Raw genomic sequence first — 128,152 nt, forward strand, 5'->3', positions numbered from 1 at the left:
GAGAGTGTCTGGTGACACTTTTGTCGAGATAGTCGACATCGCTCGTCAAATTAAGATGGTTTGCAGTCAGGAGCGGGTTGAGAGGGAGGCTAAGAGGCCTCGTGGTTCAGCTGATTTCAACGGTGTTCCTTCAGGGGGGCATTTTTACCGCGGTAGGGGTCGTTCTTTTAGACACGCTCAGGCGACTCGTCTAGCTCATCGTGGTGAATCAGCTAGCCACGGTTCTTACTGTGCTCACTCAGGCCAGTCTTCATTCAGTGCACTACCATCACAGAGTTCTCATCATGCCTCATCTGCTCAGGCCTCTACAATTAATTCCTCGGGTTATCAGGAGCAACAGGTTTTCAAAGAAACATGTTATGACCGGCAGATTAAAAAGATGGAAAGTTGTAAGTTGGGTGGCAGATTAAAAAAATTGAAAGTTGGGCGGCTGAAATTTACAAGTCACAAAAAAACATGTTTTGACGGATGGAAATTTGCACTGCAAATTTCAAAGAATAAACCATTCTGATTGGTCCAATGATAGGCAAGTTTTTCTATAAATAGCAGGCTCCATTTATCTTTGGAAACACACCAAAACAAAGAGAAACAATAGAAGTTAGAGAGAGTAATCCACAGATTGTAGTCTGTGAGATAAATAGTGAGTGTCAGTAATATTGTAGTGAGCTATTTTAAATAAAGAGTGTTATTTCTTTCAAAATTGTAGTAGTCTCTTGACACTACTAAATTGTAATATTATAGTGGTAATATTGCTCCGCTCGGGTATTGTATTTACCTCGTTAAAAGAGTTGGTGTCGTTGTTACTCTCTTGTCTTATTATTATTTTCTGTGAATATTATTTTTGGGCGGGATTATTATTTTTCCCAACATATTTAGTTCTGAGGTAAAATGCTTATGTTACATCTCAACTAGAATTTAGTTCTGGTTCAAGAAGTAATGTAACGACTCGGCCGGTCGTTTCAAGAGTTATATCCCCGTTTTCCCCATTTCTGCTTCCTTTTGTGCTTTTCAGCTATATTATGATACGTCGGGTTAGTTGGTTCGGGTCCGGAGGTGATTTCGAAGTGGATTGAGACCGGACGTCAACTATGAGTGAACAACTATGTGGTTTCTAAAGTAGAAGCTTAAGTTGAAAAAGTCAATCGGACGTTGACTTATGTGTGAACGACCTCAGATTAGAATTTTGATGGTTCTTTTAGCTCTGTTAGGTGATTTTGGACTTAGTAGCGCGTCCATAATGTGATCTGGAGGTCCGTGGTAGAATTAGGCCTGAATTAGCGAAAGCTAGAATTTTGGCGATTTTGGCCGGCAGTGGAAATTTTGATATCGGTGTTGGATTAGATTTCCTAAAGTTAGAGTAGGTTCGTGGTGTCATTTCAGACATGTGTACAAAATTTGAGGTCATTCGGACGTGATTTGGTAGGTTTCGGCGTCGTTGGTGGAATTGAGAAGTTTAGAAGTTCTTAGGCTTGAATCCGGAGGTAATTTGGTGTTTAGATGTTGTTTTGAGTGATTCGAAGGTTCGACTAAGTTCGTATGGTATTTTAGGATTGGCTGGTATGTTTGGTTGAGGTCCCGGGGACCTCGGGCTTGTTTCAAACGCTCAACGGGTCATATTTTGGACTTAGGGAGTTGGCAGATTTTCTGGTGTTATTGCAGATATTTTTCTTCATCGCGTTCGCGAGGAAGATCTCGCGATTGCGTAGGTCATCTGAGAGGTCAGCTAAAATTTCTCTTTGTGTTCGCAAAGATGAAAACACGATCATATAAGGTTATCAGGCAGTGCACCGCGAACGCTTGGGTTAGGCCGCGTTCGCGAAGAAGAAGTGAGGCAGTAGTGGAGTTTGAGTGTTACTCTTCGCGATTGCGTGAGGACAATTGCGATCGCGTAGGTATGAGCAGCTAGTACATCGCATTTGTGTGAGGTGTTACGCGTTCACGTAGAGTAAATATTCTATGGGAGTGAAGTTGTTCTTCGCGATCGCGATTAAGGAAATTTGGACAACAGTGTTAAATTTGAAAATCGAGGGTTTGAACCCATTTTTCATATTTTGAGCTAGAGACCACAAATTTAGGCAATTTTTGAAGGGATTTTCAGGGAGTTGATTGGGGTAGGTATTTCTCACCTGGTTTTGGTTAAATTCCATGATTATGTCTTGATTTTTATCATCTACATTGTGATTTGGGAAAAAAGTGAAAGAATTCTTGAGATGAAATTCTGAGGTTTTGAAGGGGATTTTGTTGTCGGATTTTGGTAAATTTGGTATGACTAGACTCGTGAGTAAATGGGCTTTCAATTTTTGTAAATTTTTTTGGATTTCGAGACGTGGGACCGGGTTTGGGCCGATTTCGGATTTTGGCTATAATTTGGTATTTTTCTTGTGGAGTTAATCCCTTTAGCTTATTTTGATCGTATTGTATTGCTTGTGGATAGATTCGGGACGCTCGGAGGCCGATTCGAGAGGCAAGGGCATTGCGTAGTAGAGATTTGCTCGGATTGAGGTAAGTAACGATTGTAAATCTAGTCCTGAGGGTATGAAACCCCAGAATTTTGTATCATTTAATTATTTGGAGGTGGCACACATGCTAGGTGACGGGCGTGTGGGCGTGCACCATTGGGGATTGTGATTTGGTCCGTCCCATATCAACTGTAAAGTTGAATATTTTATTGAAACTATATGATTCTTATGTGTTTTAGAAAGAATTTCTGTAAGTCAGGCTGGATGCCATGTGTAGGCCTTATGCCAGTGTTGTTTGGACCCTTAGAGGTCTTTTCTTGCTATCCTCTAATTGGTTTCGATTATAAATCTATACTCAGTCATGTTTATACATATTTACAGCATAACTCAGTCTCTATTACTCTATTTTGATGAATTATGTATTAAAAACATGCTATATTTTATTGAATTTGTTTTTTGTGATATGAACTTTACTTGCATTATTGCTCATCACTAATTCTTAGTCTTTATTTGCTGTTGTTACTTACTGAGTTGGTGTACTCACGTTACTCCCTACACCTTGTGTGCAGATCCAGATGTATTTGGACGCGGTAGCGGCTGTTGACTATTACGGTTGCAGATTTTCTTGGGGATAGCAAGGTAGCTGCCTGGCGATCGCAGCCCTGCTCTTCCCCCTGTTATCTTCCTTTAGTTGTATTTAGCTATTTTTTCAGACTATGTTAGTCTCGATATTGTTAGACAAATTGTAGTAAATGCTCATGACTAGTGACACCCCGATGTCGGGCTTTTCTTTTCCGCACTTTTGTTTTGATTTGAACTCCTTTACAAAGGTTTTTATGTTAAATAGCCTTGAAATTATCTTTGAAATGAAAATATCGATTTATTTTGGAAATGAGTCGGCTTGCCTAGTTCCACGATACGCGCCATCACGACAGGGTTAGTTTGGGTCATGACAAGTTGGTATCAGAGCCTAGGTTACATAAGTCTCACGAGTTATGATCGGGTTTAGTAGAGTCTTGCGGATCAATACGGAGACGTGTGTACTTATCTTCGAGAGGCTGCAGAACCCTTAGGTAACTCCATATTCTTGAATTCTTATCGTGCGAATCTGTTGATCCCAGTAACTAAACTTTTGTTGTTTCATTCTCTCATAGATGGTGAAGACTCGCACTACCGGACGGGAGGACCAACCACCAGTACCACTATCCAGGGCCGCGAGAGGCCGAGGTCGTGGTAGAGGCCGCGGTAGGGGCAGAGGTGCAGCACGCACAACAGTTGGGGCAGTACCTGCAGATCCACCAGATACCCCAGATCAGGATCAGATTCGAGTTGTTGATGCACCAGCTCAGGCACCACCTGTGCCTATTGTGATTCCAGGTCCTCAGGAGGCCCTAGCTCAGATTCTGACAACGTGTACTAGCCTTGCCCAGGCGGTCTCTGTCTCAACGGCCACAGCCACTTCTCAGGCCGGGGGGCACTCAGACTCCCACCGCTCGCACACCGGAGCAGGTTGTTCAGGGACTCCAGACACCGGGGGCACCACCAGCCCATCCACTCTAGCTGCTCAGGACTATGTGGTTCCTGCTATGCCTGAGGATTATCAACGTAGGTTGGAGAGGTTTGGGAGACACCAGTCTCCACCTTTTAGTGGCACAGAGAGAGAGGATGCCCATGACTTCTTGGATATGTGTCAGAGGATTCTTCGTACCGCTGGTATTCTGGAGACTTGTGGGGTCTCATTCACTACTTTTCAGTTTTCGAGGGTTGCACTCAGATGGTGGGAGACTTACGAGAGGCGTAGGCCTGTTGACGCAGCACCCCTTACTTGGCAGTAGTTCTCTGTGGTATTTTTGGAGATATTCGTGCCTCAGTCCCGTAGAGAGGAGCTGCGCAGACAGTTTGGGATATGTCTGTGACACAGTATGAGATGAGATTCTCCGAGTTGGCCCGTCATGCGTTTCTGGTTGGTTCCCACAGACCGAGAGAGGATCAAGAGGCTTATAGATGGCCTCGGCTTTCAGCTTCAGTTGCTTATGACCAGAAAGAGTATCTAGTGCTACTTTTGATGAGGTTATCGACATTGCTCGATAGATTAAGATGGTTCGCGGTCAAGAGAGGGTAGAGAGGGAGGCCAAGAGTCCTCGTGGTCAGGGTAGATTTAGTGGTGCTCCTCATGGGGGTCAATTCCAGCACGGCAGAGGCCGTCCATTCAGGCATGCTCAGTTATCTTGCCCAGTTCATCGTGGTGCATCATCGGGCCATGGTTCTCATAGTTCTCATCAGGGCCACTCATCCCTTAGTGCCCTACCAGCCCAGAGATCATCCCGTGCTCCATCAGTTCAGGGCTCCTCCGTGTCAGGTTCTTCTACCAGATATCTCGGTGCTAGAGGTTTCCTTCAATCCCCGCTACCAGCACCAGGGAGTTGTTTTGAGCGTGGGGAGTTTGGAAATATGTGGAGGAAGTGTCCTCATCGTCATGGAGGTCTATCTCAGTAGAGGAGTCATCATTCGACTGCAACACCAGTTACTTCACCACTCGTCCAGTCAGCCCGGGGTGGATGTCAATCAGCCAGGGGTCGCCCTAGAGGGGAAGGCCGATCAGGCGGTGGTCAGGACCGTTTCTATGCCCTCCCTGCCAGACCAGATGCTATTGCTTCAGATGCTATTGCTTCAGATGCTATGATTACAGATATTGTCTCAGTTTGTCATAGTACCTCTATATTATTTGACCCTGGTTCCACTTATTCATATGTTTCCTCGTATTTTGCTCATTTTTTGGATATGCCCCGTGAGTCTTTAGTTTTAGCTGTTCATGTATCTACTCTGGTAGGCGATATTATTGTTGTGGACCACGTGTATCGGTCATGTATGGTGTCTATTGGGGGTCTGGAGACCCGAGTGGACCTTTTGCTTCTTAGTATGGTCGATTGTGATGTGATATTGAGTATGGATTGGTTGTCTCCATGTCATGCTATTCTAGATCGTCACACTAAGACTGTGACGTTGGCGATGCCGGGGTTGCCGAAGGTTGAGTGGAGCAGTTCTATAGACGATGTTCCCAGTAGAGTGATTTCATACTTGAAGGTTCAGCGGATGGTTGAGAAGGGTTGCTTATCTTATTTGGATTTTGTGAGGGATGTTAGTGCAAATGTCCCTGCTATTGATTCTGTTCTTGTGTTGAGTGATTTTCCAGATGTGTTTCCTGCAGACCTGCTGGGCATGCCGCCTGACATGGATATTGACTTCGGTATTGATTTGGTGTCGGGCACTCAGCCCATTTCTATTCCACCGTATCGTATGGCATCGGTGGAGTTGAAGGAGTTGAAGGAACAACTTCAGGAACTCCTTGATAAGGGGTTTATTCGGCCTAGTGTGTCACCTTGGGGTGCACCGGTTCTATTTGTAAAGAAGATAGATAGTTCCATGAGGATGTGCATTGATTACAGGCAGTTGAACAAGGTTACAGTCAAGAACAAGTATCCTTTGCCTCGTATTGATGATTTATTTGACCATCTTCAGGGAGAGAGGGTGTTCTCTAAGATTGATTTGAGGTCCAGGTATCATCGGCTGAAGATTCGAGATTCAGATATTCTTAAGACAACTTTCAGGACCCGTTATGGCCATTTTGAGTTCTTGGTGATGTCTTTTGGGCTGACCAATGCCCCAGCAGCGTTCATGCATATGATGAACAATGTATTCCAGCCCTATTAGGACTCATTCGTTTTGTATTCATTGATGACATCCTGGTGTACTCTCGTAGCCAGGACGAGCATGCCCAGCACTTAAGGATTGCATTACAGAGATTGAGGGAAGAGAAACTTTAAGGAAAGTTCTCCAAGTGTGAGTTTTGGCTCGGTTCAGTAGCATTTTTGGGGCACGTGTTGTCTAGTGAGGGTATTCAGGTGGATCCAAAGAAGATAGAGGTGGTGCAGAGTTGGCCTAGACCGTCCTCAGCCACGGAGATTAGGAGCTTCCTTAGTTTGGCGGGCTATTACCGTCTCTTTGTGGAAGGACTTTTATCTATTGCAGTGCCCTTAACCAGATTGACCAAAAAGGGTGCTCCATTCAGGTGGTTGGATGAGTGTGAGGGGAGCTTTCAGAAGCTCAAGACTGCTTTGACCACAACTCCAGTGTTAGTTTTGCCATCAGCTTCAGGTTCTTACACCGTGTATTGTGATTCCTCGATGGTAGGTATTGGTTGTGTTCTGATGCAGGAGGGTAGGGTGATTGCCTATGCCTCACGCCAGTTGAAGACCCATGAGAAAAACTATCCTGTCCATGATCTTGAGTTAGCAGCCATTGTTCACGCCTTGAATATTTGGCGTCATTATTTGTATGGGGTTCATTGTGATATATGTACTGATCACCGGAGTCTACAACATCTGTTTAAGTAGGAGGATCTTAATTTGCGTCAGTAGAGATGGTTGGATCTTTTTAAGGACTATGATATCACTATTTTGTACCATCCGGGGAAGGCCAATGTGGTGGCCGATGCTTTGAGTCGCTGGGCGGAGAGTTTGGGGAGTTTAGCATATCTTCCAGCAGCAGAGAGACCTTTGGCATTGGATGTTCAGGCCTTAGCGGGCCAGCTTGTGATATTGGATATTTCAGAGACGAGTCGGGTGTTGGCTTGCGTGGTCTCCAGGTCTTCTCTTTATGACTGTATCAGGGAGCGTTAGTATAATGACCCCCACTTGCTCGTTCTTCAGGACAGGGTTCGGATGGGTAATGCTAGGGATGTGACTATTGGTGATGACGGTGTGTTGAGGATGCAGGGCCTAATATGTGTGCCTAATGTAGATGGGCTTCAGGAGTTGATTCTTGAGGAGGCCCACGGCTTGCGGTATTCCATCCATCCGGGTGCCGCAAAGATGTACCAGGATTTGAGACAGCTCTATTGGTGGAGGCGGATGAAGAAGGATACAGTTGGGTTTGTGGCTCAGTGTCTTAACTGTCAGCAGGTTAAGTATAAACATCAGAGACCGAGTGGCTTGCTTTAGAGGTTAGAGATCCAAGAGTGGAAGTGGGAGCGGATCACTATGGACTTCGTAGTTGGGCTCCCACGGACTTCGAGGAAGTTTGATGCTATTTGGTTTATTATGGATCGGCTGACCGAGTCCGCGCACTTCATTTCAGTTGGCACTACTTACTCTTCAGAGCGGTTGGCTGAGATATACATTCGAGAGATGGTTCGCCTGCATGGTGTCCTAGTTTCCATCATTTCAGATAGGGGTTCTCAATTTACATCGCAGTTAGGTACTCAGGTTGAGTTGAGCACAACTTTTCACCCTCAGATGGACGGGCAGTCCGAGCGCACTATTAAGATATTGGAGTACATGTTGCGCACTTGTGTCATTGACTTTGGGGGTTTATGGGACCAGTTCTTGCCGCTCGCGGAGTTTGCATATAACAATAGTTACCAGTCGAGTATTCAGATGGCTCCGTATAAGGCTTTATATGGGAAGAGGTGTAGATCTCCAGTAGGATGCTTTGAGCCGGGTGAGGCTAGGCTCTTCGGTATAGACTTGGTCTAGGATGTATTAGATAAGGTGAAATCGATTCAGGAGCGGTTTCGCATGGGGCTGTCTAGGCAGAAGAACTACGCGGATAGGAAGGTCCGTGATGTGTCTTTTATGGTTGGGGAGAAGGTTTTGCTGAAGGTATCACCCATTAAGGGTGTTATGAGGTTTAGGAAGAGGGGCAAGTGGAGCCCCTGGTTCATTGGGCCTTTTTAGGTGCTTCAGAGGATAGGGGAGGTGGCTTATAAGCTTGCCTTACCACCCAGCTTGTCGAGTGTGCACCTAATGTTTCATGTTTCCATGCTCCAGAGGTATATTGGTGATCTGTCCCATGTTTTGGACTTCAGCACGGGTCAGTTGGAGGGTGATATGACTTATGATGTGCCGGTGGCTATTTTGGATCGGCAGGTTCAGAAGTTGAGGTCAAAGGACATAGCTTCGGTGAAGGTGCAGTGGAGAGGTCAGCCTATGGAGGAGGCCACCTGGGAGACCGAGCGGAAGATGCGGAGCAGATACCCACACCTATTTGAAACTCCAGGTATGTTTCTTGACCCGTTCGAGGACGAACGGTTGTTTAAGAGGGGAGGATGTAACGACCCAGCCGGTCATTTCTAGGGTTATAGCCTTGTTTTCCTCATTTTTGCTTCCTTTTGTGCTTTTCAGCTATATTATGATAAATCAGGTTAGTTGGTTCGGGTCCGGGGTAGTTTCAGAGTGGATTGAGACACTTAGTCTCTAAAGTAAAAGCTTAAGTTGGAAAAGTCAATAGGGCATTGCCTTATATGTGAATGACCTTGGATTTGAATTTTGATGGTTCCGTTAGCTCCGTTAGGTGATTTTGGACTTAGGAGTGTGTTCAGAATGTGATTTAGAGATCTGTGGTAGAATTAGGCTTGAATTGGCGAAAGCTAGAATTTTGGTGATTTTCGCCGGCAGTGGAAATTTTGATATCGGGGTCGGATTGGATTTTTGGAAGTTGGAGTAGGTTCGTGGTGTCATTTCAGACCTGTGTGCAAAAGTTGAGGTCATTCGGACGTGATTTGGTAGGTTTGGCGTCGTTGGTAGAATTCGGAAGTTTAGAAGTTCTTAGGTTTGAATCCGGGGGTAATTTGGTGTTTTGATGTTGTTTTGAGTGATTCGAAGGTTCGACTAAGTTTGTATGGTATTTTAGGATTGGTTGGTATGTTTGGTTGAGGTCCTGGGGGCCTCGGGCGTGTTTCAAATGCTCAACGGGTCAGTTTTTGGATTTAGGGAGTTGGTAGATTTTCTGGTGTTATTGCAGACTTTTTTTTCATGGCGTTCGCGAGGGAGATCTCGCGATCGCGTAGGTCATCTGAGAGGTCAGCTAAAATTTCTCTTCGCGTTCGCGAAGATGAAGACGCGATCGCGTAAGGTTATCAGGCAATGCACCGCGAACGCGTGGGCTAGGCCACGTTCGCGAAGAAGAAGTGAGGCAGCAGTGGAGTTTGAGTGTTACTCTTCGCGGTCGCGTGAGGAAAATTGTGATCGCGTAGGTGCGAGCGGCTAGTGCATCGCGTTCGCGTGAGGTGTTACGCGTTCGCGTAGAGTAAGTATTCTTAGGGAGCGAAGTTGTTCTTCACGATCGCGAGGCCTTTTCCGTGATCGCGATTAAGAAAATCTGGGCAGCAATGTTAAATTTCAAAATCGAGGGTTTGAACCCATTTTTTATATTTTGAGCTAGAGACCATGGATTTAGGCGATTGTTGAAGGGATTTTTAGGGAGTTGATTGGAGTAAGTGTTTCTCACTTGATTTTGGTTAAATTCCATGATTATATCTTGATTTTTATCATCTAAATTATGATTTGGGGAAAAAGTGAAAGAGTTCTTGAGATGGAATTTTGAGATTTTGAAGGGGATTTTGTTATCAGATTTTGGTAAATTTGGTATGACTAGACTCGTGAGTGAATGGGCTTTCAAGTTTTGCAAATTTTGTCGGATTTCGAGACGTGGGCTCGGGGATTAGGTTTGGGCCGATTTCGGATTTTGGCTATAATTTGGTATTTTTCTTGTGGAATTGATCCCTTTAGCCTATTTTGATCGTATTGTACTGCTTGTGGCTAGATTCGGGACGTTCGGAGGCCGATTAGAGAGGCAAGGGCATTGCGGAGTAGAGATTTGCTCGGATTGAGGTAAGTAACGATTGTAAATCTAGTCCTGAGGGTATGAAACCCCGGAATACTGTATCATTTTATTATTTGGAGGTGGCGCACATGCTAGGTGACGGGCGTATGGGCATGTGAGCGTGCACCGTTAGGGATTGTGACTTGGTATGTCCCGTATCAACTGTAAAGTTGAATATTTTGTTGAAACTATAGGATTCTTATGTGTTTTAGAAAGAGTTTCTGTAAGTCGGGTTGGATGCCATGTGTAGGCCTTATGCAAGTGTTGTTCGGACCCTTAGAGGTCTTTTCTTGCTATCCTCTCATTGTTTTCGATTAAAAATCTATACTCAGTCATGTTTATACATATTTACAGCATAACTCAGTCTCTATTACTCTATTTTGATGCATCATATAAATATTGTTTGGGCTGAATACTTTATTTTCTGATAGCCCGAGAGGCTGGAGAGGTTTATGACTTAGTGAGGTTGAGGGCCTGATTTGTGAGGATATTTATGGGATCGGGTTGCACGCCGCAGCCTGTTTGATATAGGCTGAGGGCCTCATTGATTTATACCATGATTGGCTTGATATAGCGCTTGGGCTGAAGGAGCCCCTTCGGAGTCCGTACACACCCCAGTGAGCGCAGGTACCTACTGAGTGTCGAGTGCCGAGTGCCGAGTGCTGAGTGACTGGGAGGCATGAGTGATGGTGAGGTCTGCCCGAGGGGCTGTATACGAGTGATTGTGAGGTTTGCCCGAGGGGCTGTATATGAGTGATGTTGCCCGAGAGGCTGTATATGAGTGATGTTGCCCGAGAGGCTGTATATGAGTGATGTTGCCCGAGGGGCTGATTATGATTTTATTATTTTTGCTCACCTTTGCATTGAGCCTTTGTTTGAAAACTGGTGAAAGATGTCTTTAAATGATTTTACTGGAACTAGATTTAAAATAGCTGATTTGATTCAAACCCTGGTTTTAAAAGCATGTTGTATTTTATTGAATTTTTTTTTGTGATATGAACTTTACTTGCATTATTGCTCGTCACTACTTCTCAGTCTTTATTTATTGTTGTTACTTACTGAGTTGGCGTACTCACGTTACTCTCTGCACCTTGTGTGCAGATCCAGGTGTATCTGGACACGGTAGCGGCTGTTGACTATTCTGGTTGCAGATTTTCTCGGGGATAGCAAGGTAGCTGCCTGGCGATCGTAGCTCTGCTCTTCCCCCTCTTATCTTCCTTTAGTTGTATTTAGCTATTTTTCAGACTATGTTAGTCTCGATATTGTCAGAAAAATTATAGTAAATGCTCATGACTAGTGACACCCCGATGTCGGGCTTTTCTTTTCCGCACTTTTGTTTTGATTTGAACTCCTTTACGAAGGTTTTTATGTTAAATAACCTTGAAATTATTTTTGAAATGAAAATATCGGTTTTGTTTTGGAAATGAGTCAGCTTGTCTAGTTCCACGATAGACGCCATCACGACAGGGTTAGTTTGGGTCGTGACAAGTAAGTTGCAGATATTTATATATAATTTCATATACATTTACATATGAAAAAACATAAAGATGAACTAACATTATTAGTCTATAACAATCTCAAATTGGTAATAATCTATGGTTTTCCGTTTCTCGTTACATAACATCTTGATATAACTTGTTCAATCTTCATCTTATGCATTTTCCAATTTAGAAGTTCTGATCTGTCCTAAATTTGGAATTCTACTTATGCAAGGATGTTGAACAGAATGTACTACATGCTCTTTTCCATTTCAGTCTAATAAAATGACAAGGGAAACTAAACTTTCAATGGCAATACAGCAAAATAGAGGTTAGGCTCTGATCGTTACCTGTTTGAAAACGAATAAAAATAAAGATACAAGATGAAGAATCTGGGGGATATTGAACGGATCTCTGATAAAGATATAGATATTGGACCTAACTCAACCCCAAAAGCTAGCTCATGAGGTGAGAATTGCCCGAGTTATATAAGAAGAACAAGTCTTTCATCCCTTAACCGACATGGGAGACTCAAGCACACCCGCACGCCCAGGCCTGTCAACTGGAACATGAACAATATAATATGAGGGCCTAACATCGGTGAAACAAAGAATTAGGATGAGTCCGACTCTGATACTATGTTAAAGATATGAACATTGAACTTAATTCAACCCCAAAAGTTAGCTTATGAGATGAAGATTGCCTAGTCCATATAAAGAGACCAACTCACCCATCCCTTAGCCGATGTGGGAGACTCAACACCCTCGCACGCCCAGGCCTGCCAACTGGAGCATAGGTGCCCCATCCCTTAGCCGAAGTGGGAGACTCAACACCCCCGCCCAGGTCTATCAACTGGAACATAAACAATATAAGATGGGTGCCTTATATTGATGAAACAAAGAATTGGGATGAGTCCAGCTCTAATGCCATGATAAAAATATGGACATTGAATCGAACTCAATCCCAAAAGCTAGCTTACGAGAAATAATTGCCAAAGCCATACAAGGAGACCAAGTCCCCTGTCTCTTAGCCGATGTGGGAGACTCAACAATCTCTTTACTTGAAAGTAAGAACATATATTTATTATTTTTACATTATGAACTATGAACAAATCTAAGTTTGCACTATCCATGATAAATCTGATCAATTCGTCCGTCATCATCATCAGCAGCTTTTTCTTCTTCTTCTTCTTTGGTGTCGTCATCATCATCTTCTAATTATTAATCATCATCTGAAGCATCATCATCTGAATCATCATGAGGTTATATAATTAAAATATCTTGGGGTCTTTTCTTTATACAAGCTAAAACTAGACTTCCAACATTATAAGCACATAAGGTGTCAAATCTTCAACAGAAAATATTCATCTACGCCTACACAAAATAACAACATCTAACACCATTTTAACCTGTATTATTTTTCTAATTTAATTTGCTTTTTTATCTAACATCTAACGAGTGCAACCTTAATAAATTATAACCAATTATGGGAAGTTCATGTAATGTTATACTCACCTGAATCTGATTGTAGGATACGAACATGCACAAGTTCGTTTCCGATGTCTTCCTGTTCTTGTTGAATTTGTGCAGCAGAAGTGTTGAGTTTGGGCTTACAACCTTGTAACTCAATTAGTTGTAGTGTGTTGATTGCTGCAAACTCAAAGGGCATCTCTTGCAACTTACGGCAATCTCTAATCATGAGGTGCTCAAGAGTAAGAAAAGTGTCATCTGTCGCTTCCCAGTGCTTGAAATTATTTCTCTCAATTAGTAAAAGCTTCAACTGATTAAATCCCCCTGCAATTGGACACCATTTTTCGCCTTGACAAGAATACAGTTTCAGCTTCAGCACCTCAAGGTTAAGCAACTCACCTATGATGTCCAAGTCCTCCCACCTTAGACGTGTTTTGACCAACTTTAATGTATTGAAGCGTTGTTGGAAAAACTTGTGCACTCGGAATGGTCACTCGTGCACAAAACTCAATGTTTCAAGTTGATGTGGATGAACAAGATTGTCGAAAAGTCTATATTCTTCAAACCTTTCATAGTCGCGTTTACCTCCGAAGAATCCTAATTTTTTAATATTCCGAATCCCTGAAATAACCTCCTTTGTGCAACTAGTTGGAGACAATCCAGAAATAGCATGTACGTTTGAGAAAGTCAAGTACCTCTCTTCGTCATCAGATACACTTGAAGGATTTGGCAAATAAAAGTTACGCAGTCTGAGATGACTTAACTGCGATAGTTCCCAAATTTGTTGGGGAAAACATTCACGTCTTGAACCATCTTGTTCAACAATGAATAGTTTCAGATTCCATAACGTACAAATATCTGAAGGTATGTCAAAACCTCCACCGCGACTGGACAGTACTAGGTACCTCAACCAAATGAGGCATAGTATCTGTGGAGGGAAACTCCTTAAATGTATGAGGCTCAAGTCCAAGATTCTGAGTAAACTGAATTGAATAAACTCTGATCCAAGAGTACAGTTCACAAGAGATGAAGTTAAAAGGAAAATAGAATGAGTTCGTTTCAAGAGATTGTTGTCGACATAATCTGTATGCCTCCTAATCAAATGATGATGTGTACGGGTAAGAAGGACCCTAAAAGATCCATAGTCAATATCATCACCATCAATCCATCGCTTAAAGGGCCGCATCTTATGCCTACTAATATGATTACATTCTGGAGCGACAGAATATAACCCATCATCAAGTTCAATGTCATGGCTCTGAGCTTTTTCTGTATCCGAAACATCCAATCTCTTTAAGTTGTATGAAAAGGCACCGGTGGAATGAACCAAGACAGTAAAAAGGGCAGATTCATAGATCTTCAATTAATGAGCGTGGATGATTAGAAACGTTACAGAATCTTCACGAACAGTTACGATTACCAATTATAACGTTTCATTAATGTTATTAATGCTCATAATGACTCGGTCTTAAAAGGGAAAAGACGTTGTACTTGAAGACCTATATATAAGGAAAAGAAATGTCATTTGTACAGACACGTTCTGATAATTATTGGAATATAATTACTTTCTTGTGCTTTTTATTGATTACTTTGTCATTTCTTATTCTAATTTCCTTTCTTATTTCTGAGAGAATATTGAATTTCTTGAATCAGTAACCCGAGTACTTCTAAAAATAGGCTTTGACTGAGAATCTAATTCTTTGGTTAAACAAATTGGTTCCGTTGCCGGAAATCTCATATTATTCTCTTACTTTCCAAATCACTCTCTCTCAACTGAATCATGTCGAATGTCAATGACAACAACCAGCAGGTGAAAGGAACTCCAGTTCCGTCACCTCGAGGAATCCCACGCAATTCAAGAGAAGCATCACCAGAAAGATCCACTACTCATAACAATGAACAACATGGAAATGAACAAACTGTCGAGCAGGATTCTGTGAAGTAGTTAATTGCTGAGTACGTGAATGATGCTCTCCAGGCTTTCGTGAGGGGACTACCAGCTGTGCCACCCACACCTCCACCAAACAATACTGCAACTGTGGAAATTCCACGATCAGGGTTGGCTAATTCTGGAAGCGGAGGAACTCCCAACGAGTCACGTTATGGGAGACCAGGTACGCCTAATAATTCTGATTTACAAACTTTAATACTAACCTTGCAGAAACAGGTGAAAGAACAAAACGACTGTATTGAGCAAATACTCGGCGTATCACCTATGATCAAAGGAGTTGATTTCGATAAATATTCACAACAACCATGGAAACCAAGCGCAGGTCCATTACCAATTCTCAAAAAGTTCAAAATGCCTGACAGCCCGAAATACGATGGAAAGACCGATCTACGTGACCACGTTACTGCATTCACCACGGGAGTAAAAGGCAATGATTTAACCAAGCGGGATATTAAATCTGTGTTGGTCAAAAGGTTTGGGGAAATACTTACTAAAGGAGCGTTAACATGGTACTCTCTTTTACCTGAAAATTCTATTGACTCTTTTGCTGAGTTTGCAGATCTATTTATAAAAGCACACTCGAGTACACAAAAAGTTGAAAAGAGAATGGAGGATATATTCAAAGTAAAGCAAGGAGATACAAAATTGCTTCGAGAATTCGTAGACAGATTCCAACGTGAAAGAATATTGCTACCAAGAGTACCTGGCAATTAGGCACCCATGGCATTTGCAAGCAATTTAAACGAGAAAATTTATCCTACAAGAATTCCCTACCACGACATGGAATGATGTCTATAATAGGTACAGTACCAAGTTATGGATCGAAGAAGATATCGTAGCTCAGTCAAGAGTTGAAGAAAAAATAGGTTCGAGGCGGTCAGAATCTGAGAAGAGGTCCGGTAAGAATAGGTACGAGCCTTATATGGGACCTTCGGGGCAAGAAGCTCGTTCCAAATTCGAAAACTTGCAGGTTGATCATGGGTTCGCAAATAGAGATTCAGGTTCATCATCGTCGAGATTTAGAAAAGATCGAGGTGAATGCAACAGAGATGCTAATACAAACGCAAAGATTAGGGACTATAATTTTAACGTGAGTACCTCCGAGTTGGTCACTGTTTTAAGAAGAATGGGGGATAAGGTACGATGTCCTAAAGAGATGAGGTCAAATCCAAATAGAAGAAACTCAGATTTTTGGTGTGAGTTCCATAATGATCACGGCCATGGAACATCAGACTGCAGATTATTACAAGGTGAGGTGGAACATTTATTGAAGCAGGGCTATCTGACAGAATTGTTCGGTGAAAAAGGAAAACAAGCTTACATGAAAAATAGGAAAGAGCCCCCAAAACCTCCGTCTCCAAAGAGAACAGTAAATGTGATAAACGACAGAGCAGAAGTCAACGGCGTAACCTATACAGCCACGAGAAAAACAACAAAGTTCACAATAACTCATGGGAAGCAAACTCGCCAAAATTTGAAGACGACAACATAACCTTTGATGATACAGATGCAGATGGATTAATGATTCCTCACAATGATGCACTGGTAATATCTTTACTTATACATGATATTAATGTAAAACGAGTTTTGATTGACCCAGGTAGCTCTGTGAATATCATTCTATTACGAGTGATGAACGAAATATTGATGGGCGATCGTGTAGTTCCAAAAGTACGTTCCTTATCTGGGTTTGATAACTCAGCCGCTATTATAAAGGGCGAGATTGAACTAAGCACATACGCAGAAAGGGTCATCAAAGAAACAAAATTTCAAGTGATAGACACGGATATGGCCTATAATGTAATTCTTGGGAGGCCGTGAATTCATGATATGGATGTTGTGCCATCCACATTACATCAGGTTATCAAATTCCCTTCAAAATGGGGAATTCAACAGATTTGAGGAGATCAACAAACTTCAAGGAGCATCAATTCGGTGATACAACCAAGTCAAAAAGATACGAATGCAAGTTAAAAAGAAACGAGTGCAAGTGAGAAAGATGGGGGTGCAAGTGAGAAAGATGCGGTAAATCAAATTTCAATAGAAATTATATCAAAAGAAACATACGTGGACTCCAGACCGGATGTAATTCAATAGCCAGAGGAGAACGAAAATATTAAAACAACGATTGAGGAGCTTGAAGTTGTTCCACTATTCGAACAATGTCCGGATCAAAGAATTCATATCGGAGCAAGGTTAAACCTAGGTAGAAGAGGTAAGTTAATTGAATATTTAAAAGCTAACACAGATTATTTTGCATGGTCCCATTCAGATATGACAGGTATACCTCCGGAGGTGATGCCTCATAAATTAAATAAAGATCCATTATTCATACCTGCCAAACAAAAGAAGAGGAAGCAAGGATCATTCAAAAATCAAGTGATCGATGAAGAGGTATAGAAAATCTTAAAGACCGATTCAATACACGAGGTAAAATATCCTAATTGGTTAGCTAATACTGTGGTAGTTCCGAAAAAGAACGATAAATGGAGAGTTTGTGTGGATTACACTGACTTAAATAAAGCATTCCCGAAGGATTCATTCCCTTTACCGCATATAGATCAATTGATTGATGCTACCATATGCCACGAATTATTATGCGTTCTAGATGCGTATTATGGTTATAATCAAATAAAAATGGACCCCTTAGATAAAACAAAACTTCATTTATTACAAACAGGGGGACTTATTGTTACAAAGTCATTCCTTTTGGCTTGAAACATGTTGGAGCCACGTATCAGAGGTTGGTGACCAAGATGTTCCAAGAACACATGGGGAAGACGATTGAAGTGTACATTGCTGATATGTTGGTTAAATCTACACAAGCAGAAGATCATTTTCAACATCTTTCAACTACCTTCGAGATCCTATGCTAATATAATATGAAACTTAACCCAAAAAAGTACTCTTTTGGCGTACCTTCAGGTAAGTTTCTAGGATTTCTCGTATCTAATAGAGGAATTGAAGTAAATTCTGCACAGATTAAAGCTATTGAAGAAATACCTGATATACTCACAAGCAAAAAAGTGTAAAAATATTGACAGGTAAGATTGCAGCTTTGGGAAGATTCATTTCTAGATCTTCAGAGAAAAGCGTTAAATTCTTTTCAATATTGAAGAAGCAAAATCAGTTTGAATGGACTGAGGAATGCCGACAAGCCCTCAAAGACTTGAAGGCATACTTAACAAATCCTCCCCTATTGTCTAAACCAAGGGATGGAGAAAGACTATTTGTATATCTTGCAGTTGCAGAAGTAGTTGTAAGTGCAGTTTTAGTAAGGGAGGACAAAGGTAAATAATCTCCTACTTATTATGTTAGTAAATCTTTATTAGATGCTGAAACTAGATATCCTCATCTAGAGAAACTAGCTTTAGCATTAGTCATGGTAGTTAGGAAATTGAGACCATATTTTCAATGACATCCTATCTCCGTAGTAAATGCATATCCATTAAGAAATATTTTGCATAAACAAGAATTGTCAGGCAGACTAGCCAAGTGGGCAATAGAACTAAGTGAATATGACATTATTTATCAACCTAGAACAGCAATAAAGTCTCAAATTTTAGTAGATTGCGTCACAGATTTTAATACAAAAATAACTCCTGAAGTAGAAAAGGAATTAAAATTTTTTACTGGAGCTAATCCAGGTACGTGGATTTTTTTTTACTGATGGCTCTTCAAATGTCAAAGGAGTCGTTTTAGGTATTGTCTTAATCCCGCCCTCAGGTGAGAGTATAAGACAAGCAATTAAATGTTACCCTATTACTAACAATGAAGCAGAGTATGAAGCTGTAATTGCAGGTTTGGAACTAGCACGAGAACTCTCCATAGAGCAAATCATGATTAAAAGTGACCCTCAACTGGTAGTCAATCAGATGCAGGGGACTTACACTGCTAGAGAGGCACGAATGCAACAATGCTTGGAAAAGGCACGAGAACTGGTCATGCAATTCCAATCATGGAAGAATGTGCAAATACCCAGGGAAAAAACGCAGAAGCAGACGCATTGGCTAACCTTGCTTCAGTTGCAGAAGTAACGAGTGAAGAAAATGCTATTATAATACATTTATTTCATTCAGCACTTGACCAGGATAAATATGAGGTAATCTTTAATAATTTAACCTGGGATTGGAGAAACGAGATTGTTAATTTTTTACAGTACGGGATCGTACCTGAAGGCAAGAAAGAATCTCAAGTGCTTCAACAAAAAGTTGCTCGTTACTGCCTAATTCGAGATAATTTATATCGAAAAATGTTTGGTGATCCTTTAGAAAGGTGCCTTGGACCCAATCAAACAGAGTACATGATGAGGGAAGTACATGAAGGACATTGCAGAAATCACGCAGGTGGAAGATCTTTAGTTAAAACACTAATCAGGGCAGGATACTACTGGCCTAAAATGGAAGAAGATGCAGAAACTTTTGTAGCCAAATGTGATAAGTGTCAACGATATGCCAACAATATGCATCGACCTGCAGAGTTATTACATACAGTTATTTCCCCATGGCCATTTATGAAATGGGGAATGGATATAGTAGGGCCTTTACCACAAGATAAAGGAAATTATATGCCGGTTTGGAGTTCCAAAAGAAATCGTATGTGATAATGGCCCACAATTTATAGGCTCGAAAATCACGGAGTTCTTTCAAAGTTGGCAAATCAAATGAATAACCTTTTCACCTTACCATCCCATGGCAAATGGACAAGATGAATCAACAAATAAGATTATCATCAATAAATTGAATAGGAGACTAGACAAATCAAAAGGGAATTGGCCTAAAGAATTACCATGAGTATTATGGGCTTATAGAACCACAGCAAAAACAGCCACGGGAGAAACTCCATTTTCGCTTGTGTATGGTTCAGAAGCTTTAATCCCAGTTGAAATAGGAAAACCAAGCACAAGATTCACATTGGCAACGGAAGATTCGAACGATGAGGAATTAAGAACAAACTTGGACTTACTCGAACAAAGAAGAGAAGCAGCTTTAATACGGATGGCAGCACAAAAGCAAATCATAGAACGATACTACAACAGAAATGCTCACCTCAGGTACTTTAAAATTGGGGATTTCGTTCTTAAAAAGGTTTTCCAATCAATGAAAACAACCGTAGCAGGAAAGTTAAATCCAAATTGGGAAGAAGGTATCACTGGAAAAGGTGCCTACGAGTTAGAAACCATGGATGGCAAGGTTTTACCCTCGAGTTGGAATGTTGTTCATTTAAAGAAATACTATATCTGAGCAAAAGAAATACCCACGGTCAGGTATCGTTCAATTACGAATTTTGTTTTATACAGTTAAAATTATACTAACAATTTTAGATGCAAAAATCTAGCCCATACCAAATGATGATATTAGACCTGAAAGACACACGGAAGCAACATTATTCCCGGTCTAAGGTTGCAACCTTTATGATGGAAATATAAAGGGTGAAGCAGTCATCGTCTAAATTATATATACCTCAGAGTCTCGTATATTTTTCCTTTTCAGGAAATGAACCACATGGAAGGAATAATCAAGTGCTCGAGATTTCATACTTCAAAGCTCAAACACTTGGGGGACTATGGTCTACCCAACAAATCGATAGTTAAGAGCAAAGTCAAGAGCCAAAAATGCAAGCCTGATTCAAAAACCTATGAAGAATATACTCGTGGATGTAAATTTCAAAATCTTACGAATGGCAATATTTAGTCATGGGTTGCAAGATATACCCTTGAATTTTGTAAAATCTGTTGTAAAGAAAATTGTTACAAAAGAGTTATAGATGATACTTGAATACATGTAAGGTATTATACTATTTGACAGTTCGAAAGATACAAAACTTCCTCAAAGTTATTCAAAGAAACATATGTGTTCCTATTTCTTCTTTTGTATGTTTACACAATTATGAAGTTGAGACGTCTTCTTCATTAAGTGTCGTTTATAAAAGGGCCCTCTTTTATAAATCGTACTTTTTTCAAAAAGTCACTAAGTATTGAAGCATTTTAATGCATAACAAAAGAGTAGTAAAGAAACTCGGAATAAAATATCATAGAAGTTGAACAAAGACTTAGAAGATGATATTATAATAACTTGGTTAAAACTAAGTATGGACTTAGTTCCAACCTAATTATCTTATACAAAAAACCCCAAAACGGACTAGGGGTAAGATTTTCCAAAATATTAACCCCAAATGGGACCAGGGGTAAATCTCCAAATGTTCCACCAATAAAAAAACAAAGAAACATTTCAAACTTTTTAACTTTCACTGTGGGGAAGAATCTGAACATGTAGGATGAAGAGTGGCATCATCACCAGAAGGAAGAGCAACTTGAGCAGGAGAAGGTTGAACAATAACCTCACCAGGAGCGATTTTATCACCCTCGGGAATGCCAACATCAGGTGAAGAAATTCTTTGACTCTGCTGGGCCTTTTCAATCGTCTCTCTAGTCTTTGCAATCTCAGCATCTAAGTCAAAGCCTTCCCAGCTTATTTCCATTAACGTTTCGAGGTGAGTGTTCAAAAAAGTCAAGCTAACATCAACAACGGATTTATCTTCAAGGGCCTCATAATCCTTTTTCTACTGCTCAACCTCAGCTCTTAATTCATCCTTCTCATTCAAGGAAGCATCTTAAGAAACCTGTATGGGGGCAAGAGATCTCTCTAAATACTAAACCTTGTCTGAGGATACACGAAGATCTTCTTGAGTTTGCGTGAGCATTTGAACAAGCTCCCCAGAGTAAGCTTCTTTTTGGTTTAGCAAATCCTTTAAGCTCCTAATTTCTTTAGAAGCCTTGGAAAGCTGCTTAGCAAATGAAGACTCGAGAAGATTCTTGTCTTTGCCCGCCTGATTGGATGAGGCTTTCTGTGATGACCCAAAAGGTCATATTATGCTTTAGAACTCGAATCTACGCTCTTAAGCCTTAAAAATCTCATTTTTACCCTCCTCAATTTGCGTTCATAGTCCGTGCAAGTTTTCGGAAAGCTTTTACGTTGAAAATTAATGAAAATAAGAATTTATACCTTAAAAGTTGATTTTAGTTGACTTCGGTAAATATTTTTGGTAAACGGGCCCGGATCCATATTTTTACGATCCCGATGGATCCGTATCGAATTATGGGACATGGGCGTATTCCCGGAATCAAATTCGGAGGTCCCTAGCTCAAGTTATGAATTTATGATAAAAATTAAAAGTCTGAAAAATTAATTATTTTTAAGAACTGATTGATGTTTGGCATTGTTAGTGCCGGGTCCGTATTCTGGTTCTGGAGCTCGGTACAGGTTCATTATGATATTTAAGACTTGTCTGTGAAATTTGGTGAGAAACGGAGTTGATTTGACGTGATTCAGACGTCCAGCTGAGAAAATAGAAATTTTTAAAAGTGTTCTTGAGAATTTCATTTGATTTGGTGCTAAATTCATAGTTCTAGGTGTTATTTTGGTGATTGGATCGTGCGAGCAAGTTCGTATGATATTTTTAGACTTGTGTGCAAATTTGGTTTGGAGCCCCGAGGTCTCGGGTGAGTTTCGGATAGGCCACGGGATGTTTTGGACTTTGGAAATCTGGTATTTTGCTGCAGCAGGTGTTCTGGCATGTCCTTCTTCGCGTTCCCGAAGGTACTCTCGCGAACGCGAAGAGTAAACTGGGCAGCTGAAGATTTCTTCTTCGCGAACGCCAAGGCTTGGTCACTAACATGAAGCGATGGGGGCGACACCCTTCGCGAATGCGACAAGCCCATCGCGAACGCGTAGTGTTAGGCATTGGGGAGAGGGAGTCAGTCGTTCCTTCATCGCGAACGCGAGCTGGGTCTCACGAACGCAAATGCTAGGGGGAGTAACCATCACGAACGCGATCTGCGTCTCGCGAACGCATAGGCTTGGCAGCCAGTACCCTTCGCGAACACGACAGTGCTCTCGCGAATGCGATGAACACTGTCGCCCAGTACTTAACAGAATCCAAAAACGGGATTTTAGCCAAAAATTCATTTTCTCAAAAACTAAACGGTGAAAGGCGATTTTTCAAGAGCCATTTCTTCCACAAATTGTTGGTAAGTTATTCTAAACTATTTTGTTTCAATTAACCATTACATTTCTTGAATTTTCAACCAAAAATCAAGAGTTTTCATGGTAGAATTAGGGGTTAGGGTAGAAACTAGAGATTTCAAAAATTTGAGGATTTAGACCCCAATTTGAGGTCGGATTCCAAAACTAATTATATATTCGGGCTCGAGGGTGAATGGGTAAAAGGATTTTGGTCCAAACCTCGAGTTTTGACCAAGCAGGCCCGGGGTCGATTTTTCGACTTTTTGGAAGAAAATTTGGGAAATTTAATTTATGAAATATAATTGATTCCTTTAGCAATATTTGATATTATTGAGTCATTTTTGAGTAGATACGAGTTGTTTGGAGGTGAATTCCAAAGGAAAAGCTGTGATTGAGAATTAAGTGGCCTTCGGAGCAAGGTAAGTGTCGTGTCTAACTTTGGCTTGAGGGAATAGGTATTGTGTGAGTATTTGCTACGTGTTTTGTTGTTAAATACGATGTATAGTTGAGGTGACGAGCATCTATGCGTTGTAGTCGACTCATAGCATGCGAGTGAAATTCCATTCTTGCAAATTTGTAGTCTTAAATCTTGTTATCCATGCTTATTGTTGTTGTTGAAATGTTGGGAGACTCGTATCCGGTTCCACCAAGGTTGATAAAATTGTGAATATTTATTCGAGGTTAGATGTTAAATTGTGAAAGTAATTATTGATGAAATATTGATTTCTTTGTGAAACCTCTCTCTATCCGTTGTTATTGATTCTGTGAATTGTGAGGAAGAGTGTAAAGCACGAAGGGTGATGCCGTGCATGATTTATTTATATTGTGAGAAAGAGTATAAAGTACGAAGGGTGATGTCGTGCATGAATTATTTATATTGTGAGGAAGAGAGTAAAAGCACGAAGGGTGATGACGTGCAGTCTTATTTATTATTTGGTGAGGTTAAGAGTAAAAGCACGAAGGGTGATGCCGTGCAGTTTTTCTTGCTGTTTTAATTGCTCAATTTGTTTAAGGATTTTCGGATTTAATTTTGTCTTTTCATTATTCTCTCTCTTTATGTTGTATTCCCCCACTGTATGTTCCCTTCCCATTATTTCCATGTTATTTCTTTATTTATTGTTTGTGCCACTAACATGATTATATTGTTCATGTTATATGTGGGTGTCTTGTCCTAGCCTCGTCACTACTTTGACGAGGTTAGCCTCGACACTTACCAGTACATGGGGTCGGTTATACTGATGCTGCACTCTGCACTTTCTGTGCAGATTTTGATACCGGTTCAGGTTGATCGAGATTTGCTACTGGTCCGCTGTCCGGAGACTCAAGGTAGATCTGTCGGCGTACACAGACCTTGAAGTGCCCGTCTATATTTTATGTCCTACTATTTTCCTTCATTCAGACAGTTATATTTCTTTCAGACTATTACTTGTAGTAAATTCTAGAATGCTCGTGAATTGTGATTCCAGATCCGGGTGGTAGTATTTAATATAATTTTATGATATTTCGCACTTATTATATTTTATCTTAGTTAATTATTGTTATTTATTGAATGGAAATAAGGAATTGGTTTAACGATTTTTTTAAGTGGGCTTGCCTAGCAAGTGAAATGTTAGGCGCCATCACGGTCCCATCGGTGGTAAATTTCGGGTCGCGACAGTTGGTATCAAAGCACTAGGTTGCCTAGGTCTCACGATTCACGCGCAAGCTTAGTAGAGTCTGGAGGATCGGTACGGAGACGTCTAAGCTTATCCTCCAGAGGCTATGAAGTTTAGGAACAAGTTTCCCTTCTATTCTTCTTTGTCATGCGATTTTGCTTTCTCAATACTGATTGAACTCTTCTACTCTTATTCTCTCGCAGATGGAGTGAACACATACCGCTTCATCAGCTGAGCAGCAGCCAGAGCCTCCAGTGGCAGCTCCTACGCGGGGCAGAGGTCGAGGCCGAGGCCGTGCTAGAGGCCGAGGCAGGGGCAGGGCTCAACCTAGAGCCCGAGCAGCAGCCCCAACAGTGGAGCCTCAGATAGAGCTTGATGAGGAGGTTCCAGCCAAGACTATTCCTGTCGAACCAGCTCAGGTTCCGGAGGGATTCATTGCTACCCCAGTACTTCAGGACGCTTTGGTCCGTTTGGTGGGCCTTATAGAGAGTGTGGCCCAGGCTGGCGCATTTCCCATGGCTCCAGCAGACTCTCAGGGTGGAGGAGGAGCCCAGACTCCTACCACTCCCGCTCCGGAGCAGATAGCTCCCAGTATCAGGCTCCAGCAGCTCAATCAGTCAGATTAGTTCATCTGGTTATTGCGACACAGGTCGGAGATGGGCCAGCTATGTCTTCTGAGGCTTTATGGAGATTGGACAGGTTTATCAAGCTCTTTCCTATTCACTTCAGTTGTGCTCCTTCAGAGGATCCCCAGGAGTATCTTGACAGCTGTCACGAGGTTCTACGAAACATGGGTATAGTGGAGACCAATGGGGTCGATTTTGCTGCATTTCAGATGACTGGTTCCGCCAAGAAATGATGGAGAGATTACTTGTTGACCAGACCAGCTGGGTCGCCTGCTCTTACTTGGGACCAATTCTCTCAGCTCTTCATAGAGAAGTTTTTGCCTATCACATTGAGAGAGGAGCGTCGCCGTCAGTTTGAGCATCTCCAGCAGGGCAGTATGATTGTTACTCAGTATGAGACCCGTTTTGTGGATTTGGCCCGTCATGCTATTCTTCTACTTCCCACCGAGAGAGAGAGAGGGTGAGGAGGTTTATTGATGGACTAGCTCAGCCTAGCAGATTGTAGATGGCTAAGGAGACTAGGAGTGAGATTTTTTTTCAGGCGGCTGCTAATGTTGCCAGACGAGTCGAACTGGTTCTTAGTCAGGGAGGTCAGGGGTCTGACAAGAGACCTCCTCATTCCGGTGAGTTCAGCGGTGCCTCGACTAGAGGTAGGAGTACTTTTGGCCATCCTTCCAGGCCATTTCATTCAGCGCTCCAAGCATCCCACGATGCCTCAAGTGGTCGTGGCCCTCAGATGCATTATTCCGACCAGCTAGCCTACAGTACACCACCAGCTCCTATTAGTGCACCTCCACTCCAGAGTTATCAGGGTAGTTATTCAGGTCGACAGGGTCAGTTTCAGGGTTAGCAGTCACAACAGTCGAAGTTATGTTATACTTGTGGTGATCCAAGGCACATTGCTAGATTTTGCCCTCGGGCAACAGGCAGCTCACAGCACCAGAGTTCTCGTGTCGTGATTCCGGCATCAGTTGCTGCACCACCTGCTCAGCCAGCCAGAGGTAGGGGTCAGGAAGCCAGAGGCAGGGGCCAAACTGTTAGAGGTGGAGGTCAGGCCGTTAGAGGTGTAGACCAGCCAGCTAGAGGCCGCCCTAGGGACGTAGTTCAGGGTGGTGGGCCCCAACCCCAGTTTTATGCTTTCCCAGTCAGGCCTGAGGCTGAGTCATCTGACGATGTTATCACATGTACTGTTACAGTTTGCAGTAGAGATGCTTCAGTTCTATTTGATCCAGGATCTACTTACTCCTATGTGTCATCCTATTTTGCTTCCTATTTGGTTGTGCCCTGTGATTCTTTAAGTGCTCTTGTGTATGTGTCTACACCAGTGGGAGATGCTATTGTTGTAGATCGTGTTTATCCTTCGTGTGTGGTCACCATTGGGAGTTTTGAGACTCGTGTAGATCTCCTACTTCTCGACATGGTTGATTTTGATGTCATACTGGGTATGGATTGGCTGTCACCTTATCATGCTATATTAGATTGTGACTCCAACATAGTGACCTTAGCCTTGCAGGGGTTGCCTCGATTAGAATGGAGAGGAAATCTTAGCCATTCTGCCAGCAGGGTTATCTTTTATGTGAAGGCTCGGCATATGGTCGAGAAGGGGCATCTAGCTTACTTGGCTTATGTCTACAATCCTAGTGCGGAGGTTCCCTCCATAGATTCGGTACCGGTTATTTGTGATTTTCCAGAGGTGTTTCCTGCAGACCTGTCGGGGATGCCACCTGACAGGGATATTGATTTCTGCATTGATTTGGCTCCGGGCACTCAGCCTATTTCCATTCCGCCATATCGCATGGCCCCTCCAGAGTTGAAAGAATTGAAGGAGCAGTTGCAAGATTTTCTTGATAAGGGCTTCGTTAGACCTAGTGTCTCGCCCTGGGGTACACCTGTGTTGTTTGTGAAGAAGAAAGATGGATCGATGAGGTTGTGTATAGATTATTGGCAGTTGAACAAAGTCACCATCAAGAACAAGTATCCATTGCCGAGGATTGATAATTTATTTGATCAGCTTCAGTGTGCCAAGGTGTTTTCAAAGATTGATTTGAGATATGGCTACCATCAGTTGAGGATTAGGGCATCCGATGTGCCTAAGACAGCTTTTCAGACTCGATATGGTCATTATGAGTTTCTAGTGATGTCATTTGGGCTGACAAATGCCCCAGCAGCATTCATGGATTTGATGAACCAGGTGTTCAAACCCTACTTGGATTCCTTTGTGGTTGTGTTTATTGATGATATCTTGATCTACTTCCATAGTCGAGAGGAGCATGAACAGCACCTTCAGATCGTTCTTCATACACTAAAAGATAGCCAGTTATATGCTAAGTTCTCAAAATGCGAGTTTTGGTTGAGTTCAGTTGCTTTCTTGGGTCATGTTGTATCAGCACAGGGTATTCAGGTGGATCCTAAGAAGATTGAGGCAGTACAGAATGGCCTAGACCCATATCAGCTACAGAGATCCGTAGTTTCCTGGGTTTGGCGGGCTATTACCGTCGATTTGTGGAGGGGTTTTCATCCATAGCAGCCCCGTTGACCAGATTGACCCAGAAGGGTGCCCCGTTCAGGTGGTCAGACGAGTGTGAAGCGAGCTTTCAGAAGCTCAAGACATCTTTGACTACGGCACCGGTATTGGTGTTACCCACAGATTCAAGATCTTATACAGTATATTGTGACGCATCTCGTATTGTTCTAGGTGCGGTATTGATGCAGGGTGGCAAGGTTATTGCATATGCTTCACGGCAGCTGAAGGTTCACGAGAAGAATTACCCTGTTCATGATCTAGAGCTGCAGCCATTGTTCACGCGCTGAAGATTTGGAGGCACTACCTTTACAGAGTGCCATGTGAGGTATTCACTGATCATCGGAGCTTGCAGTATTTGTTCAAGCAGAAGGAACTCAATTTGAGGCAGAGGAGGTGGCTGGAGCTATTGAAAGACTATGATATCACCACATTGTATCATCTCAGGAAGGCCAACGTGGTGGCCGACGCCTTGAGTAGAAAGTCAGTCAGTATGGGTAGCCTTGCATATATTCCAGTTGGTGAGAGACCGCTTGCATTGGATGTTCAGGCCTTGGCCAACCAGTTCGTGAGGTTAGATGTTTCTGAGTCCAACTGTGTTCTAGCTTGTACAGTCGCTCGGTCTTCTTTGTTTGAGCGCATCAGAGATCGGCAGGATGACGATCCGCATTTACTTGTCCTTAGAGACACAATGCGGCACGGTGGTGCCAAGCAGGTTACTATTGGAGATAACGAAGTTTTGAGGATGCAGGGTCGTATTTGTATGCCTAATGTGGATGGACTTCGTGAGTTGATCCTTGAGGAGTCCCACAGTTTCTGGTATTCTATTCATCTGGGCGCCACCAAGATGTATCAGGACTTGAGGCAGCATTATTGGGGAGGCGATTGAAGAAGGACATAGTTGCCTATGTAGCTCGGTGCCTAAATTGCCAGCATGTAAAGTGTGAGCATCAGATACCTGGTGGTTTACTTCAGAGGTTAGATATTCCTGTGTGGAAGTGGGAGCATATCACTATGGATTTTGTTGTTGGACTCCCACGGACCCAGAGGAAGTTTGATGCAGTTTGGGTTATTGTGGACAGGCTGACTAAGTCGGCGCATTTCATTCCTGTGATAGTTACCTATTCCTCGGAGCGGTTAGCTGGGATTTATATTCGGGAGATCGTCCATCTTCACGGTGTGCCAGTGTCTATCATTTCTGATCGAGGTACGCAGTTTACCTCGCACTCTTGAAGGGCAGTACCGTGTGAGTTGGGTACGCAGGTTGAGTTGAGCACAACATTCCATCCTCAGACGGATGGGTAGTCTGAACGTACTATTCAGATCTTGGAGGATATGCTCCGCGCTCGTGTTATAGACTTTAGAGGATCATGGGATCAATTTTTGTCCCTTGCAGAGTTCGCCTACAACAACAGCTACCGGTCGAGCATTCAAATGGCTCCCTATGAGGCGTCATATGGTAGGCAGTGTCGGTCGCCAGTTGGGTGGTTCGAGCTGGGAGAGGCTCAGTTGTTAGGCACAGACTTAGTACATGATGCCTTGGATAAGGTCAAGATTATTCAGGATCAACTTCTCCAGGCAGAAGAGTTATGCCGACCGTAGAGTTCGTGATGTTGCATTCATGGTCCGAGAGAGAGTGTTACTTCGGTTATCACCCATAAAGGGTGTAATGAGGCTCGTAAAGAAGGGCAAGTTGACCCCTAGGTATATCGGATCTTTTGAGATTCTGGAGAGAGTGGGAGACGTGGCTTACAAGCTTGCATTGCCACCTAGTTTAGCAGTTGTTCATCCGGTATTCCATATGTCCATGCTTCAAAAAAATCACGGCGATCCGTCCCATGTGTTAGATTTCAGCTTTGTCCAGTTGGACAAGGATTTGACTTATGAGGAGGAGTCGGTGGCAATTCAAGCCCGGTAAGTTTGCCAGTTGAGATCAAAGAGTTACCCTTCAGTTTGAGTGCAGTGGAGAGGTCAGCCTATTAAGGCAGCTACTTGGGAGTCCGAGTCCGATATGCGGAGTAGATATCCCCACCTTTTCACCAGCCCAGGCACTTTTCTATGTCCGTTCGAGGACGAACGGTTGTTTTAGAAGTGGAGAATGTGATGACCCAAAAGGTCATCTTATGCTTTAGAACTCGAATCTGTGCTCTTAAGCCTTACAAATCTCATTTTTACCCTCCTCGATTTACGTGTGCAGTCCGGGCAGGTTTCTGGAAAGCTTTTACGTTGAAAATTGCTGAAAATAAGAATTTATGCCTTAAAAGTTGATTTTAGTTAACTTTGATCAATAGTTTTGGTAAACGGGTCTAGATCCGTGTTTTGACGGTCCCGGTGCATCCGTATCAAATTATGGGACATGGGCGTATGCCCGGAATCGAATTCGGAGGTCCCTAGCTCAAGTTATGAATTTTTTATGAAAATTAAAAGTCTGAAAAATTAATTATTTTTAAGAATTGATTGGTGTTTGGCATTGTTAGTGCCGGGTCCGTATTCTGGTTCCGGAGCCCGGTACAGGTTCATTATGATATTTAAGACTTGTCTGAGAAATTTGGTAAGAAACGGAGTTGATTTGACGTGATTCGGACGTCTAGTTGAGAAAATAGAAATTTTTAAAAGTGTTCTTGAGAATTTCATTTGATTTTGTGCTAAATTCATAGTTCTATGTGTTATATTGGCGATTTGATTGTGCGAGCAAGTTCGTATGATATTTTTAGACTTGTGTGCATGTTTGGTTTGGAGCCCCGAGGGCTCGGGTGAGTTTCGGATAGGCCACGGGATATTTTGGACTTTGAAAATCTGGTATTTTGCTGCAGCAGGTGTTCTAGCATGTCCTTCTTCGCGTTCGCGAAGAGTAAATTGGGCTGCTGAAGATTTATTCTTCGCGAACGCCAAGGATTGGTCGTGAATGCGAAGCGATGGGGGCGTCACACTTCACGAACGCGACAAGCCCATCACGTACGCGTAGTGTTAGGCATTGGGGAGGGGGAGTCAACCGTTCCTTCATCGCGAACGCGAGCTGGGTCTTGCGAATGCGAAGGCCAGGGGGAGTAACCATTGCAAACGCGGGCTGGGTCTCATGAACACGTAGGCTTGGCAGCCAGTGCCCTTCGCGAATGCGACAGTGCTCTCGCGAACGCGATGAACACTGTCGCCCAGCACTTAACAGAATCTAAAAACGGAATTTTAGCCAAAAATTCATTTTCTCAAAATCCAAACGGTGAAAGGCGATTTTGCAAGAGCCATTTCTTCTCCAAATTGTTGGTAAGTGATTCTAAACCATTTTCTTTCAATTACCCATTACATTTCTTGAATTTTCAACCAAAACTCAAGAGTTTTCATGATAGAATTAGGGGTTAGGATAGAAACTAGGGATTTCGGGAATTTGAGAATTTAGACCCCAATTTGAGGTCGGATTCCAAAACTAATTATATATTCAGGTTTGCGGATGAATGGGTAAAAGGATTTTGGTCCAAACCTCGAGTTTTGACCAAGCGGGCCCAGGGTCGATTTTTCGACTTTTTGGAGAAAAATTTAGAAAATTTAATTTATGAAAATAATTGATTCCTTTAGCAATATTTGATATTATTGAGTCATTTTTGAATAGATACGAGTGGTTTGGAGGTGAAATCCAAAGGAAAAGCTGTGATTGAGAATTAAGTGGCCTTCGGAGCAAGGTAAGTGGCATGTCTAACTTTGGCTTGAGGGAATAGGTATTGTGTGATTATTTGCTACGTGTTTTGTTGTTGAATACGATGTATAATTGAGATGACAAGCATCTATGCATTGTAGTCGAGTCGTAGCATGCGAGTGAAATTCCATTCTTACAAATTTGTAGTCTTAAATCTTGTTATCCATACTTATTATTGTTGTTGAAATGTTGGGAGACTCGTATCCGGTTCCACCAAGGTTGATAAAATTGTGAATATTGATTCGAGGTTGAGATGTTAAATTGTGAAAGTAATCATTGATGAAATATTGATTTCTTTGTGAAACCTCTCTTTATCCGTTGTTATTGATTCTGTGAATTGTGAGGAAGAGTGTAAAGCACGAAGGGTAATGTCGTGCATGATTTATTTATATTGTGAGGAAGAGTGTAAAGCACGAAAGGTGATGTCATGCATGAATTATTTATATTGTGAGGAAGAGAGTAAAAGCACGAAGGGTGATGTCGTGCAGTCTTATTTATATTGTGAGGAAGAGAGCAAAAGCACGAAGGGTGATGACGTGCAGTCTTATTTATTATTTGGTGAGGTTAAGAGTAAAAGCACGAAGGGTGATGCCGTGCAGTTTTTCTTGTTGTTTTAATTGCTCAATTCGTTTAAGGATTTTCGGATTTAATTCTGTCTTTTCATTTTTCTCTCTCTTTATGTTATATTCCCCCACTGTATGTTCCTTTCCCATTATTTCCATGTTATTTCTTTATTTACTGTTGGTGCCACTAGCAGGATTATATTGTTCATATTATATGTAGGTGTCTTGTCCTAGCCTCGTCACTACTTCGCCAAGGTTAGCCTCGACACTTACCAGTACATGGGGTCGGTTGTACTGATGCTGCACTCTGCACTTTCTGTGCAGATTTTGATACCGGCTCAGGATGATCGAGATGTGCTACTAGTCCGCTGTCCGGAGACTAAAGGTAGATCTGTCGGCGTACACAGACCTTGAACTCCCCGTCTATATTTTATGTCCTACTGTTTTCCTTCATTCAGACAGTTATATATCTTTAAGACTATTACTTGTAGCAAATTCTAGAATGCTCGTGAATTCTAACTCCAGATCCGGGTGGTAGTAATTAATATAGTTTTATGATATTCCGCACTTATTATATTTCATCTTAGTTAATTATTGCTATTTACTGAATGGAAATAAGGAATTGGTTTAACGATTTTTTTTAAGTTGGCTTGCCTAGCAAGTGAAATGTTAGGCGGCATCACGGTCCCGTCGGTGGGAAATTTCGGGTCGTGACACTTTCTCATCCGCTAGTTCTGCTACCATAACTTTTACTTGCTGCTCTAAGGTGCACTTTTCTTCCTCTAAAACCTCCATCTCAAGTTGAAGCCCCTCGAACTGTTCTTTCCAGTTATCCGCCTCAGTGTGATAATCATTCATCAACTGCTCTGTGTGGACGATCCTTTTCATCGTCTCCGTTCCGATGAGATTGATCTACGCAATAAAAAGAGGAATGTGATACCAGTAAAAGATAAATCACGTAAAATAAAAACACAAGGTTTGTACCTTTAAAGACGAATGCACAATATCATTCATCCACATTAGAAAGCTGTGACTTTCCAGTTTTGACTTCTCAACTAGGCCAATCAGTGGTTTCAGCCATACATCAGCTTGGCCAGATTTCTTCAAAAGATTACCATCTTCAGGAATCCCGATGGTAACTTGTTTCATTGCCCTACTATTACTGGAGGAACCAACTTCAACATGGGAAGTTGTAACAGTAGGGGAAGTCGAGGAAGTCAAAATAACCACGGGTAGAATAGTGGCAGCAGCAGCAGGAATGGGTAACTGAGGTTCAATCGGACCAGAGGCATGAAAAGTGGCAAGAGGCGTTTCCTCATATATAAAGCAAAAGCTTTCTTCATCAAACCCACGAAAAATGAGTTGTTAGGTAGAGTCACGGGGTGCAGTAGGCGTCTCTTCATCAGATGTCACTAAGGTAGCATCTTCAGGCTCGGACATGGGAACATAACTAGGAGGGGGAGTAGCTTCGTCATCTGAAATGACTCGTCTCCTAGCCCGTGTCTTACGAACCAACGAGCCTTCATCCCATTCTTCTTCATCCTCAGAGTTATGTGGTCTATCAGCTTTTCTTTTTGACGAAGAACTCAAGATTATCTCTTGAGCCTTTGATAGAGAGAGCCTCGAAGCAGTGATTGAAGCAACACTCACACCTCGAATGGGAAACCCTAACAAAGAAATGGGTTAATAAGTTCCAAAATAAACATGGAAGTAAGGAAGAAAGTGAAAGAGAAAGTTACCATGAGTCTTAACTTTCCATCCAAATCTGTTTGAAAGGTATTTCCAGGACCTTTATTCCATAGGAGCAACAGTTAACAATTTCTCTACCCAACCACGGAGATCAGGAATCTCCTCAACAGTTCCCATGGTTGCTAAAAAAGAAAAGTAAAACAGTTACGAGATTACAAGTTCTTCACAAAAAAGAAGAGAAATAAAAGATTGAAAGAAAGACTTACGTGCAAAGTTCCACTTCTCAGGGAAGGGCATGTTCTCTTCACCTACTAACCCACTTGTAGGAGCAGCAACAAATCAGGTATACCAGCCATGATCTTTGTCGTCTTCAGATCTAAACAAAACCCTCTTACTCCTCGCCACGAGAGTAAAAATCCCATGACGAAATAATTTGGGAGAGTAAAGATGAATCATATGATAAAAGGTGAAGGGTAAAAAAGCCAAAATTGACAAGTATCTAAGGCATGCCATAACCCTCCATACAATAGGACCAATCTGTCCTAAACACACATCGAAGAAACGATAAAACTCAATGATAACTGGATTAATAGGTGGCTTAAAACCTAATGTGAAAAGATACGTATACACAAAAGAAAAACCAGCTTTAAAGGAAGTGATCCTTTGATTTTCATGGGGGCCAGAATCGGGAAGTCAAATTTCCAATAGCAATCTCTCCGCACAATAGAAACTAAACCCTCAATAATCTAGGAAGGGTAAACATCAACACGATTGTGAGAAGTCATGAAAGTGATCTGATTTTTAATTAATTCTCTATCAGTGACAAAGGAAAGTTCGGCGGGAATAATCTCGTCGACAGTAGGTTCACGAAGCGGTTCACTAGAATCTCTACTTCTAGCGGAAGATCTATGTGAAGAAGAAGACCTAGTTCTAGAAGATGATGGAGGAGTAGTACTGGGTTGAGAAGGAGAACCACGTACAGACACTGACCCTAAACTACGTAACCTACCACCTCTCCTACTCCTGATAGGAGCGGAAGAAGGGGGAAGTTCATCTACTATGACGACTTTTCGAGGATCAAGATTTGAAGAAGACATAGTTATATGGGGAAATAGTACGTAATGAAGAACAAAAGTAAGTTGTGAATAAAGAACACTGAAGAAAGTTTTTCGTAAAAGCAAAGGCAAAGGATGTATTTATATGCAGAAGCAACCGTCATGTAAAGAGGGTAAAGATGTAAACGTCATTATGAAAACAGTCACTTCATGACTGATGCAGCCACAAAAATGCCCTAAAATCCGCTGAAGAGTTGCAGAACCAATCGATGACTGCCACGTGTTGCATGCATTAAATGATAGTGACATACGACGCATTGGTTCAGAGGAAGATGCAATGGTACGTGAGAAACGGCGGCAAAAAATTCCCGCCATAAATGTGATCCACTTTCTAAATATTCAATTGCTGAATAATTGGTAAGTGGGGGGACTATCTGTATTGGTAAAAATAAATGTTACATGTGGAGTTAATTATGTGGTTGACATGGCAAGGCACGTGGATCACTAGAAAAGCGACAGCTGGAGAGGAGCACTAAAAGAGACACGAGTCACAGCAGATACGAACAAATCACCCACGAGGTGAAAAAAAATGGTTGCTCGAATCTCTTTAACTTATATGAAGAGGCACTGTTGGAATGAACCAAGACAGTAAAAAGGGCAGATTCATGGATCTTCAATTAATGAGCGTGGATGATTACAAAAGTTACAGAATCTTCACTAACAGTTACGATTATTAATTATAACGTTTCATTAATGTCATTAATGCTCATAATGACTCGGTCTTAAAAGGGAAAAGACATTGTACTTGAATACCTCTATATAAGGGAAAGAAATATCATTTGTATAGACACATTCTGATTATTATTGGAATATAATTACTTTCTTGTGCTTTCTATTAATTACTTTGTCATTTCTTATTCTAATTTCCTTTCTTATTTCTGAGAGAATATTGAATTTCTTGATTATCAGTAACCCGAGTACTTCTAAAAATAGGCTTTGACCGAGAATCTAATTCTTTGGTTAAACATCAACCAGAGCACATGTAAACATCTTTCATCGGGATCATTTGTGACAAATGATTTTACATCTTTAGCAACATTTCCCCAAACTTCTATTGTCCTTTTACATTTGGACACAAGCCCAGCAACCGCGACAATAGTTAGTGGTAACCCTTTGACATTTGTCTACAATTTACTCCCCAATGATCTCAAACTCATATGACAATGCTTCATTTGTAAACGCCGCACTTTTAAAAAGGTTCCGACTCTCATCTGGATTCAAGAAATCCATCTTCAAAGAAAGATTCTTTGTACCAGCAGAACAAACTACTTCAGCATTACGAGTCGTCAACAATATTCGACTCCCATTGTTTTGAATTGGAAAGCATAGTCTAATATCATCCCATGCTTCACTCTTCCACATGTCATCCAATACAATTAAGTACCTCTTACCCTTTAAACTCTTTTGTAGCATGTTTGCTAGCTCTGCCTCACCTTCCATGTAAAATGAATCACCCTTTGTAGAATGCACAAGGCTCAGCAAGATCTCGTTTACATTGTGTTGTTGCGATATAGTAGCCCATTCACGAACATCGAAATGAAGTCGAATGGATGCATCATTGTAAACTTCTCTTGCTAGAGTTGTTTTGCCAATGCCCCCCATCCCGACAATCGGGATGACCTTGGATTCACTAGTGAAGCCTTTAGTCAGATCTTCTAGCAATTTTTTTCTTTGATCATCACGTCCCACCATATTCATGTTCTCCACATTCGGAGTATGTTTTCCTAAACTTGAGTCTTGAACCAAAGATTCCTCGGATACTTGTTTTAGGCTATCATAGAGCCTCTCATCTGCCATTTCTTTCTGCATTTCATCATCTGTCATTACAGAATCTGTTAGTCGCAGTTGAATTGTGTGTTCAATAGCATTTGCAACTTCTTTTATCTGTATCTCCAAGTCTGTCATTTCTCCAGAAACATTGCCTTTCTCAAAAATTTTGAGAAAAACTTCAAGGGAACTAATTTTGTCATGAAGACCGCTAAATTCTTCTCTTAGAGATTGCATTAGCGAATTGGATGTCAAGACCGATTCCATTGTTCTCATAAGAGAAGCAACACTAGCATAAGCCATATCTACTGTTTTCCAATTATGACCTGAAAGCTGCAAGTTCCACGAAGTCAATGCTTCTGATTAATCGAACGTCATACCTTTCAGTCACGCTCTTGTATTAGTTGTATTGTATAAAAAGATTAAATTGCTATCAAATATAAGTTAAAAATTATATCCACTTGATAGCTGCCAAAAAGCTGTTTAATACGAGTTTATCTTTTCTTACAATGGTAATACGAACTATGCGCATACCTCAACTAATCAATCCAGTACCTGGCTACCTGCTACCTCCAACTAGCCAACACATATGTTTTATATATCTATACGTTTGAGGGTGAATAGTTGTATCTTTTATTTTTTCGATGAAAGATTCGGTTTTCACACTTCCCCTCCAGTGTGACTCGAACCCAGGACCTAACGGTCGATGGAGGTGCTTTTACCAACTGAGTAAGCCTCACTTATCATCCAAACACAAGATTCATATTCAATATGCTCAAGGAAGAAGCAAATACAACACTACTATACACACACACATAGATACATATGCTTAGTGAAGATAAAGTGCTCATGATGTATTAAACAACAACAACATAGCTAATGTATTCCAACAAATGGGGTCTAGAGAGGGTAGTATGTACACAGTCCATACCCCTACTTTATGAAGGTAGAGAGACTGTTTCTGGAAGACCCTCGGTTCAATACAGAAAAATCCCAGCAATTATGACAACAAACTACGGAAAACGAAATTGTAACAACAGCCAGAAAAAATAAAAACAAAGCACGAAAAACATCATGTAATAATATCGATCTAAAAATAGGGAACACGAGGCTAACACTAGTACTATCGCTAGGGTCAATGATGTATTTTAGTTAGGATTTATTTTGTTTCAGAATTTGAACTGCAAATCAGTGTTGTCAAAGGCACGCTTAAGCCCTGAAGCGAGGCTCAAAACATGTTGAGTGTTTTGCCTTGCTTTGTGGGCGCTTTAGTGTCGCATCAAGGCTTTATGGCATATTTTTCCTTGCCAATGAGTGTAATCCTGAAAATGCGACATTAAACAATTGATATCTTACTTTGTCGCAAAAAAAATCAATTTCTTTATCCATATATTTGTTATTCATGCTTATAATTATTAGTCTTCGACTACATATACATATTTTACTTTTTTTCAGTTGTGCCTTTTTTCATTAAAGATCACGCTTTATTTGCGCTTTGTGCTTAAAACCCCAATGGACCTTAGAGCTTTTTTGCGCTTTTAGCCTTTGATAACACTGCTACAAATGTTGAAGAATTATTTTTTAAGTGCTCTTTCCAATAGCCTATAAAAGAAACAAATACATTGACAAATGAAAAACCATAAAAAAAGCTTCAAACCTCAAATCCCTAATTTCTCCGCTTTTTATTACTAGTTAAGATCTTGATAAAACTTTTTGCATCTCTCTTTAAGAATAATGCATTTTCCAAAATTTTAATCAGCCACAACAAGTGTTCTCTTTTGCTCTTAAGTTTTAATCAAATGAAGAGTAATTAAGGGCAACTAACCTTTCAATGGCAGATTAGCAATACAGGAGTGTTGGGAAATGGAAACCAGCTGCAAAATCACTGCAACAGAATACATTTGAGAAAAATAGAATTAATAAAAACACAAATATGAGTATCCACAAACAAATGGGTAAAGCACAGAACAATTAGTACATAACCAAGATTAAAATCAAGAGGAAAATGGCTTACCTCTGACTGGCTGAAATGGTATTTATAATCTAGGTATGTGATAACTCTTTTTCATATATATATATATATATAAATGATAATGTAACTTTAAATTTTTTATTCTAATCCTAATGACATGATTATATAGCCATAGCATAAATCGTTTAAGTAAAAAATATGTATACCATATTTCAGATTACAAGTTTCAAAAGTTTTTTTTGTTTAAGTAAAAAATGCTAGCATAAATCGTGAATTATAAGTCAAGAAGATATAATATGATAAAGGGTGGGAAATCTCGAAAACAATCTCTGGAATAGAATAAAAATTTCTCTGTCCTTTTTTTCGTGGTGAGATATCAACTGGCCCACCAAAAAGCTTTCTATTCTTAGTTCTCGAATTCGATTCTTTTGATTAAATGCGTAAGAATCTGAATTATCTTACCATACAATTAGTGATTCTCTTTAAACGTCTTTACTTTATAGGTGACTCATGACACATGACAACAAATAAAACTGAGTCTGGTACCCCTAAATATTTGCCCCCTGGAGTGTCGTCTTAACCAAGAAATGAAAGTGTGTGAAACCTTAAAATGTGTCTCAAATCCTCATTTTCTCACATGTGCGCAGCACTGTATAATATATCAAAACCATCTTAGGAAGGGTATAGCAACTTTAATTTGATAATAATGATGTCCCAGTAAGCTTTTGAAGAGGGATTGCGCATGTCACCTTAGACGAATCCCACATCGGAATGGGAGAGCAAAATGAAGAGCTTTATAAGGCACAACAGAAGTCCATATGGTACGCGCGCTTTTGGGCTCGACAATGACATAGCCCAAGGGATAAAATATGTGAGGTTTATTAGGCCAAAGCGGACAACACGTATCATGAGTTTGGGTCGTGTCCTCCAAAGCTCAAGTATATATGAAGAAATTAAACTTCCGTGTTCAAAATTTTCATCCTCTTCAAATAAGTATAGCATATTTCAGATAACAAGTTTCTAAAGCTTTTTTTTGTTTTGGTAAAAAATTCTAGCATAAATCGCGACTAAAAGATGTTGGGAAAAATAATAATTTCGCCCAAAAATATATCCACGAAAAATAATAATAACACAAGAGAGTAACAACGACACCAACTCTTTTAACAAGGTAAATATAATACCCGAGCGGAGCAATATTATCATTATAATATTACAACTTAGTAGTGTCAAGAGACTACTATAATTTTGAAAGAAATAATACTCTTTATTTAAAATAACTCACTACAATATTACTGACACTCACTATTTATCTCACAGACTACAATATGTGGATTACTCTCTCTAACTTCAATTGCTTCTCTTTGTTTTGGTGTGTTTTCAAACGAGGAGAAGCTCTTCTATTTATAGCAAGAAATCCTTGGCCTAATAGTGGATATGATGTCATGTCAAATGTTATAAAAACTTGGTCCACAAATTTGTTATAGTGGATATGATGTCAAATGTCATGAAAACTTGGTCCACAAATTTATTATAGTAGATATGATGTTATGGAAAATGTCATAAAAATTTGGTCCACAAATTTGTTATAGTAGATATGATATTATGAAAAATGTCATGAAAACTTGGCCCCTACTTGAAAAGAAGCCAAATTAATGGCCATATTACACATGGGATGGACCCATCAAATCTTCCCCTTAATTTTAATTTTTCTTCTTCATTCCAAGTCTTTATCTCAATCTCTGAAAATCTTCAAGTTTGAGAGGTTTTGTAAAAATATTCACTTGATCACGAGACTTCACATATTTGAGTTTTACCTCCTTCTTGGCAATGCATTCTCTGATGAAGTAACACTTTGTATCTATATGCTTACTTCGATCATGATACACCGAATCCTTGGCAAGTGCATGTGCGGATTTGTTGTCAATACAAATCTCTATAGCTTAAATTTTGGCAAACTAAGCTCCTTCAATAATCTTCTCAGTCAAATAGCATGACATGTACAAGATGTTGCTGCTATATATTCAGCCTCACAAGTCGAGATAGTAACAATGGATTGTTTCTTTGAACTCCAAGAAATAACAGAATCACCCAAGAAAAACACAAAACCAGTTGTGCTTTTTCTATCATCAATATCTCCCGCATAATCACAATCGCAAAATCTCATAAGCTTGAAATCACTAGAAGAAGAATAAAATAACCCAAAGTCAATTGTACCTTTTAGGTAACGAAGAATTCTTCTAGTGACTTTCAAATGAGTGGAGGTAGGAGCTTCTATGAAGCGGCTTACTACTCCAACTGCAAAGGTACCATGTAGAAAAACAAAGGTGGGACATGACGATCTAACGGATGAGGGGCAAATATGATCCTAAAGTATAATTGTAAGGATAAATATGTCAAGAAAGTATAACGAATGACAAATGTAACCCTTTTTGAAGAGTAGAGGGGTAAATATGATCCTAAAGTATAACGAAGGGCAAATGTAACTCATTTTAACATGAAAAGGGTAAACATGAACCTAATGTATAACTGTAAGGATATTTTTGATAAAAAATTTAAACGGAGGGTAAATAAGGCCTATTTATGATAGTAGAAGGGCAAATCAGACCCTTATCCGTAACTATAATTGAAACTTCAGGCCATGATAAACTCATGCCTAGTGAGGCAAAATGTTTATGTTACATCTCAACTAGGATTTATTTCTGATTCACGAAGTGAGCTGCAAATCTTGATGTATAATTTCATAACTCTTCGAAAAGAACGATATACATTTACATATAAAAAACATAACGATGAACTAGCATCAACAATCTATAACAGTCTCAAATTATTAATCTATTATTTCCCTTTTCTCATTACATGTTACTGTTACCATCTCGATATAACTTGTTCGATCTTCATCTTATGCATTTTCCAAAAGTTTTGGTCTGTCCAAATTTTAGAATTTTAGTTGTGCTCGGGTGTTCAACAGAATCTACAAGTGCTCTTGTTCTTTTAAGTTTATAAAATAACAAGACGAGAAACTAAAATTTAAATGGCTGATCAGCAAAACAGAGGTTAGTCTGTGTCTGTGATCCTTACCCGTTCATTGAAAACAACAATAACAACAACAAATCCAGTATAATCCCACAAGTGTAGTCTGAAGACGATATGTGTACACATACTTTACCCCTACCTTGAGGGTAGAGGCTGTTTCCAATATCCGTTCATTGAGAACAAATAAAAATAAAGATACCGATTAGTGTAGAATTGTTATGGAGCTCATCATATCCATGATCATCGTCGTCGTCATCATCATCATCAATATGGACAATCATCAAGTTCATAAGATTCATAACCAAAAGCATCTGAATGAAGTCACAAAAGTAATATATATTAGGGTCTTTTCTTTATACAACCCAAAACTAGAACTCTCACATTATAAATTTCTATGCATGGAAGCCTCAAATCTTCAAAGTAAACTACATCACCTACAACTACTCAAAATAAGGGCATTCAAGACCATTTTATTTTTAATTATTTGACTAATTTAATTATCATATTGATCTAGAAGAAAATACCTATTTTGACCACAACAATTTGATAATTATTTTAATTAACTATTTAGCAAAATTTATATTCCCGTGAAACGTCCAATCAGGTTCATTTGGTGATTTATGACTTGCGAGTATGGTTGAAAAAGATCCCGTGAGGTTTAGGAGTGATTTGGAACACCTAGTTCATAACTAGAGGTTCGTCTGATACTGCGACTTGAAGCGAAGCAAGCAAAAGCACTACAATTGAACTGAGTATAATTGCATAACATAACCTTGTGGAAATGATAAATAAAGTGTAACCTTGATAAATTTATACTTACATCGAAGGTATGTATTGGAGGTACGAACATCCACAGGTTTGTTTCCAATGTCTTCTTGTTCGTGTTGAATTCGTGCAGCAAAAGCCTCGAGTTCAAGCTTACAGCCTTGCAACTCAATTAGTTGTAGTGAGAGGATATCTGCAAACTCAATAGGTATCTCGTCCAACTCAGTACAATCTCTAATCACGAGGCGCTCAAGAACAGGAAAATTGTCAGCCGGGGCTTTCCAGTACTTAAGATGATTACCCTCAATTAGCAACAGCTTCAACCGAGTAAATCCCCCTTCTGTTGGTTGCCATTCTTCGCCACGACAAGCACTTAACATCAGCTTCAGCACCTCAAGGGTAGGCAGCTCACCTATGATGTTCAAGTCCTCCCACATTAGACCAGTTCGGAGCAACTTTAACTTCTTGAGCATTGGTGGAAAAGCTTTTGCACTTGGAATGGTCACTGTTGAATAGTGCCAACTTTCGACACATAAACTCAATGTTTCAAGTTGATGTAGATGGACAAGATTTTCCAAAAGTCTAGATTCTTTAGAACTTTCATAGTCATCTATATTTCCATAGATTAAATTTTTTGACATTCCGAATCCCTGAAATAACCTCCTTCGTGCAACTACTTGGAGACAAGCCAGAAATAGTTTGTATGTTTGAAAAAACCAAGTACCTCTCTTCTTCGTCAAAAGCTACACTTGGAGGATTTGGAAAATAAAAACTAAACACTTTGAGATGCCTTAATTGCATTAGTTCCCAAATTTGCTCAGGAAAAATAGTAGATGATGAATCAACAATGAATGTTTGTAGATTCCATAACCTGCAAATTTCTGGAGGCATGATAAAACTCCCGCTCAAGACTAGGTACCTCAACCAAATGAGGGATAGTATCTGTGGAGGGAAATTATTAAGAGATACGCGACTCAAGTCCAAGATTCTTAGAAAATTGAAATAAATAAGCTTTGATTCGAGAGTGAAAATTGGAAGATGACTAATAGAAGAGAAAATAGAACGAGTTTGTTTCAAGAGATTCTTGTCGTCATCATCTGATTGCCCCCTTTTCAAATTATGATGTCCAGGGTTAAGAAGGGCCCTATAAGAAACACGGTCAATAACATCATTTTCCCATCGCTTACTGGGCTGAATTGTGTGGCCGCGAAGATAACATTTTGTAGGAACGTGGTTTGGCTCATTACCATATACAATGTCATTCATGACTAAAACATTTTGGCTTTGAGCTAACTCTCTCAAGCACAGCTCATATATTAGATCATGAACCTTACATCTTTTAATATTTGTTTCAGCCAAATTTTTCCTGCTGACGAGAACTAGACATCTGTCGACGAGAACTAGACACATAAAGAAGCAGAAATGGGGGAAACGGGGCTATAACTCCCGAAACAATCGGCTGGGTCGTTACATCCTCCCCCTCTTAAACAACCGTTCGTCCTCGAACGGGTCTAAAAACATACCTGGAGTCTTGAATAAGCGTGGATATCTTCTCCGCATATCCCGCTCGGTCTCCTAGGTGGCCTTCTCCACCGGCTTCCCTTTCCACTGCACCTTCACTGAAGCTATGTCCTTTGACCTCAACCTTCGAACCTGTCGATCCAAAATAGCCACCGGCTCCACATCATAAGTCATATCACCCTCCAACTGAACCGTGCTGAAATCCAAAACATGAGACGGATCTCCAATATACTTCCAGAGTATGGAAACATGAAATACTAGGTGCACGCTCGACAAGCTGGGTGGCAAGGCAAGCTTTTAAGCCACCTCCCCTATCCTCTAAAGCACCTCAAAAGGCCCAATGAACCGGGGGATCAACTTGCCCCTCTTCCCAAACCTCATAACACCCTTCATGGGTGATACCTTCACCAAAACCTTCTCCCCAACCATAAAAGATACATCACGAACCTTTTTATCCGCATAGCTCTTCTGCCTAGACTGCGTCATGCGAAGCCGCTCCTGAATCAATTTCACCTTATTTAATGCATCCTGGACCAAGTGTGTACCCAAGATCCTAGCCTCACCCGGCTCAAACCATCCAACCGGAGATCTACACCTCCTCCCATATAAAGCCTCGTACGGAGCCATCTGAATACTCGACTGATAACTGTTGTTATATGCAAACTCCGTGAGTGGCAGGAACTGGTCCCATGAACCCCCAAAGTCAATGACACAAGCGCGCAACATGTCCTCCAATATCTGAATAGTGCGCTCGGACTGCCCGTCCATCTGAGGGTGAAAAGTTATGCTCAACTCAACCTGAGTACCCAACTCTCGCTACACAGCCCTCCAAAACTGCGATGCAAACTGAGTGCCTCTATTTGAAATGATGGAAACTGGGACACCATGCAGGCGAACAATCTCTCGGATGTAAATCTCAGCCAACCGCTCTGAAGTGTAAGTAGTACCAACTGGAATGAAGTGCGCGGACTTGGTCAGCCAATCCACAATCACCCAAATAGCATCGAACTTCCTCGAAGTCCGTGGGAGCCCAACTACGAAGTCCATGGTGATCCGCTCCCACTTCCACTCTGGGATCTCTAATCTCTGAATCAAGCCATCCAGTCTCTGATGTTCATACTTAACCTGATGACAGTTGAGACACCGAGCTACAAACCAAACAATATCCTTATTCATCTGCCTCCACCAATAGTGCTGTCTCAAATCCTGATACATCTTCGTGGCACCCGGATGGATGAAATACCGCGAGTTGTGGGCCTCCTCAAGAATCAACTCCCGAAGCCCATCTACATTAGGCACACATATCCGGCCCTGTATTCTCAACACGCCGTCATCATCAATAGTCACATCCCTAGCATCACCTCTCAGAACCCTGTCCTGAAGAATGAGTAAGTGGGGGTCATCATACTGACGCTCCATGATACGGTCATAAAGAGAAGACCTGGAGACCACGCAAGCCAACACCTGACTCGTCTCCGAAATATCCAATCTCACAAGCTGGCCCGCTAAGGCCTGAACATCCAATGCCAAAGTTCTCTCTGCTGCTGGAAGATATGCTAAACTCCCCAAACTCTCCACCCAGCGACTCAAAACATCGGCCACCACATTGGCCTTCCCCGGATGGCGCAAAATAGTGATATCATAGTCCTTAAGAAGCTCCAACCATCTCTGTTGATGCAAATTAAGATCCTTCTGCTTAAACAAATGCTGCAAACTCCGGTGATCAGTATAGATCTCACAATGAACCCCATACAAATAATGGCGCCAAATCTTCAAGGCGTGAACAATGGCTGCTAACTCAAGATCATGGACAGGATAGTTCTTCTCATGGGTCTTCAACTGGCACGAGGCATAGGCAATCACCCTACCTTCCTGCATCAGAACACATCCAATGCCTAACCTCGAGGCATCATAATACACGGTGTAAGAACCTGAAGCTGATGGCAGAACTAACACGGAGCTGTGGTCAAAGCAGTCTTGAGCTTCTGAAAGCTCTCCTCCCACTCGTCCGACCACCTGAATGGAGCACCCTTTTGGGTCAATTTGGTCAAGGGCGATGCAATAGAAGAAAATCCCTCTACAAAGCGATGGTAATAACTCACCAAACAAAGAAAACTTCTAATTTTCGTGGCTGAGGACGGTCTAGGCCAATTCTGCACCGCCTCTATCTTCTTTGGATCCACCTGAATACCCTCACTGGACACCACGTGCCCCAAGAATACTATTGAACCGAGCCAAAACTCACACTTGGAGAACTTTGCATAAAGCTTCTCTTCCCTCAATCTCTGTAATGCAATCCTCAAATGCTTAGCGTGCTCCTCCTGGCTACGAGAGTACACCGGGATGTCATCAATGAATACAACAACGAATGAGTCCAAATAGGGTTGGAATACACTGTTCATCAAATGCATGAACGCTGCTGGGGCATTGGTCAGCCCAAAAGACATCACTAAGAACTCATAATGGCCATATCGGGTCCTGAAAGTTGTCTTAAGAATATCCGAATCTTCAGCTGGTGATAACCGGAACTCAAATCAATCTTGGAGAACACCCTCGCTCCCTGAAGCTGGTCAAATAAATCATCATTACGAGGCAAAGGATACTTATTCTTGACTGTGACCTTGTTCAACTGCCTGTAATCAATGCACATCCTCATGGAACCATCCTTTTTCTTTACAAATAGAACCAGTGCACACTAGGCCGAATAAACCCCTTATTAAGGAGTTCCTGAAGCTGCTCCTTCAACCACACCGGTCCCATACGATATGGTGGAATAGAAATGGGCTGATTGCCCGACACCAAATCAATACCAAAGTCAATATCCCTGTCAGGCGGCATGCCCAGCAGGTCTGCAAGAACCACATCCAGAAAATCACGTACCACCAAAACATAATCAATGGTAGTAATCTCTGCACTAACATCCCTCACAAAAGCCAAATAAGACATGCAACCCTTCTCAACCATACGCTGAGCCTTCAAATATGAAATCACCCTACTTGGTACATAATCTACAGAACCGCTTCACTCAACCCTCGAAAATCCCGGCATAGTCATTATCACGGTCTTAGCGTGACAATCTAGAACAGCATGGCATGGAGATAATCAATCCATACCCAATATAACATCGAAGTCAACCATACTGAGCAGCAAAAGGTCTACTTAGGTCTCCATACCCCCAATAGTCACCACACATGACCGATATACGCGGTCCACAACAATAGTATCGACCACAGGAGTAGATATATGAATAGATGAAACTAAAGACTCACGAGGCATATCCAAAAAATGGGTGAAATACGAGGAAACATATGAATACGTGGAACCAAGGTCAAATAATACAAAGGCATCTCTATAACAAACTGAGACACTAACTGTAATCACAGCATCCGAAGCAATAGCATCTGGTCTAGCAAGGAGGGCATAGAAACGGGCCTGGCCACCCCCTAATCTGCCTCCTCCTCTAGGGCGACCCCTAGATGACCGGCCTCCACCCCGAGCTGACTGGGCGGGTGGTGAAGTAACTGGTGCTGAAGTCAAAGGCTGACTCCTTTGTTGAGATAGACCTCCATGACGACGAGGATACTGCCTCCACATATGCCCAAACTCCCCACACTCAAAAAAACTCCCTGGTGCTGGTGGCGGGAACTGAATGGAACCCCTAGCATCGGGATAACTGGTAGAAGAACCTGGTATAGAGGAGCCTTGAACTGGTGGAGCACGGGATGAACTCTGAGCTGGAAGGGCCCCGAGTGATAAGTGGCCCTGATGAGAACTATTAGAACCATGGCCAGATGATGCACCACGGTGAAATGGTCGAGCTGACTGAGCCTGTCTGAAATGACGACCTCTACCGTGCTGGAACTGACCCCCAAAAGGAGCACCACTGAATCCACCATGACCACGAGGCCTCTTGGCCTCCCTCTCAATCCTCTCCTGACCGCGAACCATCTCAATTTGTCGAGAAATGTCGACAACCTCATCAAAAGTAACACCAAACACCCTTTCTCTGGTGATAAGCAACAGAAGCTGAAAATCGAGGCCATCTATAAACCTCTTGATCCTCTCTCGGTCTGTGGGAAACAACCAGATAGCATGACGGGCCAACTCGGAGAACCGCATCTCATATTGTGTCACAGACATATCACCCTGACGAAGCTGCTCAAACTGTCTACGCAGCTCCTCTCTGCGGGACTGAGGCACGAACTTCTCCAAAAAGACCAGGGAGAACTGATGCCAAGTAAGGGGTGTTACGCCAACAGGCCTACGCCTCTCGTAAGTCTCCCACCATTTGAGTGCAGCCCCGAAAAACTAAAAAGTAGTGGATGAGACCCCACAAGTCTCCAAAATACCAGCAATACGGAGTATCCTCTGACACCTGTCCAAGAAATCCTAGGCATCTTCTCTCTCTGTGCCACTGAAAGGTAGAGGATGGAGTCTCCCAAATCTCTCCAACCTACGCTGATCATCCTCAGGCATAGCAGGAACCACATAGTCCTGAGCAGCTACAACCGGATGGGCTGGTGGTGCCTCCGGTGTCTGAAGTTCCTGAACAACCTGCTCGGGTGTGCGAGCGGTGGGAGTCTGAGTGCCTCCCCCGTCCTGAGAAGTGGTTGCGGCCGTCTAGATAGAGACCGCCTGAACAAGGCCAGTACACGCTGTTAGAATTTGAGTTAGGGCCTCCTGAAGGCCTGGAATCACAATAGGAATAGGTGGTGCCTGAGCTAGTGCATCAACAACTGGAATCTGGTCCTGATCTGGGCAACTGGTAGATCTGCAGGTACTGCCACAGCTGCGGTGCAGGCTGCACCTCTGCCCCTACTACGGCCTCTACCGCGGCCTCGGCCTCTCGCGGCCCTATCTGGTGGTACTGGTGACTGGCCCTCCTGACCGGTAGTACGAGTCCTCACCATCTGTGAGAGAATGAAACAACAGATGTTTAGTTACTAGGATCAACAGATTCGCATGACAAAGAATTCAAGAATGTGGAGTTTCCTAAGGGTTATGCAGCCTCTCGAAGATAAGTAGAGACATCTCCGTACCGATCCGCAAGACTCTACTAAACCCGCTCATGACTCGAGAGACCTATGTAACCTAGGCTCTGCTACCAACTTGTCATGGCCCAAACTAACCCTGTCGTGATGACGTCTATCGTGAAACTAGGCAAGCCGACGCATTTCCAAACAAACCGATATTTTTATTTCAAAGAAAGATTTCAAGGCTATTTAACATAAAAACCTTTGTAAAGGAGTTCAAATCAAAACAAAAGTGCGGAAAAGAAAAGCCCGACATCGGGATGTCACTAGTCATGAGCATCTACTACAATTTGTCTGACAATATCGTGACTAACATAGTTTGGAAAATAGCTAAATACAACTAAAGGAAGATAAGAGGGAGAAGAGCAGGGTTGCGATCGCCATGCAGCTACCTTGCTATCCCCGAGAAAATCTGCAACCGGAATGGTCAACAGCCTCTACCGTGTCCAGCTACACTTGGATCTACACACAAGGTGCAGGGAGTAACGTGAGTACGCCAACCCAGTAAGCAACAACAGTAAATAAAGACTGAGAAGTTGTGACGAGCAGTAATGCAAGTAAAGTTCATATCACAAAAATTAATTAAAATACAACATGCTTTTAAAACCATGGTTTGGATCAAATCAGCTCTTTTAAATCCAGTTCCAGTAAAATCATTTAAAGATATTTTCCAACAGTTTCAAACGCAGGCTCAATGCAAAGGTGAGCAAAAATGATAAAATCATAATCAACCCCTCGGGCAACATCACTCGTATACAGCCCCTCGGGCATACCTCATAATCACTCGTATACAGCCTCTCGGGCATACCTCACAATCACTTATGCCTCCCAGTCACTCAGCACTCGACACTCGGCACTCACACTCAGTAGGTACATGTGTTCACTAGGGGTGTGTACAGACTCCGGAGGGGCTCCTTCAGCCCAAGCGCTATATCAAGCCAAATCATGGCATAAATCAATCAGGCCCTCGGCCTATATCAAACATATTGCGGCGTGCAGGCCGATCCCATAAATATCCTCACAAATCAGGCCCTCGGCCTCACTCAATCATAAACCTCTCAAGACACTCGGGCTCTCAGTAAAAATAGGGTAACTCAACCCAAAACAACATTTATATGCATCAAAACAGAGTAATAAAACTGAGTTATGCAGTAAACAGGTATAACCATGACTGAGTATAGATTTTTAATCGAAATCAGTGAGAGGATAGTAAGAAAAAGGTCCCTAAGGGTCCAAACAGCACTGGCACAAGGCCCAAATATGGTATTCCGCCCAATTTACAGAAACGCATTTCTAAAACTCATAAGTATCATATAGTTTCAACAAAATATGGAACTTTACAGTTGCTACGGGACGGACCAAGTCACAATCCCCAATGGTTCACGCCCACACGCCTGTCACCTATCATGTGCGTCACCTAAAAATTGTAAAATGATACAAAATTCGGGGTTTCATACCCTCAGAACTAGATTTACCATCGTTACTTACCTTAAACCTATCAAATCCCTACTCCGCGATGCTCTTGCCCCTCGATTTGGCCTTCAAATGATCCGCATCTATTCACAATCAGTACAATATTATCAATTTATTCTAAAGGAGTGAATTCCACAAGAAAAACTATAAATTTAGACCAAAAATCCGAAATTTGGCTCAAACCCGGCCCCCGGGCCCACGTCTCGAAACCCGACAAAATTTACAAAACTAGAAAGCTCATCCACTTACGAGTCCATACATACAAAATTTTTCAAAATCCAACATCATTTGGTCCCTCAAATCCTTAAATTAAACTCTCCAAAATCCCAAGCCCTAACCCCTCATTTTCACCCCTAATTTCCACTGCCGACCGAAATCGCCAAATTTCCAACTTTCGCCAATTCAAGCCTAATTCTACTACGGACCTCCAAATCATATTGCGGATGCACTCCTAAGTCCAAAATCACCTAACGGAACTATCGGAATCATAAAAATTCAAATCCGAGATCGTTTACACATAGGTCAACATCCGGTTGAATTTTCCAACTTAAACTTCGAAATATGAGACTAAGTGTCTCATTCCACCCCGAAACTACTCCGGACCCGAACCATTGGCTCATTTATAGCCTCCGTAATTGCCATGTACTCTGCCTCAGTAGTAGAACAAGCAACTGTTGACTGCCAAGTAGACTTCCAACTAACTGGTTCATTTGCAAAAGTGAAAACATAACCAGTAGTTGATCTATGCTTGTCCAAATCACCCGCATAATCTGAGTGACAATATCCAACCATATACTGACTATCTTCCTGCTCAAAAATCAATCTAACATCTACAGTATTACGAATATACCGTAGAATCCATTTCACAGCTTGCCAATGCTCCTTTCCTGGATCATGCATATACCTGCTTACAACTCTGATAGCATGTGAAATATCAGGTCTTGTGCAAACTATTGCATACATTAAGCTACCAATGACATTCTCATATGGTACTCTTGACATGTACTCTCGTTCAACTTCATTGTTTGGCGACATAGTCACTAATATTAAAGTGAGGAGCAAGCAGAGTGCTAACCGACTTCGTGTTCTCATTCATGCCAAATCGGTCTATTACTCTTTTCAAGTATTCTTTCTGAGATAAATAGAGTTTCTTTGAATGCATATCTCTTTTTATCTCCATGCCAAGAATTTTCTTCGCCTCACCCAAATCCTTCATCTCAAACTCCTTTCTTAGTTAAATTTTCAACTTCTCAATTTCCTCTTAACTTTTGGAAGCTATCAATATATCATCAATGTATATGAGAAGATATATGAAGAATCCGTCTTCAAACTTTCACAAATATACACAATGATCGTATTTGCTTCTTCGATACTTCTGCCGCAACATAAACTTGTCAAATCATTTGTAAGATTTTTTCAATCCGTACAACGATTTTTCAAGTTTGCACACCATATTTTCCTTTCCAACAACTTTGAATCCTTCTGGCTGAGTCATATAGATTTTCTCTTCTAAGTCTCCATATAAAAATGCAGTTTTTACATCAACTGAACTAGTTCCAAATTCAATTGTGCTACCAAAGCCAACAAAACGCTAATGGAGGAGTGTTTCATGACTGGAAAAAATACCTCATTGTAATCGATTCCCTCCCTTTGAGTGTGCCCTTTGGCTATCAATCTTGCTTTGTAACGAACATCTTCTTGGTTAGGAAATACTTCTTTCTTTGCAAATACCCATTTGCACCCAATTGCTTTCTTTCCCTTTGGGAGATTGGCCAGTGTGCGATTCTGATGAAGGGATTGCATTTCTTTATTCATGGCAATCCTCCACTTATCTTCTTCTGAACTTTGGATTATTCCTTTATAAAGGGTAGGAACACCATCAACTACAATTGAGGGTGCACAAGCCACTGTCTCTATGAGACCAACAAGTTTCTTTATTGTTCTTTTTGGCTTGCTGGTTACTATTGATTCAAGTTGTTTTTGGGGTTCCTGAGTTAGAATCTCCCCTTCCACTGACTCTTCTTCCAGGGGAAAATCTTCTATTGTTTTCTCGTTTTCTCTCTGTGTTAGAAAAATTAATTTTCCCTCAAACTCCACCTGGTTTGAAGCACCATCAGTTTGTTTGACATCTTCAACTGTCACTTTATCTGCTATTGCAGATTTATCAAAGGTAACATCTCTGCTGAGTATAATTTTTATTATCTCTGGACACCATAAGCAATATCCTTTAACTCCAGAAGTAAACCCCATAAATATAACTTTCTTTGCTCTCGAATCCAATTTTGACTCTTTCACATGATAGTATGCAATTGAGCCAAATACATGCAAAAACTTATAATCTTCAGCAGGTTTTCCATACCATTTTTCAAATGGTGTCTTGCCACCAGTAGCGACAGATGGTAATGAGGTGGCATGCATATTGATGTTAAGCCAAAATAATATACTTTTAGTATATTACTCGTCTTACATGTTGTTAGTTTAGTGGTTAATTGTGTGACATTTGAGTTAATTATGTTGTTTTATGTGAGGAGAGGAAGACAAAGATGAGTGAAGGTTACACAAAAAGAGGACGAAAATGAAAGAAAAGAGCACAAAAATGACAAGTACCCAAACTGTGCTACAGACCAGGTTTCGCGAGGTTTATAGCCCGGTTGACCGCGCTATAGACCAGGTTTCGCGAGGTCTATAGCCAGCTTGACCGTGCTTCAGACCAGGCTTCGCGAGGTCTATAGCCAGCTTGACCGTGCTTTAGACCAGGCTTCGCGAGGTCTATATCCATGTAATTAAAAATCGCTGGTTAAATGACTCCGACCCGGATTTGAACTCAAGGACTTCAACCCTAGCCTGTAAATACTCCCTAAACATGTCTGAATGAAGAGAGCCATTTTTAGGGCAGATTCAACCAAAGGAGACGTTTCTGGAGATGGGATTTCGACCTAAGGAGGCAAGAACACACCAGGAGAAAGGCAAAGAATTCTTCTATGAGTTTTTCACTTCCTTCTTCCTATTTTCATTGTTGGTTATGAATTCTAGTATTGTAGTTTTGCATACTATTATGAATAGCTAATGTGTTATCTAGAGTTTTGATAGAACCATGTTGTCACGACCCAAAATCTACCACGGGTCATGATGGCGCTTAACGTCGTCATCAGGCAAGCAAACGGTGATTTACCAATTTAATTACCCGTTTTAGTATTATTTTTTTTTAAATAAAAAAATTTCCTTAATTAGACAGTGTAAAGTAGAATTTACGGGGTAAATGAAAGTAGCTTCACGATCCACGATAATAAATAACCTGAAAGAACCCCCAAAATCTGGTGTCACAAGTGCATGAGCATCTACTAGGAAATATGATAAATTCAAAATCTATCTGAAATACAAATTAGACATGAGTATGTAAATGGCTCTGATGGAGACTCTGTATGTTGTGGATTCGTAACATGAAATGCAGCTCACCGTAAGTCCCCGCGATAGCTGCGCTTCTACGCCCAAAAGATCACTAGACATACATGTACCTGCACAAAAATGTGCAGCAAGTGTAGCATGAGTACATAAATCAACGTGTACCCAGTAAGTATCAAGCCTAACCTCGAAAAAGTAGTGATGAGAGGTCGATATCGACACTTACTAAAGGTTCGATAAAACAAAATAACAAAAGTGTAAGCAGATATGAAGTGTCCGAAAATAGTGGAATAAATCTGTAAGGTTTAAAATCATCCAATTATTTCTTTTAAAACATAAATTTCTCCATCTTGTATTTTACATTAATATCTCATAAAAATGCAAAGTGTCAATACCAACTAAGTAAGAAATACCATAATATGCCGGTCATCATTGGAAGGTTATCTTGTGAATATTCGAACTATTAACGATAACGCATGATTCTGCCGAGGTTTTTCGGCCTGATCCAGAGTATCGTGTATACTGTCGAGGGACGTGCAGCACGATCCATAGATGCATCTATACTGCCGAGGCGTTCGGCCCACTCCACAAGAAAGGAGGACATTTTCTAATGAACCTCCGGAATGAGTAGTTACCACAAGGCTAACACATAAGGATGTACAATTTCTATTAACGGTCAAGTAATTTACACAAAAATTCAAGTATGTGAAATTTCGGTCTTTTACTATTTCCTATAACAATTTCCAATATAATTCTAGTACTTTAATTAATAAAGGAAGCAACCATTATAAGTAATTCATGATTTGAGTTCTAAACTACCCGGACATAGCATAATTAGTAGCCACGCACGGACTCTCATCACCTCGTGCGTACGTAGCCCCCACAATTAGTAACAATTATTAATTTAAATCACCTATAGGTAACTTCCCTCTTACAAGGTTAGACAAGAGACTTACCTTGTTCAGAAGCTCCATAGCCAGCTCCAACGCCACTCTGACACCTCAAACCAATGCTTGTTGATCCAAAACTATGCAAACGAGGTGTGAACCAATCAAAATATGTTATAATACCCGCAATTAATCAATTTAAACAATTTCCAACTCCGCTCGAAAATTCGATAAAAGTCACCCTCCGGCCCACGTGACCGGATTCCGAAATTGTTTGGAGATAAACTTTACCCATAACACCACGAACTCAAATATATAATTTATTCCAAATTCCATATCCAATTTCGTGGTCAAAATCCAAAAATACCAATTTCTAGTTGTTTCTTCAAAACCCCAAATTTTTACTAATTTCCATGAATTTACAAGCCTAAATTCGTATATAAACCAAGTATTTAACTTGCAATAGGCGGGAATCACTTACCTTGCATTAGATGATGAAAATACTCCCTTGAAGAGCTCCAAATATCGCTCAAGCCGTGTGGAAAATGGGTGAAATGAACCCAAATCCTATTTAAAACCAGTCTGCCCAGCACAGTCACCCCTTTTCTTCACGAACGCGGTACTGTCCTCGCGTTCGTGAAGCACAACCAACTTCAGCTTCAAATCCTCCTTCGCGAAAACGAAGAGGGGCTCGCGAACGCGATGCCTTTCCAGGCCTGACCATCGCGAACGCAGCACCACTCCCGCGAATGCTTAGGTCAACATTTTCCAGGTCCAGTTTACCTTACGCGAACACGAGACATGGCTCGCGAACGCGAAGCTTAACTACCCAGCCCTTTGCGAACACGACTCCCCGATCGCGAACGCGTAGAGAAAAATGGTCCAGTCAAAACTCCTTCTTCGCGAACGTAGGACTCCCTTAGCATTCGCGAAGGACAAAACCAGTACCAGCAACAACAGTAGCATAACAGCCAAACTTGGTCCGAAACCACCCCGAATCATACCCCGAGGCCCCCGGGACCCCATCCACTCTCACTAACAAGTCACAATACATAACACGAACCTGCTTGAGGCCTCAAATCATATCAAACAACATCATAACCATGAATCGCACCCCAATTCAAGTTTTATGAACTTTAGAACTTCAAACTTCTACATTCAATGTTGAAACCTATCAAATCAAATCCGATTGACCTCAAATTTTGTACACAAGTCATAATTGGCATTACGGACCTACTTCCACTTCCGGAATCGGAATCCGACCCTGATATCAAAAAGTCCACTCCCAGTCAAACTTCCCAAAAACCTTCAAATTTCCATCTTTCGCCAAATGACTCTGAAAAGACCTACAAACCTCCAAATCCACATCCGGACACGACCCTAAGACCAGAATCACTATACAAAGCTATTCCCAGGCTCGAAATCCCAAACAGACATCAATAACATTAAAATCCACTCCAACCCAAACTTAGAAAATTCTTAAACTTTAAAAATGCTAACTTCACGTAATAAGCACCGAAATACTCCCTAGCTACCCGATTCTCGATCCGAACATACGCCCAGGTCCGAAATCATCATACGAACCTATTGGAACCTTAAATTTCTAATTCTGAGGTCATTTACTAAAAATCCAAACCATAGTCAATTTTCTAACTTAAAGCTTCCGAATTTAGAATTTTCTCCCCAAATCAACTCCAAACTTCCCGAAATTCGATTCCGACCACACGTACAAGTTATAATACCTGAAGTGAAGCTACTCAAGTCCTCAAACCACTGAATGACGCGCTAGAGCTCAAAACGACCGGTCGGATCATTACATTCTCTCCCACTTAAACATACGTTCGTCCTCGAACGAGCTAAGGACTGCTCCGGAGTTGTTTAAAATCACTGTATAATACCTTGTGCACCTACCCATGCCACCACATTCTGATTGGATACATTAGCTCGAGCCAGACCAAAGATTCTCCCTATAATCTTAGTTAACAAACTTTAGAAAAACCAAGTTCCCAATTCTGAATTCCTTTACAAGGCCTGACTCTAACACACAAACACCGTACCAATCACCACGCACTGTACCAAAATATGATTGTGCACTTGTGCCGAGATCACCCCATGTACCATATAAGTCCGCTGCCCATAATAACATCCTCCGACCCTAATAGCTTTAATTTCACGAATCTGTAGCCCATAATACACTCCATAACATATATAAGCCCTGCTCCAATACTCGTAATACTACCACGATGAAAGATATGCGTAGAAACTCATAACCGCTTGCCGAATTAACAAATCATGGAGTCTCTCCTCCTGACAAGGACCATTACCTCATTTTGAACTGAATAGCGATATTTGTTCTTTAATATACCTTATATAAATCTGATTGTACTGATTTCAGGTCCAATAGTCTCGTCTCACCCAGTATAAGCTACACAGGCAATAAGCCACCTCAAACACAGACCAAGATCTCGTATGACGCCAACAATGCGCCAACATGCTACAAATTCAAATGCGATACATAAAGAAAAGCTAACTCTGGAATGGAACTTCCCAGCCCGTGTAACGAATAAAAATGCTCGAACAGACGCTATAAACTCTTCTCAGAGAATGAGAAACAAAATACACAGAAACAAATATACGTAACTGTACTCAACATTTCACTGTTGCGGTGTGTAACCCGATCCAAATAGTATACCCATGGCAGCATGCCACCCAATCCGCACAAAATAATCAAGAAGAAAGCACACATATCCAGTCGTAACGCTTATACTTACGAAATGCCCAATATCGACCAGAAGCACGCCTAGTGCATAATACAAATCCTGGGGATACGAATAGTGCAATACGCCACAAACCCAAACACAACTACTACAACAACAACAACAACCCAGTATAATCCCACTAGTGGGGTATGGGGAGGGTAGTGTGTACGCAGACCTTACCCCTACCATGAGGTAGAGAGGCTATTTCCAATAGACTCTCGGCATCCTTCCCTCCAAGAACTCCCCACCTTGCTCTTGGGGTGACTCGAACTCATAACCTCTTAGTTGGAAGTGGAGGTTGCTTACCATCAGAGCGCGATAAATGACCTGCATCTCGAGAGCCATCCTGCTCATATGACACCACAAGCTACACAGGACCTCAACACGTAGGCGAATAGTCAAGTCGTCTCAATCCGGAAGAACTCCCATAGTTCACGACCAAGGGAAATAGAGCGCCTTCCAGGGACAAACTCTCACATTAACGATAGTACCATAACCTCCGTACTTGGTTCCAATTATAACCATTAAATGACTAGTAGGTTACACTTATACAAATTTACTCGTGGGATACACTCCCACAACCTTCCGCACCGAGTGACAAGGTTTGCGCCTCCCTACCACCAACCGTACTAATTCTGTAAGGAAAACCGAAATCCACAAATCCATACACAATGCCTCTTTCAGAGAACACCATTCTCAGGAGACACTAAGATAACACCAGCTTACTCTAAACATCTAAATTTTCTTCCCTGCTCATCCAAGCTCATGACAATTTTATCAAAACCAAACCGCAACCTTGACCTTTAACTTCCAGTTCCCATGCCGATCACTGCACCTATCATGCTGCTACGCGATAACCCACATATTCACTATAACCCTTGAACTACTAGTGGAATAAGTCACTCTATTGGCTAGAAACCTTTCACTTAGCTCATTTCCGAGGAATCAATGTAACACGCAACTGAATTCCCAGACCGCGGAGATATACCAACCTCAAGTCGCGATCTAAACTGCCATGACTTCTCCGAAATCCGTTTACATAACAAGACGGTTTGAATTAAATATCTCTCGAATCAATCAAGTTATGGTGGTTGTCAAGCCCACGAGTACAACCACAAACCATATGTATAACTTCACGTTGAAGGAACTGATCACTGCCACAATCATGCTGATTTAACCATTACTAACCGACCAACTTCTTCAAATTCACTCTTGACTTGCCTTAAAAATACTAGCAGCTCCATTCAAACATAATGAACTAAATCCTCACTCATACCGACTGACCCGCATCACGAGACCACATCGTCTCAATACTCATAACTCGTCTCATACATTCCTCATGCGCACAATAGCATTCCCAACTGGCATACCTATTTCGCAAGACCTCTCGCAATTTCGAAGCTATTTCTTCCTTTCCTCCAATACTGCACCGCATACCCGATGATAATATAAAACACTCCAAGTCCCGTTTACAATCCCCTGCAAAAACTTGATCCTTAACCACACAACGGACTCGAAATCCTTAGGTACTGGACTTAAATTCTTGAACTTACTGGACCATTGTTAAGAGTCACCCTCTCTTACCCAGTCTCGAATGTAACCAAACTTCATTGCTCTGCTAGCACATGAATACCCTCTTAAAGAAGAAACCGTTTGAATTCTTTTCCTTGTACATTACACCCACAAGAAGCATAAACTCCGAGTCTTCCCAAAACATACACCTGAATCAATAAGACAAAGTTTGGCACACATTCATCAAGTTCCGTGCTCGAATTACTCCTGATGTTTTCTTTTCTTGGTCATGAATAGTTCACCAATGCACCGGTAGTCAGAACCCGCACAAGCAGACAACCACGCGATCAAATCGTAGATGGTGGGGCTCCCCCTCTTAGCTTTAAGCTACCATCACATAATATAGATCCCGCAATGATTCCTCCTTCTCAATTACCGTGATCTCACACCGTTAACCCGCTAAATTTCTTGAAGTGTTTTGTTAAATCTCTTCATGAACACTCTGAATCATCAGCCACGATCTCATATACGACCTCTTTCCACGATGTTGTATAGGTCTGTTCCTTCCTCATTAACATTAACTGAGAGTTCAACAATATCATCCAAACTCAAGTCATATCGCATCTGAAATGATAGTCAAATCTTCACACCCCTCTTCATTTCAAGCAACTTCTTTCGGCCATATTAAACCTTTCTCCGTACAGTAACCATCATTACCAATAAGTTACGTAGACCAAATCACCTTCCATCATGATTTCCAAACCGTTCAACACTTTCTCAAGGTACGTGGCTATCCTACCACAGAATCCATATGCTACTCTGCCTCTCCCACTTCGGTCAAACCATCTCCTTTAAGCAACTTCCCGACTTTCGCTTCTCATACTTGACCTACTAGTAAATTAACCACCGCAAGACACCTCCCACATGTCCTTCCTCATTCTGCGTTACCCGTGTTACATCAAATAAAAATCCATCTCTGTAAACCTGAGCTAATGAATTATTGTCGGCTTTACGCCTCCTGGAAGATCATCTTCCTCGAGCTGTCACATTAGAAATACCAATTCGACCCTGAACCGCTGCACACCGCAGCTCAGGCACCATTTCATAACACCCCGTCCTGAAGGCAAATCAAAAAGAACCTAGCACGGGCAAACCGAAAATGCATTCAAATAAGGACGCCTCTTCCGCATTACAATGAAAATTCCACCATGCTCGAAAATACCAAGTCTCGTTACTCCATCAGCCCAAACCTGAACATTCATAGTCCGATCGCTTTTTCTTTGTTGGAATTAAATATTGAACCTTCAAATCATGCACTGAGATATCCTCATTTCAAGTCATTAACTAGCTTGACACGTAGACAGGCACCCTACCATTACACCAACACCGTGCATAGCCTCAAAACTGTAGGAATTACCGATACTGAGATGAAATGACAGAACCTCCTTTTGCAAGAAGACAATAATAACTTGTTTGAATACACATGGAGAAATATCCTGCTCCACGTCTATAGTACCACTAAAACTCCTCGATGCCCAATTGACACGAGCGCTCAACATTGTTTAAGAATGAGTATGCTCCACGTTTATAGTACCACTAAAACTCCTCGATTCCCAATTGACATGAGCGCTCAACATCGTATAAGAATGAGTAGGAAGGAAATAAAGGCACAAGCCTTAATGGAATCAAACTGCACGATAAAGGAATCAAGAAGGGAAATTCTCCTAACAACCCTGTAGCCTCTCGAAGATAAGTACAGACGTCTCCGTACCGATCCGCAAGACTCTACTAGACGTGCTCGTGACTCGTGAGACATAAGTGAACCTAGTGCTCTGATACTATGTTGTCACGATCCAAAATCCACCATGGATCATGATGGCGCCTAACGCCTTCATCAGGCAAGCCAACGGTGATTTACCAATTTAATTACCCGTTTTAGTAATTTTTTTTTTAAATCAAAATTTTTCCTTAATTAGACAATGTAAAGTAGAATTTACGTGGTAAATGAAAGTAGCTGCACGATCCACGATAATAAATAACCTGACAGAACCCCTAAAATCCGGTGTCACAAGTGCATGAGCATCTACTAGGAAATATGATAAATGCAACATCTATCTGAAATATAAATTAGACATGAGTATGTAAATGGATCTGATGGAGACTCTATATGCTACGGATTTGTAACATGAAATGCAGCTCACAGTAAGTCCCCGCGATAGCTGCGCCTCTACGCCCAAAAGATCTCTAGACATACATGTACCTGCACAAAATTGTGCAGCAAGTGTAGCATGAGTACGTAAATCAACGCGTATCCAGTAAGTATCAAGCCTAACCTCAAAGAAGTAGTGACGAGAGGTCGAAAAAGACACTTACTAAAGGTCCAATAAAACAATATAACAAAAGTGTAAGCAGATATGAAGTACACGACAATAGTGGAATAAATCTGTAAGGTTTAAATCATTCAATTATTTCTTTTAAAACATAAATTTCTTCTACATTAATATCTCAGAAAAACGCCAAGTGTCAATACCAATTAAGTAAGAAATACCATAATATGTCGGGCATCAGTGGAAGGTTATCTTGTGAATATTCGAACTATTAACGATAACACACGATTCTGCCAAGGTCATTCCGGCCCGATCCAGAGTGTCGTGTATACTGTCGAGGGACATGCGACACGATCCATATATGAATCTATACTGTTGAGGTGTCCGGTCCGCTTCACAAGAAAGGAGGACATTTTCTTATGAACCTCCGGAATGAGAAGTTATCACAAGGCTAACACATAAGGATGTACAATTTATATTAACGGTCAAGTAATTTGCACAAAAATTCAAGTATGTGAAATTTCGGTCTTTTACTATTTCCTCTAACAATTTCCAATATAATTATAGTACTTTAATTAATAAAGGATGCAATCATTATAAGTAATTTATAATTTGAGTCCTAAACTACCCGGACATAGCATAATTAGTAGCTACGCATGGACTCTCATCACCTCGTGCGTACGTAGCCCCCACAATTAGCAACAATTATTAATTTAAATCACCTATGGGGTAAGTTCCCTCTTACAAGATTAGACAAGAGACTTACCTCGCTCAGAAGCTCCATAGCCGGCTCCAACGTCACTCTGACACCTCAAACCGATGCTTGTTGATCCAAAACTATACAAACAAGGTGCGAACCAATCAAAATATGTTATAATACCCGTAATTAATCAATTTAAACAATTTCCAACTCCACTCAAAAATTCGATAAAAGTCACCCTCTGGCCCACGTGACCGGATTCCAAAATAGTTTGGAGATAAACTTTACCCATAACACCACGAACTCAAATATATCATTTATTCCAAATTCTATGTCCGGTTTCATGGTCAAAATCCAAAAATATCAATTTCTAGGTTTTTCTTCAAAACCCCAAATTTCTACTAATTTTCATGAATTTACAAGCCTAAATTCGTATATAAACCAAGTATTTAACTTGCAATAGGTGGGAATCACTTACCTTGCATTAGATGATGAACATACTCCCTTGAAGAGCTCCAAAAATCGCCCAAGCCATGTGAAAAATGGGTGAAATGAACCCAAATCCCGTTTAAAACTAGTATGCCCAACACAATCACCCCTCTTCTTCGTGAACGCGGCAATGCCCTCGCATTCGTGAAGCACAACCAGCTTCAGCTCGAAATCCTCTTTCGCAAACGTGAAGTGGGGCTCGCGAACGCGATGCCTTTCCAGGCCTGACTATCGCGAACGCAGCACCACTCTCGCGAACACGTAGGTCAACACTTCCCAGGTCCAGTTTACCTTACGCGAACACAAGACAGGGCTCATGAACGCGTAGAGCATAATGGTCCTGTCCAAACTCCTTCTTCGCGAACGCAGGACTCCCTTCGCGTTGGCGAAGGATAAAACCAGTACCAGCAACAACAACAGCAATAGGATAACAACCAAACTTGGTCTGAAACTACCCCGAATCACACCCGAGGTCCCTAGGACCCCGTCCAATCACACTAACAAGTCCCAATACATAACACAAACTTGCTCAAGGCCTCAAATCACATCAAACAACATCAAAACAACGAATCGCACCCCAATTCAAGCTTTATGAACTTTAAAACTTCAAACTTCTACATTCGATGTCGAAACCTATCAAATCAAATCCGATTGACCTCAAATTTTGCACACAAGTCATAATTGACATTACGGACCTACTCTCACTTCCAGAATCGGAATCCGACCCCAATATCAAAAATCCCACTCCCGGACAAACTTCCCAAAAACCTTTAAATTTCCATCTTTCGCCAAATGACTCTGAAATAACCTACAGACCTCCAAATCTACATCCGGACACGCCCCTAAGACCAGAATCACCATACAGAGCTATTCCTAGGCTCGGTATCCCAAACGGATATCGATAACATCAAAAACTACTCCAACCCAAACTTAAGAAATTCTTAAACTTTAAAAATGCCAACTTTACGTAATAAGCATCGAAATACTCCCTAGCTGCCCGATTCTCGACCTGAACATACGCCCAGGTCCGAAATCACCATATGAACCTATTGGAACCTTAAATTCCTGATTCTGAGGTCATTTACTAAAAATCCAAACCTTAGTCAGTTTTCCAACTTAAAGCTTCTGAATTTAGAATTTTCTCCCCAAATCAATTCCAAACTTTCCGAAATTCGATTCCGACCACACGTAAAAGTCATAATACCTGAAGTGAAGCTACTCAAGTCCTCAAATCACTGAATGACGTGCTAGAGCTCAAAACGACCGGTCGGGTCGTTATACTTTTGTAGGACATTCTTGTTATGTTTTTATATAATTGAGCCTTTGTATTTCTCTACTTGTTCAACTACATATTTATTATTGTTGATTGAATTACCATCAATTAATTGTGCCTACTTAGTATGTATTACTTGGAAAAGGGTACATATTTAGGCAGTTGTTGAACAACATCACTCCTAACGTATGTGAGAAATCAATACGGAGGGTTTAAAGGTGAGATTAGGAATAACGAAACCTTGGTGAGATCTTAGTGAGCGGCGAACAACTAGCGTAGTTTGAAAGAATATGCCTAGTAAATTGTGGTAGTTGCTTCGAAGAGAAATACGACACCCGAAGTACTAACGATCGGTAGAGACTACTTAGGCGAAATTATAGAAACTATAGCGGGAAGGATTCTGACAATTGGGGGAATCACAACTCTAGACCTCTTTAGTCTTGTCGTAAATTCTATCCTTTAATTTTACTGCTTTATAATAGTTGTTAATTAATTAGTTAGAAATAAACATTATAATCTTTATAATTAGGAAATCGTTTGGACTTGTGTTTCTTAGCAATACTGAACAATTGTAGCTAAGCCTTAGTTCTCTGTGGGATTCGACTCTGGACTTGTAAACCGACTTATATTTGTAACAACCTCTTAGTCCTTTTTATATGGCATAATTAGGCATGATCAAATTTTTGGCACCGTTGCAGGAAAACTAACGGTGTAGCCGTATGTGTACATATTGCTAGGTTTCAAGTTTGAACTTTTATTTTTTTTTCTTGTATTTGATTTTTAAAATTTTTGTTTTACTTGTTAATTTGAGAAATATGGCATCGTGGAATTATGGGAGTTTTGATATTGGTAATTCTACTGTTGATCTTCCTTGTGTGTATTGTGGAAGAAACCACCTGTGACAAAATTGTCAAAATATTCCTGAGAGCGAGTTATGTGCACCAACTCAATCTTATGTATGGAATGTATGTGATATGTGTTGTGGTCAAGATGATCACTTTTGTGGTTGTGCTTATATTTCTTATATTCCCCCAACCCCTTATTTTGATGGTTTTTCTTTTTCTTGTGAAGTTAATAATAACAAAGAACCCAGAGATGATGACCTGAAAGAGATCAAGGATACGCTAAGGTACCTTGTGGAACAAAATAATGAGAAACAACTGCACATACAAAGGCAAGATGCTACTATTCCCTAGGGGTAGACATAAAATCCGAAAATCAAATTCTAAACCGGGCCGAATTAATTCAGTATTTCGGTTTCAGTTTTTTTGGTATTTTGGTATAATTTGGTACGGTATTTCGGTATAACGGTATGGTCCTCGGTATTAAGATTTTGATATTTCGGTATATCGAAATACCGAATTTATAACGTATTCCATGTGCTTCCTAATTCCTATCCTAGTCCTACACTGCCCTAGCCCAGTCCAAAATTTTAAGTTTATTTCTAGCCCAATAACTCAAGACAAATCCCAAGTCCATTACTCTCTTAGTCTCTTTCCCTTGTTTCTAAGGATTGAAATTAGAATTAGGTTTCTTTCAATTCTCAAGAAAGAAGTGAAGATCAGATCGGCTGTGAGCTTGTGGCTGCGACTGCGAGTACTGCGATAGAGATGGCGTCACGGCGACTTCACGACCTCGGCACCGAAGACTTTCAAGTGTGACGGCTTGTTTCCTCATTTTTGATCTCCATTCTTCAATCTTCAACTCTTCAACAGGTTCACAACTTCTCCATTCTTCAATCTTCAGTTTGTAACTTTGTATTCTGTAACCAATAGCTTATTTTTTGGGTGCAAAAGGCTATATATACTGCAAACAAATTTCGTCCCAACTTGCTAAGAAATTAAGCCGAATGCAGAAACTTAGAATGCCTTTTTAGTTAGAGCAGAACATTTGATGAAATATTCTTGTGTTGATCCTTTTAGATAAGCCTAAGAGCTAAGGTATGTGATAAACAATTGAATATCTGAAATTGTTGTACTTTGAAAGTTATTAAGGACCTCTTCTATATCATTCCAAGCAAATTGCAACCAGGCAGGATGTGTGAGGCAAATATAAATAAATTCTTTTATGCTTTGCTTTGAACGCAATGTTAAAAAGATCGAAAAATTGGCCAAACCAAAATCAGATTCTAAAGCTTTTATGCGAATCACTTTGCAAGTACCATTAAAAAAATAAATTGTATACATGGAATACTGGAATCTCTGGTTTCTTCCCTTTTCATTTTCATGCATATAACACACAGGAAGAACTGGCAGTAATTGTTGAGACATGATTCGAAACTAAGCCAATAGTATTACAGGTTGTGTCTCCATCTGCGCTTTAGTATAATTAAAGGTGCAATATTTACTGCTAAGAAAATAATTAATAAGGAGTATATCAGTATATCTAAACTCAAATCTAGTCTCAATTTGTGTTTTACTGTTTGTATTAGTTTTAATTTTGTATAGATTGTAGATGTAAGTAGAGTAAGTGATGCCGATTCAACTGAAAGATTACCTATTACGGAAGATAGCAACACCAACACAATTGATACTCAAGATTTCAAGAAAAGAAAAGCCATAGAACCTAGATCCGAAGTTTGGAAACATTTTGATAAATTTGAGTTGGTGAAAAATACATGCTCCTAGATTTCCTATTCTTTCAGAGTTGGCTCGTGATGTGTTGGCCATTCCAATTTCTAGTGTAGCGTCGGAATATGTGTTTAGCCTCGGTGGTCGTATTCTTGATTTATTTAGGAGTTCATTGACTCCTAAATGCGTGCAAGCTCTTGTTTGTGTTCAATATTGACTTAGAGAAGAGAAGAATCATATTAGTGTTGAAGAAGACTTGGAGTATCTTGAGGAACTCGAGCTTGATAAGCTTTAATTTTTTGTGTGTATTTTAGTTCAAAATAATATATTACACTTGTTTATTTATTTGACATATTTGGTCGAATTATCTTTAGATATGGAAAATAATGAAAGCACTACTACCATTGTTTGATCACTTTGATATATAGGTTCAACTTGAGTGGTGAGTTTAATACTCTATTTGTTTGATGATATACTTTTGTAGTTTTGATCTTTTATCATCAAAAAATAATATTCTAACTTATGATTTTATCTTCTTTTTTTTAGGTTCAAGTTCAATCATGCCCTGTGCTCCTAAAGTACGCTCTCATATTTGGGAACACTTTGAGGTGGTAGAAGATAACAGAGAAGTTCGCACTATGTTGATGTTGTTGTTGCTTGCCGGCTTATTAGTTAAACTTACAACTTTATGTTTGGCAGAATGGCAGTAGCCAGTAGGTTTGCAAACTTTGCATAATATTGCTGTTGCGACTTGTGAGCCTATGGAACTTTAGTTGTTATTACTTATTAGTATAAACTTAAATTCTGTTTGGCAGGTTTATGCCCTCTCTGTTTTTGTTGCATTGTGTTTAATGATGCTGCTACTCGTTAATGGTTGTTGCATGATGCATCTATATTTTTGTTGCATCTGTGTAAAGCATAAATTTGAATTAAAAATTCTGTTGTTGGGTTAGAAATTCTGTTGCTCAGAGTTTTCAGTATGATTTTGTAGTCCATTTTTGGTTTTAGTGGTGCTGATGCCTCAGGATTTGATTCATTTCGGAAAGGTTTTCCTTTTAGTCAGAGTCTTTCCTTTCATATTAGTATTAAATTTAGTCATTAGCATTTTGCAGTCCAAAAGAAATATATTACTTATTAGTGGCGTTGAATGTTGATGCCTCTGAATTTCATTTCCTTTCAATCAGAAATGAAAGGAAAGATTTTCCTTAATTTGGAATGCAATGCAATTTTGTTTCTGCTTGCTAAGTCTCTTAGAACTTAGCAGTTAGCAGTACGTGACATATGAATATGTATCAAACCAAAACCGTACCGAACCAAAATAATAAATACCGAACCATACTGAATTACTTTGGTACGATATTTGGTATACACAATTGATAAATCGAATACCGAAATACCGAACCGAAATTCCTAATACCGAACTCAAATACCGAATGTCCACCCCTATTATTCGCAACCTGGAGGCACAAGTGAGTCAACTAGTTGAAGCATTTAATGGTCAACAAGCCTATAATATGGATAGTAGCCAAGAAAAGCATGAATTAGATACCCAAATTGAGGTTCTCATGGAAGAGGTCAGAGTAGAACACCAACAATCTAGCCAACTAGAATTTGAGGATGCCGATATTGAAGAAGTAATACTAGAGTCAACCAGGGACGTTGAAGATACAAATTTAGTTGACTCTAGTGTGATTGTTGTTGAGGAGGTTGAAAATCTTGAAGTTCATATATTTGAGTGCATTGGACCTCATTCCAAATACTTCTCTACATTATGTTCAGATGGTGAAATGGAAATTGAACCGTATGAGCCAATACAAGAGTCAAAGGACGAGGTAGATGAGCACTATATTCTGAAATTTTTAAGGTCGTCTAGGCAAAGTGACACTTCTCGGTTGAAAGCCAAAAAATGCATAAAGAATTATTTAATTTTTAGCTCGCAACAATTTGTATCGCCCCAAGAGCATGATCATAGAGCAGAATCAAAACTTGGGGTCCAATTCATAAGTTCGAAGTGGAGGCAGAAAGTGATTCACATCGTGCCGCGACGTTAAATCAAGCGCTTGTTGAGAGGCAATCCAGCTTTACTGCTTTTTTTATTTTATTATTTTTATTTTATTAATTATATTATTTTTGTAGTGTCGATTTTTATTTTTTTCTAGGAGTATAGAAAGTAAAGCTATTGAAAGGATGCAACAGCAAACCAGATGGTTGGAACTAAGTGTGAGGTACCCGCACGAAGGACCAGGCCTAGGAGAAGTCTAAGTATCTTATGAGCTGCTAGTGCTTCGGCCATTGGCCTACCAGGGAGTTTCTTTTATCCTCTTAATAAGTATGGTGTGCATTGGGGACAATGCATAATTTTAAGTGTAGGGTGAGGAGAATATCCTAGACTTTCTATACTATTTTAGCTGTGTTAGTTTAATTGAACAATATTTTTTTAGAAAAATGAAAAAAGATTGGACTTTTCCCGACGATGGATATCCTAGACAATTTTCTTGAGGGTTTAAAGTCTGACAAAAAAATAATTTAAAAAAAATGAAAAATAGAAAAATAAAAAAAACATATCTTTTTTTTTTAGGTAGTAATAATCCCCCGTGGTTTTTTTTTGTGCCTCGGTTCTTTTTCATGGGATGTAGTTTGAACCGTGTCATAGTTTTTAAATTTTTAGAGTAGAATAAAATTTAGAGAATAAAAGAAGGAAGATGAAATATCTAGGCGCCCTTTTGACTTGTTTGATGGTACCATATTTAGGCTCTAGCATGTGTATTACCTTCCCAATAGTTTGAAATGCTTATGATGCCTTGTTGAGTTAGATAGCATGTCTATTGACGCCTATGTCTCGTTTTCTTGGCTTGTGTCACTTTGTGCTTAATATTTAATATTTTGTGGCTCCGTGAATACTTCTATTATTTGAGAATCGAAATGGAACCGTCCTTAGTGAGTCATGTGCCATGTATGGTGAGAAATTGTATAGTCCGTGTCATTGCATTGGAGTCTAGAACTTGCCCGACATGTGAGTTGAAGCGAAATTTTAGGTTTTGCTTGGTTTAAAAAATAATTTTAGGCTTTCTTTGATCTTTTTGAGCTTAATGCCTACCACAAATAAAATTTATCCCTAGTCAATCCTTTTGAGCTTACAGACTTTTATTTGACAATCACATTACAAGCCTATCCCCCTTTGTTCTTAGTTGCCATTGTCTTGATCCTTTTACCTCTTAAAGCACGTTAATTGTAAAATGAGCGCTAGAATAAGTAAGGAGGGAACTTGGGTGGCTTTTGAGCGGAAGAGAAAAGGTGCACACGTTTTGCAAAAGAATACACTACTAGCGGGAATAGCAAAGGAGAGAAAAATTACAAAATAAAAATAAAAAATATATGTAGACGAATAAATTGATATATTATCCTTTCTAGTATGTGTGAAGTAAAGTAGTGCTTAAAGAAAAATAGGGAAAGCTCTTGGGATGATATTGTTTGTGAAATTGAAGTTGGGATTGAGGAATTTGTGCTTAAAGTTAATTTTGTGATGTATTAAAGTGCTTAGGAGGGCTAGCCAATATTCCAAAAATATATCCTACCCATCATATAACCCACATTACAGCCATGAAAAAGTCATAATTATTTTTAGATCGAGCAAGCCTACATTAGTGAAAGTTTACATAATGGGCATGCCTATAGTACTTTATGCATGCATGTGACGTCTTTGTGAGAATGAGGAATTTCTTTGATATATGTGAGGTGATTTATTGGTTATATGCACACATTGTGCGGTTCTGTTTGGGGCCTTGTAGCGGAATCCGAGCGAAATGGTGATTGGGGTATGGAATGGTCGATTGCGCCTTGGTTTTGGCCTTTTTCCGGTTGTGATGTATTGTGTTGTTTGCTTCTCCGTAGTTATGGTCATGCACTTCGTGTACTAGATGTTGAATTGCGTGTGGTTGCTGATTTTGAGCATTGTGGCTTGAGGTATTTCATAGGACCGGTGTTTGGATGGGGTCACGCCTTGCAGCGGAGTTATATTGGGATATGATTCTTTGTGTCAGATTCGTGTGTCTTGGTTCTACTACGTATGATGGGTTCATAGCATTGCTATTGTGGTGGTACTTATTGAGCTTGCGGAACAGTTCTCTCATTTGAGTCATTTTTCATTTCTGGGTGCATGGATTGTTGCTTATTGGTGCACGGATTGCACGGTTTGTGGCTTTAGGTTGTATTGGTGTGGCATGTCGATAGAATGATTGTGTTTGATGAGCTGAGGTCATTAGGCCTAGAATGTGTACTATCGGACTTGATTACAGTATGTATGGAGGAATAATATCGGAAGTCGGCTTAGAAATTGGCTATAGTTCTGGTCGAAGGAGAGGGAACTCCATGACTTGTTGACCTGATGAGTGGTTATGAGTTTCTGCGTGTTTCTTTCATCATCGGCAGTGTACGAAGGTTTTCAATGAGGTTTTATTTGAGATGAGGTTTATTACCGGTATTAGGTTTGTTTTTGGCAGCTACAGTGGTCAGAAGTTATTGCTATAAGCATCTGAGTTATGTGGTATATCGTGTGATGGCATCTTGGGCTTTGGTTAAGGCTTGATACAGCTAGTTCAGACTTATACAGTATGTAGATGAGAGATTCGGGTCTTGTAAGGAATTCCGAATCTTGGAAATTGGATTCCAAGGCTTATGGGCTAAGGTTGAAATAAAGATCTTCAGTTATGTTGTGAAGTCAGGGTTATATGGATTAGGGTGACGTGGGATCAACCCCGAGTACGTGCATGGTAAGGTTACACGACGATTTGATGGCTCTGGAACGACTCTGGGCATGATCGAGGACGAACGTATGTTTAAGTGGGGGAGAATGTAACGACCCGACCGGTCGTTTTGAGTAATTTGCACTTCGCACGGTAGTTTGAGGGCATGAGTAGCTCCGTATGATGTATTATGACTTGGGCGAATCGTCGGTTTTAGTTTTTAGGCTATTCGGAATCGATTTGGAAGAATGAATTTCATGATTGAAGCATTAAGTTGGAAAAGTTGACCAAGTTTGACTTTATAGTATTTGACCTAGGATTGGAGTTTTGATGGTTCCGTTAGGCCCGGATGGTGATTTTGGAGTCGAGCCTATGCCCGGATTTGCATTTGGATATTTTTAGAAGATTGCGGTACTAATTGGCGAAAATTGGAAATTTGAAGGTTTGGAAAGTTCATAAGTTTGACCGAGAGTTGACTTTGAGGATATCGGATTCGTATTGTGCTTCCAAGAATTGGAATAGCTTCGTTATGTCATTTGGGCCTTGTGTGCAAAATTTGAGTTCATTCCGAGTTGATTTGATATGTTTCGGCGCGAGTTTTGAAAGTTGAAAGTTCATTAAGTTTGATTTGAGGTGTGATTCATCATTTCGATGTTGTTATACGTGATTTGAGGCCTCGAGTAGGTCTGCGTTATGTTATAGGACTTGTTGGTATATTCGGCAGGTCCCGAGTGCCTCGGAAGAGTTTCAGACGAGGTTCAGATCGTTTGGATCATTCTTGGTAAAGGCTGAGGGCAGGTCTGTTTTGGTGCGACCGCATCTGCGGAGGGCTGATCGCAGATGTGACCCTTTGGTTGCAGAAGCAAAATCAGGCTAGAAGTGGCGAGCCGCAGAAGCGGAATGTGGGGCGCATCTGCGCGTCCGCAGAAGCGTAATTGCGAGCCGCACAAGCGGCGTGTGGCGCAGAAACGTGTGTGGTTGTCGCACCTGCATGTGCGCAGAAGCGGGGAAATTCTGCAGGTGCGATAGGCTAGTCTTCAGTGATTTCTCGCAGGTGCGAGTCGTTTGCCGCAGAAGCGGAGGTCACAGGTGCGACTACTTGTTCGCATCTGCGAAAGGTCTGAGCAGAAGCTATTAAATCGAGGGTTTGGTCATTTTATTCATATTTGGGCTATAGACCTCGAATTGAGACGATTTTGGAAGCGATTTTCACCATATGGATTGGGGTAAGTTTTCTCTACTCGGTTTTGATTTTATTTCATGAATCTATCTTCGTTTTTGGCATTTGATTGAGGATTTCAAGAGAGAAATTAGGGGGTTTTGTCTAAAGTTTCATAGAGTGAATTTTTGAGTTTTGGACATCGATTCGGAGTCGGATTTGAGTGAAACTAGTATGGTTGGACTCGTAATCGAATGGGTTATCGGATTTTTTAAGTTTTGTCGGGTTCTGAGTTGCGGGCCCGGGTTTGACGTTTTGGTTGACTTTGAGCTTTTGATTAAAGATTCGACCTTTATCATTTAGAATTGTTTCCTTAGGTATTATTTAATGTATTTGAGTTGCTTTTGGTTAGTTTCGAGCCGTTCGGAGGTCGGTACGCACGGGATGGCATTTTTAAAGTATTGTTTGGCTTGCTCGGTATTGGATTTGGTTTGTTCGAGGTAAGTAACACTTCTAAACTTGGTGCTGAGGGTATGAACCCCTGAATATACGTGATATGTGTTTGGTGTGGAGGTGACGCACATGCTAGGTAACGGGCATGTGGGCGTGGACCGTGTGACTTGTGACTCGGTTATTTCTATGGTACTATGTAGTTACCAAATCTTATTTGTATCTATGAAATCTCTATGTGCTAGAGTAATTGAGTTGTGATCCATGTTAGAAACCATGTCTAGGCTCTATGCTTATCCTGTTGGAACTCACTAAGGTCATTTCTGCTGTTGAGTTATTCGCGTACATTGCAATTACATACTCAGTCATACGCATTCATTTGCATATCATATCTCAGTCTTTGTTACCATTTATTGATACATCACATCATCATTTTGGGCTGATTTTCATGACATTGTGAGCCCGAGAGACTGGAGAGATTGATGACTGAGTGAGGCCGAGGGCCTGATTGTAAGGATGTTGATGGGATTGGGCTACATGCCACAGCAAGTATTATTGATTCATGATGGGATCGGGCAGCACGCCGCAACAGGTATTATTGATTCATGCCATGATTGGCTTATTATAGCGCTTGGGCTGGATTTGCCCCTCCGGAGTCTGCACACCCACAGTGAGCGCAAGTACCTACTGAGTGCGAGTGCCGAGCGCGAGTGTCGAGTGATTGGGAGGACTGAGTGACTGGGAGGACCGAGTGAATTGACACTTTGAGAGTATGCATATAGTTTTATCACTAAGTTGCATTGCATTCGACATGCACACTTGACATACTGGCATAGATATGTATTTTCCTCATGTTGTACGGTATTGCGTCATTCATGACTTCACATACCATTGACATATAGGCATAGAGATGTATTTTCCTCATGTCATTTGAAAATGAAACATTAACCTATTGAAAGTTTTGGGAAAAATCACATTTTTACAAACTCATATTTTAGTGATTTCGGTAAAAGATTTGGGTTTTCACTGATATACTTGAAAAGCATGCCTATTTTCCCGAACCGTGAATGAGCTGAGCATTTTATCTCCGAGTTACTTCTTTTATCACTTTATTATGTTATGAATTGGTGTTGGACTCCGACCTTTGTTCCAGCTCGTCACTACTTTCCACCTAAGGTTAGGTTTGTTACTTATTGAGTACATGGGGTCGGTTGTACTCATACTACACTTCTGCACCTTGCGTGCAGATGTTGAATGTTGATGTTGTTGTGTACGGCGGCAACTGGATTTGAATATGTACCTGCGTTCCAGTCATAGCTGCAACTTGATCTTGGTAGCTTTAGAATTTTAATCTATTCAAACAGATGATGTACTTTATTTCATACCAGCTTTGTAAATTATAAATCGTAGAAGCTCATGATTTGTACTACCAATCCTTGGGAAATGTATGAAGGTCTGTCTCAATAAATCTCATTAAATTAGATAGTTGTTAATTGGCTTACCTAGCGGGTTGGGTTAAGTGCCATCACGACTAGTTGAATTTTGGGTCGTGACAACACATCACCTGCAACTACTCAAAATAAGGACATTCAAGACCATTTGAATTATTTTACTACTCAAATTATCAGTTTTATTTAATTAACTTGGCTATTTATTATTTAGCCATAATAAAAGAAAATACTTATATTTTTTTAACTATGACTTGATAACTTTTTATTAACTAATCTGCAATAGTTTTATAATTTCACAATCAAAAAGATCGAAGCATTCTCCTATCCAAATGTTATGTGTATTAATCAAGAATAAAAAAGTATTTAAGAGAGAGAGAAGAAGAAGCAAGGTAGGAACTGCAATTGAACGACTATAACCTTGCGGAAATGAGAAATAAGTGTAACCTTTATAAATATATGCTAAGCAATTATGGGAAGCTCATGCTGGAATATAATGTTATACTCACCTAGATCATTATAGAAACGAACATCCACAGGTTTGTTTCCGAGGTCTTCTTGTTCTTGTTGAATCCGTGCAGCAGAAGCCTTGAGCTTGGGCTTGCAGTCTTTTAACACAACTAGTTGTAGTGAGTAAATCTCTGCAAACTCAATTGGTATCTCTTCCAAATATCTGCAATATTGAATCTGGAGGCGCTCCAGGACAGGAAAGCTGTCATTAGTGGCTTTCCAGTACTTGATTTTATGATGGTGAATTTGCAAAAGCTTCAACCGAGTAAATCCCCCAGGGCTTGGACACCATATTTCCCCTTTACAAGCATCTTCGTGCAGCTTCAGTCCCTCAAGGTTTGGCAGTTCACCTATGATGTTCAAGTCCTCCCACCGTAGATTAGTCCTCAGCAATGTTAACTTCTTGAGCGTTGCTGGAAAAACTTTTGCACTTGAAATGGTCATTGAAAAAACTTCATTCCAAGGTACATTAATTTCAAAACTCAGTGTTTCAAGTTGATGTAGATGGACAAGATTGTCGAAGAGTCTAGATTCTTGGCAAATTTGATATTCATCTTTCTCTCCAAAGATTCTTAATTTCTTAACATTCCGAATCCCTGAAATAACCTCCTCTGTGCAACTAGATGGACTCAAGCCGGAAATAGTTTGTATGTTTGAAAAACCCAAGTACCTCTCTTCATCAACAGATACACTTGGCGGATTCGGCAAATCAAGTGATTCCAGTTCGAGATGCCTTAATTCCGTTAGTTTCCAAATTTGCTCTGGCAAAGATGTGAAGAATGAAGCAATGAATGTTTGCAGATTCCATAACCTACAAAATTCTGGAGGTATATCAAAATACCCGGACAATGCTAGGTACCTCAACCAAATGAGGCATAGTATCTGTGCAGGGAAAATTGGAAGCTCTATGGGACTCAAGTCCAAGATTCTGAGTAAACTGAAATGAAAAAGCTTTGATGTGAGAGTAAAATATAGAGCAGATGAACTGTGAAAAAAGAAAATAGAACGAGTTTGTTTCAAGAGATTAATGTTGCCAGCATCATCTGTCTGCCTCCTTATCAAATGATGATGTCCTGGTGTAAGAAGGGCCTTGTAATAACCATAGTCACTTTCATCATCTTCAATCCGTCGCTTAAACGGCCCCATTATATGCTTCATCGGCCGGAATCTTTCGTTAGACAACATGTCACCATCTTCACCTTCATCCAAATCATTACCTTCATCCAAACCATTACCTTCATCCAAACAATCACCTTCATCCAAATCATCTTCCCATTCAGCATAATCATATTCATCTTTATCCAAATAATCATAATCATCCCAATTGTCATCTTCATCCAAATTATAATCTCCATTGTTATCAACATATACAATGTCATTCATGACAAAAACATTTTGGCTTTCAGCTAATTCTCTCAAACAAAGCTCATATATTAGATCATGAACCTTACATGATTTAATTTTTGATTCATCTAAACTTATATTGTTGACTAGAACTAGGCATCTGTCTATAAGATCGTGCAAACACTTCTCAGCCTCTCCTTCCAAGTCTTTTTCCAACTTCAGAAAGCCCCCAGCAGTCCATAATCTCACCAATCTCTTCACTGAAATCTCACTGTCTTCCGGGAAAATTCCAAAATACAGAAGGCATGCTTTTAGGTCACTAGTCAAGTGATTGTAACTCAACCCAAGCACATGTAAACATAGTTCATCTGGATCATTTTTGACAAATGACTTGACATCTTTTGCAACATTCTCCCAATCTTCTATTGTCCTTTCAGATTTGGACAGAATCCCAGCAACCACGACAATAGTTAGTGGTAACCCTTGACATTTGTCCACAATTTGCTTCCCAATAGCCTCAAATTCAGATGGTAATGCTTCGTTCGCAGACGCTGCACTTCTAAAAAGGTTCCAACTCTCATCTGGATGCATGAAATCCATCTGCAAAGAGAGATTCTCTGTACCAGCATAACAAGCTACTTCAGTGTCACGGGTAGTTAACAGTATTCGACTCCCATTGTTTTCACTTGGAAAGCATAGTCTCACATCATCCCATGCTTTACTCTTCCAAATGTCATCCAATACAATTAAATATCTCTTACCCTTTAAACTCTTTCGCAGCATGTCTGCTAGCTCTGGCTCATCTTCCTTGTAATATTTGTCATTCATTTCTTTTCTTGAACTCAGAAGGCTTAGCAAGATTTCCTTTACGTTGTGTTGGCTAGATACAGTAGCCCAGGAACGAACATCAAAATGAGACCGAATGGTGACATCATCGAAGACTTCTTTTGCTAAAGTTGTTTTACCAATACCCCCCATCCCGACGATCGGGATGACCTTGGGTTCACCAGAGAAGCCTCTAGTCAGATCTTCTAGCAACCGTTTCCTTTCATCATCACGTCCCAACATATTGTTCTCCACATTCGCTAAACTTGAATCTTGAACCAGCGATGGTTTGTTTGATGCTTGTTTGCCTTTGTCTTTAATCTTTGTTGACTCTTTTTGTACACGATCAATCTCCTGTGCTACTTGCTGCAGGCTATCACAAAGCCTCTCATGTGCCTTTTCTTTCTGCATTTCATCATATGCCTCTAAAGATTCAGTTAGTCTTAATTGAATTGTAAGTTCAACAAAATCTGCAACTTCTTTTATATGTGCTTCAAAATCTGTCATTTTTCCAGAAACATTGCTTTTCTCAAATTTCTTGGCACATACTTCCAGGGAACTAACTTTTTCATATAGAGTGAGAAATTCTTCTCTGTGGTCACAAATTAGAGATTGCATTGGCGAATTGGATGTCAAGAGAAGTTCTATTGTTCTTGTAAGAGAAACAACACTAGCATAAGCCATATCTACTGTTTTCCAATTATGACCTGAAAGCTGCAAGTTGCAAGAGGTCAATGGTATTAAAGATAACATGATTTGCAAAGTTGCAAACAGGGAGGCACGAACTAAATAAGATCAGGTAATTTAGTAGGCTTTGCCATCACAAGTTCAATCAAATGAAGAGTAAATGGAAACTAACCTTTCAATGGCAGATTGGCAAGTTGGAAGTAGCAATACCAGCTGCAAATTAAAAAGACAAAATATAATTAAGGAACAGACATATGACTTATGAGTATCAACAAACAAACAGGTAAAGCACAAAAGATAGAGTACACAACAAGATAAAATCAAAGAGAAAAATGGCATATATACCCCTGAGTGGCTGAAATGGTATGATCTGTAATCTATAGTTGCCAAGTAAGTTTATTAAAAATGGGATGAGAACTTCGATTAAGGTTTGCATATGGGGAAGCGGCGTTATTTGTTTTATCCGAGGAATGCATCACATCACATGCGCGGCAATTAATTATAGTACAAAATTTACTGCAAGACGGCCATGCATCTGACATCACACTAGGACCTAGGTATCTAACGACAAATTCTGCATTAACATTAGCTGTAAGTTTCGATGGGGAGTATTAATTAGTCAAGAAAATCTATATACCTATCTATATACTATCTATATAAAAGAGGGCACGAAAAAGATGACTTGGACCTCTCTTAAACCAAGAATTACATTTATCTTTTTTCTCAAATTTTTCAGTTTTTCCCTACTTTTTCTGCATATTCCCATCTATTATGTGATATTTAAAACAACCCAAAAGTCATGTCCCAGTCTCTTAATCACACCTCTACCGGAAAGTCACGTCCCACAATCTCCTCTACAATCCTAATTAACCATTCCATAGCTGTCTGTTTGCTTTCCGTTGCTGCCTGTCGTTTGCACTAGGCAATTTATTTAATTGAATTTATCAATTCATTATTGCTGACTGCCTTTCTAATAAACCCAAATAGCAGCAATTTATTTTTAGTAATCACCACAATTAATATTGCAAAACTCCTCAACTACTCTAAATATTGAATAATTAAGGGCATAAACTGATCCAACAACCAACATGGATGTGAAACAGAACACATGATCTAAAAATTTATAAAAACAAATACAGGTTCATATGCTTGAGGAGGCAATCAAACTGTAATCACCGAGAAGCAATTGCACTTCGCCTGCTAGCAAAACTCCATATTAAAGTTGGTTATTCGGAGGAAGCAACATTTTACTGAAGTTGGAATTATTCGGAGGAAGCAACATTTTACTACAAGGATTCAAGGAGGAGTGAAGATGTAGAACGGAGATCCAAATATCAAGTCTAAATGTTTGTGGGCAAACGTTATAAAGTTCCAAAGGCAATTAAAGATTGAAGAAAGGAAATGATATTCCAACGTTGGTAAAATGAAGAAGGACCTGGCGATATATATTAAGGAAAATGGAATATTGTGGTTCCGAAGAAGCGCTAGAGGAATACAGATCAAGAAATACACAAGCTATGGTCATTCCACAAATAGGTATTTGCTGAGTTTTGAAAAAATATCATTTCTTTCTTCTCATTTTTCTTATTTGGTTGTTGAGAAAATTGTCTAAGAAACTTGAAAAAAAAATGCAGGTTTTTTCTCGGTATATGAATAATTCTTATCCTTTGCAATATACCATTACTATGATTTTAAAAAAAAACAAATTATCTGCTTTTGGATGTTACACTTTTCATTTGTTTGGCGAAGAAATTTGTCGAGAAGAGTGGATATAATTATCGAATTGTTGATAACTTTGAAACTGGCTATTTGAATTGAAGAAGTTTCTCCACTTTGACACTGTAAATAATATCTTATATCAAAGAGCGCAAGTCTATTCGGGATGATAGTTAATGTGATAATTTTTAGTTTCCAAGATGTGAATAAAAGGGAGAAAGTTAAATTTAGAAATCATCCCCAAAGTTCTAGCAAGTTCAATTCTTGGAATGTCTCCAAGAACGGATAGGATGAAGTGACAACTATAAACAGTCATTTCTTCGAATCATTTCAGTTATATGCATAATATATTAGCATAATTCCATCCATTGAGTGAATATGTCCTCAACAAGTGCTATAAGGCTTCTCGCATATGAATTTTGGGATATCATCAATGTGAGGAAAAGCGATGCAGAAGCAGGCAATTTTTCTGCGTCCATACTAAAGTATGAGAAATATTGATTTTAATATCCATTTGTTACACGCATTATATATTGTGTTATTTTTCATGAATGTCTAATTTTTTTAAATATTTTTATAGGAAGAAGAATGGCTTTGAAAAAGCTAAGTTGAGACGTAGACCGTGACAGGTCATATGTGATTTTTGAACTATTAGATACCGTGGGATGAATTTGCCACCTGAAGTCCTGAATTGCTGATTGACGTAATCCAAAGAATAGAGGTCCGTGAGATCTCATGGCATGGTTTTTTGTTTTTCATTTCTTTTTTGTCTTCTTTCCTTTTTAGGTTGTTTTTTCTTTCCAAATTTTACTTTAGATAAATAAAAAATTATCAACCATATGAAAACAGAAGTTTCAACATTTTCTATAGATATTCTATGAAAAGAGCTTAGAGGAAGAAGAAAAAGAGTGGGCAATATGTCAGGTTTAAACCACCAAATATTATACGGGCAAGTTACACTATCTTTTCTCTATTTTATTGTTCTTAATTTTCAAGTTAAAAAGCACAATTTAAATGGATTGTCTTATATTTAAAATGAAATATTCCTCAGTAAAAGAGTCATGAAAAGTATAAAGTGACTTTTTCACAAAGTACAAAAGAATATTTGGACTCCTTTTATTTCCTTTTAAAACTTATGAAACTGATTTTTAGTCATATTTTATATCTATTATCATGATCGCGCGAAGCGCGGATAAATATACTAGTATACTATAAAAGAGGGGCAAAAAGTGCTGACATGGCACCTCTCAAAATCCTGGATTCATATTTATCTTTTTTCAGATTCTTTTGCTTTTTTATTCGTTTTTTTCATTTATCTGCTACTCCCTCCGTCTCAAATTATCGGTCATATTTCTCTTTTACACGACCCTTAAGAAACATTAATTAGAAGAGGTTTTGACTATTTAACTCTTATTTATGTCTTAATATATAATCTATCTTTATTGAATATTTATTCTATAATTACTATTAAGGGTAAAATGAGAAAAAAATAATTAATTTTGTCTTGAACTTCTAAAATGATAAATCATTTGAGACAACTATTTTTAGAAACTACACCATATAATTTGAGAAAGAGGGAGTACATAAATAATAAACTGAAAAGTTGTCACAATTAATTCTTATGCGTTATGACGTTTCCATCTTCTTGTAGCGGTTATCATTCCATGGAAGAGTCTTGGTGATTCAGAGGCCAGTTGGGCCAAACCACCTTAAGTGAACCCATCTGAAGTAGTTTTCTTCATTCACTTGTATTGAGGCCCAAATGTAATTTAATGTGTACCCGGCCCACATGTATATAAATAGTTTTCTCTGTATATTGTAAAGACAGATGAATTCATTTTCTAATAAGAAGATTTCCTATTCCTCTCTCTTCATGCGACAGTTACCAAAGCTAGGGTTTAGCATCAGTGATTCATCTCGAATATGGATGTTTACATGGTATCAGAGCCATGAAACGGTAGATCGAAGCTAGTTACTTGGGTCTACAGTGGTCTTCTTCGATATTTTTGATGCTTTTCGATGGGCTGGTTGTTCGTCTGCGGTGTTTTTTTCCGACGATTTTTGGTGATTTCTTCTTTCCTGGCTGTTGTGGTACTGAAATTGATACACAAAATGCATGAAGTCCATGATGCCACATCAGCTGATGAGTAGACTAATTTGAAAGTTAGTTATGTTAGTTGTTAGTTAAAATTTGAATGTTAGCTTTTGGCGGGAAATTTGGTTAGCATGTTTTAGCTCATTTCCATTGCTTTGTTTTTGTAATTTCAGTAGACTATTAAGAAGTATAAATAGCAAGTTGTAATCTCCTATTAGGTACTTTTGAGTGTAATGAAAATTCGAAATCCCCTCTCATTGTTCTAGCCTTTTTCTGCCTTCTTCTCGATTCTATCTTCTTCTCCCTTCATTCTTCTTCTCTCTCTACTTAATTCTCTGTCAATTGTCGAGTAGATACCAATTTTGGTATCAATTGGTATCAGAGCTAAATCATGGGACCACGCAAAGCTGTTGATATGGCCTCTCTAGACTGGTAGGAGCAGTACGAAGATTTAGCTGCTCGGTAGTTGGATCTCCTTTCAATTCTCGATCAGAAGACACGGGAATTGCGAGCTGATATGGATCATCGTCATGCTGAAATGTTACAAATGGTTGGAGCCCTCAAAAACTCGATTGATGGAATGCAACTTCATCAACAGTCTCGCGATAGTAGTTCCACTTCAAATGCTCGAGATAATGTACTGCAATCAGGTCAGGGAATTTTAGGCCCCAATCCTTATCATGTTCATAACAGTCGAAGTCATAATCTACTGTTTCCTAGATTAAATGGTGAAAATTTGAAAAGCTGGCTATAGATTGATCAATACTTTGATGTTGATAATACTACTACGAATCAGAAGGTCAATATAGTTTCTATGAATTTGGATGATGATGCTCTAGCATGGCACCAGTCGTATATGAAATAAAGAGATTCACCTATCCTCCCTCAATGGGAGGAGTATATTGAGGCTTTGATTGAAACATTTAGTGAGGAATATACTGATCCTATGCTCGAACTGAAGCAGTTGAAGCAGACTAGTTCAGTGAAGGAGTTCCAATTTGCTTTTGCTAGGCTATTAGCTCAGTGTGATCTAACTGTTAGCCAGGCTATCTCTTGCTTTTTAGGAGGACTGAAGGAGGAATTAGTGAACCCTGTCAAAATGCATGAACCTCAGACCTTGTCCAAAACTTATCGCTTAGCTCGATTAGCTGAAGCAACCTTAGCTGCTAATGCTAGAGCTCTAAGGTGTAGCACTACTTCTGTGTCATCTACTCACCTCAAAAAGCCTTCTTATGAGCCATCTTCCCTCAAACACAATCCTAGTCCTATTACCTCCACTCATAGACTGCTTTACCTCCTTCAACCAGTGCTAATGTTCCTAGAAACAGAAGAACTATTTCTCCCGCAGAAATGCAGGCTAGAAGGGCACAGGGTCTTTGCTATTTTTGTGATGAGAAATACACTGTTGGTCATAAATGTAACCTACCTAAACAACTGTTTGTGATGGATCTGGAAGTTTCAGAAGGTGAATGTGGAGAGGTTGTTAGGCAGGAATCTGAGGGGGGTCCTTCAGGTGAAGAATGGTCAGCTGTGGAAGGGGATACCCCTATGATATCTCTATGTGCTTTAAGTGGATTTCAAGGAGCTCAAACAATTCATGTTACTGGATATAGCGAGAAGAGGCCAATACAAATCTTACTTGATGGAGGTAGTACACACAACTTTATTGATGAGGAGGCTGCTAAGAGGCTGGGGTGCCAAATTTGTCCTACCCGTGTGAGCTATGTAAGCCTTAGTAACAACAATTTAGAAGCCACTACTGGGGTTGTTAGGAGTTTTGAGTGGATCTTGCAGGGTACTACCTTCCCACTGACTTAATTGTATTTCCAGTTGGTAAATATGATCTTGTTTTAGGGGCTTTATGGATGAAAACACTAGGTCCCATTACCATGGACTATTCTGAGCTAATTATGGCCTTCAATTATCAAGGGAAGTCTCACTTGTTGAGGGGAGTGTCTGAGGAATGTAAGGTTTTCGGTCCAAAGTCCTTGAATAGATTAAAAGGGGGGGGATATGCAATTCTTTATGTTGCAAGTGAGGGATAGCATTCCTAGCTCACTTACTGATAGGCACTGTCAAGCATTGCACATGGCCAAATCTGACAGTGCTTCTCATATTGACCAGTTGTTACATCAATACCGATTGATCTTTGTTGAGCCTACCTCACTACCTCCTCAAAGGGGAGCTTTTGACCACAGAATACCCGTCCAACCTGGTTCTAACCCAGTGAATGTTAGGCCCTACAGGTATTCTTCTATTAAGAAGGACATTGTTGAAAAGTTGGTTAATGAAATGCTACAGCAAGGGGTCATTCAGTACAGTAACAGTCCCTTCTCTTCTCCTGTGGTCCTTGTGGGAAAGAAGGATGGATCATGGAGACTATGTGTAGACTACAGAGAGCTGAATCACTGCACAGTCAAGGATAAATTTCCAATACCTCTTATAGATGATCTATTGGATGAGCTTGCTGGGGCTACTATTTTTTCTAAAATTGATCTCAGGTCTGGATATCATCAAATAAGGATGCTACCTGAGGATGTTCCCAAAACAGCTTTCAAAACACATTCTGGGCACTATGAGTATTTAGTAATACCTTTTGGCTTAACTAATGCCCCCTCTACATTTCAATGTCTCATGAATCACTTGTTTCAGAAGTTTCTAAGGAAATTTGTATTGGTGTTCTTTAATGACATTTTGATCTAAAGTGTTAGTTTGCAAGATCATGTGGGGCATTTGCAGAAGGTATTTGATACCATGGTCACTCACAGTCTATTGGCCAAACAGTCTAAGTGTGCCTTTGGAGTTTCAAGGGTGGAATACTTAGGGCATTTCATTACTGTTGAGGGAGTGTCTACTGACCCTAGGAAAATTGAAGCAGTTCAGCAATGGCCAACTCCCACTACTCTTAAGCAACTAAGAGGATTCTTGGGCCTAGCAGGTTATTACAGGAAGTTCATTAGGGGATATGGCCTTATCAGTAGACAACTCACTGACTTACTCAAGAAGGATGGTTTTTTATGGAATGCTAAGGCTGCAGATGCATTTGCAGCATTGAAGTTAGCTCTTACTTCTGCTCCAGTGCTAGCATTACCTAACTATACTCTTCCATTTGTAGTTGAAACAGATGCTAGTGGCACAAGCATTGGTGCTGTTCTTATGCAAGATGACCACCCTATAGCTTTCATTAGCAAAGGGTTAGCTCCTAGGCATATGGCTTTGTCTGTGTATGAAAAGGAGTTGTTGGCTTTGGTGTTTGCAATTACCAAATGGTCTCACTATCTTTTGGGTCAACATTTTATTGTGAAGACTGATCAAAAAGCCCTTAAGTACCTCTTGGAGCAGAAGTTACATACTGACTTGCAGATTAGATGGTTGACTAAATTGTTACCCTTTGACTTTGAAATCCAGTATAAGAAGGGCAAGGAGAATGTGGCTAATGATTCTTTGTCAAGAATGTCAGGAGTTGAGCTGATGACCTTAATGGTTTCTTCTGTACAAGCAGATCTTTGGGGTGAAATTCAAAACAGTTGGTTCAATGACCCTGAGTTACACAGTCTCATCAACTCCTTACAAACCAAACCACAGAAACACTTCACTTGGGTAAACAATCAGCTTAGGAGGAAGGGTAAATTGATGGTAGGAAATGATTTGGGCCTAAGGACTAAGCTTTTGCAGCTGTGGCATTCATCCCCATCTGGTGGCCACTCTGGCATTGATGCAACCACTAGAAAATTGATGGCTTACTTTTATTGGAAGGGCATCAGAACTGATATCCTCAACTATGTGCGCAATTGTTCTGTGTGTCAAAGGAACAAGTATGATACTTCTGCCTCAGCTGGTTTATTGCAACCTTTGCCTCTCCCTACAGTTCCTTGGACAGATATCAACATGGATTTTATTGAAGGTTTGCCCAAATCAAAAGGAAAGACAGTTGTTTGGGTCATAGTTGATAGATTGACCAAGTATGGCCATTTCATTGCTTTGGCTCACCCCTACACTGCCCAATCCCTTGTGCCTATCTTTCTTGACCATATTTTCAAATTACATGGGTTCCCTACTACCATCACCAGTGATCGTGATCCTATTTTTATTAGCACATTTTGGAAGGAGTTCCTTTCTGGTCAAGGAGTCCATTTGCACACTTCCACAGCTTATCATCCTCAAACTGATGGCCAAACTGAGGTTCTTAACAGATATTTGGAGACTTATCTACGTTGTTTCTGTTCTGATTCACCAGCTGATTGGTGTGCATTCTTGCCTTTGGCTGAATGGTGGTATAACTCATCACAACATTCTGCCATTCAGACTTCACCCTGTGAACTCCTTTATGGCTACCCTCCTCCTCTTCACCTTCCTTATCTTCCTGGTGACTCTCCTTCTGATGACATTGAGAACATCATGCTGCTACGAGAGTTTAAATTGCAACTAGCTAAATACCATCTGGCACAAGCTCAACAGCGTATGCAAGATCAAGCTAATGCTCATCGCACTGACAGGCAGTTTTCAGTTGGTGATTGGATCTTTGTGAAACTTCAACCGTATAGGCAATCCACTCTATCTATCTCTCCCTATCATAAGCTTACATCTCGCTATTTTGGTCCTTATCCTATTGTTGAAAGGATTGGAGCAGTTGCTTATAAGTTGCTGCTACCACCTGAGGTCCAAATCCACCCTACTTTTCATATATCCCAACTCAAGTTTTGCCCGGTCCTTCCTTCTGAAATTGTCCACCCACCTGTCTTGGATCTCTCTAGTCCTCTATGTCCTACTCCTGAAGCTATACTTGATCGCAGATTGGTCAAAAAGGGTAACAAGGCAGTCGTACATTGTTTAGTCAAATGGCAAGGTTTGGATGTTGCTGCTGCTACTTGGGAATATGCTTCCCTCCTTAGGACCAGATTTCCTTCCTTCACCTTGAGGACAAGGGTGTTTTTCAACAAGGGGGTATTGATACACAAAATGCATGAAGTTCATAATGCCACATCAACTGATGAGTAGACTAATTTGAAAGTTAGTTATGTTAGTTGTTAGTTAAAATTTGAATGTTAGCTTTTGGCGGGAAATTCGGTTAGCATGTTTTAGCTCATTTCCATTGCTTTGTTTTTGTAATTTCAGTAGACTATTGAGAAGTATAAATAGCAAGTTGTAATCTCCTATTAGGTACTTTTGAGTGTTAATGAAAATTCGAAATCCCCTCTCATTGTTCTAGCCTTTTCTGCCTTCTTCTCCCTTCATTCTTCTTCTCTCTCTGCTTAATTCTCTGTCAATTGTCGAGTAGATACCAATTTTGGTATCAGAAATCTCATAGATTTTCAAGCGTTTGAAGAAAATCGGTATTGCTCTCTTACCTTTGTGTATTTCTTTGGCATTTTTCTGTTTGATTGTGAGTCCATCTTTATTTGGGTACTATGGGGCCAACATCTACCTCTGAGACCAATGCTATTAGCAGTGATGATTCTGCTGTGCCTCACTCATCTCCCTTGTATCTACTTCCCTCTGATTCACCTGGTACCGTACTAGTTTCTACGACTTTTGATGGTACAGCTGGAGAAGGGGCATGTTGCTAGGATTGTCTTGTAAAAACAAGTTGGGAATCATTAAAGGCACAATTCTGAGACCTAGTCCTACTTCTCCTTTATTTGAGCCCCGGATTAGATGTAATGATATGGTTGTAGCCTGGATCCTCAACAGTTTAGATAGAGAAATTAGGGAGACTGTTATGTACACTGAGTTTGCTGAAAAATTGTGGAATGAGATTGAAAAGAGGTTTGGTCAGGCGAGTGGAATAAAGATTTATCAAATTCGAAAGGAGATCTCCTCAATTTCCCAGGAACAGCTAGTATTTCTTCATATTTCAACAGAATTAAGAAACTGTGGGATGAGCTTTCCTTCTCCCTTTCCTATCCAGACTGTGTTTGTGGGTGTAAAGAAGGATATCAAAAATTAGATGAAGATCAAAAAGTTCATCAGTTTTTAATGGGGCTCAATGAGTCCTACTCCACAATTAGGCGCAACATTCTGCTCATAAAGCCATTGCTTGATGTAGATAATGTCTATACTATGCTTATGAATGATGAGAGTCAGTCTACAATTCAAGCTGCTTCTCCTTGGATGATTTTTCTAGAGCTACTTGGACTCACCTTTTGTCTTCTAAGGGTGGTGCTTTCACTGTTTTGCAATCTTTTATATTCATGATTCAAACACAATTTCATTCATCAGTGAAAGTAGTGAGGTCTGATAATGCTTTTGAATTAGGGTCTAGTTCCACAACTATATCTTTCTTTTCTGCCAATGGTATTTTGCACCAAACATCCTGTCCACACACACCTCAACAAAATGGTGTTGTGGAAAGGAAGCATAAACATCTTCTTGAAACTGCTAGGGGTCTTCTTTTTCAGTCCAAATTGCCTGTTAAATATTGGGGGAATGTGTCTTAACTGCCACATATTTGATCAATCGATTTCCTTCACCATAGCTGAAAAACATATCACCTTTTGAACTTCTCCATGGCCATGCACATATTATCTCTCACTTGAAGACCTTTGGTTGCCTCTGTTTTGCTGTTGTTCCAAGTCATATAGGGATAAATTTAGATTTAGAACTATTACTTCTATTTTTTACAGTCCTGGGAAGAAGGGATACAAACTTCTCAATCTCTCTAATTCTCACATTTTTTCTCTAGAGATGTTATTTTTCATGAGAATATTTTTCCTTATTCTACTCCTAGCTCTGCGCATCTTTTTCCCCCTTTTATTCCTTCTTCTTCTCCCCCTGTTTCTTTTCCTGATGTTACTACTTCTAATCCGATTGTTTCTTCTACTGCTTCTTCCTCCTCCTCCTCCTCCTCCTCCTCCTCCTCCCCTTCCCCTTCTCCTTCTCCATCCCCTCTTCTGAATCACTCTCCAGTTCCTATCCCATCTTCCATTGTTCCTGCCTTAAGAAAATCCACTGGAACTTCCCATCCTCCTGTTTACCTTGGTGATTATGTTTGCAACTCTGTCTCTATTCCTAGTGTTTGTTCTGTATCTTCTGAAGGTTACTTGCAAGAGCCTCAATTCTATCATCAGGCTGCTTCTCAACCTGCTTGGCAGGAAGCTATGATGAAGGAATTTCAGGCCTTGAAAGCCAATCAGACTTGGGATATAGTCCCTTTACCTGCTGGTAAGAAAGCAATTCCCTATAAGTGGGTGTACAAAGTTAAACAATGAGTTGATGGGTCAATTGAGAGGTATAAAGCAAGGTTAGTAATAAGGGGGGATAATCAACAAGAGGATATAGACTTTACTGACACTTTTTCTCCTGTAGTCAAGCTAACTACAATTAAATGTCTCTTATCAGTGGCTGTTAAAAGGAATTGGGTTGTCTACCAACTTGATGTCAATAATGCCTTTTTACATGGGGATTTGGATGAAGAAGTTTTCATGAAAATTCCCCAAGGTCTTACAGTCACACCTTCTAATTCTACTCATGTTACCTCTTTAGCTTGTAGATTAAATAAGTCACTCTATGTCTATGGTTTGAGGCAAGCCTCTAGGCAGTGATATGCCAAGCTTTCCTCTGCATTACAGTCAAGGGTTTCCATTCAAGCTTGAATGATTATTCCTTGTTTAGGAAGTTCTCAAGGTCCACCTTCACCATTGTTGCAGTCTATGTAGATGATATTTTGCTGGCTGGAGATGATTTATTTGAAATTAGTGCACTTAAGCAGTTCCTTGATGCTCAGTTTCGCATTAAAGATCTTGGAGAAATTTATTATTTTCTTGGCCTTGAGATCGTCAAGCAACCTCAAGGTTTCTTGATTAGTCGGCATAAGTTTACTTTAGATCTCCTCACTGAGTTTAAATGTTCTGCAGTCAGCTCTATTGTTTCCCCTCTAGATCCTCATGTCAAACTTTCTGCTGAGTCTGGTGCCTTGATTCCTGACCCTTCTGTCTACAGGAAATTAGTGGGTAAACTAAATTTCTTACAACATACTCGTCCGGATATTTCTTTCACAATACAACATCTGAGTCAGTTTATGTCTGCTCCTCGAGTACCTCATTTGGAGGCTGGTTATCATGTATTAAGGTACTTAGCTGGCACATCTGAGCTGGGGATATTCTTGAACAATAGTGCTGATTTTTCTCTGAAAGGTTACTCTGATTCTGACTGGGCTAGCTTCTCTGATAGTAGAAACTATGTTTCTGGTTTTGTTCTGCCACTTGGTGGTTGTCCTATTTCTTGGAAGTCCAAGAAGCAGCCCACCATAGCATTATCATCTGCCGAAGCTGAATATAGGGCCTTAAGGATGTTGGTAGCTGAGATATCATGGCTGATCAGGCTATTAGGTGAACTTGGCGTTGAAAATCTCTGTCCCGTTGAGGTGTATTGTGATAATCAAGCAGTTGTTCACATTGCTAGGAACCCGGTCTTTTCATGAACGCACCAAACATATCGAGGTAGATTGCCATTTTGTCCGGGATGCATTAGCTGCTGGATTATCTCTTATGCGTTCAACCTTTCAGGTTTTTAGTAATAAACCTATTATATTTTTAAAGTTATGGGTTCGAAGTTACTATTTGTTATAACTTTAAATTTTTATTCATAAACTTGTGCTCTATGTCGAAAGTACTGGGTTCAGATGAACCCGGTATTCCTATGATGCATCCGCTCCTTCCTGTTCTTATCCGGTTTGGCTGACTTTGTATATTAATGACTCACTTCTAGTTTGAAAATTTGAGTTGGATCTTCGAACTTGAAGAACACCGAAGCTCCATTGTTAAAATCCTTATTGCTGGATTGGAAGAGTGGATCGAAATTCATGGTTAAAGTAGCTATTGGATCTACGAGTTTTGTTGGGTTTACTGATATTTTGAGGTACATTTCATTGCTGAAAACGTAAGGCGAACACCGAAGATATTAGAAAACCTCCATTGTTGGAGTTCAAGTTTCTCAAACCTGAAGTGAGTAAATTTTACAAATTTTTGTGCAATATGAGTATGACTTTAATAGTAACCCATAAAATTTCTCTAGTTTTTACTATTCTTTGTGATAAAAAACTTTCTAAAGTACATCGATAACAAATATAGTATTAATATTCGGCATAAATTTTTAGTATTAATATTCGGCATAATATTAAAAAAAATTATGCCACATAATGCACCCTAAGTTCTCTTTAGTGGCACTTTCAATCAGTAATATACGGAAATGGAACTATACATGAAACTTCAGGACAAATTAAATCTCCAAATAGAAATTAAGCAATAGATTTCCACGTTGAAATATTAGTAAGATGCTAGCTCATGTTGTATTCCAATAATGATTTGTTTTTGTTTCAGAAGTGAATTGCAAATGTTGATGTATTATTACTAATTTTTAGGTACTTTTCTCAATAGATTAAAAGAAACAAATACATTGCAAATAAAAACCATAACAATATTATAATATACGAGCAACAGAAACTCTGTAACAGTCTCAAATCGCAAAACTATTATTTCCCCGCTTTTCTTTCCCGTTAACATCTTGATATAACTTTTAGGACCTCTATGGTTATGCATTTTCTGAAAGGGACTTTTCTCAAAAGATAAATATGACTTCATTCCCCAATTTTCAAAAATTCAATGACCATTTATGCGAAGGGGAGCTGTGACGTAACCGGTAAAGTCGATGCCATTTGACCAGGAGGTCACGAATTCGAGTCGTGGAAACAGCCCCTTGCAAATATGCAAGGTAACGCTGCGTACAATAGATCCTTGCGGTCTGGCCCTTCCCCGGACCCTGCGCAGAGCAGGACCTTGGTGCACCGGGCTGCCCTTTTAATGACCATTTAAGCAATGAACTTGTACTATATATATATATAGTGCAAGGAGGTAAAACATTAAACAAGAGTAATTAAGGGCAACTAACCTTTCAATGGCAGATCAGCAATACAGGAGAGTTGGGAAGCAGCAAAATCACTGCAACAAATATACACAATTATGTTATGAATATCAACAAACAAATGGGTAAAGCACACAAAAGATACAGTGCGTAACCAACATAAAATCAAGAGAACAAGGAACTGAGAAAAGAAAGGAAAATAGCATAACTCTGAAGGGCTGCAAAGGTTTAGGCAACCAAGTTACCAAGTGAATTCTATATAAAGAACAAAAGAGTTGACTTTATGTGAATTCCATGAGAATATAATATTATACGGCATAATATATTATAAGCCATGTTGGTTATAAGTTTATGGATTCCTACAACGGCCTCAAATTAATACTCCTTCCGTTTCAATTTATATAAACTTATTTCCTTTTTAGTCCGTGCCAAAAAGAATGACCCTTTCTTTATTTGGAAATAATTTACCTTTTTGCAGTGATTTATAGTCACACAAAATATATGTGCCTCATTTTACACCACAAGTTCAAAAGTCTTCTCTTTTTTCTTAAACTCCGTGCCCAGTCAAATAGGTTCACATAAATTAAAACGAAGGGAGTATATAATAATAGCTCTCAAATATTTATAGATATCTAGTAGATTTCTCAAAACATATATAAGATCGGGGTAAAAGCTATTGAGTTCACACGTAAACCATAGGTTTCATTATAGTTCCGTCTCTAATTATATAGCACCTTCACATTAGCTGGTCTATGAGGATTGGAGATTAATAAATCAAAGAAAGATGTGAGATAACAAACAAGATGGCATACCTCTGAGTTGCTAAAATCGTGTCTACGATCATGTTACCATCAAGTAAATTTTATATATAAGGAAAGAAAGACTTGACTTTGTTAAATGGGATGACAACTTCAATTAAGAAATATAATATTTATGAGCCACATGGGTGTTAGTATTTTATAAACCACGTTGGCATGGTATCACCAAATGATTCTATATAAAAAAGAAAGAGTTGACTTTATAAAATGGGTCACAACTTCAATTAAGGATATACAATATTAAGCCACATGAGTGTAAATGTACGAAGAGGAAACTTGGAACAACGGTCCGTGTGACCTATAGGTCACGAGTTTGAGTTGTGGAAAAAGTTGTCTCAGTGTGACCTATAGGTCACGGGTTTGAGTCGTGGAAGCAGTTACTAATACGTCTTCCCTTAAACCAAAATATTTTAGAGTGAAAAGAAGAAAATTCAATATATAGAAAGAAAGCGTGGACTTCATAGAAATGAATTTCCATCTAGGGAAGAGTGTTAATCTATAAAATGAATTTCATTTTTATCTTTCAAAAGTTCTTTATTAATGTTTTCTATTGTTTTTCAAAGAAATAACTGTAGCCCACAGCAATCCTCTCCCCAATCTCCTTTTTTTCTTTTCTTTTTTCTTTTATGATTCTATACCTCCAATCCTCATCCAATCACCCTTACACTATGGTAACTCTGAAGCAAAGGATGGCAATTTGACAATATTTGGTACAACAAATATGTGAAATATTGAGAGAGAATTGAGTAGTAATAGAAAAAAATAAAAAGAAGGGAAAATGTTCAAATTCACCTGAACAATCGGATTACTTTGGGCTCCATCAAGCACATTTTGTTCATCAAAATGGCACTTAAACTGGCACGTGATAAAAGCCATTTTTCCCTCTTCTCCGTGTTTCTCAACATTTCGCCGGAAGATGTGGGAGTTGTTCGCCGGAGTGAGATCCATCGCCAGAGGCGGCGGTCGAGGCGGCGGAGTTGTTCGCCAGCGGGACATCCGACCACGTCGGTAGATCGCCGGTGGAGGTGTGGGGCATTCGTACAGGTGTTGCTCTCTCCATTGTTAAGAGTTTGCGTCTGTCCGGCAGCTGAAGATTGTTGAGTTTTTCTATTCCTTTTTTTTTATTTTCTGTTACCATTTCACGAATGGTGCGTTAAAATTGCTAAAATATTTTATAAAAAAAAAAAAAAAGGTCACTTACTTTTATCATATAAATCCACTAAAAAGAATTCGTACCAAAAATTCACTTCATTTTTGCCAAGTTAATAAAAAATTCAGACTATAATTCGCAAACTAATGTCAATCTATATACGGATACGGCCTAAAAATGTCACTCAAGTAACAGAAATGGCTTATCTATGTCATCCGTTAAAAAGTTGGTTCATTCATGCCACTAACGTTATACTTTTGGCACATTCATGCCACTCAACTAACAGAAATGGCCTATTTATGCCATCCGTTTAAAGGTTGGTCCATTCATGCCGGTCACATTATACTTTTGGCCCATTCATGCCACTCAACTAACATAAATAATCTATCTATACCATTCGTTTAAAAGTTGGTCCATTCATTCCACTGACATTATACTTTTGGCCTATTTATGCCACTGTCTACTAACAGTTCTATTTTCTGATTTTTCCGTAATAAGAATTAATTTTTCGACCCCGACTTTGCCACGTGTCTTTATATTAGTGGTTCTTCTTTACTTGACCCTACATTTCTTTTAACCATGATTATGTATAATTAACCATGCCCAACTCGATAAAATCCAACTAGTCGTGATGACACCTAACCCAACCCGCTAGATAAGCTAATTAACAACTATCCAATTTTGGGTTAGGTGTTAGTTGTTAATTGGCTTATCTAGCGGGTTGGGTTAGGTGTCATCACGACTAGTTGGATTTTATCGAGTTGGGCATGGTTAATTATACATAATCATGGTTAAAAGAAATGTAGGGTCAAGTAAAGAAGAACCAGTAATATAAAGACACGTGGCAAAGTCGGGGTCGAAAAATTAATTCTTATTACGGAAAAATCAGAAAATAGAACTGTTAGTAGACAGTGGCATAAATAGGCCAAAAGTATAATGTCAGTGGAATGAATGGACCAACTTTTAAACGAATGGTATAGATAGATTATTTCTGTTAGTTGAGTGGCATGAATGGGCCAAAAGTATAATGTCAGTGGCATGAATGGACCAACTTTTAAATGAATGGTATAGATAGATTATTTCTGTTAGTTGAGTGGCATGAATGGGCCAAAAGTATAATGTCAGTGGCATGAATGGACCAATCTTTAAACGAATGGCATAGATAGGCCATTTATGTTAGTTAAGTGGCATTTTTAGGCCTTTTTCGATCTATATATATAAGAGAGACATTGATCAGGTGACGTGGCATTCTTCTGAGCGAGGATTTCAACTTATCTTTTCTCTCAATTTTTCACCCTTTCTCTATTATTTTGCCTCTTTCCTATTTGTTAAAAATATGTTTTATCCTTCCGTTCACTAAAAAGTTGTGTCCTTTCATTAACCCTTTCCATTAAATCTCACTCAATTAATCATCTTATGTTACTTTTCTCACAACCCAAACGTGCACAATATAACCCGAATAGGTATTCCCTTTTCTCGCTCTCCGGGTAGGGGTAAGGTCTGCGTACACTCTACCCTCCCTATACTCCACTTGTGGAATTTTACTGTGTTGTTGTTGTTGTTGTTGAATTGTTTACATATGAACCTCTAGCATAATATACTGTAATTTTATAATGTGCTGGAGTTCCATCATAATATACTGGAAGTTTATATGTAGGAGCTCCATAATCCAGCATATTATGCTAGAACTTTCCGTGTGCTGGAGTTCCAACATAATTTGCTGGAAGTTTATACGCATGAGCTCCATAGTACATCATATTATGCTGAAATTTTTCGTGTTTCAGCAAAACAATGCTTATTTTTTAATGACTTTGCAAACGCTGATTATTTTTCAATTACCAATTCGAAAACTGACTAACCCGTGCTATTTTGACAAACTTATTGGCTTAGTTTGCTTTTAATGTTTGAGTAGATACTCTGTCAAAAGTGGCTCCTAAAGTTTTGTTAACTCCCAATTGCGATTTGCCTCCAATTAGCCATTTTAAGCCTTACGTATTGCCGTCAACATAAATTAAAATTATTTGGGGATATTATTCGGAGTCACTTTTGTTAGGAAATACTTTATTCTATTGTACGGTGCAAATTCGAATTTAGTCAAGCCCAAATACTAGTATTGAATAGAGCTTAGATTACTATTAAGTTTTTTGCACCACATATATCTTAAAACAAACTTTTAAAAATAGAGGAATTTTAGTAGGCGTTTGTACATGACAAATGTCAAAAATCTTGAACTTTTTAGTGAGTAATATCCAAATATTTTCGTACTAAAGTCAATTCATTGCCCGGACACCAATCCAAATATTTCCTAGTAAGAGGTCAACTTCATTGCCCGAACACGATTGGTGTGTAGGTGCTACAATATATATATATATGGCCGGGAATAATCTTGTATTTTCACGATGGAACTAAAAGATATATATGAACGATGGAACTAAAAGATACAATCAAGTTAAACAGTCATTGTTAAATGATGCACTCCTCAAGACAGATTTCAAGAGTAAAGAGACGCACACCTTAACCTAAACCGAAGCACTACCTAAGTGAGGTGCTTCAAACTTCTAGACTTTAGCGTGCCTCAAAAGAACCTCCAACTATATTATTGTATCAATGTGATTTATCCTGGAAAATTTTCACTTTCAAATCGTCCAAATCATGCACCGTAGAGATAATTTGTATGCTTTAGTCAACTTCTTGTGCATAACAAGATTTCATTATCGTACTCTCAGTCCAAATAGTTACGAGTTATAACCTGTTTGGTTTCAACCTATCACATCCCAAATGTAACATGAAAGGCACTCGATAGGCCTAAACTTCAGGCGAACCATAACATTTTAGACAGCCTTCAAGCAAGCATTACCAGTATCTAATGAAAAATCAGATGAAGCGTTCCCAGTAAGACTATCCATAATTTAAAGTCTCAGCTAAACTTCACGTAACAACAACATGCATCAAGAGTTACCCATTACACCATATAATATGTCCCAACATCAAATTTATAATATCAATAAACCATAGATGAAGCACAAAGTATTGGATATGACCCCGATATACATAGTCGTAACAAACCTTAGTATTAATTACTGTTACAACCCAAGGGAGTCCATGGAGCAACTCTAAAGTTCAAAACAACATGATTAAGCAAAAGAAACTCCAAGTATAGCACCCACAGATGAGAAATGGGGCTCACCAAAACAATCCTCTCAAACCAACAATACCTCAACCGTCGAGTGGCGTCTCAACACCTGGATCTGCATATGTAAAGTAAGGAGTGAGTTCCCAGACTCAACAAGTGATAACTATATCAAAGCTAAGGATTTCATAAACTGCTATAGTAACATACACAACATCATGTAGCCTTGATTCAGATGCACATTTCATCAATAGGAAAATCACAAAATAATGAATGCAAACTTTGATACCTTGATATAATGTAGTGCTACTTAGGTTAGGTAGCTGCCTATAGCCTTGGTAACAGTAATACTTACGGCTTCTCCTAGGGTAGCCTAATAACCTTGATAAACATAGCTACCTAACAGGTAACACATATGACATATCCTTTCATTGACAAAGATATATATCTTTTAGGGAAGGAGTTATAGTTATTTTACATCATCCAAATATATATATATATAAGAAAATAATTTCAAATATAATATGAAAATGTACTATAGTTCAAAGGTAACACGAATATATTATAGTTTTCAAGGAATGTTTGGTTAATATTTTTTTTTCACCCGCTAGGCTCCTAAATATTTCAGATTTTAAAGAAATTTAGAAAATTGCAATCAAGTAATTAGCACTACTTACCTTAAAATTTTAAAAAATTTCCTATTACAAAAAAGAATTAAAAAAAATAGAACTAATTGCAACCAAGTTAGCACCGGTTGGGTTAAAATTGAAATATTGTTCGACATATAAACACATGTTCAAGTCTTTTGAAATGAGAATCAAATAAGAAAATAATTTATATAAGGTAGTATATTAATCGATAAAAATCAAAATTTTAGTTTGAGTTTCAAGTCATAAATACTAGGAAAACAATTAAATTTACAATTTTGTCCAATGTAAAATAAGTTTTAAAGGGTAAAAAAAGGTGAAAGACATTTTGCTTAGGGCCTTTGGTACTTTTAATATATATATTAATTAATATAGATAAACTACTTAAGTTTTTTCAAAAATTTAGTGAAACCTCCAAAGCAATAATGAATTATTCAACTACAATATATACAAGCCTTGAAAATACTTATTCTTTACAATTATGACTTGATTACTCATTTTTTATTACCTATTCCGAAAATAATTTGATTCACGTAATCAAAGCATCCAGTCATCCAAATGTTACAATATTAATCAAGAATATACAACAAAAACATACCCAGTATATTCTCACAAATGGGGTCAGGGGAGGATAGTATGTACGCAGACTTTACCCCTACCTTATGAAGGAAAAGAGGCTGAAGAAACTAATCAAGAATATAAAAGTTAAAAAAAAAAAGTAAAAACAAGCCAATGAACTGCAATTGACGAGTATATCTTTAATTTGTGAAATGAAAAACTGAGTGTAACTTGAATAAATATATGCTTAAGTTTCATATATAAGCAATTATTGAAAGTTCGTTCTGGAATATAATGCTTATACTCACCTGGATGATTTTAGGATACGAATATCCAGTGGTTTGTTTCCGATGTCTTCTTGTTCTTGTTGAATTTGTGCAGCAGAAGCCTCGAGTTTGGGCATACAGTTGTATAACTCAATTAGTTGTAGTGAGTTGATATATGCAAACTCAATGGGCATCTCTGCCAAGAAATAGCAAGATCTAAGCACAAGGCATTCAAGGGCAGGGAAATTGTCATCTGTGGCTTTCCAGTAGTTGAGACTTGTACTATCAATTAGCAAAAGCTTCAACTGAGTAAAACCCCCAGCAACTGGATACCATTCATTGTCATGAATAACACTTAGCACCTTTAGCACCTCAAGGTTAGGCAATTCACTTATAATGTTCATGTCCTCCCACCTTAGACAAGTTCCATTTAACTCCAATTTCTTGAGCATTGCTGGAAAAGATTTTGCACTTGGAATAGTCGCATCTCCAAACTTCCACGGGGTAAGAAGTCCAAACCTCAATTTTTCAAGTTGATGTAGATGGACAAGATTGTCGAAAAGTCTAGAATCTTCACAGTCATCTTTATCTCCATAGATTCCTAATTTTTTAACATTTCGAATCCCTGAAATAACCTCCTTTGTACAACTACGTGCAGACAGCCCATAAATAGTTTGTACGTTTGAAAGGACCAAGTACGAACTCTCTTCCTCAGCAGATACACTTGGAGGATTTGGTAAATAAAATGCATTCAGTTTGAGATGCCTCAATTGCATTAGTTCCCAAATTTGCTCGGGAAATATTATACATCTCGAACTAGACCCTTTAACTATGCATGTTTGCAGATTCCATAACCTGCAAACTTCTGGAGGTATGTCAATTAAACCCCCGGACAACGCTAGGTACCTCAACCAAATGAGGCATAGTATTTGTGAAGGGAAAGACTCCACCTCTATGGGACTCAAGTCCAAGGTTCTGAGTAATTTGAAATGAATAATCTCTGATTCCAGAGTAAAATTTGGTAAAGGACAATAATTGGAAAGAGAGATAATAGAACGAGTTCGTTTCAAGAAATAATTGTTATCATCAACATCATCATCTCTCTGCCCCCTTATCAAATGATGAAGTTCAGGGGTAAGAAGGGCCCTATAGTAACCACAATGAATATCATCATGTTCAGTCCATCGTTTACAGGGGCCTATTTTATGCCTGCTAAGATGACGACATTTTGGAGGAACAGGATTTGGTTCATCATCAAGATCAAGTACAATGTCGTGACTTTGAGCTATTTCATCCGAACCATCATCTTCATCCAAATCGAGGTAATGAAATACAATATCATTCATGATAAAATTTTGGCTTTGAGCTTCTCTCAAGCATAGCTCATATATCAGATCATGAACCTTACATGATTTAATTTCTGTTTCATCCCATTTTTTCTCACAGACAAGAATTAGACACCTGTCGACAAGATCTTTTAAACACTTCGCAGCCTCCCCTTCAAAGTCTTTTTCCAACTTCAAAAACCCCTCAGCTATCCATAATCTCACCAACCTCTTCACCGAAATTTCTCTGTCTTCTGGAAAAGCTCCAAAATACAGAAGGCATGCTTTTAGGTTACTGGTCAAGTGATTGTAACTCAGCCCAAGCACATGTAAACATTGTTTATCAGGATCATTTGTGACAAACGACATGACATCTTGAGCAATATTTTCCCAATCTTCTATTGTCCTTTCAGATTTGGATAGAAGCCCAGCAACCACAACAATGGTTAGCGGTAACCCTTGGCATTTGTCGACAATTTGCTTCCCAATAGTCTCATATTCAGATGGCAATTCTTCATTTGCAAACGCCGCACTTTTGAAAAGGTTCCAACTCTCATATGGATCCATGAAACTCATCTGTAAAGAAAAATTCTCTGTACCAGCATAACAAGCTACATCAGTGTCACGGGTAGTCAACAATATTCGGCTCTCATTGTTTTCACTTGGAAAGCATTGTCTCACGTCATCCCATGCTTTACTGCTCCACATGTCATCCATGACAATTAAATATCTCCTGCTTTTTAAACTCTTTTGTAGCATATCTGCTAGCTCTGCCTCATCTTCCATGTAAAATGTGTCACCCATTCTAGAACGGAGAAGGCTTAGCAAGATTTCTTTTATATTGTGATGGCTAGATACAGTAGCCCAGGCACGAACATCAAAATGAGATCGAATGGATACGTCATTATAAACTTCTTTTGCTAAAGTTGTTTTACCAATGCCCCCCATCCCCAAGATCGGGATGACTTTCAGTTCACCAGAAGAGCCTCTTGTCAGATCTTCTAACAACCTTTTCCTTTGATCATCACGTCCCACCATATTCTTCTTAACATTCAAAACATCTTTTGCTGAACTTGAACCTTGAACCAAAGATTTCTTTGATGCTTGTTTGCCTTTCTGTTGAATCTTCATGGACTCTTTCTGGACACGACTAATGTCCTCAGCTACTTGTTGCAGGCTATCACAAAACATCTCGCGTGCCGTTTCTTTCTGCATTTCATCATTTGCCATTACAGCTTCTGTTAGTCTCAGCTGAATTGTGTATTCAACAACATTTGCAACTTCTTTTATCCATGCTTCCAAATCTGTCATTTCCTCAGACACATTGCTTCTCTCAGAGTTCTTGAGGAAAACTTCCAGGGAACTAACTTTTTCATTAAGAGTGAGGATTTCTTCTCTGTGATCACAAATTAGAGATTGTATTGGTGATTTCAACGTCAAGAGCAGTTCTACCGTTCTCATAAGAGAAGCAATACTAGCATAAGCCATATCTACTGTATCTGTGTCCTATGAGATTATGACCTGAAAGCTGCATGTTGCAAGAAGCAAGTGGCGTTACACATAAAATGATATTTGCAAAAGGGAGGCAAAAACAGCGGATCAGATAAATTTCAGGCTTCACTTATCTCAAGTTCTCAATCTCCTTTGTACTGATCTAGACTTGTATAATTAATACTATTATATTCGTAGCTTTTATTCAGGTCATGTATGCTGCTACACACGAGTTTACACTTTTGCGGTATATAATCTTTAGACTTTACTCTCTAACCCTTGAGAAGGGTATGTGCAATTTGTCATGCATCTATTGGTTTGGTGTAAATACCCGACGTGGGTAAGTTTTTACGTAAATAGAGTAATAACCTTTGGAAGTCGCTAATACCTATATTTACTGGTCATTAGTACATGTAAACGATATTTTTATTTGTGAAATCTCTTATAACAATATGTATCGTATTCCCACTTTTTTTATATAGTTTTCCTTCACCCTCAATTTTTTAAATACTTTTGTACTGTTTCAAAGAAAATTAAATGCTGTGATTCCATAATACTTTGAACATGAAGTTCTCTACTTTTCTTTAAAAAACAAAATCGATCAATCAACTATATATGTCGCAATCCCAAACTGCTTGAATCGGCTATATGAATCCTCCGTATTCATTCTGCTCTATTTGAAACATTTTTATTTGAATACAGGTAAATAAGTTGTATATTAAGGCAAATTAAAGGCTTATAACTAGAGATTTTATAAATCTCACACTTACCTCGAATAACACCACAACTCCTAGGAAATATCAGATTAAATGTAAGTACAATAATGACAAATTTTTAATTTCTACTTGTAGGTATCATCTATATGGATCTTTACTTCAATAATATTCTATGCTTAGCAAAATCAACATTAATGTTTGAATACCGTAGTGATTGGACCACATATGAGTTCCGAATTTTACCTATACAATTACAGCATGGTTGAGTTTGTTTGTTAAAAGAATCATCACATTAAAAATTGAAGTTGGATTAGCTAAATGAATTTGAAATCCTGAAAGTTGTATAAGTTATAGTATAGACTAAGATGATCAGTTAAATGTTTCAAACTTCTTAGATGTCAAAAAATGGAAAAGGTATGTATCACGATAATATTGTTTATCGTGAAGGTTTTATTTTTCACAATATAAAAGGTTTCAATTATTGATTTATTCCATATTGCTTAGGGCATTTCAAAAATTATTCTGCTGCCGCTCTTTAGTAGAATATGGTAATAATATTCTGGAAAGGACAAAAGGAAAAAGTCTAAACAGCAGCAAATTTAAAATTTAAAATAAAAAGGACGGAATATCTCAATGGCAAATATAGCTTTTAGAAAAAATTATTCTCTCTATCAGATGGAGCAGTATTCCTACCAAATCAGGCCTATATTTTACGCAGATGCGAATTCAGGATTTTAAGAGGATGGATGCACTATTATAAATAGACGGATTTAGAATTTAAATTTGATGTTCAACCTTTAGCTTAATTGAAATCATTACACTATTGAAATTATAGGTTTACATTTTTTAGACATTTTCGTGATTTTTCCAAAATCTGTACTCCATGTCGAAAATTTGGTAGTCGAACCCGTTAATTGGCTCTATATTACATCCTCAATTACTACTAGTTTTAAGATAAGACATTTCGTTTAATTATTAAAAAAAATTGTTATTACATAAGAAGAACAGGGATTTCAATAGACTTGGAGATTTTAAAAAATAAACCAAATAAAGAAAGAAAAACAAAGAAAAAAGTTCTTAATCAAAAAGCAAGATGGACAAGAAAATTAAATCCTTGAGCACCCATTAACGATTACACCATATGACTCTTTGAGCTTGGGTGCGCACACATATATTTATATTATTTTAAAGTAATATAACATATATGCATGGTTCAAGGAGGAGAGCATGGTGCACGTGAACCTGCTTTCATCCCCGTAGATACGCCCATGTTCTCAGAAGCGGATCTAGGATTTAAACTCTAAGCGTTCAACCTTTCAGGTTTTTAGTAATGAATCTATTATATTTTTAAAGTTATGGGTTCATAGTTACTATTTGTTATAACTTTACTAGATTTTTATACATAAACTTGTATTCTGTGTCGAAAGTACTAGGTTCAGATTAACCCGATATTCCTACACTTTGTATATAACTTGATTGTTTTTCATTCCTTGGCCCAATATTAAAGACTCACTTCTAGTTTGAAAATTTGAGTTGGACCTTCGAACTCGAAGAACGCTGAAGCTCCATTGTTAAAATCCTTATTGCTGGATTGGAAGAGTGGATCGAAATTCATGGTTAAAGTAGATATTGGATCTACGAGTTTTGTTGGGTTTACTGATACTTTGAGGTACATTTCATTGCTGAAAACGTAAGGTGAACACCAAAGAAATTAGAAAACCTCCATTGTTGGAGTTCAAGTTTCTCAAATCTCAAGTGAGTAAATTTTACAATTTTTTGTGCAATATGAGTATGACTTTAATAGTAACCCATGAAATTTTCTCTAGTTTTTACTATTCTTTGTGATGAAAAACTTTCTAAAGTACATCGATAATAAATATAGTATTAATATTCGACATAAAATTAAAAAAATTATGCCGCATAATGCACCCTATGTTCTCTTTAGTGGCACTTTCAATCAGTAATATTCGGAAATGGAACTATACGTGAAACTTCGGGCCAAATTAATCTCCAAATAGAAATTAAGCAATAGATTTCCAAGTTGAAATATTAGTAAGATGCTAGCTCATGTTACATTCCAATAATGATTTATTTTGTTTCAGAAGTGAATTGCAAATGTTGATGTATTATTACTAATCTGTAGGTACTTTTGTCAATAGGTTAAAAGAAACAAATACATTGCAAATAAAAACCAATAACAATATTATAATATATGAGCAACAGAAACTCTGTAACAGTCTCAAACGCAAATCTATAATTTCCTTGCTTTTATTTCCCGTTAACATCTTGATATAACTTTTAGGACCTCTATGGTTATGCATTTTACAAAAGGAACTTTTCTCAAAAGAAAAAAATGACTTCATTCACCAATTTTCAATAATTCAATGACCATTTATGCGAAGGCGAGCTGTGGCGTAACTGGTAAAGTTAACCAGCGGGTCACGGATTCGAGCCGTGGAAACAGCCCTTTGCAAAGATGCAAGGTAAGACTGCGTACAATAGATCCTTGCGGTCCGGCCCTTCCCCGGACCCTGTGCAGAGCGGGAGCTTAGTGCACCGGGCTGCCCTTTTAATGACCATTTAAGCAATAAACTTGTACAATATAAATGACATATAGTGCAAGGAGATAAAACATTAAACAAGAGCAATTAAGGGCAACTAACCTTTCAATGGCAATCAGCAATACAGGAGTTGGGAAGCAGCAATTCACTGCAACAAATATACACATGTATATTATGAATATCAACAAACAAATGGGTAAAGCACACAAAAGATACAGTGCGTAACCAAAGGAACAAGGAACTGAGAAAACGAAGGAAAATAGCATATCTCTAAAGGGCTGCAAAGGTTTAGGCAACCAAGTTACCAAGGGAATTCTATATAAAGAACAAAAGAGTTGACTTTATGTGAATTCCATGACAGTTGAATTAGGGAATATAATATTATAACAAATGGGCATAATATATTATAAGGCATGTTGGTTATAACTTATAAGTAGAGGCAGATCCAGAAATAGAAGTTTATGAATTCTTACGGCGGCCTCAAATTAATATATAATAATAGTTTAGTTCACAGTCAAATATTTAGTAGATTTCTCAAAATATATATAAGGTCTGGGTAAAAGCTATTGAGTTCACATGTAACCCATAGATTTCATTATAGTTCGGCTTCTGATTATATAGCACCTTCACATTAGCTGGTCTATGAGGATTGGAGATTAATAAATCAAAGAAATATGTGAGATTACAAAGAAGATAGCATGCATACCTCTGAGTTGCTAAAATCGTGTCTACGATCATGTTACCATCAAGTAAATTTTATATAAGGAAAGAAAGACTTGACTTTGTTAAATGGGATGACAACTTCAATTAAGAAATATAATATTTATAGGCCACATGGGTGTTAGTATTTTATAAACCAGGTTGATTGTATATCAACTTTACATTAATTAATTTTGATGGAGAAAGTCCGTATCCACATTAGATTAATAAAATTTGATGGCTAACTAAAGATTATGTAAGCAAATGTGGTGGCCAATTGTCATAATTCAAAACTTCTCATTTTGTTTTTGCTTTCAAGAGTTCTTTACTAATGTTTTCTATTCTTTTTCAAAGAAATAACTATAGCCCCTATAGAAGAACACTAGAACAGCAATTCTCTTCCCAATATCCTTTTTTTTAATTTTTATGATTCCCTACCTCCAATCCTCACCCAATCACTACGACAACTCTGAAGCCAAGGATGGCAATTTGACAATATTTGGTACAACAAATATGTGTAATATTGAGAGAGAATTAAGTAGTGATAGAAAAAAATAAAAAGAAGGGAAAATGTTCAAATTCACCTGAACAATCGGATTACTTTGGGCTCCATCAAGCACATTTTGTTCATCAAAATTGCACTTAAACTGGCACGTGATAAAAGCCATTTTCCCCTCTTCTCCATGTTTCTCAACATTTCGCCGGAAGATGTGGGAGTTGTTCGCCGGAACGAGATCCATCGCCAGAGGCGGCGGTAGAGGTGGCGGAGTTGTTTGCCGGAGCGGGACATCCGACCACGTCGGTAGATCGGCGATGGAGGTGTGAGGCATTCGTACAGGTGTTGCTCTCTCCATTGTTAAGAGTTTGTGTTTGTCCGGCAGCTGAAGAGTGCTGTGTTTTTCTATTTCTTTTTTGTTTTTTGTTTTCCACATGTCAGTAAAAAGTAATTTCACGAATGGTTATATTATATTTACTTTATTGCGTTAAAAGTGCTAAAATATTTTATATAAAAAAAAAGGTCACTTACTTTTATCATATATAAAGCCACTAAAAAGAATTGGTACCAAAAATTAACTTCATCTTTACAAAGTTATAAAAAAAAGCTCAGAATATAATTCTCAAATTAATGCCAATTGTATTTAAATAAGAGAGTTAATCATATGTCAATGGTAAATACAAAAAAGAAAATTGCATAATCCTTATTCCTTATGGGAGCCCTTTGAAGATTATTTTGAGAATTATTTTGCTTAATTAAAGAAGCACAATTTAATGGCTTGGTTTACTTTAATGTTTGATTAGATATTCTATCAGAGGTAGATTCTAAAGTTTAATTAACTCCTATTATTTTTAGAAAGAAAAAAAAAACTCCTATTATTTGCCTCCTATTAGCCATTTTAAGCCTTACCGCATTGCAGCCAACTAAAAAAAATATTGGGGGGGGGGGGGGGAGGGGGGGTGTATAGGAGTATTATATTTCTTTTAGATATTTTGCACCACATATTTCTTGAAATAGACTTTCAAAAATAGAGATTTTCTAGGCCTACAAAAGTGAATAATATGAAGGATAACTCTAGTTAAAAGTGAAAATAGCACGGGATGGTCAGTTTTCAAACTAATACTTGACAAATAGCCGACGTTTCTAAAGTTATTAAAAATAATCATTATTTTGCCAAAACAAGGAATGTTCCACCATAATATGCTAGATTATAAACCTCCTGGGTATAAAACTTTCAGCATTTTATGTTAGAACGCCGGCACGCGAAACGTTCCAGCATAATGTGTCAACATATTATATTGGAACTCTAGCACATTATGAAGCTCCAACACATTATGTTGTTGATGAAAATAAAAGTACATTATGTTGAAATCTCATATATAAAAAACTAGTTCGATTATTTTTAAAATTATGACTATATTTCAATTACCATTTGTAAATCTGATTATTTCTGATTTTTACCGCCTAGTTAAAGAAATACTTTAGGTGAAAATTCAGAGTCCCAATTCAGTAGGTAAAGCTTTTCTCTGAACACTATAAAAAATCTTTATTTTTTAGCTAGTAATATCCAATTATCCAGATATTTTCCAACTAAGAGTTCAACTTCATTGCCCGAACACGATTGGTAAAATCACTAACTTGCTTAAAATGCTGGCATTAGCAAATAGGCTTGCCAAAATGTAGGTCCTTTGTCATATAACAATAATTTCTTAATGCATAAGTTTTTTCACTTAGTTCAGAAATAAGCTTCTACAATATAAACATGGGCAAATGCATCATGGGAGTGTCGGGTTCAACTGAACGCATTACTTTTGACGCGGAACATACATTTAAGTGTAAAAGTCCACCAAAACTATAAAAACTAGCATATATGAACCCAAAACTTTAAAAATACAATAAGTTCAATGCTAAGAACATCAGAGGTTGAACCCATAAAGTTCAAATCTTTGATCCGCCTCAGAATATAAAGCTCAAGAAATCTTGAACATGTGAAACTGGAATAGGAAAATGATAATACAATCTGTTTATCAAATACTTCTTTCTGCTTCTCTTGGGATCAATGGTGACAACCTAGGGGTGGATGGATCATAACTTTTATGGATTGAACTAAAATCCAGTATGTTTGACAAGGAGCACGATATATATGTGAAAAATAACTGAAATTTCAATAAATATTAAATTCTGAATTCATAACCTCAAAGTTACAATGAGTTCAATGCAAAAAATTTAAAGATTGAACTCATCAAAGTGTACATTCTGGATCTGCCTCTGAACCTACCCGAGAATAGTGCAAATGAAGTCTACTCATCGAACGTACTCATAAATCCACCAAGAAATCCAGCACCATTGCAGTCACCACATAACACATCTTTTTTACCTCTGAAGTAAAAAAAGTGCAAACATGAAGGATATGATTAATCGCATTTTTATCGACTTGCTTAAGAACAAAATTACAACAAGAAACCATAATCACCAAAAGAATAAATGATAATACAAGTACCTGCACAACCAACATAGTCCACCAGCTTTGAACCGCCCGTTGAAATGATCTACAGAGTTAACCCCTGTGCCTTTGCATTGTGAGCACGACACTGCACCTGAGAGCAATATGGCGTATAAGAAACAGAAAGTGCTGAACTAAATCCAAGTGAAATGGATGATTTCAGGTGTATGTGACCAATATGTATATATATTTCTGAAATAATCACGGGTACAAATAATGAGTATAAGCAAGAAAAAGGCAAAGAACCAGTAAGGCTGAAGCATTAACAAAAAAGTTTTTGAATCCAGATACGCTGTAATTCTCAGATAAAACTTCGATGAATAATTTGAGGGAAGTTCATAACAAAGGTGTTTTTCCATCGAGCACTCAACATCAAGAGTCAAATTACTACTTGAAACAAATATTGTTTTAAGAAACGAAATCTCATGCAGAGGTAAGACAAACATTATATTGTAAAAGATATAATGGCTCTCTTAGTAAAATCTACGAGTACAAAATTTCTCTCGAAAGTACTGCTTCTGTTACAATCATCTTCATTGCCACAATTCGATAAACATTGAATATACAGAAAGGCAAAATTACGGTATTAAGCAATATTAGTCACTTGAGACTAAAAACAGTACGAGAGTGTTTGTCAAGAGAAGTTCACTGAGCCTTAACATCAATGACGCAAAAGAAAGTCTACAGCAATCCACTTACCATTTCCATCACAATTTTGACAGACAATGCTCCTTACTTTCGTGTCTTTGTCACTGTCAGTGGCCTGGAAAATAGAGAATAATGTCAAAGCTCTGGCATAATACAGCCAACTCAAGGAAATAGAAGCAAAGATGGTATATAGTTATATCACAAAAAGAGGTGAAAGAAACATTCTAGGAGAAAACCGAAGTTTCAATAGAACTACAGCTAGCATTAAGCCAAGGAGTTTCACCTTAACAAATGAGAGACGAAAAAAGAAAGCGAGAAAAAGGTTACTGATCCCATCAGGAACGAAATTATGCCGCCTGACGCCGTTCACATAAATAGAGAGATAATTGGTATAATGCAGATGCCACCACATTAACAGAGGCGGAGCCAAGATGTCAACTTTATGGATTCTGAATTTTAGACCGATGGCAACTTTATGGGTTCTAAATTTAGTATTTTTCACATATTTAACGTCTTTCTTAACACAAATAAGTGTTTGAGCAAATGCTACCGGGTTCGACCGAACCCATACCTGGGCTTCTAGCTCTGCCCCTGACCACATAGTTTTCAAATTCCCACGAACAAGTTTATTTGGCGGTTTACCTAGCCAAGTAGTGTTACCACAATACCGGATCAGTTTGAACACAAAAACTTCTTAAGAACATTCATTGCTCCAGTCTCAAGCCAAGACTATGAGCGCACAAACTTGTTAAAAGCTTCCTCTCCATTCTCAAGTCAAGACTATAAGTCCATGAACCCCCTTTAGTCCACGTAACGGATCTTACCTTAGTGTTTAGGCATAAAAGTAAAAAATGTAGCCATTGTATATCATTTGAGCACATTTAACTGCAAATTTGCACGATTGTCTATACATAGAACTCCAAAATTACCTTCACTTCCACAACTCTCAAGTTACTCTTGGAGCTGTAGGTAACATCTTTGATCCATTGAATCTTTCCTCCAGTGCAATTCCCATTAATCAGATTTAGACCTGACAAGAATATAAAAATCCCAATTACTACACAAAAAAATGAAATTTGAATCTTTACAACCTAACATATCAGCATTCTACACACAGTTGCAGACCCACAAACAAACACAAAGAACAGCGAAAATTTCGGTTATTCTCTGAACTTTATAATCCTACATAGTGGGGTTTGGGAAGGGTAATGCGTACACAGCCTTACCCCTACCTCGTGGAGATTTGAGAGACTGTTTCCAATAGACTCTCGGCTCAGAAATTATCCACTATAACAGTAAAAATATTTATTTTTTTTGGTTATATTGAAGTAACTGAACTTTAACCATTACAATACTTACTCAATTTTATCCGTTATAACAGTTCAGTCACAATTGTTTTTGTCACGTTAAAGTAACTAAACTTTAACTACTATAACAATAAAGTTCAGCTTTTTTTAGTGCGACAAAATATAGTTTTGTGACTAAGTGTTATATATAGAGGGTAAACTAACTAAACTTTAACCACTATAACAATTTTTGTACTTTACCCATTTATAACAGTTAGTCATAATATTTTTCACATTAAAGTAACTAAACTTTACCAATTATAACAATAAAGTTCATTTTTTTTTACTGTAACACAATATAGTTTCTTGACTACAGGGTAAAGTTCAGTGAATATACAATGAAATTAACCCCAAAATGGGTACAAACCAATAGAATATAAACTACCCATTAAGCAAAAAGGCATAAAAAGTATAAGAATAAATAGAAACTGGAATTTACCTGGTTTATTGACAGAGTTGAATGAAGCTAAAGGTGTGAAACACAGAGAATTTGCCATTAAGAGAATGAATTTAGCTTTTTACTGAATTTAGTCAAAGAAACAATTTTGAGAAGAAAATAAGAAGTGAACTTGGGAAAAGTGAAGCAGTTTCTAATTGAAGTACTGGAAAATGTTGGTTATAACGAAAACTACATGCAGCCGCAGGTTTACTAGATAAGGCTCATTCCTTTTTTGGTCTCTCCCCTCCGTTGATCTAAAATCTAAAAGGAAAATGACTAATATACCCTTTCTCTCCAACGAGCAAATAAGCAATAAAATATCTTCCCATTTTTCGTACCAGTTTTATTAGCCCCACAGGTATTTAATTTTTAATATTTTATAAAATAATATAATGACAGTAAATATTTATAAACAGGTAAAATTGCATAAAAATTAAAAAAAACTATATATATGTGTGCTCCATCCACACAAAAAACTAATCAAAACAATATATAAAGCAAGGCCTTTGAGAGATGATGTGGCATTCCATATTTCCAGTAATATCATTTTTCTTTTATCTCCTTTTTTTTTGACTTTCTTTCTTTTTACCGTCCATTTTGAGTAGTAACTTATTAAAAAAAATGGTTCATTGGCCATTTTGAAAGAACACGCCTCTTCCCATCCATTGTTAGTAGTCATTTGTGTTTTAACTTTCCATAAATTACTGCTCAAATATAATGTGCATCCCCTCTTAATTAACCTATTTAACGTCTTTACTTACAAAGTACTTCATAAACAGCCTTCTCATATTCCCAAAAAAAATAAACGTCGAAGAAACGTTCACTCGTACAAGAAGTCAGCCTCAAAAAATCTTCAGATGGGGAAAGAGGCGAAGACTATGAATAAGCATTCCATTGAGAGTGCTTTTGCCGCCATAGCTGTTCCTTTTTTCGCTTTCTTCCTCCATATCCTTTAATTAAAGAGGAGTAATATTGTTCTGTTTGGTTTTTGTGGGTTAGAGTCCATGAAGAAACTTGATTATTAAGTAGTGCAGATTTTGTTTTTTGTGGAGAATGTTGTGTTAGGCTTAGAGATTGACAGATTTTATGGTTGTTGCTGAACTCAAGAGATGCTCCTGCCGAGGCAGCTATTGAGAAGATTGAAATTACAGCGGTTGGGGAATTTTTCACTTTCGTTGTAAGATTTGTCTTAATCTTCTTTTATTTGCTTTTTCCTGCTTCGTTTTTACTACTTTTATTACAAGACAAATCATAGTTCTAATCCTCCTACCTTTTGTAAGTTTGTACAATTTCTCAAAGTAGTATTTTCCTTGACATTGATACAGACATGTTAATATGTTATTTTCCAATGTTATGGACATCATTATGTTGTATAATATGTACTCCCTCGGTTTTATTTTATATGAATCAGTATAGGCATTGAGTTTAAGAATCTTTTTTAAAAGTGTGATGTATAATATTTCCGTGCATTTTAACTTTCTTTTCATATAATTAAACCTGTTTAGTTATGCTTAGTTAAGCAAGAAAAGAATTTTTTTTACAATCATGGATCTTAAATATGCAATGATTTTTCTAGAGAAATCTTTTATACGGAGCGATTTCCCCTTCAAGATATGTACCAAAATTTTCCGAGCGAGGATTTTTGAATACCAGATGTTTATACCGAAAAAATAATTTTCGTATAGCTATAAAAGGATAAATAGGAAGTTTAAAGTAAATTTTTTTTTTACTATAAACAAAAGTTTCATTTTCTTAACAGATTAAAAAAAAAGAGTTCACATAAAATAGAATGGATGGAGTATATTTCTCTGCCATTCAGCAAGTGTTTTTTTGTAAAAAGAAAGAGTATAATGATTAAGAAAATATCAAATTTCAAGAGTTTATTGGTCTTATATATTTTCGTAGATGCTTGTATTGGTTAGTGTTTGAAAGGCAATCAGCAACATTACTTTTGAACGGTAAGATGGACGTTTTGTTTCTTATTTTCTCCTTAATTATTTTTTTGCAGAATCATAAAAATATCCTCTTTTCCTCGTTACTTAAGTTCTTACTTTGATATAAAGTTTCACCTTAGAGGAAAAGTATAATTGCATAAACAGAAGACATCTATGGTTGAATAGTCAAATCGACACACATACTTGCTCTAATCAGTACATACTCAAATCTAAAATACAATGACAAGAGCATTAACAATTCCAGACATTGATGTAACAGATGTAATTAATTAATTACTTCACTTTCAAATGCTTAGAGAAGAGAGGTTAAGGAATAACATTATAGAAGATTTTTCTCTGTTAATATGTGTTAACCAATCATAACATGTCATTTACAGTGTAATACTATAACACAGTAGAATCGGGAAGAATATTTTCTTAGTAAAGATTGATTTTTCTTTTATAAAATTTAAGACATTACTATTACTTTCTTATAATTTATTTATTTTTTGTGATCGCGCAAAGCGCGAGTGAATTTACTAGTATAAATATAATTTGTTGTCTCAAACTGTAAACTGTAGAGTATATTCTAGCATTAATGAGGCATCGTTTGCTTTAGACCAGGTAAATTATAATTGGACTGCTAATTTTATGGCGAATTTGGCCAAATTTGTAAAATGCTACTGAAACTAACACAAATCTCTTTGCCCCTCTATTTAAACTACCTCCTCCGTCTCATTTTATGTGACAATAGTTGTGTTTACCCGTAAAATGATACAGTTGAATTTGTTCGTAGTTTCTAGACAAGTGAATTAATTTAATCCAAAAGATAATGAAATAACTGATGAAATATAAAATACTTAGCCTTAAGATGTAGATGGAACGACATAGCTGATGAGTCCAGGAACAGGATTTTCGGGTACAACAATGATGAGATCAAAAGCGAGAAAATAAAATTGTATTAAAATGCTGTATAGAATATAGTGTAAGTTAGCCAGAAAATTTGTGAAATGATAACTGAGTTCTTTATTTATAGCTATGTCTAGGGAAGGAAGGCTTAGGATCATGCCCTTTTTTAATGTCAATTATAAGGGCCATTGATGAAGATGTAACGTTAAACATAAATGTCAAATTCCTTGTAACGGGCCATCATCATTAATGCTACAAAATATTCTGTATTAAATGTTACCGGACGCAAAGCATTTAATACTCCTTTTATGATCGTTATTTCTTCCGGTGACAAGCGGAATAGCTATGTTCGGTGGCCATCCCCATCTTGTGTTTCACGTGTCTTTTTATATACCTTCTATCATGTTGTAACAAGTGACTGAGATATTCTTTAAGTCACTAATACACTTTTTATGCATGATTATCTCTAGTTGTATTTTAGAGACAACAGTATAATAATTCTTTTACATCATTTTTCTATAGAAGTTAAACTCTAAACATTTAGTAGCACTCATTAGCTCAGAGACGGATGTAGCCTCTTTTTATAGGTTTGTTCAATTGAACTCGATATTTTGACACGGAACGAGATGTATATGCAGAAGTCCACTACAATTTCAATAAATATATCAAAACTTTAAACCTATAATTTCAAAAATATAATATTAAATAGTTAAACTCATACAATTTAAATTTTAATTTCGCTTCTCAATTAGTTATATCCTAGTATTAAGGATTATCAAGTAAATGCTTTGATGCAACTGAATATTAATGGATCATAGTTTTCTGTGACCTTTCGTCACGTCCATTTTGTACTAAAGTAATGCTTGTATTTATGTTATTCTTTTTCATGATCTGAATTCTGATCCAGAACCAGTGTTATGTGTAAAAGGATTATAAATGCCTTGCCTCATCTGAATTGCAATGTAGCTTAGTTTTCTGGTGATTCACAGACCTATAGTTACCTCCATATATAGAAAGAAAAATAACAAGCTTTTACTAGCTTGATTTGATAATTAAATATTATAAAAGGAAAAAATAAATTAAAAATGATTTTGAGTTCGGCGGGATGGTTTATGACCCAATATTTAGCCCACAATTGACGCGCATATTTTGACGCAAGCAAACATTGAGTATATTAATGACCCGACCTTTTATTAATTCATATATTTTAACCTGCCTAAATGTTGCGCTAGTGTACATTTGACACCCTTAATCACCTAGAAATTAGTAGAAGTCAACATTGTTCTAAGTAAGGTTTGCTATATAAACCTTAGTTACAAGATTTCTTGTAGTGTCATTTACGAATATACATTCTCTTACACGTTTAATTTTTTCTTTTTGACAACCAAGAAACTCCAAAGGCCACCTGAGGCATGATTCAAAACTTAATAGATAATGGGTGTGAACTCGTAAATACTTTACTTAAATATCATACTTTTTGCTCTGCAGTGGGATTTGAACTCGTAATGTGTCCCTAACTCACACATTGCATGTTACACACTTACCACTAAACCAAAGCCACGGGACATGCTCTTTCATGTTTATGATATCTCAAATGATATGCTAATCTGCATATTAAGGGTGATTTCTGAGGCATGAGTAGCCAGAAGAAATTGAGGAGACAAATGTGCCTCTTCAAAAATTAGTCGAGCCAATGCATAAAACCATCATGAATTGAGCTCAACTGCTAAGTATCAATTATTAGTCTCTTCCCATTTATGTAAACCGTTTTTCCTTATTCGCAGTTTTAATTCGCTATATGTTATTTCTTTCGCTTCAGTTATTATCTTATTATTTTGTTGTTGTTACTGCTTGTTATTTCTGTTCCTTTTCATCTTTACTTGTGTCAGAGATCTATCCAAAACAGACTCTCTACCTTCTTGAGGTAGGGGTAAGGCTGCTTCACTCTATCCTCCCCAGACTCCACTTTGTGGGATTACACTGAGTTTGTTGTTGTTGTTGTTCCCATTTATTAAAGCCTTAGTTAGCATAATTACTCAGTATTTGTGATAGTGGAAGATATGAGATACCTGGTGAATTAATTGAAGTGCATGCAAACTAGCACAGACACCACAATTAGTAAACTAGGAGAAAGTAGCAAGAGTACAATGTTGAGGCATCATTGTTGGAAATTGAAGATTCTGCAGGTTATATCCAGAAGCCTGAAGTAAACTACCTTGAACTCGAATTCCAGAACCACCATCTTTAAAGGGGTTGAAAAGGGTGAGGCTGTAAGTGAATAAAGAGAAGATGTCTACCTTCTCTGAATTGGGCACAATAACATAAGCAGAATGTTGTCATGTGATCATCAATTCAATGCTTGAAGTTGCACCGAGATATCATTTTGAACCTGCTTTAATATCAGCTTTATTATATTTGCTGCCAATGAAGCCTTGACCAGGTCTTACCAAGTCAAGATGAGGTGCAGACAGTGGCGAAGCCAGGAATTTCCTCAAGGGTGTTCAAACTTAAAAGAAGTGAAAAAAATTCTCCGACAAAGAATGTTCAATATATCAATATATGTTATGTACCTCTAAAACTTAATATTTTACCTATATACGCTGTGTAATTTTCCGACGAAGGGTGGTCAGTTAACCACCCTTTAAGACATGTAGCTTCGCCCCTGGGTGCAGAGACTATGAGGTTTCTAATTCAGACTCCCAAGGATGTATGTACAAAGGCCACGATTGACTTTTCGAGCACATTACACAAACTGTAATGTAGCTGTTCTTGTAAATATTTCACAGCATCATCTCCTTAGTGCTGTCTTGAGTTTCAGAGCTAGCTATTGTTTCATACTGAGACCAGTGCATATGAAGTCTACTCATCGAACGTACTCATAAATCCACCAAGAAATCCAGCGCCATTGCAGTCGCCACATAACATATCTTTTTTACCTCTGAACAAAAAAAAAATGCAAACATGAAGGATATGATTAATGAGATGGCGGTGTTGTAGCATTTTTCTCAACTTGCTTAGGAATTGAAAACCAATACGAATTCATAATCACCAAAAGCACATGTGATAGTACAACTACCCGCACAGCCAACATAGTTCACCAGCTTTGAACCGCCCACTGAAATAATCTTCAGAGTTAACACCAATGCCTTTACACTGTGAGCACAACACTGCACCTGAGAGCATTATAGCGTCTAAGAAACAAAAAATGCTGAACTTAATCCAAGTAGAAATGGATTATTTCAGATCTCTGTAACCAATATAAAGGGCAACCCGGCGCACCAGGTTTCCCGCGTTCACGCAGGATCGGGGAAGGGCCGCACTCCAAGGGGTGTGGTGCAGAAAGCCTACCCTGAGGCAAACATTAGTGGCTGCTTCTGCGGCTCGAATCCGTGACCTATATGTTGTTGTTGTCAAGATATAATAGTTCTATCACTAAAATCTAGTAGAAAATTTCCTCTTGAAAATACTGCTGCCCTCACGATAATTCATGAAACCTGATGCAACAGTTAGCATCTAGAGCTAACTGGATATCATCTTCATTGCTATAATGCAACTAACATCCAGTAAAAATAAGTGCCTAATTACAATATTAAGAAATATAGTCGCAATTCAAAGCAGCATGAGAGTGTTCGTCAAGAGAAGTCCACTGAACCTTATCATTATTGACGAGAGAGAATTCAAGATCCAAAAAAAATGCATCAATCCACTTACCATTTCCATCACAATTTTTACAGATGATGCTCCTTGCTTTTGCGTCTTGGTCGCTGTCAGTGGCCTGGAAAATAGAGAATAATGTTAAAGCTCTGGCACGACATAACCAACTCGAGGAAATAGAAGCAAAGATGGTATAGTTAGATCACAAAAAGAGGTGAAAGAAAAATTCTATGAGATGAGAGACGAAAAAAGAAAGCGAGAAAAAGTTTCTGATCCCATCAGGAACGAAATTAAGCCGCCTGACCCTGTTTCACATAAATAGAGAGATGAATTGGTATTATACAGATGCCACCATACAGCATTCAAATCCCATAAACAAGTTTATTTGGTGTTTTTCCTAGCCAAGTAGTGTCACTGTAATCATCTATCTCAATTCTTTTCAATACCAGACCAGTTTGAGCACAGAAAACTTCTTAAAAACATTTGTTGCTCCAAACTCGAGCCAAGACTATGAGCACATACAACAACAATAAAACCCAGTATAATCTCACAAGTGGGGTCTGGGGAGGGTAGTGTGGGTAGTGTGTACGCAGACATTACCCCTACCTTGAAGGTAGAAAGGCTATTTCTGATAGACAAGACTTTGAGCACATAAACTTCTTAAAAGCTTCCTCTCCATTCTCAAGTCAAGACTATCTCCAAATTATCATCAAACAAGTTTTACTTGATTAGTTATTAACTTTCGTGATTTTCCCCCTTCTAAGTTCCAAAGTCTTCACTCCTCATCTATCTACTGTATTTGCTATAATCATTCACCTGAAATTTGTGGTACCAATTGCAGTCACTTTCACAACAGAAATTAAAAACATAGTTATAGTTTCAGGCATTTGGCAAGCATACCATAGGGAATATTTTCCCCAACAATAGATGGCATAATACTTAGAAAAGCAGTGAGCTTCAAAGATGAAGTTCACTCTGCCATATCTCATATATACAGCAATATCCTAGAAAATTTCCTAAGTGTACCTACATAGTTATCGCTGTGTGACCAGGAGGTCACGGGTTCAAGCCACGGAATCAGTATCTTCCAGAAATGCAAGGTAAGGCTCCGCACATGGACTCCTAAATCAATGGCCAAAATCATAGGAAAAGAAGATTCCTTTTGTTTTTTCAGTCAACAAGTTATAATTACAAAAAGATAGAGTTTAGTTATTAATTATATGTTACATTAATGTTGAAGTAGCTATATATAGCTAGTGCTAATCACTATCAATGTGGGAAAAAGTTTGCCTCTATGGTTACGGTGGAAGTCTTTTTGCGAGCAGATTCAAGATTTAAGTTATATGGGTTCAACTTAAAGTTTTTAGTATTGAACTCATTGTATTTTCACAGTTATGGGTTCATACCTACAATTTATAGCAATTTTAATAGATTTTTACACATAAATTTATGTTCTGCGTCAAAAGTACTAGATTCAAATGAACCCGATAGTAATACATTGAATCCGCCTCTGCACATGAATATCTAAGTTGGATTTTGTTCATTACTTTTGATCAAATCATTTTTTAACTTTATATGTGGGATGATATCACTGAATTGGCTACGCAACACATAAGATCAAAATGAAAATTGGTTTCTTGGAAAATTATATGTGGTTAACACCCAAAACATGACATATCGGTTTTATGATATTTCCTTTTTAGAGAAGAGTAAACATTGAATTTGGTCAGCTATTTGTGTCCTTTCCCGAACCCCGCGCATAACGGAAGCTTAGTGCACCAGGCTGCCATTTTCTGTACCTACCTAGTTGTCATACAACCTCCACAATTGAGTTATATATGTCTAAAGACATACTAGATTTGTAATTGCCCTCGGTGACTTGGCAAAAAAAGAGAGCAGCCCGATGCACTGAGCTCCCGCTATACGCGGAGTTTTGGAAGGGCCGGACTACAAGGGTCTATTGTTCGCAGTCTTACCCTGCATTTTTGCCAGAGACTGTTTTCACGGCTCGAACCCGTGACCTCCTGATCACGTGACAACAACTTTACCAAGGCTCCCATTCGCCCTAAGAGGCTAGGCATAAAAGTGAAAAAAAGATGTAGGAATTGCATATTGATTGAGCACATTTAACTGCAACATGCACAAATATCTATGCATAGAAGTCCAAAATTTACCTTCACTTCCAAAATTCTTAAGGTACTCTTGGAGCTGTAGGTAACATCTTTGATCCATTGAATCTTTCTTCCAGTGCAATTCCCATTAATTAGACCTAACAAGAATATAAAATCCCATTAATTACTGCATAAAAGGTTCCAAAAAAAATTGAATCATTTAGACCAAACATATAATGTTCTATAGAAAGTTGCAGACTCAGAAACAAACACAAAGAGTGATAAAATTCCGTATGTACACTGAAATTTATCCCTGAAAAGTTTAATACTAAACTAGTTGGTTACGACAAAGCATTACTAGACAGAAATTACATCAGAAAATAACCTGTCATGAGATCTTTTACAAAAAACTTATTGGCGAAGACTTTTGATCATTACAAAAAAAAAATGGAATTAGCTACAGACTTCGTCGCTAAATTGCTCGTAGCTAACGTACTTTTTTGATAATCTGTAGCTAAACAGGATTAGCGGCGGGTATTTCTATTTAGCTACAGAATTTGGCAGTCGCTAATTTGAAAGATGAGAAATTTTTAGGGTATATACTATTAACCATGCATTTAGATATATTATATCCTAACAATTGTCATGGTTAAAAGTCTAAGTGGAGATTATTTGGATATATACTATTAAACATGTATTTGGGTATAATATTTATTATGAAATAATTATTTATTCAATTTTAATTAAGATTTAAATAGATAATGTATTCGCATGTGTCCTTTACTTATATAATAAATAATTTAGTGTACAAAGTTTAGCTTATACACGAAAGATTAAAGTATCGGTTCTTATTAGTTATAAAGATTATGTTCGCAATCTAATGATGGAATTAGAGAAGCCTCGGAATGACTGTAGTACAAGATTAAATAAAATTTATCTTGATTATTTGAATTGTATAATTCGACTTCTTGTGCTAGTACATTTTGTATCTTTTGAACAAACCAACCAGAGACAAGTATTTTATATTGACTTAATAAAATAAATTCTCTAGCCATTAAATGTACTTATGCTCTTAATTTTGCTATGATTATTATTAATTGTGTGCATTATTTATTATTTTAATTTATTAAAAGATGAGATGCCCGGTAAATTAGACTATAACAATATACATGTGAAATAATAGTTAGTTGATGGAATTTATATCTCGATCTAGAGATTAATGATACACCTTTATGAAAGCTTATAATTACTAGTAATGATTTTAGTAACTAAACTTTACTTATTATAACAATAAAGTTCAACCTTTTTAATGTGTCAAAATATAGTTTTGTGACTAGACTTTTATAGAGGGTAAAGTAACTACACTTTTACCACTATAACAATTAACTTTACCCATTTATAACTGTTTAGTCACAATACTTTTTATCACTTTAAAATAACTAAAATTTACTCACTATAACAATAAAATTCTGCTTCTTTAATATGACACATTATAATTTTGTGACTAGACAGTTACAGAGGGTAAAATTCAGTAAATATACGTAGAATTAACCCAAAAAAAAGGGTACGAAAACAATAGAATATAACTATCTATTAAACAAAAAAAAACATAAAAAGTACAAGAAAAACAAGAACTGCAATTTATGTACCTGGTTTATTGACAGAGTTCAAGGAAGTTATAGGTGTGAAACATAGAGAATTTGCCATTAAGACAATAGAATTTAGTTATTTCTAAACTGAAGAAGTTTCTAATTAAATGTTGTTGGTAGTAACGAAAACTACATGCAGCCGCAGGTTACTAGATAAGGCTCACTCCTTTTTGGTCTCTTTGTTGATCTAAAATTTAAAAGAAAAATGACTAACATAACCTTTCTCTCCAGCAGGCAAATAAGCAATAAAATATCTACCAACCCATTTTTCATGTCGTTTTATCCCCAAAAAAAATTCAATAATATAAAAATACAAGAGAAAAAAATATAATATTAAAAAGTATTAAAAAAGATAAAGGTTGATAATTTAGAGGGTAAAATGGATATTTGATCATTAAAAGTTCGAGAAATCTAGCCGAGTGACTTTTTGAGTACTATAGAAAAAGTTAAGTGGCTTTTGTTACCCAAAAAAAAAGATTTTACTAAGTAATTTCGAATAGTTGAATGACCAATTGAATAATGGACTCTCTCATTTTACGTATCATTTTAGCTTTTAGAAAATCATGAGTCCAAGACATAATTATCTTATTCAATGTTACTCTTTTTATTAAAGAGGTTGAAAGTGATTAATAATACTTTCTTTCCAATTAATAGGAATGATAAAGTGAGAGGGAATAAGAAATAAATAAGGGTAATTTTGTAAATTTATTCTTATGCTTAATGTTTTCTTAATGGACAAGCTAAAACCTTAAACGATACTTAAAATGGGATGGAGGAAGTGTTGGATTTAACTTATATGTATTAGTTGTATAAAGAAAATTTTCACTATTAATGTATTTTCAAATATGTTGTAACACGTGACTGGGATAATTTTTCAAGTTAGTAATATCACTTTTTATGTACAATTATCTATATTTGTATTTTGGAGACGTGATAGTATAATAATTCTTTTACATGTAATCTCTTTTTATAGGTTCGTTCTATATTTGAAAATAATTTAATTTTTAAATTTTTATTTTTTTATTTTACTCGTAATAAGAATCTTTTATAACACATAAATGTTATAATCTCATAAAACTTTTACTTTTTAAATTTTTAAGACTAAAAGTTTTAAAAATATTTTTTTTTCTCGTATCAAATCAAATTACTTCATATAAATTATAATAGAGGGAGTAGGAGTTAGTAAAAGTCAAACCTTGCTCTATGTCAGGTTCGCCAATTCGCTTTTTCAGTGCTGATCTAATAGATACTCATCATTTGTGAGCTATGGAGGCTAAAAAAATTCAGTTTTCTGGTTTATTTTAAAGAGAAATGCAGACAAAACCTGAAACAAGTGCACTTTTCCCTAGTAATTTTTGTAAGTATTTAACCGTGGTTGGAATTTGGAGATTGTCTTTTTTGGGTCACAAGTAAAAACTCCAACACTTACTTGTGAAGATCATTGTTGTATTTCTGGTTGTTTGTTGCAAATAGAACTAGAAGCAACTGTATGAAGTTATGGTGGAGAAATGAGGTCCTTCAAAATCACAAGACAAGCAATTATCTAAGAGCAGACATTGTAGCAAAGGTATGAAGCTCAGAAAGTTGAGCTCAATTATTGATATAAACCTCACTTATAACATTTATTTCCATGTAATTTATCAATGTACATTGTCTTTCATGTTTTTCAATATGTGAAAAACCACAAGCTGAAGCAGTGCTCATTTCATCTTCCTTAATGGCGTAAGTATATGTTTTCTTTTCCGATATGTTCTTTACTTTAGCTCTGTAGATGGAATTGTAATAAAAGTTTTCAAGATTATATAATATATATATATTAAGGAGAATAACCACCCAAGGGTTGTGGCCTAGTAGTCAATGAATGCGATTTCTTTCCCTGTGTCTAATATACCTGGTGGTCAGAGTTATCAGATACATGTGTTGTTACTAGAAAGTAGCAGGTATCACATGAAATAGTCGAGCTGCACAAGCTGACCTGGAAACCGGAAACCGCTGGCATCTCAAATTTATAGGACAAAAGTGCATCTTCAAAAATTACTAAAGCCACAAGTAATATGAGGTGGCAGCAAAAAACCAGCATAATATGCTAAGCTCAACTGCTAAGTATCAGTCATCAATGGAAATGGCTAGGAGAAAGTAACAAGAGTTAAATGTTGAGGCATCATTGTTGGAAATTGAAAGCACTGCAGGTTACATTCAGAGGCCAGAAGTCAACTAGCTTGAAACTGAATTCCAGGACCAGCGCACTAAATTGGACACAGTAACATGAGCAACATGCTATCATTTGACGGTCAATTCAGTGCTTCAAGTTGCACTCTTTGAAATCATATTGAACATGCTTTAATATCAGCTTTACAATTTTCTGTTAAACATTGCTGCTAATGAAGCCTTGACCAGGTAGTTACCAACTACCAAGTCAAGATGGACCTGCTGAGAGTCTGAGACCATGAGGTTTCAAATTCCCCTCCCATCGAAGTACAGATTTAGGTCTATTTTTTGTGTTGGTGCTCTCCCTACTAGTATGTGCTTACAGCGTTAACTTACACCAGTTGTTGCATTGTACAACAACAAAAAAACCCAGCATAATCCCACAAGTGGGGTCTGGGGGGGTCTGGGGAGGGTAGTGCATATACAAACCTTACCCCTACCTTGAAGGTTGAGAGGTTGTTCCCTATATATCCTCAGCTCAAGGAAAGATGAAAAGAAAGCAATTGTTGCATTGAGATATTATAAGTATCTCTTTGTTAACCCCCACCCTCCCAAAAAAAAAGGGTTACTGAGGCGCTTTATAGCACTTGAACTACTGTATCAAAAGATTCTGGGAATGGTTACCTGGAGTATTGTTGAGTTTCATAGCTAGCTCAAATTGTTTCAATGGAGAGTTTTACCTTGAAACTTGTATATTCCATACCTGGCTTTACACTATATTACTGCTATATAAATCTATTCCCTGGCTAAGTATGTGTGTTCTTAATAATGAGGAGAGGATGCATGTTCTTACCTTCTAACAGAACCGCCTCGATTTCCCAGATGCTGTAATTTTCTCTGTGCTTTATAACGAGATAGAACATTTGTCATAGTTTGCTGCCATAAGTGTCTATGCTGGAGCCAATGAGCTGCTAAATTAAAAAATAATTAAGGCTTTATAGAGCAGTGGAGTTCAGCAATTAGAGCCTCAATCACACTTCTCTTTCCTCCTCTTTTACAGACTGAATGTAGCTCAATGTGAAAACAGCCACTCACAATAGAAAAGTTAAGCTATCTTTAATGCCATAAAGCAGATGGTTAAGAGGAATAAGTGTTTAAGAGAACTCCACCTAACAACTAATTTGACCTCATTAAACACAGAAGTACTAACCTAGAAAAAATGCTATTAATGAAGGTTTATCATTAAACACCACTAATCAACCTTTTTTCAGGGCCATTAATGTGTTGACCAACACACTTGCATCACTCACACAGTTTCAAAGAAGACAATATAAACAGAAAGGGTAAAAGAAAGAGGGGGGGGGGGGGGGTATGTCAAAGCATGACATCATTCATACACTATATTGAAGTCATTAAAAAGAATTGTAGTTAGTTGTACTTAATGATCAACATGTTCACCAAAGGAAACAGAGAGAAAAAAGGAGCAAAAGACACAGATCAAAGCAACAACCTCTACAAGAAAAGTATTATAAAGAGCCTGTGCACACATTACATATTGGGTAACCAAGCAAAAAGTGTGAGAAAACATCCTGCCACTATATTCCTACCTTCTCTTCTCCTATCTGTTTATCCAACCACAAACCTACCGGCAAAAGTTGGTTTTGTTACAATCCTCTCAACATGGTCTAAATCAGGTTGCCAATTCACAAAACCTGAAAAAAGTAGAGTTCAACTTTGAACAAATGGCGTGTCAGGTCCTCGGTCCTCCAACCATTCTAAACTTATCGTACCAAAAAATATGATAGTTGGTCGTTAAAATCGATGTATCAGAACTTTTCAAGAGTTGTAGCGGAAGATTGTTTGTAAAATGAGTAACTTTGTCAATTTGTTTTTGTGCAGTGCGCATCTGTACCGTGTTGAGTGCAATGGTTATAGCCCACACTGTGGAGAAACTCTCGGATTTCTTTGGCGCTGCTATTGCTGGCTTGTAACAAACGCTCATCTTCCTCATAGATTAGGTAAGGTGCTTCGCCTTTCTTCCTCGATAATAATTTTGACGCTCCCTTAAGTACATGATATTCCCAGCCTTGAACATCTATCTTTAGCAGCAGAACAGGCTCTTCTTGGACAACTTCGTCAAGAGGAATAGTTTTTACTTGAACTTCAATCTCTTCATTTGACTTAAAAGCCAACTTGGCACCCGTGGCTGAGACTGCACTATTGTCGAGCCTACCAACCAACTAAAAAACAAATACATGAAAAGCAAAACTTTCAGTAGGGTAGCTAACAAAATAACAAATAGCATAATAATTAATGCTGAACAATAGGCAGTCCCCTCTTGTTTCTTTTTCTTTTTCTTTTTCCTTTTTCCTTTTTAGATGTTAAAAGGTCAATAACAACTACAAAACCTAATAGTAGCATTGTTTTTTATTGTTTGGGTAGAAACTATAGAAGTTTAAACCCGAACCACCGTGTCATTAAGAGAGTATGTGCTACCAGCAATATAGCAATCTAGACTGGGTTACGATCTTGCCCAAGTTTTGAAGGTGCAATTCCATATAATGACGAAAAAGGAGTAGTTGCATGCTAATATAATTAAGATAGGTCTTCCAACAGAAGAGATGGATAAACGCAGTCATGGTCTATATAAGTTGGCTAGAGACAACAAAAATCTAATATCGAGCTCTGGTACCAGGGATATAACTGAAGAAGAGTCTGAATTTCTCAAGCAGAGGAAATACGAGGTTAAACATCATATAAAAGAGTGGTAGTACTCGTGAGCTCTAAGTTTCACTTTTCAATAGTACATCTTCAAATCATCATAATCCCAAAAAGGAAGACATTGAGAATCATCAACCAGCTCCCTAAATGAAAATCGAATGAGAGTGTCATTTAGTTCTCTCATATCTTTCTCGGCCATTTGGCTAAGATCAACTATCATTTAATTCTCTCATTCAAAATTGTGCATTCAGATTTTTATCTCGCATAGCTCCACATGATAAAAGAAATACAATCAGAGAATGACTATTCATGATTTCATAATCGAATCAATTCAGACCAGTCAATCGGTCAATGTAGATGGTAAAGCTCAGTTCTTTAACTCCATTATGTCCGAGGTACACAAATGCTATTTAGCAAAATTAGTTACATTATCAAATTTTACATCAATAATCAAGCTAGATACAATAACACTGCTAAAAGAAAAAACCAAAAACAAGAACAAGAACAAGAACAAGAACTATGCCTCAGTTCCAAACAAGTTGGGGTCAACGATATGATCCTCTTTCTTTATTTAAGCTCAACTCGCATCATCATCATTACCAAAATAAAAAATAAAATACAAGTGATATACGATTAATCCAATAATACATGACTTAGCTAATAATTAAGGAAACTATACAACAACAAACAATAACAACAACGACGCCCTGGGTAAACCAGAGTGCTCACCCGAAGGTCGTAGCGGCTGCGGGTTTCCCCTCTTACCATAAAACAACAACTACGCCTCAGTCTCAAATAAGTTGATCGGCTATATGAATCCTCACTTACCATGTTGCTCTATTTAAACTCATGTCAGACCAATATTTTATAAAACAATACAATTAACAAAATCCTAAATACTCATATAAACCAAATTAAATTATAAAAATACCTTGTGAAAGGTAATATTCCCGATATGATCTGAGGCAGCAGCTTCATAAACTTCAACTAACTCACCAACTCTATTAAAATAAACACCTTCACAAATCTTCTGCAAATTTTCAAAAACAGGTTCAAAGGCCAAAACTTTAAACCCCATAACAGCAGCAGCAAAACTAGCCATTCCTACATTAGCTCCAACATCAACAAAAATACCCTTTTTACCCTTCATCTTTTCCAATAATTCCTGTACAGTCCCAGATATATCAGGCTTCCTAAATGGTTTCCCTTTAAGTACCCTTTGAATATTCTTATGGGGTTTTTCTGGTAAATTCCCAAAATCTGAAAGTGAAAAAAGAAATGGGTATTTAACACCTTCAACTATACTAGCTATTACAGGGTAAGCTTGTGGTGAATTGTAACAATCAAAGGGTTTTATTAAAGGGTTATTAAAGATTGGATTTTTAAGGGATTTTACGGTTTTTTGTGGATTTTGGGGTTGTTGAGTTTGTGATGTGAGGTAAAGGAAAACGAGAAGGAGAAGTGAAGTAGAGATGAAGAGCAGGAGATTTTTGGGTGTGAAGATCTTGATTTGTTGGTTTCTTCTCCAAGAATTTGCCATTGATATTTTGTGAAGAAATTGTTGAAAAATTTTCAAAACAAGTTTTGAAGTGTAAAGATTGGATCTTGATGTGAAGTGTATTTTTTTGCTGGGAGTGAAATTGAACTTTGAACAATGTAGAACAAGAGGGGGTAAAATATATTTAATGTGACTACTTTTTAAATAATTGGACAAATGTTAAATATTTAGTTAAATGTAAATTTTAGAAATCTAAAGTATAATTATATGTTTAACAACTTTTATAGTATTTTAAAAAAAAAGAGCTAATACCATAATCTACTTCTAATCTCTTTTGTGATTAGGTTCCGGCTGCTAATTTTTCAAAAAATTTAATGTTATTGTTACTATATTGGCAATGGCATGTTTAGGACTTAGAACTAGAATTTTGAGTAAAAATGGCATGACATAACCATTTTTATGGATGATTATTGAAAATTAGTCGGTATTTGTATATTTATTTAAAGTAACCACTATTAAGGCGGAGATAAAAGCTAAGACAAAAATATCATAACTGAAATACGGAAAATTTCAGCATAATATGCTGGATTATAGAACGCATGTGCATAAACTTTCAACATATTATATTAGAACTCCAACACATTATTAATTATAACGCATTATGCTGAAACTAATAAGTAAAAAAAATATCAGATTTCAGCATATTATGTTGAAATATTTCTGAATTTTAAGGGTATTTTTGTTCAGATTTTATTTTTACATTAAAAATGGTTATATTTCAATTGCTTTTTAAACTATAACAAATTTTTACGCTATTTATATTAGAACTCTAACACATTATTAATTCTAACGCATTATGCTGAAACTAATAAATAAAATAAATATCAGATTTCAGCATATTATGTTAAAATATTTCTGAATTTTAAGGATATTTTTGTTCAGATTTTATTTTTACTTTAAAAATGGTTAGATTTCAATTGCTTTTTAAACTATAACAAATTTTCACGCTATTTCTAAAATTTTCACAAATTTTGAGAACTTGGATAAAAGTACACTGGACCAAGACTGACCTCTCTCAAGGCTATTTGGGCCGGTAGTCCAATTAATCCAGAAATTTTGAAAGGGATCTTTACACAAATGGCAGGTCATATTCATTATTTATTTTTTGAGTTATATACGTATATTACATATTTATTATATATAATTATACACATATATAGTATAGTATAATATATATATATATATATATATATATATATATATATATATATATATATATATATATATATATATATATTATTATCAATTATTTTTAATTTAAATGGTTGGACGAACGGATTAATTCTTCGTTTTAAAACTCGTCATGGATCAATCACGTGGAGACAAGACCAAAAAAGGAAAGTTATGAGTATTAAATTCTTTTTGTTTCGCTAGAGAGTATTAAAATATGACGAAATTAGAAAGGGGGTAAAAGGAGTTTAATAAAATAATATAGTAGTGGGTAAGCTTTTTAAGCCT

General features: G+C 38.3%; 5 protein-coding genes and 1 long non-coding RNA gene across 24 annotated transcripts; 1 reads left to right on the forward strand and 5 right to left on the reverse strand.

Moving 5' to 3' along the window:
* Nucleotides 1–12,635: 12,635 nt before the first annotated feature.
* LOC104100690 (putative late blight resistance protein homolog R1A-3) lies at nucleotides 12,636–93,176 on the reverse strand. 15 transcript variants are annotated; one of them, XR_011408304.1, is made up of 9 exons: nucleotides 92,828–93,176; nucleotides 91,245–91,294; nucleotides 77,721–77,761; nucleotides 74,692–77,575; nucleotides 53,921–53,979; nucleotides 41,872–41,983; nucleotides 38,493–38,552; nucleotides 13,114–17,354; nucleotides 12,636–12,830 (listed from the first exon to the last, which is right to left on the reverse strand). XR_011408304.1 is itself a non-coding variant. In XM_070177062.1 (8 exons), exons 4-8 carry the CDS (start codon nucleotides 77,543–77,545, stop codon nucleotides 12,820–12,822), a joined length of 3,096 nt encoding a protein of 1,031 aa, XP_070033163.1. In that variant the 5' UTR covers nucleotides 77,546–77,575; nucleotides 77,721–77,761; nucleotides 91,245–91,294; nucleotides 92,828–93,176; the 3' UTR covers nucleotides 12,636–12,819. The 15 variants fall into 15 exon arrangements, 7 of the variants coding, with proteins under 7 accessions (XP_070033163.1, XP_070033162.1, XP_070033161.1 ...); XR_011408303.1 differs by having other exon boundaries at nucleotides 12,636–12,845; XR_011408305.1 differs by lacking the exons at nucleotides 12,636–12,830; nucleotides 13,114–17,354; nucleotides 38,493–38,552 and adding exons at nucleotides 42,493–48,868; nucleotides 49,384–49,453; nucleotides 61,226–61,284 and having other exon boundaries at nucleotides 41,743–41,983; nucleotides 92,828–93,175.
* Nucleotides 62,536–67,185, forward strand: LOC108945905 (uncharacterized). The gene is made up of 2 exons (XR_011408310.1): nucleotides 62,536–65,528; nucleotides 66,930–67,185. It is a non-coding gene; the product is annotated as an uncharacterized lncRNA (long non-coding RNA).
* A 2,984-nt stretch (nucleotides 93,177–96,160) lies between the features above and the next one.
* On the reverse strand, nucleotides 96,161–105,479 carry LOC104100686 (putative late blight resistance protein homolog R1A-3). Of its 2 annotated transcripts, none has more exons than XM_009607972.4 (4): nucleotides 105,163–105,479; nucleotides 103,982–104,027; nucleotides 97,829–100,639; nucleotides 96,161–96,433 (listed from the first exon to the last, which is right to left on the reverse strand). In XM_009607972.4, the coding sequence occupies exons 3-4, from the start codon at nucleotides 100,597–100,599 to the stop codon at nucleotides 96,421–96,423; spliced, it is 2,784 nt and encodes a 927-aa protein (XP_009606267.1). In that variant the 5' UTR covers nucleotides 100,600–100,639; nucleotides 103,982–104,027; nucleotides 105,163–105,479; the 3' UTR covers nucleotides 96,161–96,420. The 2 variants fall into 2 exon arrangements, with proteins under 2 accessions (XP_009606267.1, XP_070033164.1); XM_070177063.1 differs by having other exon boundaries at nucleotides 103,982–104,194.
* Nucleotides 105,480–107,216: 1,737 nt separating this feature from the next.
* Nucleotides 107,217–110,261, reverse strand: LOC104100685 (protein BUNDLE SHEATH DEFECTIVE 2, chloroplastic-like). The gene is made up of 5 exons (XM_009607971.4): nucleotides 110,011–110,261; nucleotides 109,155–109,255; nucleotides 108,277–108,340; nucleotides 107,575–107,671; nucleotides 107,217–107,453 (listed from the first exon to the last, which is right to left on the reverse strand). The coding sequence occupies exons 1-5, from the start codon at nucleotides 110,066–110,068 to the stop codon at nucleotides 107,375–107,377; spliced, it is 399 nt and encodes a 132-aa protein (XP_009606266.1). The 5' UTR covers nucleotides 110,069–110,261; the 3' UTR covers nucleotides 107,217–107,374.
* A 4,970-nt stretch (nucleotides 110,262–115,231) lies between these two features.
* Nucleotides 115,232–120,483, reverse strand: LOC104100684 (protein BUNDLE SHEATH DEFECTIVE 2, chloroplastic-like). 4 transcript variants are annotated; one of them, XM_009607967.4, is made up of 5 exons: nucleotides 120,268–120,483; nucleotides 118,682–118,776; nucleotides 116,565–116,628; nucleotides 115,930–116,026; nucleotides 115,232–115,791 (listed from the first exon to the last, which is right to left on the reverse strand). In XM_009607967.4, exons 1-5 carry the CDS (start codon nucleotides 120,323–120,325, stop codon nucleotides 115,713–115,715), a joined length of 393 nt encoding a protein of 130 aa, XP_009606262.1. In that variant the 5' UTR covers nucleotides 120,326–120,483; the 3' UTR covers nucleotides 115,232–115,712. The 4 variants fall into 4 exon arrangements, with proteins under 4 accessions (XP_009606262.1, XP_009606264.1, XP_009606265.1 ...); XM_009607969.4 differs by having other exon boundaries at nucleotides 115,927–116,026; nucleotides 120,268–120,469; XM_009607970.4 differs by having other exon boundaries at nucleotides 115,903–116,026; nucleotides 120,268–120,450.
* Nucleotides 120,484–123,818: 3,335 nt separating this feature from the next.
* On the reverse strand, nucleotides 123,819–126,803 carry LOC104100683 (uncharacterized). The gene is made up of 2 exons (XM_009607965.4): nucleotides 126,068–126,803; nucleotides 123,819–124,655 (listed from the first exon to the last, which is right to left on the reverse strand). The coding sequence occupies exons 1-2, from the start codon at nucleotides 126,674–126,676 to the stop codon at nucleotides 124,296–124,298; spliced, it is 969 nt and encodes a 322-aa protein (XP_009606260.1). The 5' UTR covers nucleotides 126,677–126,803; the 3' UTR covers nucleotides 123,819–124,295.
* Nucleotides 126,804–128,152: the final 1,349 nt, after the last annotated feature.

This window comes from Nicotiana tomentosiformis, chromosome 6, assembly GCF_000390325.3.
Source record: "Nicotiana tomentosiformis chromosome 6, ASM39032v3, whole genome shotgun sequence".
In the NCBI taxonomy this organism is placed as follows: Eukaryota; Viridiplantae; Streptophyta; class Magnoliopsida; order Solanales; family Solanaceae; genus Nicotiana; species Nicotiana tomentosiformis.

Bases quoted from the DNA above. Each gene is read 5' to 3' on its own strand.
- LOC104100690 (XM_070177060.1), bottom strand. From the start codon at position 77,545: ATGGCTTATGCTAGTGTTGTTTCTCTTACAAGAACAATAGAACTTCTC. The intron at 41,984-53,920 runs GTGAGCTGCATT...GACTTCATTCAG, and splicing joins AGCTATCGCGGGGACTTACG to ATGCTTTTGGTTATGAATCT. The intron at 34,162-38,492 runs GTTAGTTGCCCT...GGTTTTGTTTAG, and splicing joins TGCTAATCTGCCATTGAAAG to ATCTGAAGACGACAAAGATC.
- LOC104100686 (XM_009607972.4), bottom strand. From the start codon at position 100,599: ATGGCTTATGCTAGTATTGCTTCTCTTATGAGAACGGTAGAACTGCTC.
- LOC104100685 (XM_009607971.4), bottom strand. From the start codon at position 110,068: ATGGCAAATTCTCTGTGTTTCACACCTTTAGCTTCATTCAACTCTGTC. The intron at 108,341-109,154 runs GTAATTTTGGAG...TCTATTTTCCAG, and splicing joins TGAGAGTTGTGGAAGTGAAG to GCCACTGACAGTGACAAAGA. The intron at 107,672-108,276 runs GTAAGTGGATTG...TATTGCTCTCAG, and splicing joins TCAAAATTGTGATGGAAATG to GTGCAGTGTCGTGCTCACAA.
- LOC104100684 (XM_009607967.4), bottom strand. From the start codon at position 120,325: ATGGCAAATTCTCTATGTTTCACACCTATAACTTCCTTGAACTCTGTC. The intron at 118,777-120,267 runs GTACATAAATTG...TATTCTTGTTAG, and splicing joins GAACTCTGTCAATAAACCAG to GTCTAATTAATGGGAATTGC. The intron at 116,027-116,564 runs GTAAGTGGATTG...TAATGCTCTCAG, and splicing joins TAAAAATTGTGATGGAAATG to GTGCAGTGTTGTGCTCACAG.
- LOC104100683 (XM_009607965.4), bottom strand. From the start codon at position 126,676: ATGGCAAATTCTTGGAGAAGAAACCAACAAATCAAGATCTTCACACCC. The intron at 124,656-126,067 runs GTATTTTTATAA...TTTGTTTTTTAG, and splicing joins GGAATATTACCTTTCACAAG to TTGGTTGGTAGGCTCGACAA.